Source organism: Aythya ferina, assembly GCF_964211825.1.
Source record: "Aythya ferina genome assembly, chromosome: 1".
NCBI classification, from domain to species: domain Eukaryota; kingdom Metazoa; phylum Chordata; class Aves; order Anseriformes; family Anatidae; genus Aythya; species Aythya ferina.
Window position 1 is genome coordinate 168,516,082 of NC_140296.1, and position 137,871 is coordinate 168,653,952.

At 38.8% G+C, this 137,871-nt stretch overlaps 1 protein-coding gene across 2 annotated transcripts; it reads right to left on the bottom strand.

Annotated features, from left to right (window-relative positions):
- Positions 1–15,211: 15,211 nt before the first annotated feature.
- On the bottom strand, positions 15,212–106,107 carry LGR5 (leucine rich repeat containing G protein-coupled receptor 5). Of its 2 annotated transcripts, XM_084506785.1 has the most exons (18): positions 105,855–106,107; positions 69,542–69,613; positions 55,583–55,654; positions 53,847–53,918; positions 43,129–43,344; positions 40,305–40,376; positions 37,744–37,812; positions 35,591–35,662; positions 34,711–34,782; positions 34,538–34,606; positions 34,350–34,421; positions 31,508–31,573; positions 31,227–31,298; positions 30,210–30,281; positions 28,141–28,266; positions 22,942–23,087; positions 21,860–21,943; positions 15,212–19,176 (listed from the first exon to the last, which is right to left on the bottom strand). In XM_084506785.1, exons 1-18 carry the CDS (start codon positions 106,067–106,069, stop codon positions 18,086–18,088), a joined length of 2,730 nt encoding a protein of 909 aa, XP_084362911.1. In that variant the 5' UTR covers positions 106,070–106,107; the 3' UTR covers positions 15,212–18,085. The 2 variants fall into 2 exon arrangements, with proteins under 2 accessions (XP_084362911.1, XP_084362912.1); XM_084506786.1 differs by lacking the exon at positions 43,129–43,344.
- Positions 106,108–137,871: the final 31,764 nt, after the last annotated feature.

A 137,871-nucleotide genomic window follows, 5' to 3' on the forward strand; every position in this document is an offset into this window, starting at 1 on the left:
ATCCCAAGCGAGGTATCTGTACAGAAGCTAGATTCACAGGGATGTGTGTGGTGGTGGGTGGGACGACCTCATAGTTCTTCTATGGGTAAGTCACAGTAGTTAGTATGCCATATACCTACAGAGGTTGATGAAGTAAGGGCTGAAGTAAGAGCATGAGATAGGTCAAAAACTGGCTCTGAAGTGAGAAGAGAAGGTGGAAGTGTCCACTTACCGTAAGAGCACAACAGAGCACAAAGCCCTTTATGGTTATTGTTCTATGATACCATCCTGTATGTATACAGCGTCCAGCTGTATGCCTGGATCCAATTCCACAATGCCCAAGGTTGATATTATGTTGACAATGAAAATCAGAGTGTATTTCTGTCTAATTGGGAAGCATTCATTACATTCCCTACCTCCCCTCCTCTCCCTCCTCCCCGCCCCCCCAGCTTTTGATAGTAAATGTCACCAAAAATCTTGCCCAGCCTTGAAAATTATCTCTAATTATCACCTGGAGCCTGGGATTCAAATCTTCAGAAGGATTAATCATTATTTTCCAGTCCTGAGGGTCTGAAGAATAACAAGGTGTTGAGAAAAAAATCCAATGAGAAATAGCAGAGGCCATCCTGGCTGTCATTTCTTCGTCATTTTCTAATTTGAGGAAGAAACTGATGTCCCTGATGTGGCCTTAAGATACTTAAACTCTTCATTTTCACTGCAGGTGCTATAACAGTTGTTGTGTTCAAAATCTGAGGAAGCCGCAGCTCTCTACATAACATTTTCCTTCTGAGATACACACTTAGATGGTGAATAAAATGTGGGAGCCCTTCACTCAGAGAGACCCTGGCCTCTAGTGAGGGGGACAGACAGAAACTAGGTGCCATAAAGGGGCAGCAATCACATAAAGCCTCCTCCTACAAGCAGGTAAACAGTCAGTGAAACAAGAAAAGCATCACAAAATAAAAATCTCTTCCTTGCAAAAGCTGTTTTCAGTGTGTTCCTGAAAACAACCACCTGGTCTGGGCCTCTGTTTTTTTTTTTTTTTTTTTTCTAGCAATTTTGCACATTTACCGTTTTTGGTTTGTAAAGACCATCTCAAAGTTTTGGAAACCATTGAGAAAGATTATATTACTCAAATTATTTAATAAGGCAGAACTGAATTAATTTTCTAATAGAAGGGCAAAAAAATTAACTATTTCTTGACTTGCCCATCACTGTATCTCTGGGACAAGTTCACGTCCACAAGGCTCCTAAATGAGTACCTGCATCTGCCCCTTGGAGGCTGGTCAGACCCTGACTGGGTGCCATTCTCCATAGCAGGTCAGTTGAGTTCATGTCCCATAATCTGTCATTTAGAATTATAAAGCAAAAACATTTCTGATTTATTGGAATAAATAAGTCTGACCACCCAAATTTATGTCATGGAACAATTCAGCTGAGGGATGAGTGCATCAGTCATCGGATCAGCTTTGTAGGATTCTGAGCAGACTCCTTCCTTGGAAGCACACCTTGATCAACCATGTCTTGGTGGCATTTGGCTACAAGGTAATAAATTGGTGGGTTATGTATCTAGTGAAAAAAACTGTTCATTGAGTATCTCTACCTACGTTAGCTAACATTTAAGATATTCTAGTTATATCTCTATACTGCAATGGAAGTGTAAAAATCTAGTGTAGGAAGCTAGACTAAAGCCAGCAGAAGTCCTTACACATCCTGCCATTTCACTGGGGACCAACCTACCCGTGGTCAGGAATGAGATGAGAGCAGAAGAGGGCTGTTTTCCAGAGTCTGTTGGCATTTCATCACAGGGGATTTCTGTTGCTCTGAAGAGTGCATGAGTGTTAGCTTATCTGTATCTGCAAGGTGGCTTAATGTTTCCAAGAAACCCAAGATCAAAACTGGGCCTAAAATAGAATATAGATGTTAACTGCTGCTTTTCTTTTTTATTGCACACTACAATTTGTTGTTGTCCTACCTGAGTAGCCGATAGTACAGCAGAGTGTGGCTTGTAATTGAAACTTAACCTTGTAAAATTGTTGGCAATGCATTATCTGCATGACTGTTTGCCAACAGGAGCATAAAATCCAATCATAAACTCTACAGTACCGCACCTGGGATCCTGGCAGAAGTGACTGTATCATCACTCAGTAAAATGTTTACAAAGAGTAAACAGGAGTAAGCCTTTCAGTGCAGACAGCAGGGTCTGATCTAGCAGAAAATAGCATAGAAGATGCAATGATGCTGTCATGTAAGTGATTTGCATCAAAGAGTCTGAGCTGGGGAAAATGCTGCATTTTTGAAAAGGAAAATTATTTTCAGTTTATTTCTCACAGCACGTGATGGCCACAGGTGGTCTGTGAGGAACATTTGCTCTTTGAGATGATATTTGAATTCTGTCACTGCTTTTTATTTCTGTGACGACTGTTGATCTGGCTCCCATTCGTGTCCCTTTTAGTTAGGTTAGTCCTTTTTTCATTACTTCAAGAAAACCCCGTGGCTGAGGAAACATGGCTGGGGAACTTCTAAGTACAGGTCTAGAAAGCAATGATGTTTTTTCTTGTATTGACAAGAGTTAATGCAGCATGAATGGAAAGGCAGAAGAACTGCTCTTACAAACTTGCTTGAAGAAGTTTTAGTTACTATGATGTGATGTGGGAATAGCCCACGTGCTCCTGCTCAGCCCCTGCTCACTGTAATCACATCTGCCTTTCCCATCAAATTCCACCTTTCCCTCTTGAGGCCTCCTTTCCCCTCCAAAATCCTCTGTGAACTTCCTTTCTCTTCTAGATGTGTTGTTAATGCACCGTTTACTACCTGAAGAGGTTGGTTAGATTTTGGTTAGATTTTGGTAGGAATTGCATTGCTGGAAAGTCACCACCCGGGCCTGCACAGTTCAGACCTCTGGGAAGTCAGGAGAAGCCAAGCTTTGTCTAATTACCTTTTGTTGGGACAGCAGGAAGAGTGGTGTGCAGTCCTTGCATGGCCCTAGGTAGTCCCACAAGACTGAAGCATGATTTCAGAAGGGCACTAGCACCAAGCTGTACAGTTACAGGTACAATACTATCATTCTTAAAATCCTTGAGGATGGATCAAAAAAAACCTGTCTACATAAAGGACAAACACGGTGGTTTTAATCTCTGTTACTATAAAAGAGAGGATAATGTCCGTGCTTCAAACTAGCCCTTGGTGTTACCACTCAGTAGGACAGTCAATGCCATCTGTGAGGATCACCCAGTATGGACTCAGAAAGCTATGGTAAACTTCAGAGTGTATAGATCAGAGCTTTGAGATCATATACCACACTGGAAACAGCCATTTGTAGCAGCATTCAGCTTCCCCAGTCCACCAGTGACTGTGTACTGGAGATGGTGTGAGTTTCATTACTGAGAGGATTTTGTTGGTCTGAGTGATGCATCCCTGTCAACCTGAAACCAGAGGTTTTCTTGGTGCATTACAGTGCTCCCTACAGCTCAAATACACAATAAAAGCTTTGTTAACCATATGGGGCACTAACTGGGAGAATATTTTGGAGATAACCCATGGCACATCTTCTGCTAATTTTTAGAAGCTGAATGTGGGAAACTTGCACCCTTGTACCAAGTTTGTTAGGACTGCAAAGAACTTTTGCTCCTTGTTTTGACAGTGCCCCAGCTGAGCAATGTCCAGGGGGACTGGCATGTGGCGCTTGTACACCAACAGGGGAATGGAAAGTCCTGCTTCCATGTGCTTTCTAGTTATAAAGCCCCAGTATAATCTGATGGATTGTCTGGAGAACAGTGTGGAGACATGAAGATATTGCACCATAAATAATGTAAGTTGATATAAAATTGCGAGAGAAGAGATAATAATATGACCAGTGTAATTCATCTGGAAGGTAAAAAGTCAATGCTTTTGCCTGAGATCAGCATGTGAGTGGGTCAATGTCTATAAAGTGCCAATGAACACAAAGCCTGTTTTTTCACCACTTAATTCAGCACAATCCTTCTACAGTGCTATGTTGAGTCGTTTTTGCAGGCCCTGTGCCAGAGCTTTATCAGATCAACCTAGATCAAAGGTTAGGCTTGATTATTATATTTGTATATCTTTCTGCTTTTTTTTTTTTTTTTTTTTTTTTTTTTTTTTTTTTTTTTTTTTTTTTTTTTTTTTTCCTGTCCAATTCTACTAAGCAATCCTGAGGCTTTAAGCTATGAAAAGCTTTTATTGAAGTGGAGCAATGAAAACATTTGTTTCGGCTTGGCCTGCTCTCACCCAGTGTGCAGATGGGTGGAGAGCACGGAGGTACGGTGCCAGGGCTGGGCTCGCTCCTGTACTGCACGCTCTGGTTTCTGAGGTGGTAGAGGTCCACGTGGCTGCTCAGAGAATGGCCCACAGAAACCTTTTGGCCCATGCATCATCTGCTCCAGGTATTTGGTGAATTAATATGGACCAGATGCTGCTCCCACTATGTTTTATGGACAAGACCACTTTGTTTTGAGGAAAAGAAGGACTGGAGGGAATGTATGTGGACCTGGATTATGAGGGCAGAGGAGAGCCCTGTTCTGTTTAATACGCAGCACAGGCATAGCCACTGCAGCTGGAGGCACAAGTCAGGTCCTGTGCTGGTGCTGTGGATCCAGAGGAGCTCAGAAAACCCAGCACTGAGGCTGTAGCCTCCTGGATTTTGGCTGGATGGAACCGGGGTCCTGGTGGTCCCAAGTGCCCAAACTTCTGAAGACAGGGTCCCAAATCCTCTTCTTGGGGACAGCAAGATGCAGCAGCTGGGCCTCTGGCACCGCCTGAGCACACTCACAGCTGCGGCTCCACAGTGCAGCTCTCATCTGCTGTCCTTCAGGTCCCCTGAGCCAGCGTGAAATATCGTCCTTCTCCGGGCTGTAGCGATTAAAGAACAAGTATGTAAACAGTCTGCAGGGTGAAAGAGGGGGTGCTTGCTTAATAAAGTGATCATTTTTCCATATGGCTCATAGGAACTGTGGTGGTGATGACACTGAAGACCTCAGCTTGAATGAGCGGTCAACTGTGTGCAGCCTGTGAGATATTCCAGGAGGATTTCACTCCTGAAGAGTGCAAGTTTCTTGTGGTGCATCCCTACTGTAATTCCCTCACTTTGCACACTTGCTGGGCTGCAGGTTTTAGCATGTGGGCTGGGAGATTGGTACAAGCACATGCCACAGTGGGCTGCAGTATTCACTGCTTTCTTGGCTTCCCCAGGACACTTTCTTAAGTCCCACCTGCTTTAGGATTTTGGAATCAGGAGCTGTAGGACTTCTGCAGGTTCAAGATATCCCTGCCCAGATTCCCAGACTTCCAGATACCCTGGATTTAAAGCTTAATTTTTCAGATAGCTGAATCAATCAGGCAGGTGATTTTATTTATTTATTAATTCATTCACTCATCTACTAGTTATTTATTTGTTTTTAACAGAACAATGAATGTATGGATCTGAATAACAGTTATTCCCAGTGAACTTCATTTTGTCTATTTCCTGGCCACTCATCTGTACAGACCTCGGAGTCCCCTTTGCATGATTTCCTGGCATCCCCACATTAATTTGTTTTCCAAGATCTGCTTGGTTGGGCTGTTTTCTGTGCCCTTGGCTTTCCTGCCATCACTTTGCTCAGAGTGGCTGGTGAGATGCTTTCCTCCTATAATGCTAGAGCCCTTTGATCAATTTTATCTGTTGATCTCTTCATTGATAACTTCCTTTCTGCAGGTCAGACTGTTTTACCATGGTTGGCGTCCACCTTGCTGATCAAGGATACTGTGTTTCGGGTGCAAAACCATTGAAGCCTATGAGAATCCTATCATCAGCCTCGTGCTCATCTCCTCTACCCCAGTGGGAGAGCCTGGGAGCATCTCCTGCACCAGAAGTCCCCAAATCTGCACAGGGAGTCTCCTCCTCAAACTGTCCTCATGGGGTTTCTGGAAGAAGGATGACTCACTGAACCAGAACCTGAGAAGGGAAATGATTCCTGATGTTTCACAACAGCAGCAAGGTGTGCGTGGGCACACGGTGGCACCAGGTACCTGGCAAAACAGGACTTTCTCTGGCTGGCCCTGACTGTCGGCGGCCTCAGATCTGCATCTCTGATGGGAAAAGCAAGCGCCTGAGCACTGTGCAGCAGGACAAAGCAAGAAATCAAGGTTTCTAATAGGATGTCTGGGAATACTCGCTTAACAAGTGTCTTCCTCTGTCTGTCATCTGTCGTACAAATTCTGCTTCTGGTCATGTTACACTCGCAGGTCCCTCAGGGCAAACCTTTCCTGTAACGCTTTCTCAAGCCTCCCTGGCAAATAAACCCAGGGCACATTCCTGCTACCTTATTAAAAGTTCTGTGACATTGTTATCTAAAATCTTGTTCACATTAAAAAAATATTAGGTTTTTAAAAGGTGATGGCTTAATTTTCAGTATGTCTCTCTCCAGAATCTTTTAATGGCTGGTTAATATCAGGCTGGCAGCCTAAACTTCTGAGTCATAAATTTGAAACTTCTAAATTTTTTCCTTATGACAGAAGTATTTGGGGTAGAAAATCTGAATGACACGAAAGAGAAATTTGCCAGGGAGCTCTATGGGGGGAAATAGAGCTGAACAATCTTTTTCTAATTATCCTAATAGAGTGCCATTATCAGGAATTCTCTGTGTTCCATTGGGAAAGAAAGTTATGTTAATAGAAAACAAAGATATTTGATCCTTCATAGATCAAAGCACTTTTATGATGCTGCTCTCATTATGAAAGGCTCTTGGTGTAAGAATGGAGCTTTCTGGACAATGGCTCTATTGTTTGTCACTTATTTACCTTTTAAGAAAATCAGACCTAGGGTATCATTTATGAGGTCCCAGATTTGATGAGAAATTCTTCACTCTACCATAAAGTAACAGTTTTTAAGGCTGCACTGTTGTTACTGCCTACAAATGTGAGGAGTTCCACTGTGCAAAAAAAAATAAATAAATTATATATATATATATATACACACACACATATTTGGTGTGGAAATAAAAACTTGCTGAAATGCACTGAAGTGCAGGAGGCCCTGGTGAAGCCTCTGCATTCCACACTAGAAAAGCCTGTGGGCTTTCTTACCCATTTTTTCCTTTCTATTTGTGCTTGTTTATGTTTAGAGTTTAGCCCCGTGAGCTTCCAAGGAGCCTTTTTTCTTCTGTATTTATACAGCACTTAGAGCAATGGGATGCTGGTCCATGACCAAAGCTCCTGAGTGCTCTCCTAACATAGATAATAATAAAAGTAGAGAGAGATCAATACTGAGAACAACTCACTTATGGCTCACAAAATGGATTTCTTACAGCTGTAAATCCCTCCAAGCAGTGGACAAGTGTTTAAAGACTTGGAAAGCCCTACACACACCAGCAGTGTTGTGTCAAGCATAAGGTCAAGAGTATGGGGAAAGGAGAGAATGTTATTCCAGAAAAAAACACAATGATTTATTGTTTTGTTTGTTGGCTACTGTCACATATATACATATATATATATATTTATTTATTTTCCAGGCGTTTCTCATTTTAGGTATCTCTGCGTGAACATCTTTTTCTTTTTTCTTGGACTGATGCTCCAAGATCTGTAGATGCATTTTTGTCTCTGTTTGAGGCCGGAGACCTTTCATCCCCCTTTGCAATTCCCACAAAGAGCACTGTCCAGTCCTCCCTTGCTTGTGCAGTCTGCCCACTACTACTTCAGTTGCCCTTTGCTGCTTTTTGAAAGGAGGCCCCTTGTGACTCTGAGATTTTGTAAGTTTTTGCTTCAGCTTCTCAAAAGCTATCTTTTCATGTGCTTCTTCCGAGAGTCAAATGCCACCTTAGAGATGGGCCAGTTTCCATTAAGTGCTTGTGGTACTTTTAAGCCCAGAGCAAGGAGGGTTTGGGACTTTCTGTAGGAAATCTGCTCATTCAGGAGGCTGTGGAGGCTGCACCCTGTGCAGGAGGTGGCATGTCCTGGGGCAGATGTTTTGGTACTGCTCACTGCATGGACAAATCCTCCAACACTAGATCTGGGGCTGGAGAGTGGGGGGCACATTCTCTGAAGAAGCCCACTCCAAAATAATATTTCTCTGACCCACAGCCTCCATTTTCCTAAAGTAACTGCATGGCCCTTCTGTCCCTTGGTGACATTATGGAGTTTCCAGTCTGTTCTGACTTTGCCTCCTTGCCAACTATTACACCGAAATGTTATTTTTCACTTGCAGAGCATATTGCCCCTTTGTCTTCATGATAACGAACACATGCCAGCTCTGCTGCAGGTGTTCCTAGATATGATTCCACCCTGTGTACTTTATTGCCTTACATCAGCTCAGCAAGAATGTCATTGTCCCTCAGATACGAGGAACTCCCTCCCAGTGTCTGAGGGCTTGGTGTCTTTAGTTCCCCATGTTCTCCAGAATAGGATACGTCCCTCTGGATGGAGAAGCCCACTTGGTGTGCCAAGGCTGAGTGGGGATGGGTCTCCAGGGGAGCAGGAGCTTCATGTCTGTTCAAAATACAAGGCTGGCAAATCTCACAGAGAAAGCTTATGTGTCCAAGTGATGGTAAGCAGCTCAATTACCACACCCTATATCAAAAAAAGAGTCATACAGAACAGGTTGCTCCTTCCTTTTGGGAGATGGTGGAATTGAAGCACTGATGCCTAGGAAGGGAGGTATTGCATCACTTGGGTCTGCCAAATTTCAAGTGGATAAACTATGTACTTCTGTATTGTACCTGAGATCTACTGCCACATTCTCACAAGAGAGCTGGATCGGTTTTGGGGGTAGGCTCCATTTCATGCAGAACTCTTTGCTTTCCTCCTCAGCAGAAAGCAACCACCACTGAGGTGTCTGCTGCGGGGGCTGGAGGTGGTGGTGGGCATGTTCTGGGGTGAGCAGGGAGCTCAGAGAAGTGCTCCACCTCCACCAGTGAAACAAAAGGGCCCTTCTGGGATGATTCAGTGCAGGACCCTACATCAGGGACTCCCTCTCTAGAAGGGCTTTTTAGTCCTTATAGACTGTGGAGGGACCCCAAAGGGGACAGTGGACACTCCCCCTGTCACCACTGCTCCCTGCTGCAGGAAGGCCGAACATAGACCTCTAGGCACATGCTGAGGCTGCAGTGTGGCCTGCAATATTTAAGCTTTTGTAATGCATGCCTTCTTGTGGAAATGGCACTGTTTGCACCTATAATGCAAACAACTTGAAAATACATGCCACACCAGACAATCCCCCCTGATAGTTTGAACATGTTCTGCACCTCTTTCCCTCGAGGTCAGTGCGCCCAGGCATAACGCTGCAGAAAAGCCAGGCTCCATTGCTCAGCCCCAGCCCCTTGCTGGCTCCCCACGTCACACAGCCAGGCACAGGGCTGTGCCCTGTCCCTTTGGGACTCTTGATGGGTCTCATGTTCAGAAGCCTGTTCCTGATCTTTACCCTGGGGCTGTGGTTTGTCCTTATGGGTGGGTTACCTGCATGCCTCCTTCCTGCCATGCATCAACTTCCCTAGCTCTTTGCATTCCTGAGATACAGACCCTCTCAGTCACCGTCTCATGGATTTAGTCGTTGTTCTCTGAACTCATCCCTTCCCTCAGTGAGCATGACTTTGCAGAGGCTATTCCTTATGGGCCATGCAGCGGCAGGCAGAGCTCCTCAGGCAACCGGCCAGCTCCAGCCTCAGACGTTTCTGCACATGTGAACCAGAATTTCTTCAGTCTTCTCCTTCACCTGCTGCTGCTTTCTGAAGGTAATACCACTGTACTTCTACTTTTTTAATGCTAATCAAGAGATTTTTTGTTCTAAGTGTATTTATTTATTTATTTATTTACAGTACCAGTTACCTTCACACAGTGTCTGTGTGCCCAGAAAGAACAAATGATCTGTGAAGATGTTTCATCCATGCCTGACTCTATTTTGTAATGAACAGAAATCCAACTCCTTAAATTTGGACCAAGGCATGTATTCCACCTATGAGAGTACCTCAGGGAGGTACTTCAGGAGCAGTTCTTACTCACTCCCATTTCCAGTCTGGTGATCATGATAAAGCCCACACTACCAGCTTCATTGCCTGCTATTACCTATTACACTTAATCAAAGATCTTTAAATTTTTAAAATATGTTCCTCATGGTTGAATTCCTTTCTTTCCTTCTTTTCTTTCCTTCTTTCTTTCTCCTCCTGAGTTCCTCAATGAGATCTGACTCCTTCAGTGGGAGGTGACACCTCAATTGAACTGGTGATTTTTTTGCCTGGGAAGCTTCCTTTCATCCACTCTCTCCCCATGCCATTCCTTTTCTCCATACGAAAGCCAACAGGCTTTCAGCTGTGTTGGCTGGTGGCTCATATGGTTTCACATAGGCCAGCATCTTTGTGTGGGGGTGACTGAGCTGCCTGCTCATGGTGTGAGTGGTGGGACTCATGGCCCTTTTGAGAAGGAGCAGGAGGCAAAGCCGGGGTGTAGACCTGTTCAACTGAGTCACCTAAGGAGAAGCCCTTGGTCCCCATGCTCCAGAGAACAGTGATGTACTATTGCATAAAACAATTGGTCATTTGAATGCATAAACAACTCTATTTTTCAAATAATAGACAACAACAAAAAAAGTTCACTAGAAAAGTTTTATTTTCTATAAGCTTATTTAATATTTTGAACTGAAATATAGGAAAGCAACTTCTGATTTTGAAAAATGCTGGAACATAGCTTCTTGAGCATGTATTCATTTATATGAATGATGTGTGGAAACTGGTCCTTTTCTGCAAATGATTTTTGTTGGGCTACACCTGTATTTTCAAAACAAAGCAGGGAATTCTTAGCCAGACTCTGATTCCTTTCCTTAACTTACAGCTTAAGCCATTCAAAAATCAAAGCAACTGTTCATGCTTGTGTTATGTGAGTGAAGCTCCTTTTCTCATTTCATACAAATTATCTAGGACCTCATGTGATGGATTTTAGATCTCCAGGTATGAACATAAATGATGACCATTCCAGCAGCTGAAGCATCTCAAATCTCTCTGTCGTCACCAGGCTGGTGATGGATGTGGACTGCTGCTAAATTTGTTTCCAAAATGGAGAAAAATCCAGGAGAAAATCCGGTGTTTTATTTTCTTCAAGTTTCCTATAATTGCAAAGCAGCTGCAGGTGAAACTTGAGGCAAGTATGTAAAACCCAGTTTTAGGAAATGGCTTTGTGTCTCATTCAGTTCTACAAGTAGACCTTGCACCTTACTCACCTATCACGCTGAATTTAACCAGTATCAAGTAAACCACATAATCATCAAATGAGCAGACACGTAGAGCTGTGGCTACCCTAGTGGTAAGCAATGGCCAGTTTCCTTGAGGAGCAGCCACCTCAGAGAAACCTGTGTATGAAGCCTGTATGCAGTTAGGGTTTGTGTAAATCCTAAGGCTGTGGCACTTCCTACAAGAGACAAAACCTGTTTCTAGTAGAACAATCTCCCAAATTACTTTTTTTCTTAAAAAGGCTGGGAGAGCTCCTTCCTCAATGATAAAGTTAGTTTATTAACTGTAAATGCTGACAATAACTGCAGTGAAACCTATAGATAGTCTTGAGAAGCTCTTGTTATACATGGAACAAAATTAATAACTGCAGACACCTGTCAAAACAATGATTACATATCAAGAATGACTCCAGATGAAAAAGGAGATGTTTGAAACTTCCTTCAAGCATTAGTTTTGGAGTCCTGAGACTTTCAAAGCCAGTTGGAGAAGACTCTTGGTATGTGCATGCTCTATACTTAGTGGAAGTCTTGAGATTCACAGATGGAGTTTTTTCCCTTGTTAATGAAGGCATATTTTTTGCTTGACAAGTGGAAAATGTTGCCACCTGTGAAAAGATTAAATAGGGATTTTGAGTGGACTCTTTGTCTGTGGCTGAGTTTTTTAGAAATCCTGGCTGTGGGCCAGCTCTCAAGAGGAATATTCCTAATGTTTGTTTTTTCCTATGGCTGAGATCGGATCCTTAGATAATTTTGTCAATGACACAACAAACTGTTTTATGGAGGGAATATACTCATATTTCCTATGTCTCCAGAGTCACTGAAGCAGAAGTCTGTGATTCTCGTTATGTGAACAAGATGTTCTTAATGTTGATACTGCCTTTTCTTTCCAGCACACTTGTGTTAGGTATAAACACATGGAATTCTTTCTACTTCATTTATTAGCATGGGTAAATTTGCATTCTTCTTTTAAATTCCTAATTTCATATAGATGGGACTCTCTTCTAGCAAAGTCAGATAAGAGTTGAATCAATTTCCTGAGCTTAGTTTAGATAACATACAGTTAACACCCAATTACTTTTAATAATAACATTGTTGGAGAGTGATAAATTTGTCCCTTACAGAATTATCATTGGCACGTTAGTGAAAGAGTCCAGGAGATTAATATTATGGTTGGCAGAGATGCTGGTCCATCCTTTGCTGGTTGAAGGAGCACAGCTCTGCTGGAGGCTGAGTTCTGTGCCCTCTTGCTGCACCTGAGCTTCTGCACAGTTATTACACCTCATGGACCTGGAAAGGATTTTCTAACAATGTTGTAGTTGCTGCTGTGATCCTAGTTCTGTTTTCTTTTGTTGTTAGCTTTCCTGTGTTCATGTTCTTACTCCTTTATCTCCACTCTCTTGACTTCAGTGCTTTCCTGGAGGAAGATCATTAATTTCGCTACACACATTTTAACAATTCAAGCTTTTCCTTAAGTGGCTGAGTAATGAGGTTTTTCAGCAAGACCTTAACTTTCATACAGTGACCTAAACTGATGGTAGAGAAATGTCTGATTATGAGATTATTGTTCCAGTCTTTATTCAACAGTCAGAGGAAATATGCTGTATAGCTGAAATTCCTATTACAGGGAGCAGAGATAAGAGATACTTAGGCTGGCTCTTATATGGAGGCCACAAAGCCAGAACGCAAACATGGAGTAGCAACAGCAAGGACTGTGCAAATGGTTAGTCTCAATTTGAGATTAAGCATGACCACCAGGTTGCCCAGGGATGTTCTCCCCCACTGAGGGAAGGAGGTCTGAAGCCACGTGCCCAGCTGAAGCAGCTTCTCCCGCAGTGCCATTCCCCGTGCTTCTCCGCTGGTGTCTGCTAAAGCTTGGCCTTTATGCATTTCTGTTTTTCTTGAAGAAGATGGGTGATCCCATCTTCTTCATGGCATTCACTTGTTTCTCTGGCTAGCTTTTTGCCTTGGCCAAACTTGTATCTTCAGCTTCCCTGAGAATTTTCTGAGTTCCCAAATAAAACGTGGTGTTGTATCTAGTGTGCCAGAGCAGTGAGCAGGTGGTGTGCTCGGTCTGCTCTACCTAAATAACCCATCAAGTGAGGATGTGCTGAACCCTCCTTTGGCTGCCATCGGTGGTAATTTCTGTGGCACGAGTGCTTTAAGGCAGAAGTCACCCACCTGTGCTTGTGTGTCCTTGTAGATCGCCAGAACACTGAAGTTGCCCACAGTACCTACCACTTGCTATTTGGCAAATAAATTGATGAAAACTTTTCTTCTGTGTATATGAGCATAAAACCTTGAGAGCTCCTTTTCCCTTCTTCTTTGAGGCTTCTGCTAACCAACCTGTTCTTCCTTTGTAGCTACTCTGTTGCTCTTCTGTCGTCAAGCCATAATATTTCCTTCCTCAAAAAATGCAACATCCTTCTTCTCCCACCCGGCCCCCAGCTCTTGTCCGGAGCAAGTAAGTGCATGTGGAAGCCTCCTCATTGCCTGCTTTCTTACCATTTCAGTCTTCTCTGCTATTGCACTTCCATCTTTTTACATCAAACCTGATCTCATCATCCATCACAAAACTCTAACGCTATTCTTAACATCCCATAAAATTCTGCTATTTGCTTCCTGTCTCGTGAAGCCCTCTCTCTTCTTTGAGTCATGCACTGCCCTGTGCCTTGCCATACATCTTTTTTTCTTCTGCAGATATTTAATGCCCTTCTCATCCCCATTCACTGCTGATCCTGTCCCACCTTAACAAGGCTGTCCCAAAACTCACCCACTGAAAGTACTTTTTTTTCACTGTTTCTTTTTCACTGGCCCTCCAGCTGCAGTGACCCCATCCACTCTGGCTTTCTCATTTGTGCTGAGAACCTGCACACCCCATGCTAAAACCTATTTGCATCTGGGATCGTTTTAATTTTTTTTTTTTTTTTGATCTTTGTAGCTTGTTACTTCCCATGTGGATTGAATTCCTGCCTAAACGATTGTTTGCTTTCTCAGCATTTGTCCTTCATTGGTGTTTCACCTCTTTCAGGTTCTTCACAGAAGGGACCTAGGCTCACTATCTCTGAAAAGCCATATAACTGCTCTGTGCTGTGCTCCCTCCCAGCAAGAAGGCATCCGCTGCCTTGCCCTTCCTTGATGCTTAGATGACCTTGACTGTTTAGCTGCTGCCTGTCTTTTATTCAGCTGAGCCACAAGCTCTGGTGCAGCCTGAGCTATCCAACTCCTGCCAGTCCCATGCTTGTTGCTGCACCTTTCACTTGGCCTCGGCACCTGCCTGCCATGCATTTTGTATGTGATGCTGCCACTGTCTCTCTGCTGTGTATCGTATGAACTTTGCCAGCTGTTTGGTAATCCCCAGACCAGCTCTACCTGCCATTGTAGAGAGAAAATGGAGAGGCAGGTGGGAGAATTTGCTGTCTGGCATATACCACCAGCCTTGTGCAGCACACCCTTATCTCTCCTGTGGCCCACTGTGACCTGAAACCTGATGGGTAACTCACAGAATCACTGAGATTGGAAAAGCCCTCCAGGATCACCAAGTCCAACCACCCCCCTACCACCAATGTCATCTACTGAACCATGTCCCCAAGCACCATGTCCAACCTTTCCTTGAACACCCCCAGGGACGGTGACTCCACCATCTCCCTTGGCAGCCCGTCCCAATGCCTGACTGCCCTTTCTGAGTGCTCGTGCACATCCATCATGTCACACGGGTCTGAGGTGAGAGTCTCTCCTGCAGCAGTTGTAAGAGATTGTCACCAAGAAACAGGACTTGCAGGAAGCAGAATCTGTTCATAAGGGTCTACGAGTGACATTTTTTTAAAAGACAGTCTGTGTTGAAACGAAACACTATTCATCTTTTTTTTGCTCCCCAGGGCACCTAATGAGAACCCACGACCTGTAATTTATACTTCAACAAGAATTTCGGACATCTGGGGAGGTTAGTGTAAGTATTAGAATAACTTGGGAAAGACTAATTGAGGATGCACACAATTTTGTGAGGTGTTAGGCCCTGATTAAATGTTCTTTACTGTGTAGTCACATTTTTATTACAACTTACATATGTTTGGAACACTGATAGAAAAGAAAGCATGTCATCTATTTACAATCACTACACATTTACATTATATTATTTACAGATAATGAATTTAGTAATATATATGAGCAGAAAATATAGCAAATATCAATATGAAACTGTACAGGGCTTAATCTCATGTCCTTTACCGTGGTTGCATTTCACTGTAATAATAAATACAGTTCTATATTTACAAATTTTACTTTAAAAATCTATTAAATGAATTTTAACAATTTCAAGTTTAAAATATTTGATCAAAATATTTCAAACATGCTTACAAAAATAAGACACAAAGCCTTTAGGACTTTCTGCAAGCTAAAAAAGTTCTGATAAAAGAAGCTTTCTTTAACTAGTCTTTAGAATTATAACATTATCTTGCTTCTCAAATCACTTTACAAACTTCTTAAATATAGCGAGCTGAAAGGAATTTCACTGACATTAAGCAGTGCAGCACAGATGGACCCAAGTTAAATTAAAGCTAAGTAAACATGGTAATAGGTATTGTGCAATGGTTGACTGATCCTCTGTTTAATCCAAAGTGGTTTCAGGCATCATTCTCCAGCTGTATGCTGCACTGCTTCAAAACCCACAAGAGATAAAGGATTAAGATAAGTACTCAGCTGACTTTATTGTACATAATTTCGGCATTGGTTCATTTTTTTTCCTGAAAGATGAACATGTCAGCCAAAGTCAACTGATGCCATCTGTAACTGCAAAACTAAAAATACACCAATGTGAGTGGACAAGAAAATCAGGGCATATCCATTGTTGGCAACAGATCTTCATTGTGAAAATCCATTCTTGGAGTCCCAGGAAGTTACATATGCAGTAACAGATGAACAACCATGATCATCTGTAACTGATTACCTTAATTACTGGGCTAGGCTAACCTTGGTAATGTTTAGAAATTAGTCTCATTCACCCAGAAGCTGAGTGGCCATTAACCGAGAAGTGATTACTGGGCTATTAAACGTTACTCCTCAGGGAGCTATTTTTAACAACAACAACAAAAATCAAAAACTCTGCACTTCCGTGTCTTAAATGATCAGCTCACTTGAGCAAAAGGTTCCAGCTCTAAAAAAGGATGACTGGGATGTCCTCTGATGGCTTGACTAAGGTCAAAGACTGATCTTGGGGGAAGTGAAGGGAGCTCTGTCATCTGAGATATTTTGGCAGTAGAGTTGGCAAAGACTTGAAGTTTCTTCTCATCTAATTGCATGATGTCTAAATGTAAATGCCTTGATTCAGCAAAGTATTAATAGATTTAAATCCAGAGAGTAACTCTGTGTTAATCTAATCTAACCTACTTGTAAACTAATGCCATCAGGCATCCCTGAATACCAATAGCTGCTCCAATACCTTTTTTGGCAATACATCCAATTTGAATTTATACATACTTGATGACTGATAGTTCACCCCAAGCCATGCTAAGTTGCTTAGCTTGCTAGTGACCATCACTGTCAACAATTGGTACCTTTATTTCTATGTTGTGTATCTCTAACACCAACTCCCAGGGGTCCGTACTGGATCCTTCTTCTCTCAACTTAGTCCTCTGCTCTCAAACTTCTTTTCCCAGAAGTTGCTACTTATGAACTGTGATCAGGTCACTTCTTTGATAAGTTGTTTTGTAAATTTATGATATTCAAATCCTTTTCAATTTCCCAGTCTTCTTTACAGCATGTGAATACAAGAACTGTCTGAAATATTCCAGTAGTGCCTGGACTAGTGCTAAGAACACAAATCATACAACCTCTTCTAGCCTTAGCCAAAAGGATGCAGTGGCCTCTGAATCTTCATCTGACTAAGGACCATGAGCTAGAGGCTTTCTAGAAGCACTGTTTCACAGGACAGAGATTGTGCCATGAGCAGGACTACTGTTTTTGTTCCTTTCCTAGACAAATTACCTTAAATCATTGTTTTTATGTGAGTGCCTTTTGTGTCATTTATTTGTATGCAGCACACCAGTCTTCCTGTATTCATGACTTGCTATGTAGTGTTTCCCATTCTCAAATTCTGTGAGTCCCTCACCTACCAATTTTGTCAGCAGTAATTCTGGAAGTAATTCTACTGGCATGCTAGCAATTCATGACCAGGCTCTGCAGAACCTCACTACAAAAATATCCATGTGACAATGGCTTGCCATTTATGATTACATTTTAAGTGCTCAGCAGGACTTTAATTAATTTCTTTCACACCATATTATTCTTGTAGTTTTGGCTGACAATTTAAAAAGTCAAGGCATCTGACTTCTAAAAATTCCAAGCCTAAGAGCAGGTAAACTGTTAAATGAATTTTATCAGTTGACCTTGGAGCTTCATCAAAGTCTACTCTGCAGAAACCTTTAGGACTTTTCCACTTAGATACCCTGCTGAATGAGGGCCACACATGGATGCTTATAAAAACAATCTTGACACTGAATATCTATTATTAAGTTTGAATTATAATAAACAGGGAAAACAAAAACAGAAACCCAACCCCTGAAACGAACTCTGCCAGGTGAAGTAAAAGCTTACCAATTTAACATGGTATTTTTGCTCTTGACCAACTGCCTTTTCTGAATAGTGCTACTTTAAAAGAGAGCAGCCGATACAACTGCACAAACTGCAACAGCTTTCATTTTCTTTCTTCATTCCAGCACTTTGGAGACAGGCCATGAAGGCTCAAGTATTGGATTTCCAGCCTGCTGCAACTTTTGTCATCATCTGTTTTGTGATGCATGTAAAAATAATTCAGAGGCATTCTCTAGGTTGTAGAAGCACACCCATACTTATTTTTGGGATTAAAAAAAATTGTAAACATAGATATTTTCTGCATTGCCACTGAAACTAACGACATGGAACAAATGCTACTGATGAAAGATTGCAGCTTTCTGTCATTTGATAAGATGATGGCATTAGTGAATTGCTGGTAGGCATGTCGTATGATATGCTAGCACTTGTGAAGGTTACCAGTGCTTGTGTTGAGTCACAAGATTGTTTTTCTATGTCTTCTGAATTCACAGAGATCAGACTAGCATGTTTTGATCTCCTCCATAACAATGTTTGCTTTCGCAAACTTCCCAAGTCCTCCTTGAAGTGTGGATTGAAAAGTATATAAAGGAGTGGGTTTAGACACGCAGGCAGTGGGACAATCACTAGCAGTATTGACTTTATCACTTCTGGGCTGATAAAAGTGAGGTTTAGTAAGGAGGAAAAAGATAAGAAGGCCACAGGGCAATAAAGAATGCAATTAGTAAAAAGTAGCAAGGCTATATGTTTGACCATAGAGCAATCCCAAATGTTGTCTAGTTCTCCCTTTTCTAAACTGCAGTAGAGCTTTGTGTAAGCAACAGTCATTACCAGAAAACAAAGTGAGTTCAGCAACACCAGTGCTACCATGTAGCCCATAGCAGTGGGTTCTCCAAATGGTAATGGCAAACAAAGCGGAGAAACCCCATACTCACTCCCAGTGAGGAGTGGTATTACTGCAATGATAAGTGCCAACATAAAACAAAAGAAAATGGCAATTTTGACACTAGCAATAGAGGATTTTGTTTCAAACTTTGTAGCATGCTTTACGGAGAATGCACGTTCAAGTGCGGCTAAGGTGAGGAGAAAAATGGAAGCTTCTGAAGCAAAAATGGAGAGAAGACCAGTCATTTGGCAACCAATTCCACTTTCCCACTGTGCTCCATACTGAGCAAAGCTCCCAAAAGTTGATGCATCCACACTAGCCAGTATGCCACTGGCAAGGCCCATGAAGGCATTTACAATAGCTATGAGACCAATGAGAAGTTTTATGGAGGACATATACAACGGAGATCTGAAAACTGTAGCAGTCACCAGCGTGTTGCAAATGAAGGTCAAACCCACTATGGTCCACACTCCAATTCTGATGAGCCAGCTCCCAAACAGGTGGTCACATGGTTTGAAGGGACCTGAAAAGACAAAAACAAACAAGAGGGCAAGGGAAACCCATGTAAACTAAAAGTTAATTTTGTACTTTGGAAGACCTCAGCTTTCATGCCTCTTGCAAAAGTTCTCAGCACAGCCAAGCAGTGAATTTTATTCTAAAAGAATTTTCTCTTTCTTTGTAGTAGAGATCTCAATAATGTGCTGCTCATATGCATGTTACACGAGTTTTTGTTCCTCAACTCAAATATTATATACATACAGATATATATATATATTTGGCACATATATATGTGCCAAGTCTTGCCTAGTTGTACAAGTGCAGTATGAATACCGTGGGTAATTTCTCAGGAAAGAAAAGGATGACTGTGCTAATGAGTCCTGGTGAAGTGTGATGTAATGGATATGGACAGATGCACTTTGGCTACCTAATAACATGTCATTACACAGTCCAAGTCCCCTTTGCAGTGTCTTTTCAGAAGACTGCTTTGCTCTTCATTTTCTCTGTTTTATCCATAATGATTCCAGGATATGACTCAAATGGCTTTGACCTTTGCAAGCCAAGCCTATTTTTGACATTCTATGTGTGAGGAAGAAAGTGCTTTAATGCATGTAGCATTGAAAAGAATAAGTGAAGGTGGCTTTTTAAACAAATTTATTCCAAATAAATTCATGATGCATTTTGTAATATTTTCTGTCAAGAATTTGGAATGGATCCTTAAAGGCAAGTTGCACAGATAGAGAAATCTCGGTGCCATCATTAAATTTGCCATCATCTCCACCATTCTCAGAGAAGTAATGGCTATCTAATATCCTATCTTCATAGACAAATGCAGGATAGACCATAGTGCTACAAGTTTGAATAGGGATCCAATATGATCTGAGATAATTCAGTTTAGAGTCCAAGGATAAATCTGAACTTTTAGAGGAGATCAGGATTCTTGAAGAATTTTAATGATAGAAGACTTGACACATTTTAGTTTGTCTACAAACAGACTTTTTGGGACTAATCTATTTCAGAAAATATCCCTATAGTGGAATATTTAAATCTTTCATTTAAGATTCCAATACATTTTTCTATTTAAGTTGACTATTAAGCTACACTGTAGGTAAGGAAATAGCATTGCAGAAAGTGAAATTTATTGTTTGATAGACTGTTTGATACAGCAGTTCCAGAATGACACATCCATGAGATATGAAGATAAATGGGGAAGGTAATTTGAAGATAGGCACCAAATAAAATTGGATTGTCAGTTTTGTATTCTCTTGAGGTCAAAGCTGTGAGATAGATTGTAAGAGGAGAAGGCTTATATGGCTCATTGGTTTCATCATCTCAGTAGCCTGCAACAAAGAGTTTGTGACCCAAAGAGTTCCTAATCATAGAAAATTGAGGCTGTATTTGCATTTGTAAGGACTGCCTTTTTGGAGGTGCTTGCAATGAGCTGTGGCTGAAGTCAGGACAGTATGACTGAAGCCTGCTGCGTTCTCTTAGATTTGAGGTGTATATGCTGTGTGATTGAAGCTGAATACTCTGCTGTCTGAAAAACATTATTTATCTTAATACTAGTCAGCTGTGCTTCCTCAAAGCAAGTCCTCCACAGTGGTCTCTGATTGTCCATGCAGACACAACCCCAGCAGCTGAGATGTATTCCATGCGACAACACTTGTTGCCGTCCAGTAGGCAGAAGCACCCATTGTGTCAGTTTGAAAGTTTTTCTAAGATACCATTTGAAAGATCAGCATGGAAACTAGATTTTCTCTTAGGTCTGGTGATGACTTACCTTGAAGATGAGGACATGTCTGTGAACTCGATAGTTCCAAAGGAGGCCATAGGAGAATATGGGATGGTCAAACGTTTCTAAATTATTTCTTTGGCCTCCTACCTCTTCTATTTCTCTTGACATAACATCTTTTCATTTATTATTTGCTGTTATAAACAAGAATCTTGGCTTGGAGTGAGTATTGAAGTACTAGCTGTCACTTGCATTTTTTTGTTCATGTGTTACAATTTAAGAATGGCTAGGGAAACCGCTTGCTGAGTCAGGATGCTAAAACTAGAAGCAACATTCTAAGTTATTTCCTTGCCTTAAAGGGAACTTTCAGTGGAATTGGTTTCCAATTTAATCACTTAAAAAAACACAACACATGTGTTACTCCACAGGGATACGCTATTCTACAAAAAAAATGAGAGTGCTGGGAGTCCCTTGTGATGGATTGTGTGTGTTTTGATATAGTACTGTATGGTATGTCCTACGCATTGAACTGAACTATGCCTACGCATTGAACTGAACTGTGTGTTGTTGGAGAAGCTCAAGTGTAAAATAACTCAATGAAGTTGAGAAGAATTACTTCAGCTTTGCAAATGAATAAGTGAGCAAAGATTCTGTTCTATTATCCGTTTCTTGGCAGAAGAGAACCTTTGCTCTCCCATTCCTTTGATAAGGAGATCAATTCCTGTGGTAAGGGGCCTGGAGTTAGGATCTGCCAGAGGACTCCAAAACTTCTGGTACATTCATAGATGAATTCAGTACCTGGATATTTTTCTGAACTTCAGTGCAGAATTTTGTATTTTTGTACAATGTATCTGGTCTCATCAAATTATTGCAAAACATAGTGTTCCTTTCTTTGTTTCAGATTCAGAGTTTGTTCTGCATTTCAAATATCTGGTAGTATTATGCTTAGATTCTTATGTATTTGGCAGTTTCATACCTGGAGAAGGTGAGCATTGCACCGAATGATGAGCTTTCAAATCTTCTTCAAAGTCAAGTAGAAAATCTTCAAAGTCACGCTCATCTGTGGGGGAGGAAATACCCAGATTTGATACTGCAATTTTCAGGAAAATTTCTTTTACTACAAACTCCAAAAACATCTTCGGTATTTAAAGCCTGTTCTCATCTCTTTGCCTGCCAAACTGTAAGCAGAAGCAGATGTATGCTTATTTGGTTTTGAATCACTTTACTCAAGATTATTTAAAAATTTGGCACTATTACTTCTCTGAAAATAATCACTTTTAGAAAGGTACATTCTCCATTACCTAATTTGTAGTGTGATGACTGCCTAGGAAGGGGTTTAAAATACAAATTCCACTGTTGTGTCAGGATACTAAGAATTAACCCAGGTTCTTTTACGTTTCTTGTGTCATCACTCTATGTATTATTGGCTCTGTTCTTGCTGAGACTAGCCCTGAACTCTGGACACACTGGTTTGCAGGAGTGGAAATAGCAAAGAAAGAAGCAGGATGGTATAAAATCTATGTATACACTTACATAACAGGTCAAATAACGGACCTTTTGCTGAAGGGGAAGAAAAATACAGTGAACTTCTCTTCTTGAGAGCAGATGCGCTCTTTAGTACCCAGGAAGTGCCAAGATAAAAACCCAGCAGCTATGCCTAAGTAGCCACACTAGCTCTGTGACTGATCCTGAAGCATGTACACAGCAGGATAGCCAAGAAGGTGTTGCTACTTCCAAGGCTGGCAAGAAACTGAATCTTTGCTGCCCTATTATTTTATGGGGTTACATACCAGCACCACTTCCCTGTCTCTCAAATAAAGGGAAGATTTCACTTCCCATGTTATTATTTGGACAGATAAAAAGAGGGAGTGAGATTTTTGAAAGACAGACCTGACAAAATGAATTTGCTAAGCTTGGGAACACTGACATATTATCAGGCAAGAGAGAGAAAGGCACTGCCTTGGTGACTGCTAAAGAGTATTGGATTCAACATCACAGACTGCTTACTAGAAAAATCACAGCCTTCAGGTAGATTTAAAAGCAAAAGGTGACAATTACCTTGAATTTGTAACAATCCAACATCCTTCCTGTGAAAATCATCAATGCTGCTATTCTCATCTTTGTTCCATTGGCTGGAGATTTTGTAGTGGCTCTCGCAAGCTCCAAAGGCACAGCACTGATAAGCATAAGGCATTTCCATGACCCTGTAGTAGAAGAACAAAGAAGCATGCCATGATACTGGTTTAGAGCACCAGAGTTACTCAATTGTACTGCTCACAGTTTCAATTGTTAGCACAAATGAACTTGATTAAGTAGCCATGATCGAAAGTCAAAACATTTGAGGGTAAAATTCAATCATGATGATATAAATGGAGGATTCACAAATAGAATTCCACATCAGACATGCAGATGATTTCTAGGGTAATTTTAGTAAAGGCACAGTGAAGCTTTCTTACGCATTTTCATGGGAGATATGAATGCAGAACATGACTTGCAGTTTACTGAATGTTACTCTTAAGAGATCTGTTTCTTTTTTATGTCTTTTAATAATTTTACAGTGTAACTCAACAGTTTCTCCACATTACTTTCTTAATGGCTTCTTTTAGAAAAGGGCAAGATCACAATTTTGCCTACCTGCCTAACAGGCAAAACCAAAACTTCACTTCCCAAAGATAATTTTTTCAGTTTGGGGACAATGAGATCTAATTTTGGATTCAAACTTCATCTATCTCTTTTCACATCAAATTTTATCGGAGTAAAATGGCAAAAAGGAGATTGTATTTTGTGCACAGACCAAGGAAGCAGTAGTCTACACTGAAAGGGGAATGAATCACAAACGCAGCATATGTGAAAACAGATGTCACTGAAAAAAGGCTTTACTTTATTAATTCTCAAAGGAGTGAGCACAGTCGTTTCAGGACACTGCATGTTCATTCCTAACTCCTTTAATATCATCGGTATTCCTAACACAAAACTGAGTATGGGTGAGCTAGTTTCAAAGATTTTGAGGTTTTCTATTGCCAGAAAATTGCTGATTTGCTGTATGTTTTGAATTCCATTCATTTGTGGATGTCCAACTTCTGAGGTAGTATGTAAGAATTACATACGTTCAACTTCTACAGACTACTTCTGTTCCTTGGATATACTCTGTGTTTTGGAAGTAGAGATATTTAATTTGCAGTTCCCCAACATGATATAGAAAAACCTAAAAAATCATCTCAATTTCAAAAGTTCAATAAACCAACAGCTTCAGAGATAAATAGGTAACTAGGTTATTCTGTCTTAAAAAGAATACAATAGAACTGTATCCTACTTTCAGGTTACTTTCAACAGGTTGGTCATGTAAATTAACATAATGAATGTTCCAAAGCAACTTTTAATGTCCTGGAAAATCCAGCAGGGAGTCTGTCTGAAGCAGGCCCAATACCAACAGGACTTGTATACTAGCTTGGCACAAAGTGGAACAAAGTGAACCCTAAGCTGTGAAGTGATTTTTAAGTTAGTTCATTTGGGGGCATTTGATTCTATATACTTATATTTCTGTTGGGAATTAGCAACAATAATCTGTACTCTTGTACCCAATACAAGAGGTTATGTAAGCTGCTTTTAAAGTACTCCGATAAAAGTTCAAGGTTACTAAGATCTAGCTATCGTGCAACTTCAGGCCAGCAGATTTAAATATGTAATTTCTAATTCATCTCTGTGCATGTCATCTTTTAAAATATGGAGATTATCCTGATTTGGTAAACATTTCCTAGAAGCCCTTAAATAAACTATTACTAAACCTTTAGCTTACTAGACTAACCTGTACCTAGTCACTTGGGTTGAAGAACAATCCACATACCCAACAGAAATGCCCCTTTTTTGACAAACACAAAGAAAATCCAACAAAAACAAACCACAAAACACCTTATAAATAGAAATGCTGAAAGTTCTGCAAGGTGATGACTGCAACTTGTGGTGTCAGACTGATTTGAAGACATTGATAAAGCTGTGGAAACGAATAGCTAGCGGATATTTTAGGCTCAAGAAACTAAAGCAAATGTGTTCTTGAATAGAACATTTAAGTTGGAAGGAACTACCAGAAATCATCCAGCCCAGCTGCCTGACCACTTCAGGGCTAGCCGTAAATTAAGGCATGTTATTGAGGGAACTGTCCAAATGCCCCAAGAACACTGGCAGGCACGGGGCATCAACCACCTCCTAGGAAGCCTGTTCCAGGTTTTGGCCACCCTCACAAAGAGATTTTTCCTCATGCCCAGCCTGAAGCCCCCCGGCGCGGCCATCCACAGGTGTCCCAGGGAGCAGAGTCCCCAGGCACTTCCCTTGCCACTTGCCCTTCTTGGGAAGCTGCCAAGAGCCAGGAGGTTGCCTCTCAGCCTCTTTGTCTCCAGCCCAGGCAGCCCAAGGACCTCAGCCTGCCCTTACGGGACACACCTGCCAGCCCCACTACCAGCTTTGTCATCCTCATCACTTCAACACCCTTTTTGTATTGTGATTCCCATTTCTTATCCTCTCTGTAGGACTTTCTAGCATCTTTTGCTAAACCTGAACAGTTCCCCTCCACACTCCTACCCCCCCCGGCTTTCCAGGTTATACATATAGATCCCAAATTGGCAAATATTTCTGAATTTGCGTGTAAAGCACACATGCACAGACTGAGTGGGATCCAGAACACACTGGACAGAATATACTTTGCAATGCAGAGAAACTAGCATCAGATCTTCCTGGTGACAGAGGAGTTCATTTCAGCTAGTTTTAACATTAAAAACCAAAGGCAACTCTCAGCCATACGGTGCCAGAAACAGTCCTTTCTATGGCTAGTTTTATTTGATGTGGGTGATTAGATTTGGACTTTGTCAAATTAAAGACTTGTAGAAACACCGTCTAAATTTATTTTTATATACTGCTTATCTTACTGATGGTATCTGTACCCTTGATTTTTTTTTTTCCCTGTAGCGAGGAATGCCTCTATTTCTGTTTTTAGATTAAGCAGCAGGGTACACAAGGTTGTTTTCCACCTCACAAAGGTGAACGGGAATGCACAGTTACAATGGACAGAGCTAGTCACTGAATTCTTTACAGCACTGAATCAAAGCATCAGATAAAGAAGGAAGGAGTGGTTGGCAGACTGACTTTATTTCCTCCTAGCAAGCTGGGCTCGGCTCTGTGAGCATTCTTGTGCCATTGTTGGAGGTGCGGCAGAGGATGCTCAGCTCTTTGATGTGTTTGTGTATTGAACAGCAGTGACCTATTTAGATGAGCAGGCAGCTTTTGTACAGGAATTTGTCTTTAATGTTGTAACCAATGTCTAGTTCCAACAATTACAAAGGGTGAAATTACTTTTTGTTTTAGATCTCTGTTCAAGTTTGGTGCTTCATGTACTGTTTGTGTAGTGTGAAGTCCTGGCTTCATTAAAATGTAGAAGTCCTACAGACTCCAGTTTAAGATTTTACCCCATTGTCTCCTGACTGGATATCATTTGCTCTTACAGATGTTAATCAGCTCTAGATATATCAATCATACTTTTAATAACTTTTTTTAAAAAAACTTAAACTATTGTCTGACATCCTTTTTAATTACTTGTGCAGAATAACTACACTGTAGTTGCATTTTAGCAATGTACATAATTTGGTGGAAAAATCATACAAAACATAATCTTGATTAAAAAAAAAAAAAATTAGAAATCTAACTTGTACCTGATTCAGTTGAATAGTGGATTATTCTAGGACCACTGCAGGATTTCTTATGCCATCACGCTATGGTATAAATATTACTATAGATTTGCTAGTCTAGAATGATTGATTTTTTTTTTTTGTCTTTACACTCTTTTTAAGAAATTCAGGCATTTTAGAAATGTCACTTGCCTCAACAGGTAGGCAGTCAGTGAGAGAAGAAAAACTGGCAGAAGCTCAGCCTCAGGCATGCACAACTTTTTATGATACTTGCTTCTTGACCTCTGAGACTCATCTGAAGACTTATGTAAGGCCTCTAGTGCTTTGAACATTTGTGTTATGAAGTAGTTTCATATGCTGTGATCAAGTCACTGCCCAATCTCCTCTGTGACAAACTACAAACATTGGGTTTATTAAGTCTTTTAAGGCACTGTTTCCTAACCCTTGAACCATTTTTGCAGCTCTTCTCTCTGTTTATATTAACATACCATCACAGAAGTACTCTAGTGTGGATCCTTCCAGTGCTGTATGCAAACATTAAATCATCTCCCTACTTCTACTTATGACTGCCTTATTTATATCTTCAAACACTCCAGTCCTTTTCATCAGTAACATGTCTCCTTGAGTTGTTTGCCTATTATGACTTATGGAACTTCTCCAGTGCAAAAGCCAAATCAAGTGAGGATATGAGGATGGAGTCTCCTTCCTTGGAGACCTTCAAAGGCTGTCTGGATGTGGTCCTGGGCAACTGTCTTCGGGTGGCCCTGCTTGCGCAGGAGGTTGGACAAGATGACCTCCAGAGATCCCGTCCAACCTCAACCATTCTGTGATTCTCTCACTATGTTCACACTGCTTAATTGTTTCAAAAATTACAATATCTTTTACATTAAAATGAGGAAAAAATATATTTTGAAGTTGGCATCCTCCAACTACAACATAAAATCAAGGGGGACTTAGGAGAAACTCTCTAATATCCTGAAGTCAGAGGCAAAATTCTCTACTGTGACTTCCTTATGGTCATCCAGTGACTGGCAGAGCTTCAAATAATCTCTAGAGATTATTTCCTTTGTCTATCATAGAGCATCCATCAACAAATTATTAGCATCAAAGTATTTAAGTAATAACTGTAAAGTATTATCTTAATCAAATATTACAGGAAAGAAATAATGTTCATTTCTACTTGAAACAAAAATGGCAAAGTATTTTGGAACTTCAGGAGTATATTCTTGATATTTACTGAATTCTCACTAAATATAAGGGAGGTTCTGTAAGCACAGTCCAGTAGAAGGAGATATCACTAAGCTGCTAGCAATATTGTTTTAACAGCTTTTGAAACATATCACCAGGAAGCAGATGTGGCTCATATTAAGCAAGTACTGGGGTTAATATTTCAAAACACTTCATAGTTCTTCAGTTAAAAGTGAGCATAATAAAATAACTCTATCATTTTTATCATATTTGCTTTAGTTTTAATACCACAGATCAAAGACTGACAATACGAAGCAACATGCCTTACACACTGACACACCTTCCACTGCACATGAACACAAATGTGGCTTATTAGTTTTAATGATATACTCACTTGAGTTCTGGAAAATTTTCAGATGATATCAAACTTTGTAGGGCATGATTTCCTGTTAATTTTAAATGAGTTAAACCATGTAGCCCCGTCACAGGAAAAGAGGACAAAAGGTTGGATGACACATCCCTGCATAACAGCAAATAAAAATCAGCTTACAGGTTCTCATTTTTTTTCTTCAGTGCTAGAAGAGTCATGTTGGAAAAACAGAGTATACTGTTCTAAATTGATAAAAAATGAATACATTATAGAGGCCCCAGTCAGCAAAGCAAAGCTGCAGCAACACCCAGGAGTATACACCTATGTTTCTAGCACAAAGCTAAGGGTATATACCTAGCACTTCACTAAGAATAATCTTTGTTGTCAAATTTTGACTCCAAGAATTAAAATACAAGTTTAGAGACCATCAAATGAGTTTAAAAATAATTAAATAGAGTGTTGAATTTGAGGGAGCCAATACCAGAACGATTTCCCCCCACCCTAAAAAAATCAGTGCGATACGAGAGAGCATGGCTGCTCTGAAATCTACACAAGGAGGAGCTCAGGTGTATGGGGAGGAAGTGTGTTTTAGAGGAGGACAGGTTTGGGCTGGAGAGAGTGAAGGTAATACTTCTATGCTAAGGTTTGTCTGAGGAGCTGAGAAAATGCAGATGAATACAAACACATGACTTGGCAAAGTAAAACAGGTGAATGACAAAGTGACTGTGATAAAGGCGATATGTAATCAAAGAGAGGGAAGTTCAGATGTATTCTGTTCTCTTTTACCCTCCCTCCCTTCCATTTACTGTATAAGCCTTTTCAGTTCTCTTCATACTAATCTAAACTGCAATATGTAAGATGGTTAATGCTCAAGAAGGAGAAAGAAGGGGAGTCTGATGCTGCTGAGATGTTTTTATGCTCATGTGTGGATAGTAAAGTTCCTGTCTCTAGGACAATCTAAATCTAAAGGTCTAGTCTTAAAGTAAGAGGTATGCACTGGTCTTCTACATTTTCTGGTATAGTGCACTTGTGTTTGTGCATGCGTGTGTCCTACTGCTCGCAACACAGTTAAATACCAAAGGTGAAATTCTGGTCCTGCCGAAAAGGCAAAAACTACCACTGACTTCAGTCAGTCCAGGGCTACAGACTAGCATTGCAGGTAACACTCAGTACACTGGTTTACTCTGTGTGTTCAAAGGCTTTTTTCTTTACTTCTGTGTGACTGTTTGGTACTGTTGAACAAATGCAGTATTTATTGCTGGCAGCATGATGTTCCCTCACCCATTCCTCTCTAAGAAAGCGCTGAGGAGGAACCCAAAAAGGGATGCCATAGACAATATTCTGCTCATGGAGATTTTGCACCATTCAGAGGGGAGGTTTCTTCCATTAACAAAAATTAATACCTTTTTCCAAATGCATGTTTCCCATGACTGAACTCCAACTACTGGATTATCTGTATGTCTTTGTGAACAACTTTGGAGCAGGATGACTCCAGAGGAATTTTCTTTCATGTCTTCCCCACACATCCACTGCCTCAGGGATTCACCTTGACGTTGCAATGACAGTGGGAAGCAGGAAGAAGTTTTTAAAGACAGAGATGCCTGTGAATAAGGCATACACAATTTGGATTCTGATGTTTTGACCACTAACTTCTCTGGCTGAAGTTACTAAGGAAGAAAAACTATTCCGTCAAAGAAGAAGCAGTGAAATAAAGATACTTACTGGAAAATGTTTCTAATTTCATTTTGAATCCAGATCCCTAGTCCTGGTACAGGACTAGTAAGGTATCTGTATCGCTGCTAATAGAGACTGAACTACTAACAAATGTAAAGAAGCAAGGCAGATAGACTGACATGTTTCTTAGAGCCCAAATCACTGTGATTACACTCTGGTACATGACGCTTCACCATAATACCTACGGGAGTTAGTGAAGTACAAGACAACAGACATATAGAAATGGATTCAACAGATCAGAAGATTAGAATACAGAAAGCCTCAAGTTCTGCTGAGTGGGGCACCAAGTTACAAAATTTTTGCACGTTCTTGCAAGAAAAATGTGAAAATTTAAATGTAAAAGACATATAAATACTTACAGTTTGATCAGAGATGGTAAAGAAGAGAAGGCATTGGGGTGAATAATTTTAATTTTGTTCCAAGCTAAATCCCTACAAGAAAAGTGAGTAGAAAATTACATACCCGCTGAGTGAATATGGAAGTTTTCATACACTTGATTAGGGTGCCTAAATATAAAAAAGGTATTAATTACATGCAAATATTTTCAATAAACTTCTACATATCTCAAACTGCAAAAACTTTTTACATTTTTTTCAAATTATGTTAGTCAGTTAATGGTGTTAGTTACTAAGGTGACAGCATTCTCTAAAACTTAATGACTTTTACAATCCAACTTTGTTGTTTTCAGCCTGCTTCACTGTTTCCCAAAGCAGCAGAAAGAGGAGTGGGGTATATGGACAACTTCTAAGAGGCCCTTATGACATGACTAGGAACAGCAAATCCATTGTCAATAGGCTTAATTTCTTAATAACAATCTTCACCACCCCTGAAAAATAATAATAAAGAAAAAAAAACCTGCAAGCAACTAATTTTTATTTTTTTTTTAATGATGGGTTTAATTCTTCAAAAACTTAAAAAAAGTAAAAACTTACAAAAGTAATTTCCCAACAAAATTATTCTACTGTCTCTATGTGAATACCAGAAACACATACAATTTTGAAATCTATTTCTTATTGTTCTTCTTTATAGAGAACAGTGTTCTCTATAGAGATTTCATGCTCCCTAGAGATGATTCTTATGTGAACCTGCCATCAGATGCTAGTTTTGGCTCAGTATCTCTCTCCACCTCTATCAGAAATGTTCACAAGTAACAACAGCTTTTATAGCTGGAAGTTACATCTTTGAATTCATTGCTGCAGATGCTAAGCTTCACAGTGTTTATTCTGCTTTCACAGTTATGACTTAACGGATGAAAGATCAAAGCCAGGAAAAATAGAAGCAAGGATGTTTTGGGGCAAACAGTGGACAGACATAGATAGTAAATATGCCCCATGCTTTTGAGAATTCAAGTGAACCACTGCTTGGGCTGTACTCACAGAGAACGAAGAGCAGCCAGCTGCCGAAACGTGTCTGCTTTGATTTCATCAATTTCGTTATGATGCAAGTCACTGAAATAGCAATAAGAATCTCCTTAGTTTACAAGGCACCTGGAGGACGCTTCACGGTATTTTAGACTATTTATGATCCACTTTGGTGCATTGTAAGGGTATGTATTTGGGATATGTCAAATGTTCATCAGTAACCAAATTAATGATGCTCAAGCAAATTTGTATACAGATGATTCTTGTTAGGCCTTTTAGAATAGTTTGAAGCTTACATTTTTTGAAGTTTTTTACATGCAGTAAAACAGGGTAAATCTTCCAGCAGATTATAAGACAGATCCCTGTAATACACAAGAGAAGAAAAGATTAATATTTAAAGTAACGTCAAAAGAAAAAGATTTCCTTTCCTTGTGTCTCTTCATGCTCAATTTAAAATAGCTTGTTTTTACAGGAGAATAGAAATGAGTGGACTCAGTTATCATCTCTCATCTGTCAGATTTTTATTTCTAACTGAGGAGGAGATATGAGGGGAAAAGGTAGGATGTATTAACTCCATATCCTACTTCTGCAAATTCCTTGCATTGTCTGACAATTTCCTGCCTGAAGCATGGACTTCTGAGTGTTTTACAATATCAGCAGTCTGCTTCAAGGGAGTACTGGCTTTGCATCACAGACTTCATGTTCATCATGTTTAACTTGACAAATATTTAAACCATTTTAAATGATCTATTAAATACACATATACATATATGTACTAGATATTCACATTTTGTCAGAGAATATCCTATATTTTTCTGGCAATAATCACAATGAACTGTAATCAGCTTTCCGTTCTACACTTTTAATTAAGCAGTATTGCCTCTGATCCTTAGAACTGTTATGTCTTATAACTGAGTGATGTGGTTAAAGATATTGGAACTAACTTTGAAATCAATCACTACATGGGAGAAAAAAACTCTTAAAATGACTTGAGCCAAAACTCAACAAATTACAGAATAACTGAAACATCTGGACTGATTTATAGTATAATCTAACTAATCAAAAACAAGCCCAGGCAATTTGCAGAAATTGGAGGGAAAAAAAAAAAAAGGAAAAGAACCAAACACCCCTCCCCTTCCCACTCTCAATAGTTTCATCATATATATACGTCTTGTTTGGGGAAAACTGAATTGGAATTTTGGTGGTGGAAAGAATATAGAGTAAAAGCTCATACCTATAATTACAAAAAAATGCCATTTTTTCCACAATTTTTAAATATTATCAACAAAAAGAGTAATCTGTTATCATTCCTGCTTCAAATCCTTTAAAACTGGATCACATCTACCCATTTACTTTCTGGAAAAAACAATTATTTTCACAATTACTATTCTGATAGGAGCATTTTGTCGATTCTATATTTGACTTGTAAAAGTGGTGCAAGTAATGACAGTGTGTTATTTTAATGAATTCCACTCTGTTTTACTGTGCACAAAGGCTACCACTAATAAATACATATTTTTGTAACAGCAGTGTTACTGCCCCTAATTCTGTGCTCTTCACTGGTGTGGTCCAGATCAGACATGCCAGAGAGTTCAAGTGAGTGGGAAGCTACCAAGCCAAGGTACAAGATATTTGAAGATTTTTTGTCTCTTCGTTAATAAATAAGACTCTTGGCAGCAGCAGAGGGCCAGGAGTTATGGCTCTGTGTTGAAGTGTGTATCTAACTGTGCTGAGGGGAGTCTACCTTTGCAGATATACCTCTCCTGCAGGTGCACCCGGGAAGTCTCTGTGTTTGTTCATCCACGTTTGGAAGCACTGGTGGCTAGGTAGGATAAACAAATTGGCTTTCCAAGCAGTGCTTGTAGGATTTGTGTCTCAGAGCGGGGTGTTTTGCATAACTGAGCCAGGAGGCTGCTTAAAAGGTCACTGTCTCCAAGGAACTGGTTGGGTTCAGCACACCCTTATACTTGGTGCAGGCAAAACTCATCTGTAAGCTTAAATGTGAACTTGGGTACACATTGTAAGATGTGGCATGTTTGTTCCAGTCTGATGGGAACGGGGAAAAAGCAACTCTGTGTACATGACATGGCTGTCAAACTGGTTCCCTGCCCTTTTAAATGTCAGCTTCAATAACATTGGGTGATACCTGAAAATAAAGAATGTGAATTTTCAGTGGAGGCTTCTGCTCTTCCATGAACAATACTGTACAATTTATTAATTGCTACTGTATTTATTTGCCTTCCCTTTAGAGATTATTTATTGTTTTTGAATAATACAGCGCATATTCAAAAGAAAGTCTGTGTGCAGATTTCCTTCTGGCAACAGACTCTGTTTCTGTCTTTTATCATTCTGGAAATGATTATATTGAGTCCATCAACTAAAACTTAATTTTTCTAAAAATGTTCATGACATCCAAGCTGGTATTCAAATAATGTGTTATAATTAGTGTTATTTTAATGTTGGCCAGAGAAGCAATATCAAATGCATTCCTAGTGATGTAATACATAGAGGAAAGTGCTGTTGGCTGAATCTCAAAGAAGCGGACACAATGATTACTTTCGTTAGTGATTAAGCAAACTCCAAGGACATTTTCAAGCTAAAACAATATTGGATATTTAGTATAAGAAGTATGCCCCAACTATGCCAAATAATAGTCTATTAAAATTTCACTCAACTACTTATGTGTGTTTGGAAAAGAAAATAAAAGAGAAGCATAAAAAGTACTCAAAGCTGAACTCCTTACTCAGTTATATTTTCCATTCACTTCACTGAGTTATCTGCCTCAGAAAGAAAAGAAAACATTATAGGAGACATAGAATGAATGAAAGTAAGGCCATGTAAAATGGCTCTACGGCTTTTAAAAGAAAATCAAGAACCATTTTAAGCTGACGTAAAAATACGAAAATTAATTCTCTTTTCCAACAATGTGTGGGAAATCCTTACTGGTAGATGGACTGTGAACTTTTGGAGGCTGGTATTTTTGAGTAACATGGGGAATTGCTCCCTGCTCTGAATTCTTAGGCAGTTAATGTGATACACAGAAATAGCAGCAACTGGGTAATTTCAAAATCATATTGATTTTGTTTGTTCATTAATCTTTTCCATTACTGTAATGTTATTAATCTTACTGAAACGTACAGAACTTGGAGATTAGGTAACTGGTCACAAGCTGATTTGGGGAGAGAGGTGATCTGTGCTCCTGTGAGGGTCCTGTTGAGAGCATTTATAAAAAACATATTATTTTTTTTAGAAATTGTAAAACAATTTTTTACAACATTCTTTAGAAAAAATATAAAACAAAGAAAAAATATTGCTTTAGCACTTACAAACTCTCCAGACTTGTAGTCCCAGTCAGATCAGGAAACTCTGTTATCTGTGAAGCACCATTTAAAGTCCTAGAATTTAAAACATCATTTCAATATAATTGTGGTGAATGATGTGTGGAACAGCTCTAACATTGCAACATATAAAGACAATTAAAACAAAATTAAACACATACAGAGTTCTGAGTTCTGGTAAGTGTTGAAAAGCAGATTTTCCAACAAGCTGGATAGGGTTATCATAAAAATGTCTGCAAAAAGAGAGCAAAAAAGACATTATAATAAATATTTTAAAGGATTCAAAACACATTACATGATTATATTATATGCAAGTGAGTATACTCTGTATTCCCAGCCACAGACTTGGTGCACCTCCAGGCGTTTCCTTACCCACTAGCCTAAGTCCATCAACCATATTTTGAATACTGAAGTAGTCTGTCTCCTTGAATTTAAAACCAGAAGCCTGCCCCCAAAAAATAATCTCCTCTTTCTCCCAGGTTTGCAAACTTTGAAATCCAAAGATGAAGAACTTCGTTATGACATGAGACAAAGTTAGCAAGTGAAGTCAGAACTTCACACACTTGGACGAGGTTGACCATCCACAGCATTTGAGTTCCACTGCATTTTTGAAGCCATTCTGATTTTGCTCATAAAATAACACCGCTCAAGATGAGTTGCTATTTTTCTTAAATTTGTTTTACAATTTCTTAATCTGAGTTTTGCCAGTTCTCATGTATTCTCATGTAAAACAACATGGGAATTGAGACTGGAATCCATCAGGATCAATTTTTGCTATCTTCTATGTTGCCAGTAAAACTAAGAGACCTGTAAGGAATAGTTCAACTGAAAGGCCAAGGCAGCAGTACTCACTTCCTTTAAATAGGGTATGCAAACTGCTACTGTTTCCATGAGGTTGAAGCTTGAGGATAGAAGCTTGTTTGCTTGCATTATTGTATGTTACACTCACAAAAAGATCTATCAGACAAATAGCCACAAATATGGTGTTTAGTTCCACATGCTCTACCAGGAAGAGTCACTGAATAAACTGTTATCACTTACATTGTAATAAGTGACGGATTACCCACAAATGCACGCTCGGGTATTGATTTGATGTTATTGCTATGAAATCCCCTACAAAAGAAAAAATGGTTTACACAGTAAACAAAAAAATTGTGAAGGCACAATCTGTATTCACAATGCATATTGTTTTTTGTTTGTAATAAGGAAAGTGTTTGTGTGTCAGGGTATATCCTTGTTTTCTGGGGTAAGATAGAACTGAAAAAGCAAAAGCAAAAGAAAAGCTAAGAAATAGCTAGACTTCTGCACTTTTCTAAATGAGAGTGCCGTTCAGATAAAGTAAACAGCAAAATGGTATTTTAAAATTAAGATGTTCACAGCAGGAAACAGTGCTTTGTAGCTGTATGTTATGTATGTATGAATGTATCTGTATGTAATGTAAATATACACACATGAAATAATACAATTAACAGTGAAATATTAAAAATAAATAAATAACAATAAAACAGTATATATGTATCCCCCTGTGCTTGTTAAACTGCAACTATTTTTTTTTCTGAGATAATAATGAATTACACAAATTTGTCAAGTAAATGATTTTACACATTATATTGTTAAGTCTCCCACAACCAACTTTCTATTGAAGTATTTTAGATGTGGACATGAACAAACTATCCAATGTAGTTGTGACTGCTGGATAGAGGACCAAATCTTTGTCTCATCATTAATCACTGGATTTTATTCATATGAGTAATTCTCCATTGTGAAAAACAAAAGAAACAACTAAGGTTTCAAAAGAACAATGATGATTTGTGTGGGAAACTCCCATTAGTTCAGTCGGGTATGAAAAAGGCTTCCCAGATTAAATTTATACATTTAGAAAGCCTCAAATTGTTCACTGATGCAAGCACACTTGGTCATTACTTGGACAGGTCCCACATTACTGGTTTCACTTGTTTAGTCATCATGCTACTGCTGATGAGACGCTGCAAGGCTCTGAATCCCTTGTTCTTCTGCATGCAATAGAAGCTGCATCCATACAGATGCAGAATACAAGCAATATGGGGATCCCATTTCATCTAGGACCAGTAAAGAGACTGGTTTTGTGGCTGTATTGACTGGGATTCCCTGCATGGCACAAAAGCTTAGCAAACGGCTTCCCAGGGCACTGTCTGGCCCCTTATCACTACTCTGACTTCAGCCAAGAGCAGATTTTGGTGAATTTCTGCAAAATAGGGTCTACAGAGCTTCTGAGCTGCTTGGAAGAGAGCCCATGCCCTGTGGCACTGCTCACCAGTGATATACCCTGCTCACCAGTGGCTACCTCTGCTACCTCCTCCAGAGCCACACTCCTGACTAGCACGGGAGATACCAAGCTGGAGTCAATGCTACCTGAGGATTCCCTGCTTTGGAAAAAAATCCCAGGTCGCTACTTAAAGTGGCTTTATCATCATCTTGCAATGCAACAGTGCTACAACTGCGTCCAATTGCTATGTTACCTAGTTTTTGTAAATCTCTATGCTGATGGTACCGGTAATGTGGTAAATACTTCACATGGAAAGAATTCTGAACATACACACCGTTGTGTACATTGTGTGTACAACGTGTGAATATTTCATTCATTCTTTTACAATTCAGCTGTTTCTTACAACAAACTTGGCTGGTTTCTTTTCATTGTTGACATTATTTTACGGAAACTATGTCTGTGCATCCAGAAGTGTTTTGTTTACAACGTTACAAAGGAGTAAGGAGTATTTACAGTGAAAATAAATTGTTTTAATTTAATGGTGCAGGAGGGATGGCAGATAGCATCTAAACCTGATTGGCCAGTAAGAGTGCCATGTTTTTTTTCTTAGACTAGCAGATTGTGTTTTTTTTGGATTGCTTGAAAAAAAACAACTGTTGTGTTTGGAACTTGAAATGAATTAATTGTGTTTATTATTCACCACATTCCAACGATGAAGTTCCTGAAAAAAATCTACTGTACAATGTAGTATAGAAGTTTTCAGAACTTGTATGCTCTAAATTGTATGCTGAGAATTATCTTTTATGCATGTTGGCATGTTTATTGGTTCTTCCTAGAATAATGAGTTTTTAAGGATTACTGATAAAATCACCAGCATTAAAAACGAATCAGTCACACACTAGACAAAACATCCTCCTTCCTAATATAAGTGCTGTACTTCTGTACTTACAATTCTTTTAGGTTTGTTAGTGTCCTGATAGCAGTGGGGAACTCGTCCAGACTGTTGTAATTTAGATCTCTGTGTGAAAACAGATTGTATTATTGGGGTTATGCACTGCATTAAGGATAACATAGACTTGTTAGCATTTGTAACTAAATATCATCTTCCATTCATTGAATAAGTACATACAGGCAAAAGCCAATTAATCCTCAGAAGTGTATGGATGTTTTCTAACAGACTCTATTTAGGGCACATTTTCATTCCTATTTTTCTATCAGCATCCTATTTTCAGTTGTATTCTATCTGTTCAGCAATGAAAAAGCCAGAAGTGGATTCAGATGCTACTAATGGATCTGCTCTTTTGTAAATCACTTATTATAACTTGGAAATTATCAACAGAAAAAATAAAAACCAAACCAAAACAAAACAAAACTTTTGCCTGGAATATTCAAGAAATTTGCACGGTGAGCTGAATTTTATGCAGTTAATTCATCTCTTTATTAAGGTTTCATTTGCCTCTGACTCACTTAGTCTTTCAAGACTTAGATTTAATTCTTGTGTCTTTCTTTCATCTGATGCACTTTTCATGGTCTGTGAGACCAAGAAATTGGAGATACTGGAGATACTGGAGTTTGGAAGGTAAAAAGAAATCTTCCTCTGACTAAAACAAGTGGGAAAACATACAGTTAGTTCAACTTTATCATTAACTATATAGTTAATTTTAAGCCTTGGCAGTGTTCATATGGAGAATGTTTCTAACCACACACATTGTAGGAACAGTAGTTTAGCTAGGGTAGTAACCTCTGCTTTAAGAACTGCTCATGCTGCAATGGCAATTAGACTTCATTCTGGTAAACTGAATGGGCTGTTAGCATACTTCTGTCCTGAGCATGACATGTGCATCCTTCAGCATTCAGGAGATACCTGAAACTAAAATCGAGATGTGCCTGTTTAGTGCGATGCTCCCTGAGTACTGCTTTGTGAGGAATGCCATCTGAAAAACTTGACTAAAAGCCTTTTTGAATGGGCAAAACACAAATCATGGTTTACAATAGATTGAAATTGAAATAGTATCAGGCTGAAGTAATGCAGGCAGGAAACTGCTGTCTGAACTCAACAAGGCTTTCCTTCCTGCTTGTAAATCTCTCTCTCCTGCTTATTGACAAAAAGAGATTACAGGCGTGTACGGTTTGGTTTTGCCCTCCAGTGATATGTGATTTCCAGACCTATGCGTTGATGCAAACAAATGATTTTAAAGCTGGCGTCCATCGTTTACACTGAGATCTCTTTAGATTAGCTTGAAATTATCTGGAAACTGGTCTATACAGTACACAATTACTGCACTTGGGGCAAGTGCTGCATTCTCCTATCACAGCAAAGTGGCTGCACCTACACATATTCCCAGGTTCATGATTGTCCTCTGTGTTTTTGCCTCTTTCATGCCAGGTGGCTGGGACTGGCTTTGCAATTACTTATTCCATTGTTCTTTTTTTCTCCATTTTTGACCAAGTGCCATGTGAATCTCATTTGTAAAAACAAAACAAACTATTACATTTTCCTTCTTCCTTTCCTGTCCCCCTTTCCGGTGCTACACTAAGGGACTTCCTTTCAACTCACAGCAGGCTAAAAATCAAAACTGTAAAACTGCAATCCAGTTTTAAGGGATTGATGCAACTGAAACCAGGGATTCAAAAAAAAAAAAAAAAAAGCAAAAACTTCTTGTTTTCTTATCTTATGAAAATACAAAAATGAGCAGTACACACTTCTGTGGATGATAAAGAAAATAGTTACCTCTAGACCAGCATTATTCAGTTTTGATACTTTGCTTCTCAAACCAGGCCTTTTTGCTCTGCCTTGGTTGGTTGAAATCTCTAAAATCTCTGGAAAGGATTCAGCTGAGTGCAGAAGGTGGCAGATAGAAAGATATGCACAGGTCTACTGTCCCTGTAGCATTTTTGGGTTCCGTTGTCTGCTCTAGCAGACAACATGTTCACTCATCTATGGCAAAAACTTGAGGCAATTTGAATCTTTACAAGCACTGCTCTTTATCAGAGCTCTTTAAAGACAAAAACGGATACAATTGAAATGTTCCTCTCTTCCCTTGCAAAACATACATAATTTGGCTGTTTGGCACTTTTTCTTTTTCCAGGGATAGAAAAATAAAATCATTTTATAACCCTCCTCTAGGATGAGACAGTTTCTTAATGGTAAACATTTCCATTGAGACAGTTTCCCAATCTAGCTATTAGCTTTATTGATTGAACAAGACAAATAAATAGTACTAAACTAGGCAAACATAATTGTTCATGAATGGGCACTTCTTTTTGAATGCCCAGTACAGTTCTCAAATGTCCTTTCAACAATTTATCAACAATGATTATTAAAAAGGCAAACTAATTTAATAGTAAAAAATAGGATTTGCTGTATAGAGTCATTGTAAACCATCATTTAGATCCTGTAGCGATTAGGCAAGCCAAAAACCACGTTTAGCTTTTAGGCTATTTTTTATTCTTTCAGAATATTAATGAAAACACTGAAAAAAAGAGGAAACAAATAAGAGGTCAACTCACAAAGTCTCTAGGCTGTGGAGCCCATCAAAGCATTTCTTTCCCAGGGAGTAGATTCTATTGTTATGGAGATGTCTGCAGGGGAACATTAAGCACACAGTCAGGAAAGCACACTACACACAGTGGACTTAAGCAAAACATTTTGATGCTTCAATCAAAAGAAACTTATTTTCAGGCATGCACCTATTCTATGCAAGTCATGCTTTTGCAAGAGCACGTAGAGAAGGCACCTTCGCCAACCCTTCCCCCTTTCTCCTGACATCTCCCCACCCATGAGGGCTTCAATTTCATTCCGTACATGGGATTTCTTTTACAACCACCTAGATGGTCTAAGAAGGGTATATCCTGAAGGTCTAGGATGAGGTTTGCATATTAAATACTGTGAAATTGGAGACATATTCTCACCAGTTGTTAACTAACATGTTGCCTTAAGAACTGTGGGGAGTGTTAGCTGTTTTAGCTGTATATATGGAAGACGTATATTCAGGGGGTGTTAGAGAGGATGGCATTAAGCAGGAGCAGGTGAGGAGAAGGATAATCAAGCAGAAATAGTCATTAGCCTTGCAGAATGAAAGAAGACACAAAGCCACAGGACAAGAAGTCATAGCTTCACTGAGATGAGTAAGCTAATCAGTCTTCAAAGTGCTTTCACTTGCCTTCCTTTGAAACTATAAAAACCAACAGCTACGTTCTCATATTTTCAGCAACTGAAAGAAACAGTTGTATGTTACATTTCAATCAAAACCATCCATGTGAGGGCTGGTAATGCTGCCTATTTCTATGGTTTTTAGACTGACATAGAAAAAAAAATTCCGTGTGAAGCTCATTAATGTGAGTAGGTAGAACTTAGTGATACTTCAGATTGATTTCTGAAGAGGATGCTTTTTTTTTTTTCCCAGCAGACCTTTATTTTATTCTGACACTCTGCTCTCATAGGGGAGGGAAACTATGAGAGTAGCACTTAAAAGAAAAGAAGGTCTGTGAATGAGGAACTGCCAAGCACATACCCTTCAATGCTTCATTCTGCTCTGAAAATAATTTTAAAGACCACAGAGCCTACAGAAGTTGAGTCTCCCTGTCCATGAAAAACAAGGTTTCTAATGGCAAAATACAGATGTTTTGTGGGTTTTTCCTTTCCTGTGAAAAACCTAATCATTTTTTTAAAATGACTACACTGAGCTGTAATGCTTTAGTTAGCATGAAGAGTGTCTACGAATTCCAATTATGCTTGGATTGCTAGTGATCGAGCTTCAAACCTACGCAAAATGAACATGCATATTTGCAAAGAGTAGAAAATTTGCCAGACTGAATAGAGTAGGAAACAAATGAAAACAGAACCACACAGGAAGATTTTGACAGGCCAAAAATATCAGATATCGTAGATCATGAAGGATAATTCAATTATTAATCGATACGAAGACCAGAAGACCAGAAATAAACAGGGCAGATGTAAAATAAGGGAACCTAAGTGAGCTGAAACAATGAGGGAATCAAAAAAGGTCTTTTTCTTCTGGATTTCTTATCTGTCCTCATATCACTGTAATTCTGCTATGGATGTAGAGAATGGCATTGAAGACATTCTCTACCTTAAGCATTACTGAGATGCTTAGCTTGGTTAAATGACTCCTTAAAAAAACTTTAACTTGAATGAGACTGTTACTTGATGTAAATAGAGGGCAAAGACTGTGTGCCCAAGGCAGCTATTATCCCCCTATTATTGGTGCATATATTAGGCACTATGCAGAGATGGTGATTATAAAGCTCAATAAAGAACCCTGAAGAATGTCAGGTTCCATGCTCCCACTGGGGTTAGAACATGCTAAAATATGCTAAGTGTCTTACAGACTATGGTTTCAGACAGCCTGTAAATCTTGAATATATTATTCTCTCTTTAATAATTTTAAGATTTTCCAAACTATCCTGAAATAACTTCTCCCCCTCAGTCTCCTCCTCAGTTTCTCCAGCCAGTCTAGAATTTTTTCCATTTGGTGCATTCCCAGAAGATAAAAAACTGAAACCATGTTCCAGAGTATTCCTTCCAGATTTTGGTGTGGGTTTTGCATCTGTTTCATTTAGTTGTATTGGTATGCAAACATATCTAAATACAAAACTACATATACTTTCTATGAAGGGAATACATAGTTTCTACTGGACAGCATTCTTTCCAAGTCACACAGAAAGCTTTCTGTTCATTTCCTTTTTCTAATCTTCTCTCATTCAGTACATGCTGCTTTGGAGTCTTAGAAGGCAAACAGTTCATCTGTTTCTGTTTGTTTTGCTGACCAGATATGGTGATTTAAAAAAAAATTCCCTTACATAGCTCTTTGCTGGAGACGGAAACTTTTAAGCTAGATCAAAACAAGTGATTTACAAATGTGAGTTTAACTGTAAGAAGATGTAAAAGATATGCTTCTCTAAGACATTTTTTTCTTTCAAATTTTGTTTTATAGTACATATGCAAGCCAGAAAACTTAATTTGTATTCCAAAAAGAACATTTTCTGTAAGAAACAGTATTGACCTCGTGGTAAAGGAGTATCGTCATTAAGACTCATGTAAAAGTAGAATGGAACTGCAGCTTTATGGCCCCAAAATACATCAGTTTAATACTAACACTGAAAGGCAAAACTGAGGTTTAGTTGACCCATGTATATAGCGATTTACCTATTGTTTGCCAACTAGGGAAAGACTAGAGGAATGTTAATTATTAAAGGTTTTCTCAAGCAATGCTTAAATTAAACATTGCATCTTCAAGCAATTTATCACAAGGAGGTCAAAGCTCTTCAAAGAAGCAGAGATTGTGGCTAAAAAGCAATCAATAAAACTTACAGAACTACCAAACTAGAGAGGTTTCCAAAAGCATAGTCTGGTATGTAATGAATTTTATTCAGTGCCAGTGTCATTGCCTGAAGTGCTGGTAAACTTCTAAAGGCTTGGACGGGTATTTCTGTCAAAGAATTATCATCTAGCCACAGGTGTCTAAGGGAGACCAAGCCATTGAAGCAGTTGGGGGGCACATAGTTGATGTGGTTGGCATCCAGGCGTCTAGGAGAAAAAGAAATAAAGAAAATTGATTCTGAGAAAAGAACAGTGGATTTACACATAAAATTATCACCAAGAACACAAGGACAGGTAGGAGTTGCCACATCCATCTTTCATTTCCTGGAGATTCTACATTTCCTTCTTGCTTGCAGCCTTATCTGAGACCTCATGTGGTGTTCCTAAGTCTCCTGGTCAGCTGGCTTGCTGCAGACAGCTCTCCTTTGGAGCCGTCAGTTCACTGAGAGCACAGACTAATCACTTCTGAACAGATCCTCTCTGTGGATCAGGCATGAATTTGTTTCCTTTCCAAATTATTTGCAAGTATGGAACAAAAAAGTATAAGAAACTCAGCAGGGCATTCTCTTTCAGAATCTATAAATCACTGAATCATGGTGCCAAAAGCTGACTTGGGTTTCCATATACTATCCAACATTTAAAAGCCAAAAATAAAAAGAATTTCTGAGTTTCTGCTCATGTTTTACACCTTCTTAAATCCTGTGTATTCCAATGATTCTAATGAGCAACGAAGTTAGCATTTTTTAATAGTGGAGCAAAGTGTTTTTACACAGAGATTAGTGCTGCTAATGAAATTTATTTACTTTAAAAAGTAAAGTACTTAATGCACTTCAGTTGCTGCAGAGCCAACAGAGGGAGCTCAATTGCACATCGTACCTTCTCAGTCTGCAGGTGATATCTTGCTTTCACACTTCTGCAAATAAGGATTAAATCTACTGAACTCTTTGCAGATATGGCACTAGAAATACTATGTCATATATTCACTGGCTTTTACTTTCTGCAACTTCATGAAACATCCAGATGGTGACCTGTACTCCAATACACTTTTTCTGCTTTTAATATTTTGTTTGTAACATAAAAGACGCTCTCTAAAACTTTTCTTGAAGACATCTGTCAGAGAAGTAATTAAGTGAATGATGAAATAAAAACAAATTTAAATATAAGTCTGAAAACACTGCAGAACAAACAGACACACCCAGGGTACAAAGAAGTAATTCTGTACAGCCTAAATTCGGTCTGTTTGAGAGAAATGTAATACTCTTTGTGGCGGACATGGTAATCTCTTTATTTAAAGCTGCTTCCTCATTTGCAGTCATGTAAAATGTCAGGTCCATTCTATCTCCTTCTCCATGCTTCTTCTACCTACTGCATGAGAACAAATAATGAACGCTAAGGCTCCGTGCCAGGCTGGCAAATAACTGAGACAAGGTCAGTTGGAACAAATTTATAAAGTTCAGTGTCAAAGCCCTTGTACAATTAAATTTTCAATATAATAACTGACAATGGCAGGCAGCAGAGACAGAGCTTCCAAAATAACTCAAGGGTTGGTCAACAAATGGGTGAGGCTGGAAATGTTTAGAAATAGTCATGCTGTACCTCCCCCATTCCCCAGGCAATAACCATGCTATGCCTGTGTTTTCAAATAAGGTATAATTTGAATGAGTAGATGAGGTTTCTTTGTGTTTTGGTCAGAAGTAAATTTCTTCCCTGTGTGATGCTGGTATGTAAACTAAGAAGTTACAGTTGCATTAGTTTGACAGTTACACTGATTAAAGAATGGAGGCTTTATTCTACCTAAATGTGTTACTGCATTACAGTCAGCATCTTGTTCAATACCACGGCTGAGTGTGCAGCTCTGGCTTCCCCGCTGACTCCAGAGGAGTTACTCACAGAGCCCTTGGTCACATGTTGAAGCCAAAAGTCAGTTGTTTCTATGTGATCCTGTGGCTGAAAAGGCAATATGTCTGTTGTCCTCAGAGAGGTCAGGATTTCTACCTTACTGATATTCAGCAACAAATCAAGGAAACTTTTTTTTTTTTTTTTTTTTTTATATAACCAAAGTTTTCAAATATAAACCCACCATTAGCTACGTAAGCAAAATCCATGAAATAGTACTGCTGTAACATAAGTGAGATCCTGGGTAGTTGGATTATTCTTTGAATAAACTTTGTAAGAAAATGAGAAGCTACAATGATTTGCGTTGCAAGTCCTATTACTGGACTACGTATCTTACCAGTGCTCATAAGAAGTACTGCCTCAAATGCATTTTGTTATCTAATCTTTTTAAAATTTCCAAGTACCATTTTCCCTCGTGCAGATAATAAAACATTTCAGTAGTGGTTATGTTTCCTGTCATACTGCAGGTAATGCACACTGATGTATAAAGCATTGATCAAAATCACTGTTTTCAGCCAATTGTTTTACATGTGCTGATCAAAGTTTTGGCACTTTCAGAACTAAACCCATTAACTCACAAACATGACCCTATTTATAATTGAAAATATATAGATAACATGTGGTGAGTTTGAAAGCTGCTATTATATTCCAGAGAGAACCAATTTAAGGAAACAGAAAAGCTTGATCTCTTCTGATAGGCGGCATGTAAATAAAGCAGCTAGTATGAAATTCACCATGAGCTCACTTAAAATGTCCAAACCTTTCAAAGAAAATGCTTGAGCTATGTGGACTGTATCCCACTGGTGTTTCCCGTGACATACTGTGAATGCTACAACCATATGCATTGTAAATGATGAAAAGATATTATTCATATAGAATTGTAAACATGACTAATTTACTGGTACTCTGAAAAGGGTGAAAGTAGGTCTTTGAATAAGTTTTGATTCAGATATTTTGATCAGTTCAGTATGAATGGACACCTAGTTTTATGCCACTGGTAGGTTTCTAAGGCAATATATATATTTTTCCCTTTCTCTGAGTCTTCTTTCAAGAGTGAGCCCAGCTACCACCTACTGATATATTTGCTAAAGACATTCCTTAATGGCTTGTCAGTGTGTCTTTCTCATTCATTCAAGGTTAAGTCAAATGCTAGGTATGGGATCAGGAAGGAAATTTCTCCCAAGTCATTCTCCCCTCTGAAATAAATATCTATTACATGGACTGCCTCTTCTTGCAGTGATGAGGGACTGAATACAATGAAGGGACTGGGCAAGAGGAAAGCTACAATGACAGACAAAGAAGTCAAGAATACCATGCTTCTTCTGACATTCATTTTAAAATAAGACATGCAAACCCAAGTGATAAGGACCTATACGTCACAGGCAGGAGAGGCAGGGGGGTGAGAGCACATGAGGACCAATTTCAGGCATGGCAGACTAACGAAGGGCATGCTCCTCCCTCTCCTACCACCTTCCTCCCCTCCTGAGAAGGATCCATTACATGGGGAGCAGCACACAGGCCTTGCTGCAAGTGTGGGGTAATGATGGAGAAGCGCTGGGGACAGGGCCTGTCTAGGACGGGTGTCACAGGCAGGATGGGGTCACCTGCAGCTCCACCATCCTTACAAGCCTGTGGTGACATGGACCCTCTCAAGGGTTTGTTGATAGGAGGTGGGCTAACGCCCTGTGTGAGGAATGGCAAGAGTGACATCAAAACTGGCTCTGAAAAGTGGTTGTAATGAAAATAGAGCTGGCTATTGTGAGCTTGGTTTTTCAAACATGGCCCTTTAAGCAGGATATCCCCTTCAGTCCACAGGGGAAAATGCTAGGACTATTGTGAAAGCTTAATTACAACACATCATCGCAGCAGTTCCCACAGCTCACTTTCAGCTCTGCCCTTGTATGGGCTCGTACAGCACCGATACAAAGAACCCTGAGCAGCAACAGCAAGACTGAAAGAGAGAAGCCACAAGACATAATTTAGGAGTATTTGTTTCTCTCCAGTGTTTGGTGTAAACTCCATGTGCATGCAAAGCAGGAGGAGGTCTCAACTGAGAGTTTTAGTCCTTAGCATTTTTCTCCGTATCCAGATACGCTGTTCAGGTGTTGTGGCAAACCTGCATTCAAGACGGTGTGCCAGGATGCTAGCAATATAATATAAAATATATTTATATTATATAAATATAGCAATATAAAGCACAAAAATCCAGTTCCAGAGCTATTTTCCTATTAAAATTGGCCCTGAAACTCCAAAAGTGGGAAAAAGTGGGGCCAGCAGGAGTTGTTTTGTCATCCTAGGAATCTGGCCGAACACCCAGATCTGAAGTCCATGACCAGACATTTCGTGTGACTGCTCCTGGCCTCCTGAACAGGTGGCTGCATGCAGAGCACTGATAGGATGGTCCCAGGGGTGTACGAATTGCCAAGTGACCCCGCAGGACAGCTCAGCCAAATGTTAGCTGGCACTGGTCGAAAGTGTGGCAAGGACCCTGTTAACAGCACAGCTTGGTAGACGGTCACGGCCAGTGCCTGGGAGCACTCCTAAGCACTGTTTACTTTGCTAGGCTGGCTCTAGCAATAGTATGTCACTGTGTGGTGCCTAGGAGGACCTCCTTGGAAATGTAGTATGAGCCTCACATTGCTAACCTTTTCAGCACCTGCTTCTCCTCCTCCTCCCACAGATGGAGGTGGGGTTCAGCTACACAGGAAGATTTTTCATCAGCAGTTCTCAGCTGGTTGTGCTAAGGACTGGACCCAAATAAAGGGGTAGCATGCACAGTTAGGGTATCCTTGCACCTCTGCCTTCCTCCCAGCTGCTTATCAAGCTAGAAGAGTGTCTATGCTCTGATACTGGGCTAGTGCTCAATGTTTTAGTCCCTCTTCTGTTATCTAGTGTGCCCTAGGGCTCTAGTAGCTCACATGGATAAAACATGCGGCAAATTGAGACTGCAGTGATGAGTTTTGAGACATCTTCATGTATGTGCACAGATGCATTCATGGGTACACACAACCTTGATTTAAACTGTGGGAAATTCCTCCTTAGGGAGTTTTTGGGTAACTGTTGAGGTACTGGGTTTCCTAAGAAGGATAAAGCCTTCTATAGGCTTCATTATCATGGAGTGTGACACGGAAAACCGCAACGTCTTTTCATGAAAACAGTTCTCTTGGGAGAATGTGATTTCATCAGTTGGTTTGTCTTTTAACTAAAAATCAGGATTATTAACACAAACATACCGGAAAAACAAAAAAAAAGTTGAATAAAGTTAACACTTCTGAAAAAAAGGCTTTTTAATTTCAAGATTGAACTGGATGCATTTCAGAACTCTGTGCCACCAAAGTCTTCAACTCCTTGCTCAGATTAAGAATTTTCTTTGCAATGTCACATATTTGGAGGAGTAGGGAGAAGGAGCTGAAAAATCAAATTTCTGACTGGTTCCAGCCAGGCAGATTATTTCGAAAATCAGAGATAATTTCTAGATAACATTTTATGTAAAACTGCATCATCACCATATGCTCCAAACATATAAACATATCTGAAAAATAAAATTGATTTATAAATACTGTCAGAAAGTTCAAACAAATTTAATTTATATTATTTTCTTATCCTGTATCTGTAAAGTCAAATTAATTTGCTACACTAAATTCCAGCTTCGTAGATTTTCAATGGAGAAAGGATAGTTTATTTTTTCCTCTACCAATGTTTCCAGCACATTGGAAGAGAGACTGTCTTGCATTCTGCCCTGTTTCCTGCTATTAAAGTATAAGTCCTCTTATATTTTACAGGAATGAAAGCAGGTGATGTGTGTTACTGTAAATAATGCTTGTTTTTAAATAGCCTTGATGACTGGTTTGGCGTGGACAATGACATGGTACTTGATTTATTCTTGATTTTGACCATTCCTGTCTGACAACACAGTAGGAAAAGCTGCTCATTAATAATGTTGCCGAAACAATAAAATAAAGAGTGAGTTAAGTTTAGAGTTAAGTTTCATCTGTAGTTCAAACTTCAAAGTGTTGTATTACAATAGTCTCAATAAAAGAATAGTAGAAGCTTCACTTCCTTATCAGTGATAGCAGTTAGACTTTTCTCCTTTATTTAGTAGCATTTACAAATGAAGATCTCCAACTTACCAGTTGCTAATAAACTAAAATTTGTGTTAACATGCTCAGGGAACAAATGTAAAAAAAAAATATATATATTCTTATGTTATTGCCTTCTTTATCAGTCCCTTCTTGTTCAAAAGATACTAATATGACAATTCTAGTACCTAACTGTCACTAGAAAAGATGATTACACCACAGAAAGAAAAAAAAATCAACACGATTTAAGCAAATACTTAAATTCAGTGAAAAGAGTTGGCTAGACAGTGAGTTGTTAATTAATAACTATATTTGAAAAATAAATCAATATACCTATGTAAAAGGCTTTTGGACTATACAGATATATTTTAAATTATTAAAAGCCTGCTTGATTTAAAAGCAGAATGGAGATATTGGAGCTCTGGGAAACATAAAATCCAGACACCATCTGCTTACAGTCAATTCCAAAGAAAAGTGAGTAACAGGAGAGAGAGCATTTAAGTGGCACTTCAAACCCTGCTGTCAAGATCTAAGTTGTGACACCAGTGATTGTGTGTTGGTCGTTTTCAGTCATGGTATTTGAGATGTTTTCCTCTTTTTGGCTTAACAGAAACGACTGCCATTTGAATTGTTAGGGCCAGTAATCCAGATAATTTGTATTCATGATACAACAAGAAAATTATAGCCTATGTAATAAGCTGAAGATATCCTTCTGCTGAACTTGGAGATAACCACATCTCAAAATTCATATGTTCTGGTTACTTCCTTAAATCCTTATGCCATAAAGGGAATCGGAGTCCAAAACTATCATCACCCAAGCACCAGTAGCTGAACTCATTTATTAATCAAAGTAGCACATCACAGTTGTTGATTATTGAACTACAAAGACTTCTAAAATTGGAGAAGATTTTAATATTGTTAAATCTAAATTTTCTGCTTCAGACAACCAATATGGTTGTTTGTTTTCAGGTAACAGTATTACAGTTTTCTCACAGATTTTTTGCTGTTGAAATTGAAACACACAATTTTTTTTTTTTTTTGGTGTGTGGTCGTTTCTCATTTCATAGTATATAGTGAATACTGCCTGCTGCCTGCAGGCGACTGATGTATGCTGAAGGTAGTTCAAGCCTTAGGAAATTTATGAGTATTTATCACTTAATCTTGTCATGCTATTCAGCATGCCAACAATATAACAACATGGACGAGAAAGTGGAAAGAGCTGGTGTTCATCCCTGCAATACAGCAGATTTTCTTCCTTTCTGTACCACAGGCCATTTAATATCAATTAATCTGGCTATCAATACCAATACCTGTAATGTCATTTTTTGAGCCTGGAACTAGACAGTAAGGAGGGAATATCATCCAAAAATATCTTTTTGTGCAAAAATTTGTGATGAATTTGTATTTGAACATGGAAAACTTGTGTGTGTATACATATATATCATGTGTGCACACACAATTATGTATATATTTATATAAAAATGATTTTAACGTTAGCCTCTTCACATTCATTAAGGTAGAAAGATGATTAGTATGGTTTGCCTCTCTACATGATTGTCCTTCTTGGGTGAAAACTTACAAGGCAGATTTTAAGTCCTGTTACCAGTTTACAGGTTTTTGCAACTTCACTAACCTAAAGAAAAGGGTTAATGAGGCTTCCAGAAACCATGCCACCTGTTTAGTTAAACATAATAAACACAAGAAGTTGTTATCTTACAGAAATTGCCTTTGTGTAGGCTTTTAACCTCTTAATTACACCCTTGAAAAGACTGCTGCTATTCTGAAGGTTTCAAGAAATAACTCCTATTGTAAATCAGAAACCAATGCAAGAACCACCTTGTGAACAGAAAATTCCTAGACTGTATGAAAGAAGAAATTGAATCTCTGCACACCTTTATCTGACAGGCACAACCCAGTTTAAGCAAACAAAAGAATAATAGTCTTCTTTTGCTCAAAGAGGTCTCTTTTGCCAGTGATCGTCTTTCAGCTGATAGTGGCTTTTCTGTACAAACCCGTATCGTTCCATCTTGGGTCTGCTACACAGCTGTCTAAAGGTTTCTCCTGACCACTCCTATTCTCCCTCTGATTCAATTCTGTCACAAAACACCACTTCTTTACATAGAATACACAGTGTAACTATGTTTGGTTTACTTCTTCAGCTTCTTCACCTATGGAAAAGAGTATTTGCAAAAAAGAAAGGGTGAGACCGTCATTTTGTTTAGAAACTGTGCTGCAAATTCAACAGTCTCTTTCAGAGCAACAAAGGAACTCTTGTTTGCTTGGCTTATCGTGTTTTGGTCCAGAGTGTGTATAGAATGATGTGATCTCAGCAAGATTTTTTTTGTTTGTTTAGCAGAAAGAAAATCTAATATAGTCACTAGACCAGCATTTTCTCATGACTTTTTAGAAGATCAAAGGAAAGAACTGTAACCTCAAAAGTATATGGCTAAGATATTTCAGACTGTGTCTGGTCAATAAAGAAAAAAGGCACTGACCAAATAACAATTATAAGATAATTAATTCTTAAGGCTGTTTCACCTTGACAAACCTTAGTGAATACTTTGTATATTAAGGAGGTAAATATTGTTCAAGAGGGACATAAGCACCTGGGAGCTAAAACAGAATAATGTGTGCCTGTGTAGTAGTAAGTTACACACAGACGACAAAATTTTGTTAGAAATCAATACATTTCATTAATTCTGTTTTTCAGATTTTGGCTAAATTGGGTGTATGCAAAAGATGTTAACTTGCTGGTAGAACTTCTTTACGCACAAAAAAAGAAGACAGCATGTTTAGCACAGTATGGTTCCCAATCAAAGTATCTCAACTGTAACCAGACTAGATAGCTTGGTATATGTGCTACCCTTGTAATTCTTAGACCAATGACGTGGTAAGCGCTGTACACTGAAGCAACATTTTTTGCAATAGTTACTTAACTTCTCTGATGACCTCTACAGGAAAATAACTTTATTTAAAAGTAATTCTGTGAAAATATATGATGATCAACTAAAGCACACAAAGTCAGCTGACGTTTTTGTATGTCCAAAGAAGAACATGCCTGGCTATCTTAAATCATCCAGATATTTCTTTCTGTACATTCAAAGTCAGTAGATACTTTAGAAAATTTACCCATCCTTTTCTCCATCCTGCGTTGAGACAGCAAGAGTGGCTTTGTAGTTGGAAAATGTGAACTGCAATCGCAGTACAAGGCACTAATTATAATCAACTGACTGAACAACAAAATAGCAGGAGGATTTCAGTAGAGGTAGATGTAAAGTCACGTCTCTGGGGAAAAGGCAATTCTCACTTGACATGACAAACTTCTGAATAGCCATAAACATGCTAGGAATTGGTCTTGAAGTTGTAATAAGTGTGAAAATCATAGCTGAGTGTTCAGTAAGGGTTAAAAATTTAAATAAGACAAATGTTGGGGGATTAGCCAGAAAGTGAATAAAAAGCATCCATAATTCCCCTCTGTAAGTCCAGTGTGTGTGGACACTTTCAATATTCTGTGGAGGTCTGGTTCCTCCCTGACTTGTCTCAAATCCATTATCAAAGAACTGGAAAGAAGTTCAGTACAGAGTGACAAAGATGACCAGATGCAGGGAATAGCTCCCACTAAGAAACAATTTAACATTAATGACTAATGGAGGTATGATAGAAGTCTATAAAATCTGGGGTACAACAACTGTTTATACCTTATTCCTACATCTATCAGCATCTGTTACCATCAAGAGTGATTGTAAGTTCCAAGTACATTAGGGGAGGAAGTTCACCACACTATGCAGAGTTAGCTGATCAGCAGATATTCTGCCATAGAAAATAATGGGTGTTATATTGGCTCAGAAAGCAATTATATAAACTCAGAAAGAAACTCACAAACTCACAAAGAAAATCCTTTAAGACCTATTGAGTTCAAAGAAGCTGTTCAGTGAGTCCCTGAGTCCCAAGCTTTGGCAGATGGGACAGTTTACCAAGGGAGTATCATTATATTCTTCTCCTGACCTTTTAGTTTTCCTTTGGCATCTGCTGTTGAAAGCTGGATACTGGGCTAGGTCAGCTTTTAGCATGATGCGGTACAACTGTCCTTATGTTATGGGGCAGAAGCACATCAAAATAATTTCATTCATACCATGAAGCAGCCAATCCTCACTCCTGGTCTAGGAAATCTGGCAGGAGTTCTGTTAAAACTGAAGCTTGTGGACTGAGTCAGCACGGCACAGTCAAGAACTATAAATATGGAGACCTGCCTGAAGCACAGAATATAATTAAGCATCCTCTAGTACACTTTGTTTCATAAGTTAATAGTATTTTCCATATTGCTTAAAAAGAAAAAAATTACAGCAAACAAAAAACAAACCAACCAAGGGTTTCGTTTGGGATTCTTTCTTTTCACCTGTAAAGAATCTTAACTAGAAACCAGGGGAAAGACCAGTGCTCAAGGGACCATATTCTTGACACAGAAAGTATTGCAGGGCAAGGGATGTCTTCTCAGATGGTGAACCAGTATATAACACTGCAAATAAGCCACCAGTGTCATGAAATTACTGGAATTAAATCAGTCACTTTTGATGTTTAATTGAGAGTACAATTCTCTTGAAAAGGAACTCAAAGAGAGTTAAAAGGAAAAGTTGGTTCAGCATGTTATTGAGTGACATTAACAAGTAATTAATAGGTAATCTCATATACTATTGTTAATGTAGGCTTAGAAGTTCATTTATCAAGTGTACTCACAGAGACTGCAGGCTGTGTAAATTCTGGAGTGCTTCAGTAGGAACCTGGCGTAGTTGGTTATTCTGCAGCATCCTACATTTTGAGTAGCACAAAAAAAAAAACAGAATCAACACAGTAAAGGTGTTTTTTTTTCTATTGCAAATTTTCTTCTGAGCTTACCTCCTTTGTACCGGTTTTACCTGAAGATTATAAGCAATTTACATAAATGCTCCATTTACCTGGCCTTTTCAAAATTCTGTTTCTCTTCAAACCAAACAAGTACCCGTAGCACAACAGCCTTGTTAACAGCTACACATCAGCTTTAAGTGGGATCTTTAGAGCAGGTGAGGAAGTTAATAGATTAAATCTTACTTGCTTTTGATACGTTTTTATAGGTGTGAGCTCCTAATTGCCTCCAGTGATTCTGGAACTGTCATCCTCATTGGGGGTTGGACCTGATGATCTCTTGAGGTCCCTTCCAACCCCTACAATTCTGTGTTTCTGTGATCCTCATGTATTGATTTTTTTTTTCTTCTGCAATACTTCAGTGTTTTATTTTGATAAAGCTCTGAAGGACTGAGTCTTGAAATTCTGACCCAGGAAGATACTACTATGGCCAACAGGATTTTTAAACGTATGAGGAATTTATGATCTGTTTTGAATAAATTTTTCTCTGTAAGAATTGCTAAACCTTTCCCAATGAAATTATTTTTCTCAAAAGAAAGGTTGCTTGCAATCTTTTAGTGTGCAAAGACAGAAAAATCATTTTTCATTCCAGTAGAAACTTTTCTTCACTTTGAGCATGGTTCCATTCACACCGCCTAATAGCCTTGTTTGGACCAACTCCTACATATGTAAAAGGACTGTATTTGGGTGACGCTGACGTAGTACATGTCTTCAAAATGAGGCATATTGGGACATTGTATATGAAATCATTTTTTGGCAAGCTTAAAGCTTCTAGGGCCAACAAGAGCTACAGCTGGCCAACTTTAGAGCAGATGGAGTGGGAAGCCCTTCATACTTCTTTCCCACTTACATATCTTTGCAGTAGAGCTCTGTATATTTTTATAGTAGCATCTGGCTTAGCTTGACACTGCCTAGGAGGCTGGCATTCTTGTTAATAAAACAATTTCTATGAACTTTACTTTAGGCAAAGATCACCTCCATTAGATATATAGTTAAATTTGGTCTGCTAATAATTTTTTATCAACCGTATATATTGTCTTAATACTCCAAGTAACATAGTGTCTAGTTATTTTAAATAATTTATCTTAGAGTAATTAGATTTCAAAGAATAAGATACAAAATAAGAACTGGATTTTCAATTACACTATGTTCTACAATAATGACTTCCCCCATCCCAGCTCTCAAGAAAAGGAAAAGGCAATTTACCCCCACTTTTTTGTGATCATGAAAAGTCCAAAGGCATTTAGACCTGAACTCAGAACTTTTGAGACAATTAAAGAAACTATTAACTGAACCAATTTTTACCTTTGATATTGTACAGAGACATCTACTTGATGAGCAAGTTGTTTTTAGAATGCCATTAATGTTTTCCAACCTTTGTGTTTAGGATATTTTCTATATGAAAAAAACAAAGATTTAATGATGTTCATATGTATCTTCACTTCAGCTGAATTGTTCAAAATGAGCTGATCAAAATATGTAATTTACTTGATCAAAACTTCACTGGTTAATTAGATCCCTGGAGCATTTAGGAAATCAGAAATATATCAAACAACACACAGTTTACTTACAGCACTTTAAGACTGAAAAGGCCAGCAAATGCTCCCTTAGGAATGTATGTCAAGCCATTTCCTGCAAGACGTCTGCAAAGTTTGAAAAAGGAAAAGAAAAAAAGAGTGAATACTTCTACTCTTCATGTGGAATTAATTTGGTTGTTAAAAAGTGCAACACAGCTATGTTTGAACGACTGATGCCAGAGGCAGTAGTTTAAGAGCCTTGTTTTGTCATTAATACACTTTTAAAAGCAAAAAATCAAGAGGAGCCCTTAACTGTACAGTTGATTTACTGACAGCTGGACTGCAGAGACAAAATGCAAGTTCATTATAAATCAAGCTTACATGTATGGTTTAAAATGCATATCTAACTCTTCATAGTATCCTTTTTAATCATTAGACACTCAGTAACAAAAATACAGGTACACTGACAGCAATAGCATCATTAGACTTAAAGGCATGCACTCTTGGAATTGTGCATGTACAGTATTTGTGCACATTTAATAAAGCTCTGCGTTTAACAGATGTGCACATAGTATTAAAATATATTCATGTAGTAGTGATTACAGTTCATTTTACAGTAACAACACATAAAACTTTTGTACTGGTGCAATCACAGTATTCCCTGTGAACAGACATGTAATAGTTTGTCTTAAAGTGTATTTGCTTAAATTTGTAGGGCTTTTTCCCCTATTTCTGTTGCATCCTCCTTCTCAGAATGCTTGCATATACTTTACAGACCTAGGTAAGTACAACAAATACCTCTGTAAAGAACATTACCCAGCCAAAAAAAAAAAAAAAAGCAATGTGTAAGATTTTTGCCTATGGAAGAGATTCTGTATTCTGTATTTGATGTGAAACAATGCCATTGGTATGTTCCCCATCAGTGGAACTCCAGAGCATCTTGCATTTACCCTCCTGACATTCCAGTCCATCAGGAATGTGCTAGGATACCCGTTCCACAGCTGGAAAATTGACTGGCTGAGGTCAGATTCCCAGTCAAGCTCCCCCAAGTGTGTGTCAGTAGAGCCATATTGTCTGCTCTTAGGTGGCCACAGTTGTGGGTTGGTGTGATCTGACCTTTTTATTTGCACACCAATTTAAGCCAAGTGGAATTGAAATTTCGCATCAGCTAAGATAATGCACATCAAAATTGCAGATGGTTACTGCAGGCCAACTGGTGTGATGGCTGAGCTGACATTTGGTTTGGCATCTGGCCCTTTAGGAAAGACCACAGGACTAGATCCACAAAATGCCTTAGGTATTGTGCTGCCAGAGAGGAACCTGCAGCATTGAAATTGGCATGAGAGTTGTTAATCCTGTTCATTGAAAAAGCCAGATGCTTACAACCTCCATCCCAAAGATGCAGCACCAACCGGTTCTTAAAATTCATCTTCCTTTGGAGCTTATTTGGCCCAAGATAACTTCAGGTTCCTGGGCACACCTCTTTAGTCATCCTTTTCATACAGAAAACAAAAATTTGGCCACAGAGAAAGAAATTGTGATTCCAGATGCTAACTCCAAAGACTTTTCAGGCATCTTTGATTTGTGAAAAAGGACCTTCCCTGTACACACACACACTTGTTGGGTGATAGGACCTGTGGCTCTTCCTTTGTGTGCTAGGCTAGGCATGCCAGATCAGTTCCCTGAAAAGAAACGTCGTTTGCAGATCACAGACTAGCAGAGGCTAGGGACCTCTCTAATGCTGATCACAGTTATGATATGGAGTTTTGGAAAGACTATAGACTATTTAACCCCCTCAAAGCTGTTATTTTGCTGATAGGACTGGATATGAGTCTGGACATGAATCAGAAAGTGAGGAGCTTGTACAACTACTGAAAAAAAAAGTAGGTACAAGTACTGAGGTTTCCACTTGCAGAAAAACGTGCCTGCTTTGTGTGTCATATGTAAAACTTAATAAAGAGCCAAGAACTAAACTCCTATCTCCAAAGATTCAAGCTGGTGCTTCGTCAGGCCACCATCTTTTCCTAAGAATGGCCATGTTGCAGTGAATTTTGTAGTTGTTGCAATGCAAACTGCCACACACACATGTTCATACTGACACCTGGAACTGGACTGTTCTTTATTAAAAGCTAAGAATATCAGACCCTTTAAGAGCTCCTGGAGAAGGACGCTGGTATGGGAAGCATGCTCCTCCCTGCTCCAAATGCAGGACTGTGGCAATGTGACTGGGACAATGCCCAACCTTAGCGTTTTATTTCAATGTGTAATACTTTTCCCAGCTTAAGAGCATCATTGTGTCTTTCTGTGGTAAGCCTTATAATATTTGGCTTTTTTTTTTAAATTGACTGTTTTAATTTTTAAATTGGTTTTATGGTACCTGTGATGCATATCTAATATAATCAGAAGGAAATACCTATGCACAGAGACATGCGTATACATGCACATGCCACATGTCTCACTGACATTCAGCATGGTTTCAATGAGACTGTACTGCACTGGGTTGCATTTAAGCTAGTCTCTGATGGCCAGAATTTTTCATTTAACTTTTCATTTAACTTTTTTTCCCGTTTCCTTCTGTGGTCAGGTTTTCTATCAAAAAAACCCTGTCCTTGGGAGAAGATTTGCCAAAGTAAACTGTTGTCATTCTGATTGTAAGGTCCGTTTGGATTATCTGGCCACCCACAATGTACCACCCGAAGAGCACGATTTCTGCACGGCCCCATTTCCAACACCTTTCAGAGGAATATCTGAAGCTGACAGACAGGTATAAGCAAAGGATGCTGAACCATGTTCCTGAGATGTTTTGAACGATTGTTTCCTGCATTGTTAAACTGAGATGTAATTTTTCCTTCCTTTGTGTGTGTGTGTGTGTGTGCGCGCGCCTTTTTTTTTCAGATTCCTAACCCCTTGTTTTGTATTCTGCTTCTTTTCCTTTTGGATCACAACTTCTCGACTACTAAATGTCTTGTACAGACACTTCAGACAGGAGAAACCACACGGTTTTGTATGCAGAGCTGCTGTATTTACTCCTGAGTTTTTCAAACCTCAGGTCATTCTTGTAGTTCTGCTTTGATTTGATTTGATTTTCAGTTTGAAAAGAGCTCTCACTGATTTTGTAGACAGCGATTACTATAATTTATATGATATTTCTCTGCTTATGCAGCAGAGGATCATCTTCATCATGTATAGCCCATCATATTTCAGTAGAGGACTAAATCAAATGTATTGCAAATGATCAAATACACATATGTTTGTGCTGTTCTCTCATCAGGCAAACTGACAGTGTCAGGAAAGGTAGACTTCTGGCAATATTTATTTTCTACATAATGATGTTGTCTGACCTGCAGTTACCAAAGTAAATTCTTTCTCACAACACCCTTTACATGACTTTCCATGGAATCAAAGTCAGGCAAACCACCTATCCACTCCCAGGATGCTCCATGAGACCACTTCTGAACACTGGCACAACAGCAGTATCTTCCTTTCCCAGTTCTTTGGAATTCCCCAGCATTGTGTGATTTGGAAAAAATAAGCAATAATGATTCATTGGGTTCATTATCTAATTCTTTCAATATTCTTGGATGAAAGTTAGCACACCAGATCTTTAAGACATACTGCAAAGCTCATTCAGTCTGGCTTATTTGTTCCCAATGTTTTTAATGCCTTCCTTGTGGCTTTTTTTTTTTCTTGCTATTACTATGTTTATTTTCTCAGTCTTGGCATAGGGGAAAATGAATCCCCTTGTTGACACTACAGGTATCTATCAAGCATCTGTCAGAGTTTACTCTTCTCCATTTCAGGGATTTTATTTTCCATTACCCTAAACTATTTGAGGGAAGCTGCCCAGTACTTTTACTGAACTTTGGATGGACTTTGGGTACTGATTTCAGTCTGGATGGATATTGCTTTCCCTGAACAGATGAGGATGGACATCCTATCTGTCTCTACGGTTCAGTATTTAGTTATGATTTCAGAGAGCAGGAACGAGCTAGCTTGTTCGATGCACTTACATAACCAAATGGCTGGCTTCCATTATTTGAAGAACTTTGAATTTCAATTTAAAAAAGAAAAATAAATCATTGTTATTTCCAGCATTTCTGAGATTTATTACTTTGGAAGTATCACATTAAATAAATTCAGGCTCAAAGGCATCACATCTCTTTAATGAAAAGGTAATCAATAGTACACAGTATTACTGACGTTGGATCACATTTTTAAAGCTGCAATACTTTAGAACTAGATTTTACTTATGCTGCTTCATTTCTCTTGCAAATTAATGGAGGCTGGAAAACTTAAGGGGATGTGCCACTATATGCTTCCCTTGCTACCTGCTTCTTGACACTCTTGAAGACAAGATACCGGGCTACTTTTGGCTTAAGCACAGGGTAAGTGTTTATGCTACTGCATATTTCTTTCTGAAAGATGTGAAATAAATGAGCTGACAGAAAAGCATGTTGCCTCTATCCTTTCAAATGGCAGCAACTTACAAAATGTGTTTCAATGCTGTTCAGCCCAGCTGGCAATCTCCGCTCAATGTTGGAACGGTTGCAGTGCTACAGGTCAGGTTCGTGTCCTGTTCTCAGATCTAAGAAAAGGCGGATCTGGTGTCTCCTCTGAGTATTCCTCATCTGTTTATCCCTTTTACTTTGTATTCTGACTTCTCCTGCAGTACCACAGTTCTTAGAAATGGTGGTCCCCACATCAGGAGAACATTCCTAAAGACAACACAACTAATGAGGCACCCACAGAAAGTTCTGAAAATGATCTGAACCTTTTTGTTTTCCATCTATTGGTGCCCACGTCTGAAAAGAACAGCTTTGTTTCTCAGAAAGAAGCAAATAAACAGTTGTGACTGAATGCAGTCAAGTATTTCCATTTCAAGTACAAGATTTTTTTTCACCAACTCAAAACTGCTTTGTGTGTGTATGTTTTCTGCATCAAAACAAGTGCTGCCTGGTGCCAAGCCTCTTCTCATTACCTGCTGGGATGTAACGTGAACTTCAAACACTAAGAAGTCTTCTCTCTACAGCTAATGAACTGTGTCACTTAACAAAAAAGCACCTTTTCCCCACCTACTAGAAACTGTTGCAAACCTAACCTAGCTACTCCTCACTGTCTGCAGCAAATAGTGACAGTAGGATATGGATAGTGGCTGCTTTTCTTCTTTTTTTTAAGATCTAGTCCAAAAAATGCTGAACAAACATCTGTAAAGTGTATTTCAAAATCTGGTAGTATCAAAATCATAGGAAAGATATGAAAGGAAGATAATCATCTCCTTTCGAAACAGCATTCATTTATATTAATTAACACCCATGCTGTGTTCTAACAAGACTAGCACAAAGGAATTTTCTTCAACAAGTGACTGATCAAATCCTGCAAGGTGTAGAAATGTAGGAGAAGAGATGTTACTCTGTGTCTTGATATGGCTCAAGATACAGCAGGCATAAGCATTACAGAAAGAATTAAGTTGCACTGTTAAGACATAAGAATCCAGTGAATTCTCTTTTAATTCTCCTTCTGAACAGACACAGTTAAGTAGGACCCCATTACAATCAAACTTAAAATAAATATATTGGACTCATTATTATGCTGGTAATCTACAGGAGCAATACCAGATTATGTTACTAAACTAGTGCAAATGCATGTCCTTTAATAAAGATTGGATTACATATCACAGACTAAAGACCCTTAATCACTACTGCTGCATTGTATTTAATCACTCTTCATGCTGTTTGCTCATATGTGTTTCAATATTCTATACATAATATAGCTATGAGTGCAACTCATAATCATCTTTCACTGTGCCAAGATATTGAAGGATATAAACAAAAATAATTCCCCGCTATCTGGCATTTATCTCCCTTTGACTCTGCATTTTACTTCTGACCATTATTTTGTTGATTTTATTTGAGGAATGAGAACAAAGACTGGATGTACTAAGACAATGACATTATGAATTTGGTTATATAAAAATACATATATGTAAATGTAAGTTTAAAGATGGGTAGGTTACCATCAATAATATTACTACTCAGTTTTACATTTACCTGTTTAATCTGAAAACATGTTCCATTCCTTATTTGCTACACTATATTCTACAGCTAACAGAAAATTGAAAGGACTTATAGAGACAAACCTAGAGAAGAAAAAAAATAGGTGAAAAAAATCTTTGTTCTTATGAATAGAAATTGGAAGTATAGAAAGCCTGAGACAGTGAAAAATTCCTACAGCTGGGTCAGTTCTGCTGCTCTGTGGTACTGATGTTGCTGAATTTGGTGCTAAAATGTTAATATCACACATACAGAATTTCCTTAACATTTATGAAATTGTGAATTGTCTCTTTTATACCTTGGGTACAGAGAAGAAATCCTTTTGTAATTTAAAACTTATTTCTTTAAAACCTGATCCCTCCTCTCCAACTGCCATAATTGTTCTGAGTAACCGATAAAGGTAAGTGTTGAAATCTTAGTCCCATTGATGTCTGTGAAAAAATTTGTGTTGACATAAGTAGAAACAGGACTCATTCCTGCATCATGCCTCAGTATCGTATCTGCCAGTGATTCACCTCTTCTACAAGTCGCAGTAGCACTAATACCAGTATTAGAACTACAGTCTACATTTCCAGTGAAGGAAGCTTCACTTTCTGGAAACACAATCTGGAAGCATAACACGAAAATGCATATTTCATTTTTATTTCCTTAAAAAACTTATTTTGGATATATAAAAAACATAGCTGTTGTTCAAGGAAGAATTACTCCTCTTGAATCTTTTGCTTTGATTTTCTTTCCTTTCAAACTTAACCAAAGACTTGCATGTGCACAATACGTACACTATACATACATATAGCTTAACTATAAAAATATATATGGAATATATCACATATATTTCTACAATTATAACTTTCGTCAGTTTACATACACATCATTAAATAGATAACGCTAAATGTTCTTGCTTATCACATTGAAATAGCTCCGATAATATGGACACATATCCAGAAGTCAACTAAAAAATTGAGATTAGAGTTCAATTTTATATTTATTAATGATTATTCTTGGGCAATAGAAATGTATGAATTGATGGGTGATTAATTACTGCGTTATTAATTAATTAATGTATGATATCAGTGTATATCTTCCAAAATGTTTTTGAAGAATTAGTTTGTTAGATGAGGAATTTAAATTTTACTCTATGTTTTAATTATCTTTTTATATTTCAATCTGTCATGTTAATTAAAACTGTAATCATTACAGTAATATAAAAAGAAATGTGGGTCAAATGATATATTAAAAAATCTGATGCTCAGAGAGATCAAAGAAAAAATGTATAAAGATACTCTCCTTTCTTTAAAAAAGGGGAGGGGAGTGTGCAAGTCATAATTGTGCTGTATATTATGCTTATTGCTACTTACAGTTTAGTAGGAAATTCAAATATAACACAGTTTGCTCTTGCTTTAGGGCATAATTGCCTTTTAAAATGCATGTGCCAAATTCTCAGAGGGTGTAAACTGGAACAACTCCAACTGACCTCAAGCAGTTGGAATGAAATCAGTGTGTATTTGATCTTGAACTGGCTTTGATAAAAGAGATCTCAGATTTTTGTCAGTTAAGGATGTGGTCTAAAACATACTATTTTTTTCTCCACTTATAAAAGGGAGAGCCTCTTTCTGCACCTGGCATGATCCAACAGTGTGTTCCAGCAACTGCTAAGGATAGCTGATCTCTCCTTTCATGAAGGTGTCCAAGGCCAGTGCTGAGAACAAACGGCTTTGCTCTCAGTGCAGCAGCAGCCAGCTCCCTTCCACAGGGCTCTAACAGTGAGTGGCCTTTTGCTACACAGGCGGCTGGGTACCTGCCCTCTGACTTGTGGCATGGTGAGTTGTTAGGAGATACTCCAACATCAGCCAGGAAATCCCATGTCAATTCCCAGGAGCAGATTCCAAAGATACCAGCAATAAAAGAGTGAACTTTACCACCACGTTTGAAGAATGCTGTCACCAAATCACTTGTCCCAGAATAATCTTCAATTTGTTATAATACTTTAAGTGTTACAACAAGATGGAGCAACAAATGGTAGGTCAGATACATTACATTTCCTAGTTTGGGTCTTTCAAGCAATTAAGTAATACCAAAAAACTACTGGAGAAATTACTGCTAGCCCTGTTTGGAAATTAAAAACAAAACAAAACAAAACAAAACCTACCAACAACTTAGAGATAAGAACTGTGCTTGTGAACTTATTAGATACAGATGTAATATTGACTGAACTCAGTATCTGTAATACTAAGTGAAAAAATGAACAGTATAGGTATCAGCACCAATCACTGCTCTGAAATCAAGCAGCCTACAAACAGGTTGAATCACTGACAAAAGATTATTTCTGCATATTTGCTACTGCAGTACATGCACAACATGGAAGACTTAAATTAAAATCCTGCCTGAGGATCTACAGATACATAGCACATTTAATAAAGCATAGTTTCACTTAAGTTAATTAAGTATAATTTCACTATCTGTATTGATCGCGAAACACGAAAAGCTCTTCCTGTGTATTTATTTGATAGTGTCAACTAGTTCCTAATGAATAGTGCTGGATAATAAATTACAAGTTCCAGAAAGAACTTAAAAGTTACAAGCTGAAAATATACTTAATGTGCATTCAGTAAGAGCAATGCAGCATTATTGACAAGGCTTCTTGGATATCGACATAGAGGATTCATTGCTCTTACTTGCATGTGTATCCTACTATTTTCACTTCTCTTTTATCTTGTTCTCCTCATCCTCACCCCTTCTGCCCCTTTACACCCCAGATACACAGCGGTGTCAAGGCTGCTCCCTGCAACTTGCGTTAACATTGCAAGAGTAATTGTTTGTCAGCACACTGTTCTACAAGCAGTGCAAGCTGCTCTCATTTAGTAATGCATTTTCCGCATTGTTTGTCTTCTTTTTGTTACTCATCTTGTCATTATGGATAACACAGAGAAAGGGCAGTCTGGAGAGGGGACACAGCCACAAAGCAAAGCTCTTTGTTATTCCTCAGCTTGGTGGCATCAAAGGGACCGCGACAGAGGCAGTGGCAGCTCCAGAACCATTGGGGCCCTTTTTGGTGAACGCAAATGCCCAAAGCTGTCATCTTGTGCAGCAGGAATCTTCCCTGCCCAGCTTTGCTCTTTTTAAGCAAATCAAAATAAATGTGTACGTAAAAAACAGGGGAGAATACTGTAGTTGCTTCCGATTGATTAATTGGATAAATACCTTCTCACAGTTTTTACTGGTGTATGGTTAATTTCAAAAAGACTGGTGCACTTCCCTCTGTCAGGGCTTTCAGTGCCTCCCTGTCTGTCTCAATGCAAAACTGTGGAGCCCCAGTCCTGAGTTATCACCAAAGTCTGTCCTACAGCAGTGGAATTTACGATGTGCCCCTGGCTGCTTGCCTGGCTGGTGACAGATACAGCTCACCGATAAACACTGCGTATTGAGCACAGCGGCGTGTTCTGAACAGATCACCTCTACATGTGATATGTGGGTACGAAGGGAAGAAATTAAATACACAACTTATGTGCCAGCTATCGCGTAGCACCTGAATTACCTAAGGGATTGTAAGTCTTTTAGCAGTGACTGTTCTGGAGACATTCACTGATGGAGATGGCACAAGCCAATTTCCACCAGGAACAGCTCCCGTAAAACCTGCTGTGCAAAACCCATTAAACTAATATTTAAGTGACATCGGAAGGATGTGTGTGGACAGTTTAAGGCACTAGCTGATACCATATTTTTACTTCTGATGTGCATGTCCATTGCAGGTATTTTTACTTTTTTGCCTTGGAGGTTTCTAAGTCTAAGCAGATTATTCTTTGGGAAAGACTTTGTTATTTAAGCATCTTGTCCAAAGTATGTTCAAGTAAATTAACATTCCCCCACTTTCTCCAAAACGTTTTGGACTATGGCTGCAGCACTTATATTTACTACCAAGTTCCATAATAGTAAGAAGAGCAGAACGATTTTTCAGTGCTAGCCATAATGAGTCTGTATCAGCATGAAAATAAATATGGTATACAACCCCAGAAGCTAATGGTCTCAGTTTTCAAAGACACAAATGACTAGAGAGCTCAATCCCACCACTCCAAGGCAGTGGGGAAAAGAACACCTAATTCCCACCAGCAGTTTTGAAAACCTTTTTGTAGGAAGAGAGAGCAAACAGACAGAGAAGCAAAAGGAAAACAATAAATAAGAACAGATGTTAATGAACTATGCCTGGTTATTTAGGACATCATTTTCATATATACAGTGGCTGCTTGACCACAACATGGAGGGATTTCCACAGAAATGATGGTGAGGGTTGCAAAATATCAAAATATGTCTGTTTTGCATTGTATCTATAATTCTGCACTTCAGTATTTTAATAAGATCCATTTTAAAGGCACTTCTGCTTGAGTAACTGATGTAATAATATTGTGGGCAATGTGAAAAACTGTGGACATATATGTAATTCTCTCCAAGTTTTTTTTTTTTTTTTTTAAAGAAATAATGTGTTTTGGTAAGCTTTACTGTATCTATATGTAGGTTACAATTAATTTAAGATGACTTTCTCACTTGATTTTGTTAAATGGTCTTACTCTGTAGGTAAAATAAATGCAATAAAACAATCCTGGTTTTGTTCCTTTCTTTGTTAAAATATTTAATTTGTTGAAAAACAGCAATGACCTAAAAATTACTTGGAGTTTGGCTCATCTATGGATTGTTCCTGTGTTTAGAATTGAAATAAAAGCTTTGTATATATGTGTGTATGCACATATATTTATATTATTATATAGGAATACATGTATTTATACTTATAGGTGAAGATAATTCTAGTTGGAGATATTTGTAGTTAAGTCTATTTCAAATAGTTTTAAATGATTATTGGCTTTCTTCCTCACTCTTCACAGAGATATTAATTTATAAAATAAAACAGTTTCAGGCACTGCTTTGAAGTGTTAGTAATCCCAAAATGATATGTCTACATTCAGAGGGAGTTGTCTGTTAAACTCTTAAGAGCCCTAGCCTAGGTAATTCTTTACACTTTCTAAAAAGTTTTGTTTTGTTTTGTTTTGTTTTGTTTTGTTTTAATGCAATACTCTAACTTATTGCTCTATTAATACAGTCATACTAAACACGATGTAGAATGACATACATCTAGAAAAACACACAGAATTGAGTCGTGGGCTCAGTCATACTGATAAATATCTGCTGTTATTCTGAATTTATAATGAAGAATTTTACTTAATGGTGTACAAGTCCATGCAAAGCAACTTGCTGATAATCAAGAAGCTGAAGCATATTTTTTTTCTTGGTGGGAGTTCTATCATATGCATTTTAAGAAAAAATGATGGTCCTGAAAGGCCTGAAAGGTCCATCATTTTCATAAACAGAAGATCTTGCTCAAAACTAAACTTTTTAGGGGCTAGAACAGTTCAGTTTTCAAAGTAACACGATGTTTTCCAAGATTTTAGGAGGAAGAGGCACCTCAAAAATACAGCATAGTTTCAATATGTATATGATCAATAAATACCAGGCATGATCACAACTGCAAGAATGCTGCTTGCAGAGGTGTCTAACCTTGGCTGGAAGAGTGGATCAGAGTCAGCCTAGACGGTCAGAATTAGCTCAACAGACCTGGCTTATACATCCCTGCTTTGGAGTCAAAAAAATTACTTTGACTCTCTTAATAAAATCTCAGCTCTTTTTGGTTAATGACCTGTAAGTATTGCCAAACCACAGATCCAGGACATAATATCTATGCTAAATCTCAGTGGATCAGTTGCTTGCCTTTATCAAATTTTTGAACTAGGCTTCTAATAAAGGGATTACTAACACATTTTTCAACATTAAAAAGCCCTAGAAAATGCATTTTTAAGCTCCTGCTATTTTTGTATTTCAAAGAGTGGGTGGCCATTTCTGAGACGCATTTTAACCTCACGGAGACATCACTTTGGTCTAAAGATCTTGTAAAATCTTATTTTACAATGTCTGTATTACAGACCAAGTTAGGTTTTACAGTTGTCCCATTTATGTAGCTGAGTAACATTAACAAGACAGAAATTCCAGGTAAGCTGGGAATAAAAATCATGTAGTAATGCCTGGATGAGCAAAATACTTTTAATACATATGGTCACTGCTCAAAAATGAGTATGAAAGGAGCATGGGAACTACAGCGGTTGTTACTCCCTACTTCAAAACGGAATATCCAATTCCCTTTCTATTGTCTATACTTTTTTTCTGAGTAATACTAGACTGAATTGTATTATGTGGCTCTGAACACCACAGACGCTCTCAGCACATTGGGTTTGAATTTGCCTTAAGAACCGGTAATCAGTTACCTCACATCTTCAAAGGCTTCACCTTTCTATGGTTATTTGGAAAGTGAATACGAACAGGAAGGCTGTCACAAAACAGCATCAGAATGATTAACTCGTGTGAAACAAATGGAGGAGCTGACAGTGGGCATCTATGGCAAAACACAGCAATGAAATATTTTCCTTGTACTATCAGTGGTGAAAAAATGAAAGTACAGAATTTGGAAGAGAGGGATAGTGGTTTAATGTTTAAGGTGGAAAATGTAGACCCAGTAGAGTTTTAGAGTTATTGACCAGAAACATGACATAGACTGCTGAACAGCCTCTCAAACAGTGATGTAAGTCTTGCTATTTGGATCATCATCAGGAAATACGCAAAGGACAAGACAGAATTAAAAGAAATAATGCTTTGTAAATGTGAATGCTGCCATTCATAGATATAAGACAGTCAAGAATATAAAAGGTGAAAAAAAGAAAAGAAAACAGAAAAGAAAAACCTGCTTGCAAATAAGGTGTTGTTCAATCTCAGTATCACCAAAATGGTTTTAATTTCTTTCTTTTTCCTCATATATGCCAGTTGGAGAGACCAGGTAGAAAAATTCAAATGACTGTTAGCAAGGACACCAAAAGTCATCAGTGCAATAGCCACCTAAAGGACATTTAAATTGCAGAGGACCATGCACATTCCATAACTTAGAACAGACTCTTTGCAAGAATGGCAGAATCATGACTTTGCATATCTTATGTGGAGTTTATGGTGTGCTAGCAGCTAAACTTGCTAGAGAAAAGAAGGCTTTCACTTTTAAAAGCTTATAAAGCATGTTTCATAATAGGCTAGATGCTTACACAGTTCCTTTAATCAACTTTTAGAGGTACTCATGCAAATGCAGGTGCTAGTTTTTTTTTTCCCACAAGAGCTGTGGTGCATCATTTAGAGTCTCAACCACTCCTCAGGAACCAAAATTTTCTTTTAAGCTTGGGTCATTGTAACTAGGGTCACTGCTAAATCCAGGTCTCATGAAAGCACAATACTTTTCACTTTTGGTTAGTCACCATCACTTCAAAACAGCATTCCTCTTTTGATGTTGTGCTTGATCAGCTAGTCTTTGCAGCACAGTTTTTCCCCTCGGTGAATGTAGTAGATAGCGTAACTAAGCTTTTTGAAGGATTCTGCGTTTTACAGTCAGCCTTCAGGGATGCTAAATTTAAGAGTAAGGAAACTGTAATTAAAAGTAATTAGGACAAGAAGCATTGATACTACGAAATGTGGACTCAATTGTCCTTGACACAGGCAGAATGAGGCAGCAGGTTTTGGTTTTGATTATTGCTTTACTTGCGATTTTAATAAACATGAGCCAGTATTCAAACTTTTAATATCCTGCTGCTTAGCTATTTCCAAAAAGCAATCCAGTTCTTTTAAGCAGTCCTTTTTTTAAAAATTTTAATTTGTTTGGCTCTGTCCTGCCTAGAGAAGTTGTAGCCTCTTGGTAACTCTTTTATAAGTTCATTTCCAGAATCACAAGCAATCGTTTTTTTCAACTAAGTGTTTCCGCATGTGCCAAAAGTGTCAGGCTGACAGCTTTCCTGCGCCGTTTTATCTGGTTCCCACAGTAAGTATGAGAGACAAACACAGGAATGTGTCTAGTGCTGACTATGCCCATCAAGGATACAATGATACTTACAGCTCTTCCAGGAAGCGGAGATTGTGCACGGGGTTTGAGGGCAGCTTAGTAATGTTGTTCATACTGAGATCACTGTAGGGGAAAACAGACAGAGACTTAGTATGGCATGCCACAACTGTGGTATCCAGCTGTTCATTCCACACATTTTTAAGTACTACATTAACAAAAATTAGTTCCTCTGCCAGGATTGATGAATCATTATCTAGTTAGCACTTTAAACATTCTACTTTCCTATGAAAATAGCTTTGTCAAACCAACACAGGCTATAGCATGTTTCTTGTTTCCAAAGACTTTGGAATGTTTTATCATGCTCTATAAATCAAGCTGGAATACTAAACAGCCCTATTAGCCTACATAATTTTAATAAACTGCTGTACTGTACTAAAATTTATTTGGAGCAGTAAAGGAAAACTACTATGGTTTTCGTTGTTATTGCATTGTAGCACACTGTTGGTATACTAAAGTAGACAAGCAAAATTGCACAAACTACCTGCACAATTCTTTACATTTAATGAATATGGAAAAAAATTTGCTTTTGCTGCACAACCTACTGGTTCTGTTGGTTTTCCTTGTGTTACATTAGGTACCTTAGATGTCCCCAAAACCCAACTCACTTGAGCCAAAGAAAGGACGTATTTTCAAATAATAAACATCCCCTTTCTAGAGTGCTCTTTTTTTTTGCAGGTTCTCAAATTGCATTAAATAAGTGAAATGAACCATAAAACAAGGGTGTAATGTGATCCTGCTCTGTAGCACACTTCCTGGTGGGGTTCCACGGTAGTTCCTGGCACAGGAAACAACCAGCCATAGCAGCTCTGTCAGAGCTCATTCAGGCTACATCTTAGACTAAATTTCATATAATACCTTTTTATTCCTAAGGTGTTTCTTCATTGTTTTCCATTGTCTTCTCCAAGCCCCATACTATCATTACAATTGACTTGCATTAAGAATAAAAACTGTAAACAGGCTGCATAACAAAATTCTACCTGGAAGATACGACTTACACAACTATGTCAAAATTATTGTAGATGCTGTTAAAAATATTAGAGAACTTCATATTTTATGCAAATGTTATGTGATCATTTAAAACAATCTACTCAAATATATGTATTTGTAGCAGCATGTATAGATTCTAGCGACTTCGGGTAGTAGCTGGATAACTTTATTTTTTCCAGCTGTTGAGAGCTCACAAGGTAAAGAAGTTATCTATACTTTGGTGGGTAGGGGTCCTATTCCTATTCCATCCAGTTCTTATTACTCACAGTCTGTTTCACATTACAGAATAAATGTTTTTAGTCAGCATTGTTAATTTTGATGTTTGATCTTTTGCTGGATTTTAAAATGTGCAATTTAAAAACATACTTCACGTAGAGATTTTGAAATAAAAGAAATGTGTTAATACTTCACGACAATTATCAAATCACTATTGGGTAAGGTCTCTGCATCCACTTCAGAATCAAGGTATAATTTCAGAACTGTGAACTTATTAAATTCATTCTTTACTGTAATACTTTATCACCTAATTCTTTCATACAGCTTAGCAGGTTATTACCCTTTCACTTTGATAAAGGCTCAAAGGATTTATTCTGGCAAAGGAACAAATACATGGATTTACTTGGCAAGATAAAAACTCACCCAGGTAGTGAATCATATACTACTGAATATGAAGATAAAAATGATATTTTAACATTGTTTTGATTGTGAAATTTTCAACATATATCTTAATGGGTTTTTGCAAACACATTAAATCACATTTTAAGCTTAAAAAGCCAGAGTTGTTTGAAAGTGGGAGTGATACTTCTTCAAATAGACATGTATTTAAAGCACTCTGTAAAAACAGCATTAATCAGTGCTCTGTCTGACCAGGAATAACTGAAGCCTGTTTTTATAGTATATTAATTCCCACTAGTAGTAGACAGGACTTTTCTGATATCCAAGTCTCCCAGCTCCTGACCCATATCCGATGATACCCATCATAAGCGATCTATAGACCACGCTCCCTCTATTATCTTAAGATGATCAGAAGAAGAGAAGGCCACTTTGATTACATGCTTTGATGCACAATGAGAAAATCAACAATAAATGTTTTTCTTAAATACGTCTTTTGATGTGGAGGTGGATTTACCAGCAGTGAATTCCAGTGTCCTAGTCTCCTTTTCAGATTCCACTTATATGATGAAGTATGTGTTCTTCATCATATGACAGAAGACAACCTTTTCTTGTTCCCAGTCTACACTGCAGTAGTTGCTAGCTCTTTTAAAACCCGTTAGTTAAATAATCCCGCTTTGCTAAATAGGTTCCTTTTTTTTTTTTTTTTTTTTTTTTTTTTCCTTTTTCCCAAATTATTCTTTTCTTGAAACATAAAATACAATGGTATTCTTGTGGAACAAGACATCTGTATGTTACCTATACATATTGTTTTTATTTTTAACAACTTTCTCATAAACAGAAATTACTTCCAGATTTGTTCAGTAACATCTTTCCAAACTAGTTTTTAACACACTGGTAACTAATATACTGACTACTGCAGTCTATGTTGGCAATGTGTTGTTGTGATTTAAGAATCTAAGGAAGACTGCTGTAGGGAGAAGTAATATCTTTTGATTAGGCTAACAGATACATCTGGAAAAAACGAGAAACTTTCAGACACAAAAATCAAAAATCTTTCCTTTTCCCAGCTGTACCAACTGGCTGATTAGATAACTCTTTCTTCTAAAAACCTTACATATCTTGCAAAGCAGTTCGTCTGCACTTATCGTTCTTAGGTTCAGAATACTATTCTGGGTCAGAATCACCATGGATGCATTTCATCCAATTTTTGTTCACTGAAGGAACTGAGGGAGAGAAGTCTCATGACCCAGAGCTACTTTTGGAGTGATGTACAGAGAAGCAAGACAAACAAAAAGAGTTGATGCAATGCAGTCAGCCACTGAATCTCATGTGAGCAATGCTGCAAAGTTTGGGCTGCTGAGCAGAAATTCTTCATAGTTCTCCAGAGACAAATGAAGGAGACTCTTAGCAAAACTTGCCAGCCTTTTTACCCTATTGCCAAGAAGACATAGCTAGGATGAGATTTATGTCCATTAGCTAGATCAAGCACAGCTAACAGCCAGAAAGAGCAAGCTGGTAAATTGTAGGCTTATATATTATTACTATGAAAAACTGTAACAACTGTGATTGATCCGTCTTATGTCCTGCACCTGCAATGCTGTATTTCCAAAAAGTGCATCAAACAGGTCTTCTGATTTCTCTTTTCAGTACTAGCCTGTCAAAATCTGTCATTTGCTTGCACTAAAAAAGAGAAGGGGATGAAAGGTGGCTTGCACATCAGGATTTGTAGTGTAATGTTGAAAAATTGTTAAAATCAAGGTCTTCAACTATCCCCAGAAGAACTACTTGGTTTTTATATCAGATCCATTCTCCAGTTTTCCTTTTGTGCGTGTGCGTGTGTACTCAGCAAAATCAAAACCGCTGAAACTGCAATTGTTTCTTGTCCAACTCAGTAGAGTCTTACAGGCTACAGTGATGAAAAACTTACAATTATTATAATACTGAAAAATCTTTAATAAGGATGTAACACAACTTTTTCTATATTCCACCGCTAAAACACCCATAAATCCCACTGATGTCAGTAAGACCTGCATCATTAAGAGTACATTCTGGGTCTTAAAATGCCCCTATTGTAAATAGCAATAACATCAGATCATCACGTATAAAAATCAACCTCCCCACAAGCTGAAGAACTGTGCTGGAAAGCTGATAGGCTATTTTGAATAGTCAAATGAACACACCATCTCTTCTCCAAGCAGCATTCCTGCAGCCTGTTTCCAACTGCTGACCATAAAATCAACATACAAGCAAATGATACTTTTATCTTGTCAGAAGATAAAAAAGATCTGCTTCAATGACTGCATTGGCAACATGGCTCGCTATAATGGTATCTTACTTATACTCTGTGCCAATCAATCACCAGGCTGTGACTTGAGAAAGGAATCCTACCTGTGATGAAATCGTGAAGTACTATGGCAGATTATCTTCTGAAGGAAGGAGAATATTGCAAACTGCAACATACATCTATTCTTTTTCTTTTTTCATGGTGACTATACAGAAAAATTCCGAGCATTTGCAAAACAGTCTAGAAAGGTAAATACAACAGGTCTTCCTCTCCCACTTCCACTTTTGTTATCTGTGCACATACACACTGAAAACAATATCCAGTTACCATCTTAAAGGTAAGTAGTTCACCATAAGTTCCCGAAAGCCAGTAAAATAAGTTAAGTGAACTAGTTCTTAACATATAATGGACGAGTCTGGAGGCCAAGTTACTAACCTGTTATTAGCTGTTATTACAAAAGATGTTTCAGTGACTATTCATCTTGGAATCTGTTTTCCACGTTGTTCTTATGTCCTTTAAAGGAGAACAAAATCTGTCTTGGCACATATACAAGGCTCCTACAGTTCATCTATTACTAGGTTATACTTCTATTATACTAAATATTACAAACTTTTCTACCATCACAGGGCTAATACAATAATCCAGTATTAATTAACAGTTGGAACCTAACTTTTAGAAAATGATCGTGCCTCACTACTAGAATCGTTAGTTATGCTTTTTCTAGGCCTGCCTTGTCCCAACAAGATGTATTAAGAATTATTTTTAAGGCAGCCTTTGAAAGATAAAGCACTAACATTAAAACACTGGCAACAGACTGAATGCACTACGTTCCTACAAGCTGGGAACAGCTCCTACACTAAGGCCATTTCCTTAATCTATTTACAGCAAAACTGGACATTATCTTACATGTAGTAATACAATATAATGAAAAGGGGTGAGAATTGCTACTGCTGTTCCCTTGCTATTTTTCTAACATAGCACTCTCACTCTCACTGTTGGCAGGACACTTTACTAGCTCCCCTGGTTCATGGAGGAATGTGCTAGCTATTAAGCTCCCGCCATCTACTACCGCAATTGCTTCACTATGGATATTAAAAATAACTTCATCTGCTGCAGTGACTTAAAGGAGATAAATCTACATGTATTTGCCAACGCTGTAGTAGTCGTTTCTATTTCTTACAAATAAATTCCTATAGCACGTCTTCATTCAAGGGTCTCCATAAATATATAGAAGAGTAACTACCATCGTCTCACAGAAAGGAAACTAAGACACCTAATGGTGAAGTGACGTGCTCACAGTCCATTAGCAGGTTATATATACACCATAGAAGAACTCTGATGATGGTTTGTCCCTTTCAAATCAGATCCCACTTTCAGATCCCACTGTCTGCCCCGCAGCATTCACGCTGCTGTGTTCCCAATGGTGGTGCGTAAGCTGTCAACAGCCTCACAAAATTGCTACACCCAACTAGGAGCATATTTTCATTCCAAGAGTCCTAGATTATATCATTTTTCAAAATCGATATGCAAATTGGTAGACATGTGCTTCCATGTTTAATATCAGCCATGCAGAGAAGCACAGGACAGAGCAATAAGCATTGGAAGCACTTCCTGACGATTAACTTGCAGCACGTCTTCTCACAGCTAGCTGCAAGCTGCACCTGTGGTTCTTTGAAGGACTCCATGGTAAAACTATGATTAAGATATGAATTTGCACTAAGTGATTCACATTTCAAGCAGTAAATCTTTTTGTTTGGAAAAATTTTCCGGAAAAAAATAAGTGGTAGGTATAAAAGAAGAAGCAGTAAAGAGGGAGAGCTGTAACAGACATCCCATGTAGCAGGCAACCACCCCATCAGCGTATTCGTAGTCGACAACAAATGACAATAATGTGCATATTTTGTATGCACATTAATTATGACCCATGCTAAAGTTAAATATTTAAGATGTCATTATCCCATGAAGTATGACTCATAATTGCAACTTATCAGCAACTGATCTCATTCTATACATTAATACGGAGATGATGCAAAGCTAAAACAAGGTTGCTTGTCACTCAGTTTTTACAAAAAAATTTTGTGACTTCACTTTGAAGTTTGCTCTTTCCATAGACCCAACACTTTTGTATTAAAACACACCCTGGAAAAAGCAAATGAGGTTGTGTGGTCACATAAGAACAGACCCTGTAGCGCAAGTATGTGTGTCAGCCCCCCTCCAAGAGCTTTATGCTAGTTTGGGGCTAGTAGCCCTATTGCCCCCCGTGCACTTCCCTTCCCTTCCTTCCACACACCAGTGGTGCAACTTCCAGCAGTGCATTTTGCTTACAGAAGATATAAGATTTGCGATTGTAAATAGCTATCTACTGGAAGGATCTGGTGCCTTGAACTGTAGTGATCCAGCCAGGTCAGGAGGTCTTCATCCACACTTCTCTGCTGTTGCCTATTGACATGGAACCCGTTGGGTGAGCACTCAATAGTGGATCCAGGCAAACCACGCTGCTGGATTCAACACGATCTAGCAAAATGCTGTGGTCAAAATTTGAACTTCCTCATATCTGTCACTGGGTCGCTCGAATGTCTTGGAGAACAAAATCTGGTTTATTATGGAAGCAGCTCTTTATCACAGCCATTTTAAACAGCACACATTATTCCTGAACATGGTAGGCAATTCTGTCATATAAACAGCCATCAAAGGCTTGCTTAGATCTAGACTGCAGAACATTTGTAAAGCAAACAGTACGTGCATGATTAATCTTTTCAGGAAACAATTTTGCCATTCAGTTTATCCAAGACTCCAGCAGAGGGAGCAGGGCAGAGCAAACAATTAGGGTCAAAAAGAAAGTAAAGATCAAAGATCAGATCAAACACACACAGTGCTGAATTAATCTGACAAGTACCTGACATTTTATTTTAGGTACAAAGATTCCTGTGCTCTGTTTTTCTTGTATATCAAATTCACAATGCTCCCTGGATGGAATTATCCATTTACTTTCAAAGCTGATTCATGGCTGTTCACTTGGCATTGAAGACTCAGCTTGGTAAGTAATAATTACCAGGATAAGTTACAAGAACATTCCAACGTGTCAATCATTTACTGTACTTAACTCACATAATTTACAGCTTAAATATCTAAAGGAATATTTTATAACACAGGAGCTAGCAGGAGCAATTAAAGGAGGCCTGAATGGAATTCCTCTTTCTCCCATGCCCACAGATTGCCTTAGCGTGTTTTTGCTTTATGAGTTATTACTTGTTTCTGCTGCGCTAATTCAAATAGGTTATATGAGAACTGCAGACACCATTTATCTTGTTCAAATACTGAAGACAATAAACAACAAGAAAACACATCAGCTTTTATTGCAATTTATGAAGAAGACTACTAGACTCTTTGTTCTGTTCTTTATCATCACCTGTTTGTTTACCAGGTACTGTTTATCTCACTTTGGATGTAGGACAGTGCAGTTAACTTCAGAAAAGTTATGTGTTAGAAGTGACAAAGTTTAGGAAAAAAACATCTTGATGTCTCCGAGTTTCAGAATACTTCCTGCAACTCCAGGTTTTGCTTATTCTTACAACTATTTGATACAAAAATGACAAATATTTAGGAAAACGCTGTGGTGTCATCCCCCCCCCCCTTTATTTCTTTGCTGAAGTGGCACAGTCATCCATTTTAGAAAACGTAGGCCCAGTCTCTTTTTACTTCTAGGTTTATAATTTCATCACTCAATACAATTAAGTTGTTCTATAAAGTACAGAATAGTTTGCTTACTAGCACACTACACCTGGACTGTGGCAGAAATGAATTCAAAAGCTACCTGAGTATAGACAAAGACCCAAAATAAAGGTCTAAAGCCATCAAGAAAATTTTTCCTAGACTATTATGGGCCACAGAGCCAACTGGACTCACTACCCAAATGGAGGAGATGCATGGCAGAGACTATATAATACACAAATAAGTTTTAATACCCATTTTTGCCAAAATATCCAATATTACTTCCATGAGGCTGCTGAGGGTGGAAATGAATCAGGATCAGCCTGATTTAATTCATAACAAGATACACTGTAAATAACTTCTGCTGGCCATAATTTGCCTCAGCTCAATTCCATAGCACAGATTTGAAGACTTCAAAAGTAAACAGCTTTGACAGCATCTACTGCAAGCCCATTCCGACTGTGATGATGTAAGTCTGTGCATCCGGCAATCTGTGCACCTGCACTTAGAGCAGGAAATACAAAATGCTATGTTGCACAGTGCGGAGAGCCCCTGGGTGTAGATGAGTGAGCTAGGTCCAGAGCTGGGAGCTACGTTACCACGCTAGGTGCTCTCAGAATGGCTAATTATCCCTGCTAGAGCAGGACACTGCTACAACTGTCCTAATTTCACAGTGCAGGGTCTCTGCACAGTGTTACTCTGTGTGATGTGAGGTAGCAGCTGTCTTAGATGTAAACTTGGTATTCCTAAGCTGGTTCATCACAATGTGTAGACATACATGAGATTGGGTGAAATTCTGGCTTGGTGAAAGAAATGGCAAAAACTTCAATTGGCAAAACTGAGTCCACCTCTTTGGTTGTAACTTATCTCAGAGAAGTTTTCAGTGAAACTCTGGTTAGCTTCTTCACTGTTCCTGTTCTGCATGGTTTCCATTTCCTACGCACTGGTGGTATATAATTGGGTTTGTTTTAACACAGCACTGTCACTTCTGTTTTTATTCTACTTTAGCTGTACCTTGTCTTGTTTAAGAGTAGTCTGAATTTCATCAGAGAAAATGATGCTGTGCTGTATAAAAACAGCTGGAGCTCTACTCTGAATTATTTCACTATATTTGTGTTGTTGCATAGCTGAAATAATACAGAATCTTATCTTTATTGCACAGACAATGCAATGGATGCCATATTACCAGCACACATGGTTTCAGCCAACTTTGCCACCAAATGAATTGCTCCTGATCCCTCCCACCCCAGCACCATCCATTCCTTTTAAGGATGCTGTTGGACCGAGGCTGGCAACAGATCTGGATTCAAACAATTCCAGCAGGAAAATAAAAACTGGATTTAATCCAAATCACTTTCCTGAGCTGGTTGATTGCGTTGCTGTTTGTGCCGCCACAAGCAAAAGTGTTGAGGAGAAATAAATAAGGAAGGTGAAGCTGAACTATTTTTTGTTCCTATTTTTGGTTTTGTTTTCATTTGGCCGTGTTGGCTTAGAGCAGTTCAGGGTGATCTTATACCTAGGATGCAAATATCCTCAGTCTTCTTCAGATATACAAAGTTGTGGATTTTTTTTTACACATGCATTTACCCTTTATGTCTAACAAACCTTGTTTGCTGAAACACAATAGGGCCTCTGCATCTGCCAGCTTCTGGCTGGCTGACAGCCTCTTACAACACCTCCTGTGGAGCTCAGTGGAATGACAGAGCTGTCAGATTTTTCTCTGACAGATTGAATACCAAAACTTCTGCAATAGTAAGTGCCAGCAACTATTTATAGCTTGATTCTTACAAAGATAATGCACTTCAAAACACTGCATTTCTCCAGCAAGTCACTTTTTTTTTGCCTGAGGTGTTCAAAATTCCCTCATTGTGGGATACTTTCACATGGGCTACTATAAAATAGTCTGAATTTACAGAGACAACAAATCCTTAATCCTATACTGATATTACGTGTACCTGCTCCACTCACATTTTGTTTGCTTGTAACCTAACAGCTGCCCTTCAGATCGGCAGAGCACTGAGTTACCTGGGCTAGCTCTAAGGAACTCAGGGCAAGGAGCAGGGCTGAGCATGCCCTAACGTACAATGCCAAGGAGAAAAATCCAGTAGAGACTTCACATGTGTCGGACAGGGCTGGCATGGGTTTTTCATGTGGTTATACCAGCACAATCTTCAGGGAAAAGGGCTGTGCTCCTTCTTGTATGGAAGAGTCTTTGGACAATTTCTTTCCCTTTCCAATAAAATGGAATCATAGCTGCAGAATTAACACATGCAGGCAAAATACTTCAGGACTATTTCCACTGAGATCAGCTGGGCTAACACTTAGTATGAGTAGAGCTAGCAGACTCCAATCTAGACTAAATGATCCCAGCTTCCTTCCTTTTATCTGCAGTGTTTACATATTCTGCTGTTTGGCCACCTCATTTGGAGGTCAGTGACCCACCACTTCTTGTCATTGTTACTACGACCAAGAGAAAATCTCTTCAGGGCAAGTCATCAATCGGTACTGTTCAGTCACATCTGCTGCTACGTCTTAGTTTCAGGTTTGAAATACCAGTTCTGGGTCTTCTTGGAGATAAATAGAGAATGATATTATAAAACACCAGTACCCAAACCAAAACTTTAACAAATGTAAACTAGCAACAGTTTACTAGCAACAGTTGGCAATAGAGCCAACTCTATTGCACCTGTGTGCACACATGCAATATGTGTTCCCTTCACTGCACCTGTCTCTTCTGCTCTTTTTTTTACACATGAAATGAACTTTCCAAGATTCTTTTCTTTAGCTATTCCAAATGCCATAAAAATGCTGGAAAGAATCAGTCGTCCTATTATTTACATGTCTTACAACTTTTAACACAGCAAGTCAATGTCAGCTCTGGAGCAGCGCCTGGGGGTGAACACCTGACTCCACTGATGTTGGCTGCAAAACTCCCAGTGACTCCCATGGGAGCAGGACGTCGTCCCAGGCCCGCAGTGTCTAACGCCAGCTTTACCCAATAGGCAGTATTTCAGAGTATTTCGTGGAAATCATGCAACAACAAATCACTTTGCCTGGAGTAGTCAATGTAATACCTACTGCTGGCTTCACCAGGAGGATTTTTACCCATTTTTTTATGGCTCTTATTTTATTGTTTCTAAAATCTGTTGAGTTAAAGACAGAATGCTGTTGGTTTGGGTCACTGAGGAGAGGAAGGTGGCATATTTGCTATAGACAGAATCATGACTATACTTTTTTTTTTTTTTTCAAGTGAGGAGGTTCAAAATTATAAGGATATGGTTTATCTCAGTTTATTTGACTTGCATATTCTTCACTGTTAAAGCCTTTATTTCTTTTCTGGTTTGGTTGTAATGGCTGCTTCAGTTGTTTGGTTACATGTGTTTTAATCCCTGGTGTTCTCTTTCCAAAGCAATTTGCTGGTTCTCTTGGTTTTCCCTTCCTCCTCCTTGCAAGCCTTTGCTCAATTTTTGCCTCACATACGGTTCAGCTTTCCAGTCGGCTCCACCAGGAAAGCAGAAGGTCTATTCACAATCATCTGTATTGCTACAGTTCTTTCTGGGTGAAGATGAACCAATACTTTGGAACAATTTGGATCACAGCACTTTCATGTACTTGCAGCAGGTTGAAGAAGATGGCACTGCATGGCTCCACATGCATTAATATTGCTGCAATTAAAAGGCTGCGGGCTCTGGCGGGTTCTGCCAGATTTTTACTTTTGAAGCTTTACCAAGATCTTCACAATTTTCACCTTGATTCCTACAGATCCAGCACAACATGTGAAAAAAACGAGGACTTCAAGCCATCCTGATCCTAAATTAAAACCACTTTAACAAAAACACGATAGTCTAAGGTCTATTTTTTTCTAACATAATCCCATAATGGACATTTTTAATAAAGGCATGTGGTTTGAAAATGAGCTTTTAAATAACCAGTGAAAAGAAAGGACAGAGAAACAGGTTTTAAAATGTCTGTGGAAAAAAAAAAAAAAAGAAAAAAAGAAAGAAAAGACAGGACATTATTTTAAATAATTAAAGTGAACGCTCAGGTGATTTGTCTTGTCACATGTATAATGTATGAGGTTACTTTTCTTTAAAAGCCAGTGCTAAAGAAGGAAATGGTTGCATCATTAGCAAATGCTATAGGGCAGAGAGTCTTTTCTGGGCAATTTTTCAATTCAATAAAATTTTCAAACTTGTATTTCGCCATTTCCAGCTCACATATTAAAAATCTATTAGCAGAAAGCCTATTGAAAAGCTGACCATGAGCACAAGAGACTTTTTCTGGAAACACTTCTATTCAGTTCTCATGGCTGAACAAAAGCAGATTGGCACATTCGGTTATATACAAACGCCCTTGAAAGGGACCTCCCCCCCCTTTCCCATAGCCACGCGTTTCAGGGCTCTATATGCTGAAGGAAGCCAGTGAAAGGTCTGAAGGGGTGGGGAGACCAAGGGCTTCCACCGAGATCCTTCAAAGTCCTCGTCTTCTATAGTGGGAGGATTTCCCTCTAAATCCCTTTCAATAGCATATTGATGGCTTTGAAAGCTTAAATGGCATTTGTCAACCATCAGTAAATCTTGAAAACTGTTTCTGCAAATAGCCCAACTCCGAGTCTCAGCTTTTCCCATTAATCTGTACGTAAGGCCACTGAAGACTTTTTCAGAGCCTAGATAATGCCTGGATTAAAAGGTCCATTCAGAAGGGAAAACTTTAGCATTCACCTTGTGTACATAGCCATTTCACCAGTGGTATTCATGGGTTGTTATTTCAACTCTGCATTTGTCCTGCAAACAAGACATTTTGCCACAAAGACTTGGTAGAGACATTCTTTAGTGAATTACTGAAACCTAGCCCTTCTATTTGTCATGGCTTGTTATTTTTATCAAGTGTAATCAGTTCAAATAGGAACCCCAGACTGACAACTTCACAATTACATTACTAATTTAAGAGTGGACGGTATGTTTCTTCCAATTCAACAATGAAACTGATTAAAGCACAACCTGATTGCTTCATCTAATGAAACAGTCTAAAATTTCCCTTAATCAGATGTCAGGAGACTTTTTGTTTGTTTTATATTAAAAGTTAAGATAAGAACTTCATAATAATCATAGTTCAACATTTTTACCTCATAGTATTTTATAAAAAAATTATACATTTATGAGGTTTAATAATTTATGTTACACAATGCCTCATGTTCATATTTTAGAGTAATACCATATTGATTTAGCTTTCTCCAAACAAACCAAACAGACTTTAAGCCCTCACATCCTCTGCTCCTCTCATACACACACTTTTATTTAAGCTGTTCTTATGTCCTATTAAGGTCTATGTTACCTCCTTTCTGACATTTTGCATTTTTGCATCCAATAAGTAATACCATTTTGAATGGTACAAAGCATTATCATCATCATTATTATTATTACTTGTTAAAATAATCAGGTCAAAATGTTTATGCATCATAGAAAAGAAGAAAAACAGAATGAGATCATGCACTGGAGAGTCCAGGCAAAATCTGAAGAGGTGCCAGTGACGCAATCCTAGTCAAAAAGGAAAACAGATCCCTGTCAATTTTTCCCTGATCCAGATAGATCTCAGTGTCTGAACAAATAGACCTTTTCACCATAGTGGACGATTTACTGTGAATGACAAGAACACCCAAACTGGGGATCAGTGAAATTCATTGGACACCCCTCACAAGGATACACACTGATTACCCGTTCCTACAGGAACTGTCGAAAGGGAAAATCTTAGTCAAGTATTTACGTATGTAAAATTACATCAACTATGCATGAAGGACACACCTTGCATCTGCTGCTTTTGTCTATCTTACAATCAACTCTTGTGGACATGTGCCTCTCCATTTTTTGCTATCAACTGAAAAGACTTTGTACTTTAATCAGAGGAACCATGCCACTGATTAAAAGTAAGCTAGGCCCGATTTTTTATCTCTGGGTCACATCTTGAGATGTGTTAAGGTATCCTTCCTGGCTTCCAAGCAACTCTCCCCGCACTAGGGGGTGTGCTTCCTGTAGAGGTCATTTCGTATTTATCCCAGGAGGGACATGTCAGATAGCCTGAAGTATTTTAAGTGGCAAGAGAAAGGTATGTGAAAACATCTAAATGAAGCTCCAGCCTACTGCTACATTAAATAAGAGAAACTCAATTTAATTGGCTAAGCATAGGCTTATAGAGTCACCTGAAATATCCTTGGTTACCTGAGACATCCACACGAGCCTGGCAGGTATAACATTATGACCTATGACAAGACCCTCTGTTTTGAAAAGACATCTGAAGCCAGGCAGGATACATGAAGTCAACTCAAGTGCAATAGCTACCTATGTTTAGGCAATTGCATTGAGCTCTGAGACTGGGATTCAGCTCCTAACACCCCTAAGTTAGCTGTCTACATGTGAAACAGGCTTCCGAGCTCTTAGCATAGACAGCTAAATCTAGACAGATTGATCTCATCAAGTAGGTGACTTTGGTCAGTGCTCTCCCAGTTGCTAGGTCTCCGCTCACCACTGGGACAGTGAGACACTTTGCTTCATCTAGACATCTGCATTTTAGATCCACGTCAATCTGGAGATGAATACCTGTTCAGTCAGCTTCAGGAACAACTGAATTACAACATAAAATGTGTACATAATATTCAGAGTAGTGGTGGTGTGAAGGAATTAGACGACTCCTTCCCTGCACTGATATAACAAGATTCATGATCTCTGAAGAATGCCATCATGCCTGGTAGTTTACTCAAGCCTTCCTTTTAATTAAAAAAAAAAAAATAGTTTCTTTTATGCAGGAAAGTGAAAAGTTATCTGTATTTTGTCAGTATATTTTAAGACTTGTGATTTGATTGTTGGTCTTTGTTTTATAAAAATATAAATGGGCAGGTGTTACTACAAATACAAAGGATTTTTAAAGGATGATTTAATAAAAATTAGTAAAACCCTACCAAAAGTGAATGGAAGGTAGTCTGTAACAACACTTAAAGACTTTTGAAATCTTTCTTCTGTGTAACTCAGGGTTATATTCCATGAGAGTAGAGCTTAGGGAGCCTAGCTTCATGCAGGTTTCTGTCTTGTAGTTGGATTCCCTTAGGTTCAACGAGATGGAGCAGCTTTATCTCCCATGAAGATTCTTAGGCGTCTCTAGATAAAATATGTCCTTTTGGTATGGCTAGTACTCAGGTAAGGTTAGACATGGTGCGTTGCTGATGCTTTCCAGATGGTTAGGAACACAGACAGAGCTCACACATTTTCCTAAAAAAAATAAATCTGTGTAGATGTTACTTCAAATGAATGTTGAATCTTCTGGGACTGGAAATGAGTGATATCATAGGAGAGTGAAGTATTCCTTGTAAAACTTTTTCTGCACCATTATGAGAGTTAGATTTTCCAGATTACCACAAGAAAGTTATTTTTTTTTATAAAAAAAAAAGTTATCCTTGTAATGAACAGAACATTATGGAAGAAGGATAGCTTTTAGAATTAGGGTCAGTGTTTTCCTCCTGTAGGAGTCACAAATCCTCTTATCTCCTCACAATTTTGGTTCTGAAAAACCCTAAGGATTTAAGAAACTAATTTCTGTGTAGCTCAGAAATGGAAAAAAGCAACCTCGTCCTTCCTCAGGTTTGTGAATAAAGTAGGGATCTGCACCCTAGCTCACCTCCTACAGAAAATGTGATGTAATTGAAAGGTCTCAGACACAATTGCTATCTTTTCTCCTGGGAGTGTCAGGGGAGCAACTTTTGCCCACAGATAACCAAGAATGATGTGTACTGGCAAGAGCTGGAGGGGGAGTGGGGTTGAGGAGGAATTTTCAGAGTATGAGCATCTTATCTGGCCAAAAGTAATTACATGCTTGCCAGCTCTTCCTTCCTGCACTTTTTTTTTGGGTACAATAAAAAATTCAATTCAATTGTGCAGTACTTTTCGAAGAATTCCCTAAAGAAAGAGTTAACTACTATTTAGAAGTTGAGGAAATTTTAGAAAGGTAGATGAACTAATTTTGCTGTGGCACTAAGCAACACCATTGTGGCCCTGGGAAGAAAATATACGTCTCCTGAATGTCAGATCAGTGCTTTACCTATGAGGTGGTGCTGCCTCCTTAAGCATAAACAATAAATGCCCCCAGGCTAACTGTAACTCTCAGCAGTACTTCAGTGAATGCTTCTACTTTTCTTTGTAGCTCTTCCACCAATTTTTATTTTTGTGACCATGTTCTCACATCCATGCTAACATAGCTTTTGCAGCTGACATCACATAGGTTGGAATACAAATACTGCAGATGTTCACAATGCCAACATATTTTAGGAGATAAAAAGTCAACTGAAAAATCTGTTATCTACTTCAGTTTAAGAGTGATATCATACAGAAACATACTTTTTGTCCCCACAAATACTATTCAATGCATCTTGCTGGCAGGGGAAATTAATTTTCCAAACTCGGTCTTTAAAGGATATTATTTTTTTAATAGGAGCGTCTTTGAGATAGAACATATGCCCCTGTTTCTCTATCCACACCATAAAATGTTTTTCCCATTCATCACAAATAGCTGCCTTTTTTTTTTTTTTTCCCCTACGAAAGCTTTTATAGAGCCTACCTCTGTGTTTTAACTGTTCCTGACACAGTGGATCCACAATCCTGATTATGGCTGTGGGCTGCAATACAACCAAGACACAAATGATAAATAGAATCCTTATGCTCATCTGACTTTTTAAATATAACTTTCACAATATGAAGAGGTAGGTGGACAGAATTATTAAGCAGACCGGCTGTAGCTGCCTGCCACTACTCAACTCATAGCAAAATGGGGAAACCTGGGGGAAGACGTAATCCTTAACCTTCATTTAGTACAGCCTAAGGTTATGCGATTCTCCTCTGCATTAATATTGCATAGCACAAAAGTATGTACAAATGTGAGGCCCTACTACTTTTAGGTTTGTCTGCCCCCCTGCAAGGAATGGGTGTTCCAGACCCCAATGCCCTCCCCAAAACACCTTCTATGCCCTTGTAGGACAAGTTTGTGAAAGTGAGATAGCTGAATGCTGAAAAAAACATTCAGTAATTTCTTCTAAGCCACGTGTGATCGACAATTTAGAGATCTCTTTATGATAACAGGCACATTACTGACAGAACCTTAGACTGTTGACTGGCAGCAAACATCAAAAATTACAGGAACACGTGTTCTTTAAAAACTTAGTTTAAGACTACTTAGACTTGTTAATATGTGTTTCCAGAGCATTCTTCATTTTTAAGACGGGGATTAAAAGTGGGGGATTCTGTGCCTCATGGACTTCAGTAAGATTATCTGAACTGTTTGCCTGGGTAAAGACAGCAGGACCATGTCCTGGCACTTCATATTGTCTGCATGTCCATGGTTTTTGAGTGAAACTTAATCTCTTTCTGGGGATCTTGATTTATACTTACACAGAATGGTTGAAGCCAAGGAGAAGAGGAGTAACAGCTCCCAAAAAACTTAGCTGAGGTACACTATACCACAGTGTGTTAGGCTGTCAGCCACAGCTCAGGCCTGCAGAGCTGCAGAGCTGCTCCATAACAGAATCAGGAGGCAGGGTATCCATTTGGCTTAGGCTATGGCTAGCGCTTTTTTGCTTTCACTGTGTCTACTTAGAAACCCTCATCTTTAAGTCCTAAAGCAGTAGCAGAACCAGATTTTAATTAACCATTGAGTTATTCCACCATGACTGTGGAGAAACATCAGAATACTTTGGGAAATCAAACAGCATCCTCAGTGACCAGCAGATGTACGGTTTATCTGGGATATCCCCTTTCCACAAAAGAGAACAAAATCTAAATATACTAAAACTCATGTTAAACTGATCTTCAGTGTTAGCTGCTAGCTGCATAACATTACAGATTGTGGTGTACAATGACACCCTGGCCCATAAAACCACCTTAATCAGGGCCTCTCTCTTATGGCACCATCCTATTTTCAACTAACAATGCTTTCAGATGAGCCGAAAAGATGTACTTTGCTCCCACCATTACAATTTCTGCTCTTCTTTTCTTTACCCCTTTCAAAAACATGAAAGCATTGGATTGCTAATTACTTTCATCCAGCCTATAGGAAAATTAGTTTATCTTCCTGATCAAAGCAAATTAGGCAGATCATGGCTGATTAGAATGCAACAGTAAAATCTCCATACTTTCTGTTCCACCCCCTTTTCTCTCAGAAATGGGGCCTGTGTCAAATATGTAGGTATTTCCCACGGCCAGTCTGGACTCTGTTTCCAACAGGCTCTAGGGCTGGGACAATGGTTCTTACACAGACACTGAAGTTCTTTAGTTCAGTCATTGTGCAAGGAAAGAACTGGTAACCCCTCCGCTAGCATTTGATGAAACATCTAGATTTACATATTTCCCTAATTGCATTTTTTGAATGTGAGCGAGATTTATCTGACCAGAGTTAAATGCCCCCTTTATTCTGCCACCCAAAACACAAACCTATGCACTGCCGGCAGAATTGCATTTGGTTCTGATCCCAGATTAAAATTTTTGTTTTCACTATAGGGGGACAAAGCGATGCCTACCTTTGCTTCTCAAAGCACAATCTAAAGAGTGGCTTGGCTAGCTGCTGCCAAGGTGGCTGCTACACCGCACAACCAAATACTGCTGCTCCTTCTAAGTAACCCCTTCAAGCAGCATTTTCTATCGCTCTAGTATCTTACTGTTCACTTTTTACCCTTTATAACTCATTTCCCTTCGATTTGGGTTCTGTGGCTTTAATAGATGAAAGCCAAGCTATACTGCTACTTTATTTATAACCAATTACTATAAATTAACAGTAAATCTCACATTTAGCTCCATTTAAACATCACTATGCAGCTGCCCATTTGAAAATAAAATGGTTGCCTTCTTTCACTTCAGTGGGCACAATACAAAACATCCATTGAGCTTTTCCTTTATTGCAGCTGCCAATGCCCAGCCGACTTTTAACAAATCAACCAAGCGGAATAACAATGCAGCTGCAACATTTTATGGTATTTCTGTTAGTCCTCTTTTGAGACTGAAGGTGTTAATTAGGAATCAAAGAATACAACCCTGCCAGCTTTCTTTCACGAACTATGCACTGGCCACTGCAGTTTTCAGAAGAAAAATAAATCTAATAAAGGGACAAAAATGTTGTTTGTCACACCAGTAACGTGTATTTAAGACCCTTTGATCATGAGCTTTTTATGTAGTCTTGTCAGACAGGCTGAAAATATTTTTTCCTCTCTTTTCTCCTTTCCTTAGGCTTTTCTGAATACTGATTCTAGGGTTGTCTGGAAAGGTGAAAAACCCGATAGTAACTGGAATGCTTTACAGGTTAAAATGGCTTTGCTGAGCAAGCCAGCTTTAAATCAAATCAAATCAAGTCAAATCATAATTGTTCACTTTTTCGATTCAAGTGTAAGTTGTTTTGAAATACAAATGATCTGTTCCTGTTATACACTTTACTAGTTCTATCATTTAGTATTCCAAGCATTCAGATATATGTAGGTGTTTAATATTAATGTATCAATTCTTTTGTGAAATCTCATTTTAAATCCTCAAAAATGACAGTTTGCTGGATGTTGCCAAATATTCATTACATACATTTTTTCGCATGAGTACTACACAATTTATATTCAATATTTTATTAACACTTACTAACCATAATCGTGTTAGAGTATCATATATTCAAAGGTAGCAGCATGAAGTCATTACCTTTAATCTTTAGTCAAAGTTAAAACCTTAAAATAGGTTTATGAACTTAGCACAACTGAGAATTAGTCAAGCTTGCTAGCTTACGCAGCAAGAGCTTTCACTGTTAGATGCACAAATCATGCCAAAACCCATTAATCTTGCCAGAGAATGGCAGAAAGAAGCTCTGCTCGTTGATTTAATGATAATGAAATGAACATGCTCTTAAAGCTACCTTAAAGCAGAGTTTTCTAAACTGTAAAACAAATAAAGACAATTTCAAGAAACAATTATTACGGAAGAATATATATAGCAGTTTTCTTTGTCTTAAACACATGTAGGAGAAGCAAGGTTTCAAAATATAGCTCTATGTATCTTATTATGCTTTTAATGTAATTCCCTATCATGTTATATATACAGAATATAATTATGAAAGATATTTTGGGGAGTTATTACTTAGTATTAAGAAACACAGAACTGGCTTGAAAATGTTAAAATACAAAAGTTAATAACAAAAAATAGTTCTGTCAAGGTTTTCATATAGTAAAATTCATGTAAAGTGCAGGCCCAGGACTACTGTACCAGACACAAAATGAGATGCTTCATTATTATAAAGATATACTTTCTTGAATGCCCCAAGTGTACCATTTTGTATATTACTAAATTAAAAAAATAAAAAATAAAAAAATGGAGAATGGCTTACCTTTTTAGAAATATAAGCATGTCTACACCTTGATGCTTTTTTTTTTTTTTTTTGGTAAGTGATAATCCCATAGTAACAGAATGGCTTGGGTTGGAAGGGCCCTTAAAGATCATGTAGTTCCACCCCCCAGCCGTGGGCAAGGATGTTACCCACTAGACCGTGTTGGCCAAGGACCCATCCAACCTGGCCATGAACAACTCCAAGGATGGGGCATCCACAGCTTCTCTGGGCAACCAGAGACATGTAAGATGATGGCCTAGTAAAAGTGACTGCCTTATTTTTAGATGTTTTACTTGGTGAACATTGGTTGGGAATGCATACAAAAGACAGAATTTGGCTTGATTTTCAAAACAAGCAATGGCAGCTGGGAGGTGCAAGAGAATATTCTTTTTCTGCATAGAGAATAAGGTAAAAACAGCAAATATATTTGAAATTGGCTGCTGTAGCCACTTACTAAAATGCTTTTTGCCTGTTATTGCATCATAACAGTGCCACAGTGTCAAAAGGAATGAAATTATGCTTGTAAAAAGATGTCAAGTATATAGACACAAGCCATACTGCTCTCCACAGAGTTATAATAATCATTAGAGTCCTGTTGCTAGTAATTTGTTGTAGTTCTATTCTGGATGATGTATTTCATAGCTATTTCAGAGTAAGGTGATATTTTCAACTGTACCTTCATATTTGATGAGTTTTCTTTCATTCATAGGCTTGTGTGGTCTCTGGGCCAATGATATATGTATCTTGGGTGAAGTTTGCCATTAAGTGAACAAAACGTTTTACCTCTGGGAACATCTTTATGGAGGGGAAGGGATGTCTTTCCAGTTATTATTTAGATATTATTTGGTGTATAAACTTCGTATTTATTTGACTCACAAATTCAAGACCTGCTCTGTGATTGTTTTAATAGAGCTATGGCTGGGTGAAAAGTTCTCTCTCTACTCATGTAAACCAACTCATAGGCTCTGTGTATGTTTAACTCTGTTCTTCAGGTTTTGCTTAATTCTAGACTCATTTGGAATAGACTGAAGAATTTATATTGTGCCTATTACAAGCACCTACAATGATTTTATTTTATTTTATTTTTTTTACAAAAAGCTGTTTATCAACTACACACATTGGAAACTGCAATGGTACAAGAGTACTTGAAGAGTTTTCCACTCCTCTTTGGCAGCTGACCATTCTCCCCTTGGTTGTCCCTGTCCCTTCAGCTCCACTGGTTTGGCCATTTCTGCAGCTACATTCTAAAACTGATCAGTGAAATGAGAGATGTATCTTCCAAAGACCAAAAATGTGTTTCTTTTTAAACCAGATTATTTCACAGATCTGCTTGGGAGCGCAGCCCAACAAAGAGCTAAGTCGGCACAGCCAAAGGAGATGAAGCCTAGAGCAGGAGGGTGGGAACAACTGGCTTGGCATGAAGGAAAGCAACATGAAAATCTTAAACTGTCTTTCTTGCTGAGAAACTCTTAATGTGGAACCACATTTTTTCTGAGTTTTCTATCCAATCTTCCAGAAAATTCTGAACTTTATCTTCTTCCAATTCTGTGCATTTAGAAGCTCAACTAGCAAAGGAAAGTGGCTCCTCCTCAATGCATTCAGCTGCAGAAAGCCAGTGCTTTTCCCAGTGCTCTGCCCTGCAAACTGAAATTAGCAGCTTGAGCTGTGAGTGTTGGGAGTCTTAACACATGCTGGCACCTTGGAAGTACACTTTTGGTGGAACACCTCTCCTATTAAATTGTTTTTCCTCAGATCTAGCAAGTCCTAAATCTGTTACTCTTCTCAGCTTGAAAATAAGTGTATTTTCATTTCTCATGCTTTTGTATGAGGAGATTCTATCCTGACAGAACCAGAAGAGAAAGTGTAGAGATAAAACATACCAGAAAATAAAGCATATAAATCAGGCTTCTCCTACACTCTCCCATCCTGTTCACTAAACCATCACTGCTATAGCATTTGATGAGTTACCCCTCAAGTACAATCTTTGGGCCAAACCCAATATGTCCACTCCATCCTTATCCTGTTACCCTTTCAGGCACAGCAGTTATTGCAAAGTCCAAAACTGGCTCTCAGTCACACCTCTGCAACTGAGGTGATTTTGGATTACCGTATTTTTTCTTCATTTTGGTGAGAAAAGAATTGGGAAACAAACAAACAAACAAACAGCTAACCACCAGGTATTCATTGAATAACCACTATAGTTGAGAATACTTACTTGAAAGAATTTAAAAAAATATTACTATAAGAGGATAAAAAAGATTGACTGTTTTGTTTAGAGAGAAGATGAAAAGGATTGTCAAACTATACCTATATATACTCTTCAAAATGAGAAACAATCCTCTTAGTAACAGGTTCCTGTGATAATAACGCTATCAATATTTAACCATGAAAAAAAAACAAAAAACAAAAAACAAACACTTTAAAAACCACTGTATTTGTAGCTGTAAAAAACTATTGTCTTGGGACAGCTGAGATTAATATTTTGACAGTATTTATGATGGATCAGTATGCTCTCATGAATACGAATATTCACAAGTATATTAAAATACCATGGGACACAGGGATTTGTTCTTACTTAAAAGGTAGCAGTAGTTAAATATCTTCCAAAACAGCTAGGTGTGGCAACTGTTAGAATGAGATACAGATTTAATCATCTTGGTCTGATCCCTTTAAAAATACAGCTTGCCTAATAATTCAGCGCTGATTTTCCCCATTTAATTGCTTTATAATTTGTAGAATTTAATAATTTGACTCTCTGTTACCAGAGCTTACACAGTTCACTAGGATAACTAGACAATTCAATTTTCACATTTATTTGAAAGTATATACTTTCACATGAGGACGGACCTAGGAACATGACAGAAAACTAATCAGTGATCTGAGGATCAAATTTAGACAGCTGTCTTATTATCCACTGCCTGTACACGTACAGTCACGCTCTTGCCTTTAAGCAATGTAGGTGTATAAGTTTGCAGATCTCCAAGAGACTGTCAGGCACCTTTAAATGATATAGAATATAAAAACTAATGTAAAAATAAATATTTGCCAGAACCTCTTTCCCAGCCCACATACAAGCACACAAATATATTTCTGTATTCTACCAACTGCAACTTGCAAAAGAACTAATCTTCTGATACGCAATTTTCATCTTATCAGCTAATGTCTTAAAAAGTAAGAAATACGCTTCAGACACAACAGCTAGAAAAATCTTACAAAAATCTCTTCCTAGACCTAGGATAGTAAGCTGAGAAGTTTGAATAAGCTATTAGCTTTCCATTGCATGTCATCTCTTTCTTACTTTAATAGCTTAAAGATGGTAAGGATAGAGGTCTTAAAAGCAGTATAGGTGCTTACAGATGCAGAGAGTGAACACAGGCTTACTAGGAATAGATCAGGCATTGAGCAGATAACAGGGAGGTAACAGTCCCCGTATTTGGATTACCTGTGTCACACCAAGTACATCATGATCTCTCTTTCCTTCCAAACACAAAATAGCTAGGTCTGCACCTCTATCTGAAAGTATGTAACTGCCTAACTCCCATGAATATAAGATACCTTGGTATCTAAGGGAAAATTTAATCTATAAAAGTATTTCTACTTCAACAGAATTAAAGATTCAGATACTAAGAAAAATTACACTGATTTCTATATCTTTGTGCGTTTTACACTATATATTGAGGATAAGAATTTATGAGCTTTTGTGCAGAGCTTCTGCATTGCAGCCACAGCAATTAACCCGAAGAAGCAAACATTTGCATCATGCTGCATTTGTTTGTCTCCAGAAAGCAGGCAACAGTATGTATAATGAATCCAATCATTCTACTGGAGACATTTATCTGGAACTAGCAAAGCTTGTAGCTATGTTGTCAGGTCATCTATGTATTGACAGTTTAAAAGTACAGATGCAAGTCTTTTAAGATCAAGGGAAAGGCAATGATTTCTACTACAGAACTAAATCAATGGATGAGGCAGATCCTGATCATTTTTAACAGAACTCAGGAACTGCTTCAGACTTCTCCCAGCTGGGGATCAGTGTGGATGCAGCTCACGTGCCTCTAAGTAACCATCCCTCTCAGGGGCAGGCTGGCAGCAGTATATGGCAAAGCCTCCTCAGAAGCCAATGGAAGTCCCTCATGTTTCTCCTTGACAGCTCCAAAGAGTGGAGTAGCTCCCGGGATAGCTGTGAGCTGACTGCTTTTCTGAAAAACAGCCGTAGGCATTTCCTACTTTCTTTGTAAAATGTGTTGCTGTCCTAAGTAACCTACAGTGAAAAATACTTTAAAATGGCAAAAGAAACCTCTAGCTGTCCTTGCCAAACCTGGTTTTTAGAAGCAGCAAAAATTCTGCTCCAGTATCCCTTATGAAACTGGTCCTAATCAGCATCTTTCAAAGTGAACTGCATCATGTGCTCTGTGAAATACCGCAAGAGCAGCAAGAGGTACAGAACTGGTATTAAAATCAATCTTGCATTCATTTCAGAACGTCATGTACTCACTACAGAATATTACTCAGCCTCATGTATATGCTTACATGCTGACATCTCAGATTTGTTTCCCTACAATGTTAAGTGTTGTTTATTTATTTATTTTACAAAAACTACAGAGCTATTCAATGTTACAATGTTACATGTTAAAGACATTATTCCATGGCCTAATTGTACTTTTCTTTGTCTAGTTTGAATTTTTATCCATCAATACTGTGTCTTACGTTAATACTCAATGTACTATGTTAATGCAATTTGTGCTCTGCCTGCTTTTGTAACAATTTTTAGTGTATGATCCCATGCCAGCAGAAAACAGCAGTAAAGCCCAACCATCACCTTGCCTATCAGAACATATAATTACAAAATTTTTCTAAATCTGATGGTTAGAGACAATCCTGTCAACAAGATTATGAATATTAAATAAATTAAAATTATTGACAGCAAATGAAACTTCTGATTTTACTTGAGCTGCATTATCTATTCAGATAGGTTATGACGTGGAAGGAAAGACTGAACTTGAATACCTGAATGTTGTTCTTTCTCCACAGTTAGATCCCCATGCACTGAGATCAGTCCCTGTGCACAGTGAAGTTATTTCTTTGTATCTGCCATGGCTTATGACAAACTATTCAAAGCTATTTTAAGTAGAAGAGAAATACATATATAAATGACATCATTAAATACTCAAGAATGATATGCTCTGAAACATCCCTGTAGAATAATCTTAGTATGCAACTTCAAAGCCTCTTCCTTACTGTAACTCCTGCAAAATTCCACCTCACATTTCAGCTCCATCAATAATGCTGCCATGGTGCATAAAGAAAAATGTTGAGATCCCTTTGTTGTGTGTCATCCTCCCCACCTGGCGCAGCCCTGGGCTGCTCCTCTCGGGTCAGCTTACACAGGCCCGCACCATGTGTTCCCCAAGTGCACCCGAGGTCGCGGCAGTAGCAACAGGCCTGCGGTAATTGCACCCAAGTGGACTGGTGCAGGAGCTTGCCTGTCACACTTTGAACACCTCGGTTTGCCTAAGAAGCCAGGAGCTGCTCCACGAGTCAAACAGCAAGCAAACGCACCCGTCGCTTTGTCAGACAGCCATCTTCTGAGGAGCCACGCTGGGGAGTGCTGGTCCAAGGCGTCTCCTTGTGATGGACTCGACAGCAGAGAGGGACACCCAGATTAATGTCTGAACTTGGTAATAAATGATAGATTACTAAATGGTTTCATTGCTGGAATCGCTTCTGATAAACCGTACTCTGTTATAGCCAGGGAACAAATAGGAGGCTTATCCCTTGTCTGATTTTGTTTCACACTGTTACGTGTCTTTCATTTCCCTTTAATGTTACTAATGATATTACCGGCCCAAAGAATAGAGACATCATGATTTGCTGCCAAGGAGTATTTTTTTAAATGTTTTTCTGTTTTTCTCCTGTGGCCACGACATCCAGACATTTACCAGGTTCATACTGTTCCATGATGGCACACAGAGTGCTTATTTTCTTACAGTCTAACCTCGATCAGTATATATTTTTGAGCAACCACCTCACTGCTGCCTTTGGAAAGCTGCAAACACTTTTAATGGAAGCCCTCTGTGCTGAGATAAACAAAACCACTAATGAATATAATTTACCATTAATTACTCTCATTGTGTTCTCAGGCAATTATTCATTTGCCAAATATGAAAAACAAATCTGTTTGTGTACTCAACATACGGTGATACTTGGATAAAGAGTGAATAATTTGCTTTAGATTAGGCTTGCCGTGACCCAACAGAATGCTCTATAATAAAACTAACTGGGCCGTGCCAGGAGCTTGATCCATATGATCCTAAGAAGTTGCAGTTTTAGCTTCAATGGGAAATGAACTGGTTCATAATTAAGTTTTACAAACCCTTATCAGCATAGATTAATCTAAGAGCATGTTGAAAGCACACAGCATATCCCTGTATACTTCCCACCCAGAGATATAACACTGTAAATAACACCATGCAGTGAATCTGGATATTGCAAATTCCTTGTGAAATCTGATGCTCATACAGCAGTGCCCCATGGTCAGGCAGGCAGAAACATAGAGCTACACGCCTGTGAGACGCTATAGCCATGATTGATGATAAATGTAGAAAACAGGCCACATCTGGCTTCAGGTTTACAGGATTCTTCACAGATTGACCGGAGACAGCCATTGAAGGGAGAACAGCTGAGGCATTAATACGAGGACAAATGTGATTTTGATAACTCTATTTGGTGGGATGGTATCTGTCTATGATAGATATAACCAATATATCACAGTGCTATGTAAGCATCTTCAAAAAAAAAAAATCTGCTGTGTTTTTCACAACAAGAAAAATACTGGAAAATAAAAGAAAACCCCACCTTCCTCCAACTGCTGGAAAGTCTGTGCAGTTGACCACAACTCTGATACAATACAACTCTCCCGGCAGAGTCCACATCCTGACACAAATGACACAGCAATGATCACTTGGCTGCATGATTAAAATATTTTTTATTTTCATAAAAACAATTTTGACTTTTATTTATTTCAGAAAGATCCTGCACAGTAATAACACATTAAAAGTTTTTTCCTTCAAGAGCTGGCAAATTAAAACTGAAATTAATACTTCATTTTAATTACATTAACCAATGCTTTTCTAAAGACTTTGAATTTTTCAGACTGAATTTATTTTAGCAGCACCGGTTCCACAGAATCAAGCTAGTTCTGTTAGTATACGCAGAGCAAAAAACTACCTGAAGTCTTTCCTGGCATAAGTATTGACTTGCACACATGGAGGGACATGCAGAGATTAATCTGGCACTGTGCCTTTTTTCTCCACTCCCTCTAATGATTTATTATAAATATTCCATCCAAATAACCCACGAAATACTGCCACGCTTCCATGATAGTATTCTTCCACAAGTATCTGCTTCTATACAATGGCTTTTTCTATTCCAGATTAAAGTTTTTCCCCTTATCAGTATTCAGTAAACATTTATTTTACTGTAAAGACATCTGCTTCAAGATTTCAGTAATCTGTTCAGCTACAGGCCATGCTGTCTCTGGCCTTCAGACAGACAGGATGTTCCAAGATGCTTGTCCTGCCCTTTCTTTTCACATCTCCTACCTTAGCCAGAAGGAAGCAATGTCGTGGCACTCAGCAGTTCACACTACTCCACGTATGTACAGGCAACAGGTCAGATGTGTAGTCTCCATATGCTGGGAAACTTAAAGCCTTTCCAGATGCTATTCCCAGGATCATGAGCTTTCACATTGTCCTTTGTCAGTGCTGGCCTAAATAACACCATGTGAGCACCTTATTTTGCTCCCAATTACACTTTCACTGTGCTCCACACTCAATTAAAAAACAAAACAAAGCAAACAAAAAAAAAAACAAAACACAATATCAGTACTGCAAACTTATGCTCTTCACCCCATCGCAAATATAATTAGGTGTTATCTCCATCAAGGCCAGTTAGTCACACACTTTTCTGGTAATACCTATGCCAAGGAAACTGTACCCTACAAAGTCTTACTGCAGAGTCCTGGCACAAATGGAAACTGTTATTTGCATTACTGCCACCTCTCCTGAGGGTTTGAAATTGGCTGAGGTGCCTGCTGAGAGCCACATTTCAGTACTCTATGGCGCTGATACAGACTCCCAGGCTACCTGCTCTCCTCACAATGCACTTTGAACTCCTCTGTTAATCCTTCTGAAATTGTGTGTGCTTGTTGCAGGTTAAGCTTCCATACATTGAAGCTTTATGCAGGGGATTCCACAGGATTGCAATTCACTTCCAGAGACCCTTGTCAGGCCACAGGGTTGAACCTGCACTTCTTTTGGCCCTCTTCCAAATCGTTGTCTTTGTACGACTTCAGCATGAGTGCAGGCAATGCTTCCACACTGCACCAAGCATATGGATCCTGTACGTTCTTGTCAGCAGGTCAAATATTGCTTTCAGGCGCCTGTGTGGATTTTACCTGTTCCAGTAAGAACCTTACATACCACTGAGTTCAGCCCATGTAGGCAGCAGCCATGATCCAAACTGCAAGGCAGACGTACATCCATATGAAGAGAAAAAAAAAGAAAAAAAAAAACTTGGAATTTTCACCTTATTTTACCATGCCATACTCATAATTAGCACCTCATTAAGTGTTTTTAATCTACAGATCTCCAGCATTTTATCAGTCACTACCAAATTGGTTAAACTCAGATGTAGGTGCTTGTCTCTACCATTCCATAAAGTAAGACTACACAACGGTTGCACCAATTCCTTCAAGTTGTAAATTGCTTCATTACTGTATCCACGAGCAAAACCCAAAGGTTCTGTTTTTATTTATTTATTTATTTATTTATTTATTATTTTATTATTATTATTCTTCAATCACTACCTGGATCCTGGCTATCCCTATCCGATCACTGTCCCTGTTCTCAGAAGCAGTTCTTGCCCTTCACTCGTGCTTCCAAACTGGCAACCTCTGTGCAGCAGGGCATTGCAGAAGCTTTGGTTTCGACACCTTTGTGAGGATGAATCTCATTTCTGGACACTGGACAACCTCACCTGCCCCCTACCACATGCATAATCTGTAACCTCATCATGTGCAAGACCACCAGGAGAAAGATTTAATTTCCGAGGCAGCCTCCACGCCAAACTGATCAGGGATAAAAGACCCAAAGGCAAGTTACTCATCAAGGTGGCTTAGAACAGGTAACGCTCGGAGATGGGTGAGGGAGAGCTCTGCCTTATCTTGTTTCCTTTGCCAGTTATGACCTACTTCTCCCCTCAGGGTACACAGAGACTCATTTACAAACTCAGCGAATGCCAAATCAGTGCAGCTACACTTCTCTTAATGCTGACATCATCTCGCATCTGTTCTCTCATTCACTTAGACTAGCATTTATATTATCACAGGATCCAGAAGGCATGGTACAACTGGCATCGTAAGATGCCTACTGCTGCAGAAACAAGAGCTAGGGAAATTTTATTTCTGTCCAACACTGGTGCTGTAACTGTTTCATCCTCAAGCAAAGTACACCGAAGGGTTTGGAAAATGAACTAACAGCAAAAAAACATGAAGAAAATGGAGCATACTAGTACTAAACAACTAGTGCTAAACATGATCTTTACTTTTCTACCCTCCACATCCCCTTCATGAACAGCATGAACACATTATTGTATGGTTTTTATGGAAAAAGTTATATATATACAAAAGCACACACACAAGAAGTAAGACTAAAGGGTTAAGTCTATACGCAATCATTATACAAATTAAGCTCCTATCCACCAAACACTTCTGTGTTACTTAACCAGCTAATACTTAGGTAACATTAATAAACGTGGTTACTATCAACACAAAAGAAAGCATTTATTCAAGTGTCTGCAAGAGATTTTCCCGAGGGGGAGCAGCACTTGTCTGTATTGCAACCCACTGATAGATTTTGGGCACGTTGTTAGAAGGTGTCTACCTACCTACCTACCCAGTACCCACACCAGTATGGTATCTCCTGCCAGAAACCCTCCTGCCTTTCTTGAAATACTACGATGCAAAATGTTTCAGCAATTTTTATCAAAAACATGTCCCTAAAATTACTTGCAATTACATAACAATGTTGAAAGATGGTGCTTTCTAGATTAAACTAAACACACATTTTACATAAGACTTCCAAAAAAAAATTGAAATAAAGGCTTTCAAACAATTTATGGTATACATAATGCATCGGGCTGTGCAAAGAGACTGCATGGCAGAACATCATACTGGAACTATTCCACACAAATGAGTTTGTATTTGGGGAAGGGGACAATTATTTTAAAATTACACAAGGCCTTGCTCCTGCAAACATTTGCACATGTGATTTCAGTGGAACCACTCCTGACACTAAGTTAAGTATCTGGATAAGTATTTGCAGGATGGGAGCCAAATCATACAATTGGGCCCAAACTAAGAGCCCATTTGTTACCAATAAAATCTTAATTTGGGAGGGGCTGATTATTATAATTATCACTATTGGAGAACACTACACTTCAAAATAACTATTTTTGCAACACTGTCTAGCCAGGAAAGTACAGCTTCTCTTTTCCGAGATGGAAGTTAGTGCTGCAGCCACTGCCTCCAAAACCTAAAGCTCACAGCTAAAAGAATGTAATAAACCACGGCCAAATCATAAAACTGGAAGGTGCCTCAGCAAGGGCCTTATCAAGCTGGGGACATCCTATACAGTTCCTGGGGATCTGCAGTGCTATCCTGTTTTTTTCCTGCTTGGAGTTCAAGGTGTTGCTTGTACCTAGTTTAATGCTCTCCTGGCCAGAGCGCTCGCTTCTCTCTGAGCAGCAGCTGATGGGTTTCTCTCCTTCAAACTGCAAAGGCACTCCAGGATGCTTTTTCTGAGTGGGTCCTGCTGCTTTAATACTTGTTTCAATGTCTCTAATTCAAAAATCAGAAATTCAACCTGTTGTCCATAGGCTTTTAGGAAAACAAACAAACAAACAAACAAAAAACAAACACAAAAAGCATGCTTCTTGGGTCTAAAGCCGGGGGTACCATCAGTTACTATCATATATAGTATAAGACATTCATCGTCTTAGTTCTGCAAAGTTTTCACTTAAACTTCCATTCCATGAGAAAGAAGAGGGTAGCACTCCTTCAGCAAACAACAGTAACATCATCTCAGGCCTCCCCCGAATACATTTCTTTCTTTTATAGCTCTCCAGGTATTAACCTTCTCACATCTGATCAGTAAAACTGCACAGACGTTGCTCAGGTCTTCCCAGCAAACGGCGCAGGGCGTGCAGCACAGGGATTTGCCACATGAATTGCTAAGTCTCTGAGGAGCAAGCATGCTTTGATCACGTCTCGTTTTTTTTTAAAGACGTTAGTGTATTTTCTTCTAGCTCCAGTCTAAAGCTGTTTTCGTATGTCAAAAACACCACATCGTGTTCTGCCCTCAGCCGGCTTACTCAGAGCCAAAGGAACCACACCTTATTTACCATGATTTTACTGGGAAAAGAATCAGATCTGCTGGACAGTTCAAGCAAGCAAGTGAGGGAAAATACTGTAAATTGTATTAATCGAGACCATTCAAGTGACCGATCGAGAATTACAAAAGCAGCCCATGAAGATGAAATATTATCTTTGGCCAACAGACACAGAATAAAAGCAAGCAATCGGGACGGCAAAACTGGTAGCAATTTTCAATGTTTAAAAGACAAATGACGTTGGAGAGAAGACTGGGTTAACAAGGGAGCACTTGAGGAAAGCCTAATCTCCGCTGGCATGCTGGCTGGGAAGGTCAGCCCAGTGCACGCGTTCCCAGCTGGAGTCGGGCTCCCTCTGCCCGGCCAATTGTCCTCTGCACTTCAGATACCAAACCAAATGGAAGGTGCCTTCACCCTGCCAGCTCCTTGTATTCTTCCAGCTCAAAGACAGCTCCCTTTCCCCTGGCAATTTATGCAGCATTTCCACACAGCAAATGTTACCCAGGAGAGAGGTAGCACGAGTCCTTTTTCCCCCTCCTGAGCAGCACAGGGCTCTTTAGAAGGCAGCGTAAAGTTATTTTTGGCACTCTAGTCTCAAGTGGGAAGAGTGACATTCTCTTCTAAAAGGCAATTTGAATCAATTTTTTCCACAAATAAACTAACTTTGAGTTGATGTATTATGTTTTGAAATTTAAAGCAAACCCCTTGAAAGCTGGCGAACATGAACTTTCAATAGTCTGTTAGTTTTTTAGTTTTTATGCACCTCTAACTTATCTATGTGTACCATTTACCTCTATACACCTATTATTGCCATGAGCAGAGAGGAAATACCCCGTGGTCTTCTCAAAGAGGGGATGTAACACTGATTTCTAACCCCAGAATCTGGATTCATCTTCATCCACAACTGGGACGAGACTCAGGTTATTAACTGAAACCACATGGCAAACATTTAATTTATTTCAACTAGAAAAGAAAAAAAAATAGTTTATAAGGTTTGTAGCTATGTAAAGAAGTGCTTTTTAAGAAAAAGCAAACATTTTACTAGCTACCTAACACCTAAACATTGTCAAGGGATCTGGAAGTTGTAAGAGACTTCGTAAAGCTTCCTTCTGCATAAGAAGATGCCTCGCTAAAAGATCTCTTCGAGACACTGCAGTCATTCTCACAGTGTTTTTGATGAAGAGGCAGACAAAACTTGAGCCTGCACTGTGAAATGAGAATGACTAAAATAGTGCAGATTTACCCCCAAAGAGTTAGTCTTCAAGTTTTTGGGTACTTCTGGCACAGAAACAACTAATGTCTCATTTCAGAAGTGCAGATAATTTACGGGAAGGTGCTTTTTTACCTTCGAGAACTAAGTTTTGTTTTTCCAAAAGTCTTTGTCATTTTTTTCTGCTAAGTACCCTTAAACACTTTCAGACACCCTCAAGCATTTACAGGAACAATTATTATCAAAAAAGTATTATGGAAATGAAAGAAGCAGAAGGCCAAAATTTATTTGAGGACTATGTTATAAAACTTCTAATATGCAGTTAATTTCCTCTTCATAGACTTCATTGTAATACTATCAATGTTACCATAGTTTTGAAAAGGATGTTTTTAACAAGCTATTCCTACGAAGAATGGCAAATTATATGAATCATATTTTTCAAAATGTTACTACGCCTATTTACAATGTACTCAAACCTTTTAAAATGTAACTAACACTTATCCCAGAATAGTTCATTAAGTAAACCATAATGGAAAAGGCAACGTACCGTAGCAATAATTATACACGTATGCACACATATCTATGTCAATCCAAGACGGTAACATTATAAAATATTCCTCTTAAGGTTTTCATGTTAGTCTCCTCATTTAAAAGTTTTGATCACAAAGAGCATTGCATCTGAGCTGTTAGATGGCATTTGCATTTGTGATACATTTTCATTTCTGTGCAATCCAGGCACATAACGAAGATCCTCAAAATCTTTAAGAGCTATCATCTGTATTGTCACCACATGACATATGAAAAGATTTTTTTATGCTTGTCATACTAGATATTCTTAAGCAGGAGTTGGCAGATTTTACACTATTTTTAATGAGCATATATTTAGAAGAAGTAGGTTGAGCCTGTGGTGAAAGAATGGAGCTGGGATAAGGCATTCTGGCTTTAATTACTGGCTTTGCCATAAACATTACCCATAACTTTGAGCAAGCCCTTCTTTGCCTCAGTTTTCCACATGACAATAACTGGTAACAATACTTCACTATCTCACAGGCTTAGTTTGAGAATTAATGAGGATCCCATGTACCAAAGACTTGTAGATCCTGCCTTCTTCCTTTCACTGTGTACTGAGAGGAAAGTGACAAGTTCTTAATTTGAAACAGAGACTCGGTGCTGCCCTTCAACAGCACACGGAATTCACATTAATGCCACCAGGAATTGCATTACATACACTGAGTACACTACTTAGCCTAAAAGTAAATGAAGAAGAAACAGAAAGAAACTACTGGATTCTCCTTGTCTGTTTTTAAAAACTCTAACAGTTCATGGCAGTAGATTCCTAATCATTAAAAAAAAAAAAAAAAAAAAAAAAGTTTTTTTTGATGAGGGAGCAAGAATTGCAACTTTAAATGACAGTGCAAAAGCATGTAACAGGTCCAGCTGTAGACTACATTTAGCTCTGCTGCAAGAGCACCTTCATACGAAACACATGGAATATAGCCACTATGATATATCATGATCTGTGCACATTTGTCCCAACATCAAACAAACTTTAATGGTCTCGGCATTTCAAAATTTCACACAATTTCCAGTGGACACCAAGTTATCATTTATCTTTTTGTTTTCTATGCAGGTGCCTCAGATAAGATAAGAATGACAGAAATTCAGAAAAAAAAAAAAAAAAAAAAAAACAACCTATATTTAAAAACAAACTAAACACAAGGTAATACTACAGACAGTTTTTGGCCAGATGTATATACTGTACAAGAAGAGAATCTACTAGAGAAGATGTTCTTTGCTGGAAAGCGAGTCCATGTGTTTAAAACGGTTTTCATCTCCCACTTTGTTCTAAAACATAAATAGTCACAGCGCAAAAAGACATTTCTGTTTTGCTGGGAAAAGAAAACAAACTCAAAACCAGAAAAAAAAAAGAAAAAGAGTTGGTTGGCCACTACCAACCTCAAGGAGGGAAACATCTCTGTAACAAGCAGCCATGTTTTAAGATTTGCCATTGCTTAGCCATCTACAGAAAATGAGACTTGACAGCTCTTTACGGAAGGCGGGCAAGAGCTACAGCTCTGCATAATTAGGCAATAATTAATCAATCCAAGAATAACAGCCTGGTAAATTTGGATGCACCAGTCTTTAACCCACTAGACTATTACACTGCATATATGCAGTCTTGGTCATTTAAAAGTCTGCCTGTCCTGCCGTGGAGTTTTTACACTTCAGGGTGCTCGTTATGGAACAGCACAGAATTCTTGACTGGAGTAAGTCATTCCCTTGCTGAAGGACAAGAGGATTTAAAAATAAAAGTGTGGACCAGATTGGAGTCCTGCTTAGAAGCAGGTTGCTGGAGGAATATAGCTTTTGAAGAGCAGAAGTCCACACCAGTGGTATTTTGACTTCACTGTGCATATTTATGTTCTCTTTTTCTTCATAAAACAGTCAAGCAGTAGACCCTCAAAAGTTTTTCCAGTTTTAGCATTCCTCCAAGCAATAATGAAATTTGGGCATCTACTTGACACGGGATGTGTACAGGTTAAGTATGCCTTTATATGTTCAGTACCTATCTGTCTGGTTACAACTTTCCAAAGCACTGGAAAGTGTTGTGTCTTGTGCGTACTCCAAATCCTCACCTGATACGTTAGAAATCAGTGGTGAATTCTGTACGTATCTTAATCTGTATTTTTATTGTGTGTAGCCAAAGCTCTGCTCTTCTATAAGTGGTCTTTAAATTACATGGAGTTTAAACATTATTAATGGCTTTGACTTTGAAACGCTCAGCAAAAACTAAGCTAAAATTGGTTTTATTAAGATAAATTTCGAAGTGGTATTTATGTGTACAATATTCAGAAAAGCCTTTCAGCTGCACGTCCTCCCTCTAAACCACCGCTATTTCCTCTGAGCTAAGCTCTCCCCTAACGTATGCTTACTACTTATATTTTATTGGCGGCGTTTTATTTCTACCTTGCCGACGTTGTCACGTTTGCCCTTCTCCTAGGAAGGCCATTTCTAGTTTCCTTCCATCTGCCCCCTCAGATGTGCCGTGGTTTACGTCCCCTGAAGAATCAGGAGGCGTGAGAGGGAATTATCCCCCCAGTCCCGCAGGCACACGGTCCTGTGCAGCCATCCTGACAGTAACCATAGGAGCGAGGATGTCAACAGCAAGCCAAACCCGACGGACAGATGGACAGATGATGGACAGACGGACGGATGGACGGACGGACAGATGGATGGACACCTCCCGACCCGCAGCCTGCGGGACGGGGAGGAGAAGCCTTCCACCAGCGAACCGCGGGACACGCACGGAGACCACCGCAATACTCGGCACCCGCACTTCCAGCGCACACAGCCGAGAGAGCCTGAGGGCTGACCCTTCTCAAAAAGAAGGATATGTGCGTGTATTTCGGTATTAACCGGAATACACTGGTGGCGATGCCCTCACGGCGGGCGCTCGGCGGCTGAGCCCGGGCTGCGGCTCCGGCTCCGGCTCGGGCTCGGGCTGCGGCTCCGGGTTATGGGGCCCGGCCACCTGCCCGAGGGCAGCCGCGTTAACGAGGACACCGGCAGCAGCCCTGGAAGCCAAGGTGCAGACAACGTCCCCGCGGACCTGATCGCCCCCCAGCAGCCCCCGTCCCCGTGCCGGTCCCGCCGCCACTTACAGGTAGGAGGTGAAGGCGCTGAGGTCCGCGGGCACGGCCGTGAGCCCCATGTCGGAGCAGTCTGCCCGGAGCAGCATGCCCTCCTGCTCGCAGCGGCACGGCGCCGGGCAGCCCCGCGGCCGCTGCCCGCTGCCCCTCGCCCCCCGCTGCGGGCACGAGGCGAGGAAGAGGAGGAGGAGGGCGAGGAGGAGGAAGATGGCGCTGGACGCCGCCATGGGGAGCGCCGGCAGCCGCGGGGCGCTCGGCTCGGGGGAGCTGCTGCGGCCGCCGCCGCCGCGCCGCTGTCTGTGGTAGCATCGCGGCTCACGCGCTGCTTTAAAGCCCTGCAGCCGGCACCGCGCTCCCGCTGACGCCGCCCCAGCCTTGCCCGCCGAGCAGACACGGGCCCTGCCCGCCTCGCCGTGCGAGCGGGGGCGGCCGCGGGCCCGGCGGGCGGGCGGGGAGGCGGGAGGCGGGGGGACCCCCCCCGCCTCCCGCCTCCCCGCCCGCCCGCCGGGCCCGCGGCCGCCGCCGCCGAGCCTCGGGGCTCGCCTCAGGGCGGTCGACATTTCTGGAAGGCGGTGGGCACCTCGCTGGGTGCCCCCCACCCGCTGCCCCGGCCGCTCGTTGCACCCCCTCCCCGGTTAAAATGTTGGGGATGGGGCTGAGGTGGCTCCGGTGCTCGCTTGGGGTGGAAGGGAGGTGTAGTCGCACCCGTTACACCAGCTTCGCACAAGACAGCTTGGTCACCCATGAGCCTTGGAGAGGTTGGGATCCACCAGATTCCCACTCCCACTCACTTAAATCACAGGCTTGCAATCATTTCTCTAAGGAGATCTGCTTCCAGTCCTTTTCCCAAGCAGATCTGTCAAGGGAAGCTGCCTTTTGAGGCTCCTACCAAAAGCTCTTGGGCTGTCCTGCACACACCTTCTTGCCAGACCTTCCCTTGGCCTTACCTTCACAACCTCCTCTATAACTTCACCACCTCTTCTGTGCAGAAAGAGGCCTTCCATAACCTCTTCTATAACTGGAGATAACAAAGCCACTGGTGACCACCAAATTTTAAACCTTTTCTTCCTCCACATCATTTTTTAAAAAACATTTTTCTCTCCAAATTGGGCTACAAGCTCCAGATTTGAGACTACCTACCAGATTAATAACCAAGTGCCAGCCCAATCCTTGTTGAAAAAGGTGACTAAATGGTTGGTCAGGCTACTTGGTATGCACTGGAGAGTGTTAGTTGAAGGTTTTCAGCTATACTGTCTCTGAATTTACAATTAAGTCTGAAATGAGAGCTTAATGACAAGGACAGCAAAATACACGTTTTTATATACTATCCAGTTTATAATCACTCTTCCCACCACTGGACCATCATTTGGTGTAATCTGAGCAGCAGAAGGACCTTGCACTGGAGCTTAAGTGCTTTAGTTAAGTTAATAAAGAAGGAATCTGCTGTCTTGCTAGTTAGGCCACAATGTTTTGTAGATTTAGGCCTATGGGGCTGCTGGGAAGCTTTTCCCCAAGCATCACCGTATCCTAAACTAATAAGAACAGCGGTTGAAAGCACAGATTTACAGGAAGAAATGGCCAAGGAGAAAAGTTCTGCAGGAATCCATTTTCATTATGTATTAAGATCTCTGTCCAGGAGACCCATTCCCCCCAGTTCTCAGACTTCCTTATCCCTGTCTAATATCACTGCAAAGCAGCAATAGTTTTGTTTCTGAATCACATGGTCTTTAAGAGATTTCATGCTGTGCAGAATAGATACATGCTAATGGCTTGATACATTGTGAATATTTTACTTTCCTCTGGTGTGAAACAGTTCTTTTAGGCATCTGTACTGCATGACATTAGAGTCATTAACGTGCTCTGCCAAGAGACATCTGAATACTTTTAGTTAACAAATAAGCAAATCTTTTTCATAACTGTAGGGAAATAGTATATATATAACCTGAGGCTATTACACGAATATTTTGCTCTAGAAAGCAAAGAGTATGCTGCTTGTTCATTTTCCGTAGAGGATTTAATCACCTTGCACAAGACAGCTGAAGATGGACAGGTGGATTAATTAACAGTGGGGTTTAACTGTAAATATCTTCCTTTGAGTAGTTATTTTTCATGCATACATTTGTCTTGCTAGTGACTTTCTTTGAAATATTAAATGTGCTACTATTTATTTATTCATTTATTTATTTTAAAAGGAACATCATGAAGATTAACAGAAGGATGTGATACGAATAGCTATGGATAGTTCTTACCTCCATACATTTAAATTAGGCTTTACAGTTTTTTTCTTTTCATGTTTCTTATAGGTCTCTGGTTCTCCATAAAGAGAAAAGGAGAATCATCGGTCCGTTTGGTTATGTTTTAGGGAATTGCTGTTACTGTTCCAAAACACCTTTGGGACCATTGGATTTCCTGCAGGTTCTGACACTCAGAATAATGTCCTGGTCACTTGGAGTGACATCTGTAGTGCAGCCATCAGTCTTTGGCTTTTACCAAGGTAGTAAAAAAATCCCTGAGGGGTTTCAGCAAAGCTGAAGAGTCTCTTCCTATCTTCCTTTCACTAAAGAGACTGCCCTCTGATTGTGGTAACGTGATGATCCTCCAGCTTCAGGTTTATCGATACGAAATATGTTTCTGGAGTGCCATGTACTCATAAACAAAACAGTGTGTTACGGATTGTTAGCATAACAAAGAGCATACAGACTCATAGGTCAAGAATACACAGCAGATATATATTTAACATGTATCTTTTGGGCAGATCAGTAATTGCAGCATGACAGGCTTTAGATTTTATGTGAAAGCTGGCTTTAAAATACAGGACTGTAAAATGAAACTTTCACTCCCGTTTCTGTTTTGTAAGCTTAGACTGGATGAACTGATTAAAAAAAAAAAAAAAAAAAAAAAAAAGTGTGGCTAAAGCGTTTAACAACAGAAATTTATGCTTAATCCCAAAATCATTGGATGTCCCAGCCAAAATGGAGCTTAAAGCAGAAGTGTTAAGAGATTCTGCACTAACAAAGGTAGCAGCTAGTGCTTTAATACATGTATCAGGGCAAGTCTAACAGAACACTAAAAAAATACAGCAGGGAAGGACAAGGTAGTTTACAGCTGAATATATCATGTTTCTCCCTTTCCTGTCTATGGATGATGAGTAAGTACCTAGAAGGCATTGCAGCCATGTGGTTAGGCTGTGGAAAAAATAAAGCTATTGTGCAGGGTGGAATTTCTTCTTCTGCCCATTGGGGGAACAAATTCTTCATTGGATGTGTTGGAAGTCCTTACACTGAAGGGGTTCATTAGGCAAGTGTGAAGCTCCATTAGCCCTTAGGCTGTGCTATTGGAGAGCGGTGCTGCTCTGCCCAGTGATCTTTGCAGAAAGATCCTTTACCTTTTACAGGGCACCTGACTTGTCCTTTTATTCTGGTCAGCCCTGAAGAATTATGTATGCCTTTTAACATCTATCACTATGAAGGGTTTTTATTTGTACGGCAGAAGGCTTTGCACTGCATCCAATTTCCTATTTACCTGTCAGCATACATTCACATTTGCATCATTTACTTAGCTTGTTTCAGTGAGGATCTTAGGCTAGCACATGTATTTACATCACTTTATTAAGCCATACAGTATTCCTCAGACCAGGGCAGATAGCACCATTTCTGTTTTACATCGTAATAAATGATGGTACCTGAAATGGACAATGGTTAGGACAGAGTCACTCCTAGAATCATAAAGAAATATTGAAGTTTAAGTACCATGGAACAATTTACCACATGGCCAGAACCTGTCAATTGCGATAGTATTATGTATTATGTGTCATTAACTTTTTTTTTTTTTTTTTTTTTTTTTCAGGTTTTCATGCTATTTTGGGCATACTCTGTTATTGATCTTGAGAAATCGTCTTTTTTGTTGTTGTTGTTGTTGTTGATTCTTTTGCTTGGCACACTGCCACCTAGCTGCACTCTTTCCTTAACAGTTCTGTAGTTACACTAGAAGCAAGACCAAGCATTTGACAGGTGAGGTTTACTTGGATTCACCTGAAATATTCTTCAGTAATGAAATTGCTGATGGGAAGAAGTGACAAAACTAGAAGAACAATATTACTATTGTTACAATTCATACAGTGACAGTTGACTCAGTGTAATTTTGAAGCAAGTTGTGATGTGCTGATGTTAACGTTATTTTTACTCTGAAAGATTTTGATAATAAAGAATGCAACAAGCATATCCAGGCACATTGCAATAGGTAGGCATTTGGGAAAAGAAATAAGGCAAAAATGTAAATACAGAGGATGCAAATTTACTGAAATTTTGTTTGGAGGGAATGAAAGCTGACCGTTACAGTAATTCTCTGTATAGGAAATAAAATCCATGTGTTAGAGCGAAGATGTGGAAATAAGCTATATAAAGAAAACCTATTACTTTGAGTTGAGGTGGATGTGACATCATTTAGGGAATTACAGCCAGTCTGCAAAAGCACTAAGTGGATATTTCACCAATATAGGAACTATGTGCTTTAAATAATACTAGAAATGATGCTCTTTAACTAATGTTAACTGCTTGGTTACCTTATCTTTATGTCTGTATCTCACATAAAGCCAAAAGAAGAAAGAGGAGAACATGTAAGGTATGTGCAAAGGTCCATGAAGAATTGTGAGGCAGTAGAGGAACTGTAATACCTTTTATTTGTACAATTAAGATATGAAAACAGACAGCATCTCTCTTTTTGTCTTATCAGTCTTTTTTTCCCAAACTGTATCTAACTGTCGATACAAATCTTGTCTTTCTCTAGCCCTAGAGAGTCATGCACAGCTATGATACAGTTTCTTAAGAACCATGAGGCATAGCAGTATGGCAGCAAGGCAGGTCAAATTGCCTTTATCCTTCTTCTAGCCAGGTATTTATATGATCTTAACTGTGCTGTCTGATAGTAAGTCATTGCAGCAGGTCTCTGAATGAGATGATCTGTCATGTTTTTACATGTGTTTGTCAGTTTTAACGTGCACAGAAAAAGTAATAGGTTTGAACCCAAATGGCAAGTGGGCTCAAATCTTGCTCCGAAAAAAAATGAAAAAAGCTTTTGACTTTTGGAAGGATGTGTTGTGGTGGAGGAATCACTTTGTTTCCCGAATTGCATGATTTCTGGACTGTACTCTCTCATCCTGCTCAAGTAATCAATAGCCAGTTGTTCAGTGTAAGAGCAGGTGTCAGAGCCAAACGTTAAAATAATTTGCATTATAGCACAGTAGTGAGTCCAGAAAGTGCTGCATTCTGTGGTGCTTGGCAGTGGGACTTTGAGGAAGCTCCACAAAATATCGCTCACTTAATGCAACAAAAGTTCAGCATTTCCATGGAAAGTCAATACCTCCACATCTGCGAGGAAGTTAACTTCAGTTCATAAAGGGTTGCACTGTTTTTTTCCTTAACACTTTTAAAACATAAAACCTTTGAATATGTGAGTGTGTGGAGATGTATGATGTATTTCTGTGTCCTGTACGTGCTGTGGTGATCTGCATTCTTTTCTGGGTAAAAGACAAGACTTGATACATACCATGTGCATACACAGAGTCATTTCTTAATTTAGCAGCTCATATAGAAATTCTGTCCAACTCTTTTCATCCTTCCTTCTCTCGCTGTGTCTGTGTGGCAAACACCCTCGGGTTCCTGTGGTTTTTGAAGTGTATTTGCATGATACGGTATAATGAGCGATTATATTGTTTTGTAGTTATTTGAAGGAGGTCACAATAATGGATTTTGTTCTTCTTTTCCTTTCTTTCTTTTTTTTTTTTTTTTTTTCTCTCTCTTTTTTTTTTTTTTTTTTTTTTTTTGTGGTATTTTTAATAGTTTTAGACATTTTGGGATCAGCTGCCATACAAAAGGAAGAGATGTATCTAAGAAACACCTAATTGTGACAAATTATCGGGAGACTTTAGATGTGGTCTAATACCTTGTTTTCCTGTAAATCCCACTCTAGAAGAAGGAGTTCTGAATTTTTATTTTTGTCTCTGTGTGTTTGGCTTCTGAGCACAGGAAAAGCATATTTCTTTGCAAAGAGGGAGATCAAGAATTTTTTTGGTAGTGTGTCAGACCAAAATATTTCATATGTGTCTTATCAATGTGATAACACTGCTTTTCCTATTCTTGACCTGCTTTTTGGAACAATCAAACAGGAAATACCCTGTAGGACTTGATTTTTTAAGAAATTTTTGAAAACTGTTTGCAAATTGTCCAGTGAAAAAGTAAACAACAAAGCTTTTTAGTACATAGTTAATCAGAGCAGATGTTGAGGTATCCATATCTCTGTGGCTCACATGCTTCATCCTCACTTTGATAAGTTTATCACCATTATGACAAACCCACAGGATGCGTTACTCACCTCTTGACTCTTCCAAGCTGATGAGTCCCATCCGCAGTAATGCAAAATGACACAAGGGAGGGAAGGAGTAAAATGCAGGCCCAATACCCTAACACATGCACGAAACCTCCACTAGAGCCTGCCATTGTTGTAGGGACTGAGGAGTGTTTACATGGACGTGCAAGAAGTGCTATTTCTTCTGCTTAGCTGGCAGTCGTGCAGTGCCCCTGCTGTAGGTGGAGGAAGGAGTCTGGCCCAGAAATGGGATGGTGCAGCCAGCAGGAAAGAAAAATGGGACTGTGTGCCTGCAGGTGCTGAGGAATTGAAGACAGAAGGAGCCTTATGTTGGAAGAGCCCTTGTGTTTGAAAGAAGAGCACTGGGATGTTCAGCACTAATAGGAAGTTTGAAGCAGGGGCATCACAGGGAGGTCTTTACAGAGAGAAGGAGAGAAGGTAGCCCACAAAGAACTTGCAAGGGAAAGAGGCAAGAAGTCTTGGAAGCTGCACTAAACTCCACCAGTTAAAGCTATGAAGTACACAACTGTAAAGTTTCTCTGCCCTTTCACCCACAAACAGTGCCCCTGATAGTGTTAATAATCTTTTAATTGCTATGTATTTGCATTAAGTGTGGAAAAAAAAAAGAACATTTGAAAGATGGAGATATGTTTCTGGACTGAATATTGGAATCAGGGCTTTATATAACATTAACACGTTTGTAACATGCATTGGGTTGCTCTTCTTCTGTTCCTTGGCAAAGCTGGTTAGCTGACTTTAGGGTAGGCACAGCTATTTTGGTCTGTGCTTCGCTTTGAGGCAATCGACTTACTTGAAAGAGTTTTCTATTTATAAAACCTGCCTTAATGGAGTGTCAGCATAGACCTGCAATATGTAAAGTCTTTAGAAAAGCAGGGAACGGGATGTTATATCATTGAGCTTCCTCCATCATTGATGAAGCCAAAGGGGTTCCTGAGAGGCACTTGCTGGCCCCAGCTCCAAGCTGAGAGAAATCTGTTGACATCCATTGATCACACAGGGAAAATTGGAGGCTCTTACACGGCTAACAAAGATCCCCTTGCTGAAAAATACTCAGAGTGCTGTCATTAGCACTGAAATGCCTGAACACATGGTTGCTGCAGCACTTTCATTTAAAAGCATCTGAAAGAAGTTCAAATTTATAGTCTATAGACCTGGTTCAGATCGCAGTTAAACCCTTGGAAATCCAGAGTAAAGTTCATTTCGCTGCAGTAGCTGAAAGGGCAAGATTGTCAGCAATACAGCATTAGTATGGTTTCAAGGAAGCCAGTGTGTTTATTTCTGTTAATAACCAAGGCCTCTAAGGGCTTGGCTACTTTTCTTTAGTAATTAATGGAGATAGTAAGAGATGAGGAGAGAGTGTTCATACCACCCAAATTTAATCTCCCAGGCATCTCTCTGAAGCTGATTAAGAGTAATAGACTCCTCCAGAAGGTGGTTCAAAGCACCTATATTAATTATTTTATGTATCTGTGGATAGTTAAATCAAGATTGCTGAGTAAAAGTAACTTTGCATTGATTATGATTAGAGTTAATGTTACAGTAGAGCAGAGCCCTGAGTAGTTATATGTAGGAAAGAGGAAACTTTGATAAACAACAGCTAATACAAAAAGCCCTGGCTTAGCATTCCCATTATGAAATTTTTTTTGGTCTGCATTTGGCTCAATATATGGGCCCCTGAGACAGGTGAAGTAGAGGGTTGAAAGTAAATCAGTACTAATGATTTTGGTCTAATGCAGCGTGGAGCCTGTCAGAAGTAGCAGTGGTATAGAAAGCAGCATTTGGTCAAGTTTAATTTTTCTTTGAAATATTTCTGTGAACTATGGTAAAAACAGATGGAATCAAAAATATACTAAGTGGAAAAAAATGACAAAAGAGAACAGACTGCATTGTACTGAAAAATAATTACTTGAAGTTTGACCACTTGGAATGGGTTTCAAAAGCAACAAGTCAAAAACATTTCATTTCTACTTTTTCATTTCAATTATAGGTTTTCCTTTTCAGGGAACACATCTTCATCTGTAGAACAAATATATGCTTAATGCACTTTATATTGAGAACAATAATGATTGATGCTGAATTTTTGAAAATGTTATTATGGAAAGAAGTCACGAGCATCATGTCTGTTGGCTGATGATTTTAGGGAGTATTTCTTTGAACATGGGAACTTAATATGGTATGAATGATTTGGGAAGAGAAGACGGCTTCATGAGAGATGCTGTGCTGCTCATGGGTGGCCATAATGAATTCAGCTGTTCTCTTTTGCTTCAGATTTTATGTCCTCTCAACAGCTTGCAGCTTGACCCATTTAGTTGTAACAGAGAGTAAAATCTACCTCTTCCATACAGTGCCAGAGTTGTCAGATTATGCATTGTGTTATGTATGTATACATTAGCATTGTATTCAATGTTTGTTAGGGCAGGAGCATGCTATTCACTGATTAACTGAAGTCAGATCAGATACTACTCTTTAGCAATGCTCATTTTTACCCAGAAATCTTCAGAAGAGGGTGTTTCTGTTTATTTATGTAACTGCTAATTTTTGAGGCACTGGTTGCTTCTTGCTGTTCTAACCTTGGACCACTTAATTACTAACTGAGAACAACTTCAAAACAAATGTAAAAATTAGACTAAGGAAGCTATTTTGAAATCCTAAATTCATATTTGCTTTGTTGGTTAAAAAAGATTATTTATGGTATATTTTACTTCAGAGCTTTAGTGTTTTGATTTTTTCCCCAGTTTTACAGGTGTCCAGCAGTATAACTGCAAAATTTTTTTCCACTGTATTTTTTCCAAGCAGTAAAAATTCTTGCTTTATGTTTCTTGGGAATATACATCTGAAAGAAACCATCAAATACAACATTAAGTTAATTTTAGCATTAAATTATTTTGAGGTGTAGAAGTTTGGAGTAATCTGATAAGAATAATTTATTTCAACTCATTATTATTTCTGTGAGTTGACAGATGCAAGAAAATGTATTATCAGGTACATAGATGTTTTTCAAATGCAGCTTATTAATTACTGTCATTCATCCAAATAATAGAGGCTTTTGTGGTAGTTCCCTTTCCTTTAGTATGCAAGGCTATTCTTTCCATTTCTATCTCAGCACCTTGACACAGTAAGAACTAGCAAGTTTAGAATTATCTTCAGGTGAATTGCAACTTTCGGGGGAAATTTCTGTTAAAAATATACTTATAATACATGAAAAACATGGTATCTTTTATTAATACTTTCACAGAAAGAATAATTAACATCAGTTATGACAAAGCTATTATGAAAAAACATTGAAGAAAACATTAAAACTACAAACTACCCTCTAGAAAAGTTACGGGTAAGTATTATAAATGAATTTCTTGTATGTTACAAAACTTCTTTGGGACTGTTTATATGGACAAAGTAAGTATATATCTGTTTGCGATGCTGAAGTTAAAAGAAGTTAGTGAAGTGAAGAAGATAAAGCAGTACAGGAAGATATTATTATGACTTTTGAAAAAGTAGTGACAGACGAAAAGGCATATGAGGCCAAGGGTTAATTAAAAGATTCCAACCGTATCTATAAGTTGATCTGTGAAGAAGTTGAATGGATTCCCATACATTTGTGTATTCGCAGCGAATAATTTCGTACTGCTTATTACTGGAAGGTGGGGATTTTATTTATTGTTTTGCCAAAAGCACGCACACACAAGGGAGAGAGATTTCTGCTTGAATAAGAAAGCAACTTGGCTACCGCCTCTTACCAACACTTGCATTTTTGTACTGAAGCTGTGTGCTTAATACTGCTCTGACACTGCTCTCCATCCTTCTTGCTGATTTCAGTAAGCTCAGACCAAGCTAAAAGCGTGGGCTCCCTCTGCTGGCTGCGGTGGTGCTCCGAGCCCTTCTCGGGATGCTCAGCAGGAGCTCTGGACAAAACGATTGGGAAAAAATGAGCTGCAGCTCATTTTAAACAATTCAGGTAGGAGGTAAAAATGTAATCTAGCCCGTTAAATGCAGCCGCTGCATAAAACTTTCATTTGAAATGCCCAGATATTCTGAAATAGTAATAGTTTTATGGTAAAACAGCAACAGAGAGACCTCAAAAGAGGTTTTTACTTTCTGTGATTTCACATACTAAAAGAGATTGGTGTATGTAAAGAAGCGAGGATGTAGTCTAACTGATACTAACTTGTGTAAAACTCAACAGTAAACTAATATCCCCTCTTAAACTTTTTTTTTTTTTTTTTTTTTTTTTTTTTTAGCTATTCCCAGACTTGTGTGTGTGTGTGCATAACTTATTTCAAGAGCCTTTGATTTCTTTTCAGATCCTCAACTGGATAAGGCCCTGAGCAACCTGGTCTGAAGCTGGTCCTGCCCTGAGCTGGATGTCAAACCGGATTTCTTCTGTAAGCCCTCCCCACTCCCAACATACATTGTTCTGTATTTCTATCCTAGATGTGAGAGGAAGGTTAGAGTTACAACAAAGGGTTTGTATAATATAGCCTTTAACCCAATGTTCATCTTGAAAAGTCTTTCAAAGTGGAAAGTAGCATTCTACCTGCACAAAGAGAGGGGCTTGGATGCACTTTCTGCACAGTAACCCTTTGCTTACCAGCAGGTCTTTGCAAGAGCAGAGGTGTAATACAGGTGCAGAGGACCAGGCTGCAGATTAGTGAGCTGCTCTGTCATTAAGGAAAGTGCCTGCATGTCTCCTGCACCAACTAGCAGCTATTAATAAAGCTGTGGAAAACCACTTACAGTTCATTTAAGAAGGAATCCTAGACCCTGTGACTGAGGAATCCTAGACCCTGTGACTGAGGGTTCAGCCGATAGTCTCTGGCATTCCTGTACAATGAGGAAAGGCTGCACAGATTGTACGACAGTAAGGGAATGTTTTTAACACCCTGCATTGTGACGAACACTTACCACAGAGATGCTTGCCACAACCATTCTCTGCATGGGAGAGACGGTGGATGAATGTAAACTCTCCATCCTTCCCAAAGTATTGAACAGCAGTAGGCAGGTTACATGAAAGTTTACAGTGCCTGAGGGAAGGAAGGAAACATACAATATTCACAAGAGAGAGAGGCTTCTTTAGAAGATGGTTCAGAACAAAAGCCATAATCTGGGTGTTCTTGATTTTTCCCTCCAGTACAGTTAGTTTATCTCCTATCAACAATAGCGGCAGCCTAACAAGTCTGTTCTTTGAAGGCTAAACTTAACTTTTGTGAATACTTCTTTCCCTTCCCTCACTTGGTGTCCAATGTGATTTTCTTGGTTCTTCAGGCCATGGGTGGAAATGGATTTTGGTTCTTATCTGATGAGCTTGGATTATATATGAAAAAGTGGTGAGATCAACTTGCCACAACAGGTTCCCCATCATTGTGCCATGAATGTGTCAGATGAAAAGTTTGTTTGGACCCGTGTTCTGATTTCAGTTAGAGGTAACTCTCAAATGAAGGACTGTGCTTTTTCTGCTAATTTTCAGGAAAGCTGCCTTCACAAATACAGTATCAGAATTATTTTGAGATATGTTTCAAGGTTAGAAAAGGCAATCCTGAAAGAATATTCTGAAATCTTTAAGACATAGGGTGACCAATTCAGTCCCATGTTAGCAGTGATGAACCCAGCTACAACATATGTAATAGGAGGAGGAAAGGGTACAAAACACCCTGGTAGCTTTATAATGATAGTTCTCATGGGGACACTGTATCCTTAGTTAGTCCTCTGTGCTAAAAGTATTCTTCATTCTCTAGACAGTTTTTCAGGAAATAGAAGAAAAAAAAATATCAGAAGGTACAGTAATAACATGGAAAAGCCTTGTGATTCTTTACAAGTTGTAAAGTTCTAGGGTATTTTTAGGACTCACTGTGTTTATGTAATTATTTCAGATATTCTCTGTTTATATAGCATTTATTAGATAGCTTTGCACAATCTACTTGCATTCAGCCCATTAATGGTGTCAGTAGACACCACTTACCAATCTAAATTGTATGCAGGCAAATTAACAGAGTAAACAACCTGCTTTGCAAACACCCTCACATTAGGAATTTATCTCTCCTTTATACCTCACTTTGAAACACATATTTGGATTTCAGGGATGAGGTTTCAAGACTTGTTTTTTCTGTGACAAAAAAACAAAACCTATTAATTGAGCTAGATGAGGTTATAAAATGGTAGATGGGTCAGCTCACATTGAGCCCAGTGTAGTTTCAGGGACAGATTCCCTTCCACAGTTATCTTAAATCCATAGTTGTAAGGGCCAGTCTTTCAGTTCATGCTCTTGTTTTGCTGATTTTAATTGAAGTTAGTGGAAATTTTGACTCACAAGAGATATATCATGCTACGGAGCGGGGCTGTTTACATGCCTGTGCGTACATATATTGATATACCAGAGCTTTCTTGGACAGATTTGACACGTTTTTCATGCAAATGCAAAGCTGAGCTAGCTCAAGTCACGTCTTCAAGAAGATGAAGAATCAAAGCCACTGCTAAATAGAAATTGCTTTCTGAAACCAAAGAAGGGACGTGGCTTTAGGTGTTAGATTTTTACATGCTTTTTATTTTCTAACACATTTTTAATATACTGGAAAACAGAGTATGCAGTTTATATAAATGCCTGGATTTTCAAGAAGTCATGTAAAAATATGAATATGATTACCCTACTATCAGTGCTATCTGAGTTTTAGTGTATTTGATCCCAACACAAAATGCAAAAAAAATAAATTCTTCCATATGCTGCCTAAAAATCCTTGGAGAAGCATGCACTGTTCATTAAAATACAGTGTATATTCTATTATTTTTTTTAACCTTATTTTATATTCAATGTATCTGCTGTTATACAAGCATAAATTCTTTTTTCTTTTTAATATTTTCTTCCACACATTAGGTTTGTCTGCTGTAATAATGACATGGGAGAATGTTTGCTGAAATGTGCTGTATCCAAGCCTGTAGCTTGGGCCTTTGCAGTCATCAGGTAGGTGTTCCAATTTATGAATAATAGGTTTTCTGGAAGCAAGCACGTGAACCACCACCACTGGCTTGCCTCAGCAACTTCAAAGGGAAACTTTTTTTATTTTCAGAAGAGACAGAAAGATCACGTTTGGAGGTTGAAAGGGTGCACTGCACCTTTTAGCCAAGACAAGGAGCATCAGCCAGGGTCTGAGAGATATTTTTGCCAAATTTTTTAAATAGGAATACAAAGAAAATGCTCTTTAAATTGTAAGTAGTATGGATAAAGTTACTTATAGGCAAAGTGGCTTTATTATTGCTTCCAGATGTGAATTTTGAAACACAGAAAGGGTATTTAGCATTTGGGTCCATTAAAAAGAATGTAATTCAGGACTCATTCAGCCTTATAGACTCTCTCTTGGATGAGAAAGAGAAGACAGGAATGAGAACCCAGCTCAGTTGAAGGCATTCGCTGTGGATGGAGCCATTACATGGAGCTTGGGCAGGATGTGTTACTTGAAAAGCAGCATCTGGACACATACACACACCAGCACAAATAATTGACAGTTTATTTCCATGGCCAAAAAGAAATTGGAAAAATATTCTCTCCATCTGACTGTTTCTTTTATTCTTGCAACATCATAAGTAACATACAGATAGCCATTTTCAAAGTAGGTGAATTGGGATACGGCTTCCCATTTCCCCTGAAACTCAGAGGCTATACCTCACCTTGTAGGCATCTCTGAGAGTAATTACTGTCAAAAAAGTGAAGGCACACACTAAAAATGGAACATTTTTGCTTCTCTTTTCTTCTCTCATTGTGTGCTGAACTTTGCCAGCTCACGGTGCTGACTCTGTAGAGATGAGGGTAGTCTGATAATGGCAGTGTCCGTGTAATTCAGAGGACCACAGGACTCATGGCCTATAGAGTCATGGGCTCCTTCAAGGCTCATGAAGGCTCTCAAGCACAGGCTAAGGAACCCTGATGCATAAAATCAAACAAAGGGAAGCCGGTGCAAGCCCAAAGCCAAAGTGATGCACCACTATGCAGGCCCTAGTCAGCAGCCTGCAGCCTGTCCTTTAATAGTCGTGTGTGGGCAGCAGGCAGACAGGAGCTAGACACATGATACTTACATCTCTTCCAAAGGTGGCAGAGCTCCTGCCAGTATGTTTTAGCTGCTTTCCTCTTTCTGGAGAGCCAAAAAATATAGTGAGAGTGATTTGGCTTATTGACAGTCTTGCACAATAGTGTTGTTAGTGGAGCTCCAGCTGCAGAGCTTCTTTTACCAGTGATGCTGATGAGTATAAACTTGAGAAAACCTATCTCAAGTTGTGCATTTCAGGCCTAGTTTGGAGGGCTGACATTTACAAAAGGGAAGCCCAAGTGTATTTTAACTTTTAAGTCACGGAAAAATAAAAATACTGAAAGGACCATGATTTTACAAAGATGTATTTTAGTACACAACTGCATAGTGAGATAGGTTTTATTCTGTGAATTCCCTGAGGACACTGACTGCTTATATCTTTCCCACCAAGGAATATATAGGACCCAATTCTTCTGTGACTGTATACTCAAAATTAATGTAGGTTTCCAGGGGGTGCTACATGTGGAACTGATGAACTCAAATTTTAGGACCCTTGTAAAATGTCTCTGCTAAAGTGTTCCAGCTTTTAAAGTTTGTCCCTAGTTTCTTGCACATAAATTTCTATGAAAGCAGATTTTGTCTGCAAATGGATGCAGCCAAACGTGTAGGCGATGCATATACATTACTTAACCAAAATAAAATTTTCATGAGTAGAATTTATTCTGGCTTTTCTTTATCTAGACAGTATGAGTGTTTTAAAAATACATAACCAAAAAACACAAACTGCACTTCACACCAGAACCTCAGGAAATGCAATAATACATCACAGGAGAAGAGAATAAAAATCACCAATTAATAATGCATAGTATGTCAGTAACTATAGCTGATATCTGCTACTAGAACAAGCAACTTTACAAAAAGCATAATAAAAAGATTCTATCAGTACTAGCTTTGCTGAAATCATTCTTCCTTGGATGACCTTCAGTGTGGGATTTTCACAAAGCAAGCCAGAGGTCATGTCGGTGACATTGGTAGTAGGGTGATGGTTAGACCAGATGGTCTTGGAGGTCTTCCCCAACCTAAATCATTCTATGGTTCTATTCTATGATTCTATGAGATATCTGACTCTATGGTTTTGCTGTTTGTTTTATGCAACTGTCTACAGAAATCTTTCATTTCTTAATAAAAATGTGGTTTAACTGTTAACATAAATACCAATGAAGTTGGTGGAAAGGTTCACATAGAATTCAGATAGTCTTCACTGGGCTCTGAGTCACCCACATATCCATATGTTTTCTCAGAATAAAGCTACATTTGAGGATGCAATTGTGGCACTTGCTGGTGCAAAAGTTAGGCTCATAAAATATATGGATATCAGGCTTCACCTTATGAAGTTTGGGCCTACAGTGCAAAGGGATAGGGAAACTCAAAGACACTTAATGTTTTCCTGATTTAAAGATGACCATGCATAACTCATTTGTGGCTTTACTTCAATCGACACCCTGTGCTTTTGTTCATAAAGTCATCCAAGAGTCACAACTAGAAAGGGCATATTCTAAGGGGGCCGCAATTCTTTTGACGCCTCTTTAAAATTAAATAATAAATATAAATCACAACTGAGAGAATCTGGTAAACCTGTTGCATAAATACCTATAATGCCACACTCTACTAAGTACCTTCAGATGGGAATAGGCATTTCTGGAATTGAATCTTTCTAAACTAAGCTATTTTGTATTACCAACACAGCTCCCTTCTTCCCCTCCAGAACATCTAAAAAAAGTTGACTGCTGAAGCTGCATTGAGATGAAGTACCTAATTCACAAAGATGTCAGAAAAGCTATTTTCCAGCATCACCCACTTCAGGTACTGCCTAAAATTCCCTTGGCATGGCCCTTGATGCCCTTGAAGTTGCCACCAGGCCCACGCAGAAGTGCCTGCAGGCTGGGTGAGAAGGCCTTCTTCTTGCTGGACTTCTGCTGGGCTATGGGAGTGAGGTGCTTCTCCTTGAAATGCCTCTCCCACCCAAAGCCAACCTCCTATTTGCACTCAGTGACCGGATCCTGACCACCTGATTGCTAAAGCAATGTTATCATTACTTTACTTTTTGCCTAACAACATCCAGCCAGAAAATGAGAAGGAGAAACTCCAGGCTCTCTGCAGACACTGCCTTTCCCTTCCCCTGGGAGCATGGCAGCTCCTACTGCAGTGCATGCTGAGAAGAGAGTCCTTGCATTAAACCCAGACGTCACTGCTGCTGGGAACACAAAGGTTTTCTGTGAAAAGGAAAGCAGAAAGTTTGACTTTGCCACTTACGACATAAGGGAGACCAAGGCTCCTGGATCAGGACAACACACCCCTCTACGTATTAATGCAAGCTACCTTTGTCTCATGGAGGCAGAAAAATATCAAATTGTATAAGAGTTGTGCATCCATTGCTCAGGAAAGTGCAGCTACCCTGTAATCAGAAATGTTTGGTAAGGGAAATAATACTTATGCACCATATACTTTAAAATGTCCAGTTAATACAAATGCTGTTTAGATTTAAGAGAATGAGTAGGTTTCAAGGATGCCTTTATATAGACAAGGCTTCCTTTTTTGACATGAGTTGCTCTTTTTGATAATTTTTAAATACATCATTTCATTAATAAATGTGTATTATTTCAGCTATACTGCCTTACATTTTAAGATTAAAGCTTTGAAAGTAAAACTGATCAAACAGAAAATTAATTATAAAATCATCTAAATAACTTTTTCCAATACTTTTGAAATGCTTTTTTTTTTTTTTTTTTTTTTTTTTTTTTTTCTAATGGGAAATTCAGTGAAGCTGGCTCATCTCCCTCTCCAAACAATTTCAGTTTAAATCATTGTGTATCTTGTGGCAAAGGTAGATTTCTTAAAATTTTCCGTTCAGCTTCATTTCTGGTCCTGGAGGAGTAGGGACTCATTATTTCTCATTATTTCCTTCGAAGTGATGATGGATAGGTAGTCTGCTTTTTCACTTTTAAGGTATTATCTGATTGTTGAAAATATAAACATAATACATTATATTATGTCTTAGTTATCCAACAGAAGAATGAAACAAAAATATCATTATGTTTTTCCCAGCACTGAGACTGTGCAATCACGTTGTTATTATTACATAGCATTTACACGGGTGATATCACACAAGTATTTTATTATATCTATTGATATTAGTTTCCAAAGAGGTTGATTTTGGGGTTTCTTTTTAAATGTCAGAGGTCTGTGAACACCGTCAGTCTTCAAACAGAAAATTTAAAGGAATTCACTAGGTTAAAAAAAAGGCTTGTAATGAGATGAAACATGTTCGGTTTTAGGTTTGCAGAGAACGCTTCAAGCATTTTATATTTTTACAAACATTGTTAAAATCCCATCTGGTGTTTGTGAAGTATTTTACTATCTCCTGCTGGGCCAGGCAGACATTGGTTTTCATGTCTGTATGTTTCCAAAACATTAGAAAAAAAAAGAAAGAATGGATCTGGATCAAGTACAGCAAAATGATAGAATGCCATATTTCCATTCTTTTGCATTCAGGAACGGAGACAAATGTCCTGGTTTCCTGCAAAGATCCATGAGTTCACATAGTGAAAAACGCAAAGGAGTAAATTTCTCTAAGTAGTTCAACATTCACCATCTTGCCCATGATATATTTCTATAAGCAATAAGTACATAATTTCTGTTTCAATTATATACTTCATTTTCAAGGGAATTCATTTGGAAAATATAAAAGCCAAATGAAAATGTGTTCCATTTTGATAGACACATTTTCCAATTATACAGTTGACTTTACTTATTAATTGAGTGCGGAAAAAATGAAAACCAAAGCAGAAATGCAAAGTCCTCCTAATTATATATTCCTATCCATCATGCATACCTATGACCCAGTTTCTCTGAAGTCAATGGGAACAGTCTAATTTCTGGTCTTACAATGCATTTACAACAAGGATAATTTTTAATTACTTTAATTCAGTTACTGCAACGATAGGAGAGGAGAAAGGATAGAGAGTTCGTGGGGGGGAGGAGGAGGAGGGGAAGGCTTAGTGGGTCTGCATTAGCTATTGTTTGTAGAAGGGAGATACATATCTAAAGCAAGAGTAGTGATAGCATACCTGCTGCATACAACTGCATTCTAATGGCTTAAAAATATATGCATTTCCAATCAAACACATGTTGCACTGAAGATCCTAAAAAGCCTTTCCTGTATTCACTGATAATTCATAGAAAAAAGTAGATGCATTGCCAAAACAAATAAAAAAAAATCTTAGCAGACCAGAAGCATAAAAATATAATGATTGCTTTTTAAGATGCAGTGGTCATACCATTTTGATTACCAGATGGAATTTTCCTTAGACACTTTTGTGCCTTTTACCTGACAAATGGCTGGCATTCTATCGGAAAAGCCTTCCCTTTGCATGATTTTGACTGTGTACTGTGTTATTTTCTTAAAGGATGGACTTCTGATGGGAGTATAATTCAGCTACATTTTCTTCTCTTTTTCCATTTGCCATTGTTCATCCCTCTCCACAAGGTTTGCACACACAAGGTCCATCTTCCTGCACCACACATTTCATATAACCTTCATGTCTGAGTAACCCAAAGAGTTGTGTGTGTGTACAGATAGTAGGTGCATCTGACTTCTATACAGCCTTGGCTGTTGTGAAGCACATTGTCCCTTTCCTTCCAAGCCCTTGGTTCTCTCTCCCTGCTAGTACCATGCGCATTCGTAGAGCTAAAGAACAAAGTTGAGAATGTGAGGTCAACAGATCATCTGATGTATATATGATGACTATGGGAATTAGATTGCTCTCTGCTTTTCACTTTCTCTGATTGATGTAGAAAAACACCTCCTTTGCTATTTAAAATGGTAGTTGCAAATATTGATCTTCATAAACATTGTTATAGCAATCTTAAATGTCATGATAATCAGCATTCCAGATAAGTGACATTTATTTCTGTTTGAGGCACTTTGCTGAGTTGGTATACACAGTTTGGTAACAGCTTTATGCCTAGCTGCAAAGGGGAACTGTTAAACGCTTGGGAAATGGGGCAGAGGAGTGGAAAAGCTCAGCTGAGCTGGTTGCTTTCTCCTCCATCAGGCAGATGTGCTGTGCAGGTATTTGTTCCTTGAAGATCTCAATGGCTGATAAACTGGTACTGGAGGAGGACACGGAGAAGGGTATACTTCAAAGAAACTGAGAGGGAATAGGAATTTCTGAAATCTGTAGCAGTGAGGAGACAACTATCTCTTCCAGCCCCTTTAACCTTTTTGGGGGGATATGGTGGTCAGTAGTGTGCTGGTGACCAGCTGTGGAGGTGTGTGTGTGGGGAGGGCAGGAGTGATGGGAGAAAAGAGGCCAACTGCAGCTCTCCGACAGGTGGGAATGATTACGGAAAGAATGACGACCTGTGCTGTACAAGTTATTGATGGTAGTTCCCAGAGGAGTTGAATTAATAAAGCTGCAGCCAAAATAAACCACATCCCTTGCATCTTGTCTTTCTTCCTGCATGTCCGGAACAACGCAATGAGAGTCTGTTGCCTCCCCTTCTCCCCATGCCTTCCCCAACATGCTGAGGTTTTCTTCTCCTCTCTCCTACACAGCTGTGTCACGGAAGGATTGAACTTTTGTTTTCTGGTAGTAGTACAAAAATATGAATGTTGAGTAGATTCGGATTCTGCTTTTAAAAACGAGGCATACACTCAAGGTGAGAATAGGATTGGAAAATAAATGAGCAGAAATAGTACCTGCTTCGTGTAACAGGACATTGCCTTTACTATCTGCTGCTAGGTCTGTGTTAAGCTGCATTTCTCTAGGCTGCAAAGAAACGAATGTGTTTGCATGAGAGGATCCCTGAGGGGAGCTTACGGGCAGCACTCTGGTGACGGTCTTCTGAAATGATTATTCTTTTAGATAGTATAGACTTGTAGAAAAGGGGTTGTTCTGAACAGAAATGGTTGTAGAGTGGAAATCATCTAAGGGTTGGAGTTGCAGAATTCAAATTCCAGACTTCTCAGTGCTTCTTGTTGATCTAGAGCTGTTTTATTTTATGATGTCTTTCTGGTAAAAGGATGTTTGTATATTGCCCATTTTATAGACAGAGTCACCTTCTAGGTATTTTCCACAACAAACAACACTTGGCAACCCTGATCCTCCATCGCATTCTTCCATTTGCTCTTACAGCTCAAGTCTTAATTTTCATGATTTTTCATCATTGATGCTAAATGGCATTCTTCGGTGTGACTTGTTTTCCCAGCCCTGTCAGTATGGAAGAACATTTGAACCAGTGGAAACTGAATGACTGGCTTCAGCACCATGTTTATTATTTAATAGCTTTGGCTTGCTATTTCCTTGAAAATTGGTTTGTCTGCCTCCAAGTCTATCACAGGAGCTGTGTGTGCCAGAATACTGTTTTGTGTTGACATTAAACCCTGATGCTGTTGCCCTGGATATGATGCTTTGCACAACTACTTGCACAGTCCATCGAGGAACTGGCCTGTTACCAAAGTATTTAAGTTCTTCCTGAGTATTTAAAGGTAGAAATATCTATAACAAAATAAGCTTTTCTTTTTTCCTTTTTCTTTGTTCAGGTTATAGGAAAAATATCTTGTTTAGATTAGAGCTTGCCTGAATGGACAATTGTGTACCTAAATGTGACTGAGTATGGGAGAGCTCTGTATTTGTATTGAAAATTCAGAGCAAAAGGTTTATTTCTGAAAGTGGTGACATTTCTGTTTGTTCTCCTGTGAGTCCTACAACCAAGGTCACTTAAAAGAATCTTCTTTTAAACCCAGGAGACAAGGAATTGAAAATTTAGATAGATATGGGCTGCATGGCTGTTTACTAGCGACAGGCATTTTGTGTGCAGTAGTTTGTTGCTATTTTTTATCTGCTGTTATTGTAAAATCATTACATCTTCCTGTAACAGTACTTCACAGTCTTTTAAAAGCTGAGCTCACTTTCAAAATGAAATCGATCAAGCCCATTGCCTTTCCATTAGCTTTTAAGGTTAAACACCTTAGCATATATATTCTACTTTATCCTTATTACATTCTGCTTTTACTACTTTCTTTCAGAAGCACTGGGGTAAGGATTCCTACTAATGTACTTTTCCTTTTTCTACATGCATCAGTAGTGAAAAAGTGAGCAGCACTGACATTAGAAGCCCTCGTAACCCATGGCTTTGGTGCATGCCTCAGAGTTATGATTGCAGGCATACATACCCTTCTAAACAAATTGCTCAATTTTTTTGCAAGCACCTTTCACAAGTGTAATACTTTCATTTTTTAATAATGGAAGCTCAGCCTCTGTAAGAGAGTTACCCACTAAACTTAGTCCATATCCACCTTTTCATATATCACAAGGAATGTTTTACATATTGAGAAATGTTATTCTACAATTAACAGCTCAACAGTAGGTGAGTGGAAAACTCTTTTCACACATATGGACTAGACCTTTTATAAAGATAAAATATTTTGTAGGCTGCAGAAATTTTGTAGTCATGGTGATGATCTTAGATTAAGTTAAAATGAAGGTATTTGCTTCTGTTGACTGAATTCCAATGTTAATTTAGACCTAATCATACTTAGATCTAATCATCTTGATCTCTGTTTCCCAATAAAAGGTGGAAAATTTCCTTAAAATCCCTTTTGTTACCCTGGATTTTATTTGGTTTACAAGCATGAGAATCTAGCCATATAATTTTTTCAGATGTTCACTCATGTGAAAGTCTTTAGTGAGTGATAAACTGTGGGCATTTCATCTTCTGCAAGTTATGATTGTAATACTTTATAAAGCTTTAGATACCAAATGTTTTGAATTCATTGAGATACCCCTTTTCCTGATGGCTGCCAATGCTCACTATGTAGAAAATTTAGCTAGTGGATTCAATACATAAGCAAGTAGGCAAGATGTGGATCCTTGCTACTCTGGCCCAACCTCCAAATTTTCTCAGGAAAGAATAAAAAAGTATTGTGGGGATGCATGTTGATGAAGGGTCTGGTGCTGTCTGCACATGGCAAGATCTACCCCAGCATTAATAACCATGGTAAACACCAACATTTATTTCATCAATTCTTTTTAAGCAACTGGGTCAATGAAATTTCTGACAATGTGAATGGTTAACATTTAAATTGCTTTCACAAAAGCGGTTAACACATTGTACCACTAATTATGTGATTACAGGGGAGCTATTTATCAATTTACTTTTACAGGAACTATTTATTTTGGACTTAACCTTTGAGTTTTGCTATAGTTTGAAACAGAACCTCTCACAGAAGGAAGCTGTTAGTGGTGGCTATTTTATAGGGTTTAGGGCCCAACAAAAATACCTCAGAATCATCCAAGGCCAGACAAGAGGTTTTATGAAAGTCTCCCAATTCCAAACATGAAATATGAGTTATGTTTCAGTTAGAAAGCCACCAGATTTTTCATTCCTAAATATTCATCTTTCTAAAAACTTGTGTTTCGACTTGTGCAAGCATCGATAACTGGTGACACATAGAAGACAGGCGACTTTTGCCATATCTACCTTACTTCATTTGGCATTTTGCCGAGCTACCTTAGTTCCCTCTTCATATGGCAACCCTAAACTTTGTTTTTTAGAAACTATAAGGAAGAAAGACAGTCAACTTTGCTCATGCTCTCTGGCATGTATTGGTTTTTAGTGAAAAGATTTTGCTAGGGAGAGGGGCAAACTTGGATACTGGCAAGTGGACTCAGAAGTGAACCCTGCAGTCTTCATATCTTGAAGATCACATCAGGGGCATGGCTATAGCACACTGAAGCTTCAAGTTCAGGCTGTGCACTTCCAGAGTAGTGATCAGGTAGACCTGGGGGTTGCTCCACATTAAGGATGTGGAGCTCTTGGAATAGGTCCAGAGGAGGGCCACTAAGATGATTGGGGGCTGGAGCACCTCTCCTATGCAGAAAGGTTGAGGGAACTGGGGTTGTTTAGCTTGGAGAAGAGAAGGTTCCAGGGAGACCTCATTGCTGCCTTCCAGTACTTGAAGGGAGTGTATAAACAGGAGAGGGAATGCCTGTTTACATGTATTGATAATGATAGGACAAAGGGGGATGGTTTTAAACTAAGACAAGGGAGATTTACTTTAGCAATTAGGAGAAAGTTTTTCATTCAGAGGGTGGTAAGGCACTGGAACAGGTTGCCCAGAGAGGTTGTGGATGCCCTGGAGGCATTCAAAGCCAGGATGGATGCAGATCTGCGCAGCCTGCTCTACTGATTGACAACCTTGTCCAGAGCAGGAGAGTTGAAACTAGATGATCTTTAAGGTCCTTTTCAACTCAGGCCATTCTATGTGACACGGGAAGGGCACTTTTTCAGATTCAGGAATCCCATATAACCAAGGCTAGCAATGTCTTTAAATTATACCCTGCCTATACTACTGAAGTTGTGACACCATCCAGAAAAAACATTCAAAATTCATTGGTCCAGAAAGGCCAAGAAGAAACATACCTCCTTTTTGAGACACCTACCTCATAGTGATTTTTGTCCCTACTCCAGCCTCAGAAAAATACACTAGAACCCATGATATGCTACCTGGTTGACAAGTGGTCTGTATTTCTATCATTCAGTAGTGTATTCTCTTTGCTGTAAATTTCTGTATCTCAATCAATCTTTCCTGCATGATAGCCTCCATACTAGACAACAGCTCTAGAAGTAGAATTTGAGTTCTATCAAAATAGGTTGTTAAATTGTTGAATTTGTATTTCTTGCTTCCTTCGTAAATGTTGTATAATCTTCTGTAAAAAGGGGCACTCCCACCTTTGGCATTAAAAAAAAAAGAAACCTGATGGCTCCCACTTGCTGTCTTTAGAACATTCAGTCCCATGAATGTGTGATAAGTGCCTCTTGGAAGGTCTGTTGCATTCAGTTACTTAGAGATTATAAACTAGTAGAACATGTTTTGTTTTGTTTTGTTTTGTTTTCTTGATCCTGACCATATCCAGGTTGTCAGTAGCAGAGAATGCACTGAATCAAAGAGATACATATGTTGGTGAATTAAGCACCTTCGAGATTAGGCAAGAGCTGATGAGTCTTATTTGGATCTCAATTCTGGTCTCAGAGCCTCTGTTCCACCTGAGCCCTGCTTTAAATGCCCACATCCTTCCTGGACGCAGCACAGAGGCCTTGGAGAACACTAGTGCAAGTGTGCTTTTGCATGGAGCCCCTGAGGGAATGGTGATTCTCTTTAGTCTTCAGACTCAGTTGTAAGGCATATGTTGTCTGTTCTCTTTTGAATAAACAAAGCATAGGTTCATGATGGCCAGTGGAAATCTCAAATGTAGTGTTTTCATTCTTTGCCACTCTTAGGGCTCAGAAACTCCCAACAAAGTGTTCTGGGATTTTGGGTTTCTTTAGTATGATTTTGCTGAGGTCTCATTACTGCTTTTTAAAGTGAAGTAGAAGTTGGTAGATTGTAACATATCTTTTTCTGTGCATGTTAGTTAGATTTTGCAAAGCTAATTAATCTAATCTCAAACACCACAAGATGATTTTTAGCACATACTAATCTGAGGTTTGGGGAAACGGGAATGCAATGGAAAGAAAGGGCAGTTGTTATAAAAATACACAGGGACTTTCTTCTGATGGATGTTGACCTAGAAGCTGTGTACACATATTTCTTTTGTTACAAGAAATGTTCTAAAAGGTTACTACAACAGTTCTATATTTTCTTGGGTGAAACTTCAACTAAAAATTATTACTATTGAAAATTATATACATATACATTAAAATGGAAACAAAAGTGTTGTGTCCAGTAATTTGCAAATACTCTTCTTGCTTTTAAAACATCTTATAAATCTCTCCCTTCTTTCAAAACAGAGAACCTACAGTTAGTATGTCAAGTGCATTAAAGCATGAAACGGCTATTGTTGACTTTTTTGTTTGCACTCAGATGCTAAACCGTTTAGAAAACATGAAAGTAGCCAATTTTGAGTTTAAGAGATTTCATTTCAGATACATTTGATAAAACTCTTGGCCAAAGAAGATTAAAAAAACAAAACAAAACAAAACACAAAACAAAACAAACAAAAACTAGATGTTGCCTGTTGGTAAGTTTTTGATGAATAATTTCAGCATGTAAAACAGAACTGAAAAGGCAATAGCTATCTGAGACATAGAAGAGACTGCGGGTAGATAGATTGCTTTTTTTTAATGACTTATGCTGAGAGAGGAGCATGTTGATGTTTACACCATTCACCATCCATTCATTTCTATCCCTAAATTAAAATTCACTTAAGTGTGGAGGTCAGTCTCTCAAAAGGATTCCTCAGATGGAAATCCATATAACCTTGTTCCAGAGAAGTCAGTTCGGATGCAGCTTTTCCACAGCTTGCAGACGGGTGACCTAGAGAGAAGGAAACCTGGTGATGGGCAATTCGTTTGCTGGAAGGCCTGCTCAATGTGCAGTATGGATGGTAGAGCAGCTGCTGTTGAGAGTTGTGCCGCGCCTCATGGTCTGGCCAGCTGTGTTGACAGCAGCTGAGGGAATTGGATTCCCAGGCCCACAGCAGCATCATCTGGAGTGCCTCTTTTCTTCATTTTGAAGGGAGAATGGGAAGAGTTAATTTTAGCCTAACATGCAAAACTTTTCTTTTTGTGCAGTGCATGAAGCATGAACTCAGTGGGAGGTCCATGAAACAGAGCCTGATTCTGCCCCATTAGCATTCTGGTCATATTTTAGGACAACATCAACAGCCTTAGAGATCTTAGAATTGTTGTTTTGCTCACGTCTAAATCTGCCCCACAGCTGAGTTCTGTGTAGAGAAGGGGTGATGTCTCATGCCAAGTCTGGGGTATTTTAATTTCCCAGCTGTGAATTTTCTATTTAATCATTCTTTCTTCCCCCTCCCCACTCTGATAGTTTTGAAAAACCACAGAGGAAAAACGGTAATAAATTCAGTTCAAGGTTTACTTCTACCAAGCCATTCCCTAGCCTGTGTTCATCTCTATTATTTTATTTTTTTATTTTTTTAAAATAAATACTATTATTACTAACTTGCAGACTTGTGCTTTTCATGTCTGCTTATGAACAAGTCACAGGAAGCTTCAATGCTTCCTCATCTTGCTTCCTCTGTGGGGAGAGCAGAAGAGCAGCGCCTCATCACCGCAAGCTGAACCTGGCTGTGGTGTCACCACGGGAGCCCAGCTGCCTGCCCATATGAGTTGAGTATCTGTCAGAGCTGGTTTCCATAAGCAGGTAAGGGCACGCTTTGAAGAAACACTTGTAATGGAAGGAAGCCACTTGGCCTCAATGCAGATGACCCCTACTGTGGGTTCTTTTAAAATGAATTATTCTTCAGTTCAGTAGTGATGATCATTTTCAATTTTTTCTTGTTGGTTTATCAATACTGAAGGAAAGGTATCACATTGACTAAATGGATTGACTGACTTAAGAAACTGAGATTGTTTTTTGCTATTGTGATTAGGACATATAAAACATTACTGTATGACAGTAACAGCTTATTTTGCTTCTTTCTTTCTTCAGCCAGCTTGAACTAAGTTTTCAAGTTCCTTAGATAGTTATTTTTTTCTTTCATGCAAAACTACTGATGCAACCTGGATCGCACTAAGCAAAAAAAAAAATAAAAAATATTCAGAACTGCTTTGGTTTTATGCCCTCTAGAACCACAATTATGTCTTTAAACTAGAAACTGATTTTGAAACAAACAACAGGTTTTAATAATTGTCAGTGTTCCTGTCAGGTTGCTGTTCTGTGCAGGGAGCATTGTTACTAATTTGCACCTCTTGGTTCAAGACAAAAGTGCCTTAAATGTGGATCAGAAATGGATCTGGCTGCAACGGCTGGCTTTGCACTTTCTCAAAGTTTGGGAGTATTTAGATCTTGGAACTTGGTTTTGGTCAGACTTGTTCCTTGATATCCTCGGATGAAAGGCAGCCTGTAAATGTGAAGGGCAAATTCTTCTGCCTCAGTTACACCATTGTTACTGAATTAATGCCAATGTGGTTGCATGCTGTAACAGGGTGGAAAATTTGGCCCAGGGTGTTTATTAACACTATTATAAAGAAAAGAAACCTATTGAAGAGGAGAAACACAGAACTGTAAATGGTCAGGCAGCAGGCCGCTTGCTAACTTTACTTGCCAAACTGATGATTTACTTCAACATTAATGTTTTATACAACAAAGCCAAATAAATTCACTGTATAAAAAGTTTTATTACTACAGCCCTGCCTCCCTTGCCCTTTGCCTTTTCCAACAGATCGCAGGGCACATATAAAGTGCTGAATGAACTGAAGTTGTTTATCTATCTGTGTTCAGTATCCCTCCAGGCTTATTTACTACATAAAGAGCAAAGAAAAACAGCTAAACATTTTAAGAGGATAGAGCAGTTTTTTTTTTTTTTTGTGAAATAGCTAGGGGCTTTAATTTATACTTACAGGTCTGCACTACACATTTCTAATAGCAAACAATGCAAGTGAAAAATAAAAGGGTTTAATGCATTAGTTATGGATTGGCAATGGACAGATATGTGGTGCTTATTCTCTTGCTGGCATGGCATGGAAACAGCACTGGGTCCCTACTAAAACAAAAAAGTGGAAAGTCAAACAACAGTCATGTCAAATTAAACCTCTTTTTGTTTAATTTTTCAAAGTGATTCATTTAGCAGGTTGGCAGAGAGTCAAACTGATAGCTAACAATAGTTCATTTATTTAATGTTGCTTTCAGTACCGTGTAGTCACTTGACTGTATCAGAACTTATCTTCCGTAACTCTCTTTGAGCTGTGAAGATAGAGCAGGAAACTGGAGTAGGTCAGGTATACACGAAGGCACAGCTCTCATGGTGGGGTAGTTTGTGCTTCACCAACCATGGAACTGAGAAGGGATTTTCAAGAACAGTTAAGGCTTATTTTTCATCTGAAAAATTAATAAATCTGGTATCATAACATTCCATGTTTACTGAGTCTCAACAATAAAAAATGAAAGAGTTCAGTTTATAGAGAAAAAAAAAAGAAAAAAAGAAAAGTTGTGTAAACTGCCAGTGCTGCAAATACCTTGTGAAAGCAAGTATGAAAATGAGATCTTTCCTAACTACATTTTCTCAACACAGTTTGTGGAGGGTAAACTATACTCTTGGTGATTTGCATGTAATTCTGTTTTCTTCAGTAGGGTTGAAAAAAAGTCTGATTAGAATTAGCAAACAACACTGCAGTTTGCACACACAGGAGTAAATCTACTCGTAACCACTTTTTAGTAATGGTTCTGTTGGGCTTATAGGAATAAAGTTAAGCAAAGGTTATTGTGTCAAGAAAGCCAGTAGATACAAGCCTAATAATCAGAGAGGAAGCAGATCAGTTGAGTAAGAAGATAATATTTACAGTAAGTGTGAGTGTTGATAGGAAGGTGTTTTTTTTTTCTGTTCTGTTTAATAGGATTTTGTGTGACTGTTGCAAGGTGTTTGATCAAGGAGCTCTGGCATAGGTTGGCCACCAAATGAAAACAAGCGTAGTGTATGACTGTTCTTTGGTTTTCTAAAGTTGTATATCATGCAGAATAACTGTAGGCAAAAACACCACAGTGAGGGGGAAAACATGAGCAGCCCACTCATGGAAGACATCTATTTAAATTCTATTTATGTTTTTTTATTTTTTGTTGTAAGGGACCAGATAATTTTAATAGAATCAGAGAATATTGTTTTGTGGAAGGGACCTTAAATACCAAAAGCAACGTGGCCAGCAGGTCAAGGGAGGTGATTTTCCTCCTCTAATCTGCTCTTGTAAGACCCCACCTGGAGCACTGCTTTCCATTCTGGGCCACCCAGGAAGGACATGTATGTGTTAGAATGAGTTCAGACGAGGGCCATGAGGACAATTAGAGGGCTGGAGTACCTCCTTTATGAAGGCAGGCTTAGGGAGTTGGGGTTGTTCAGCTTTGAGAAGAGAAGGCTCCAGGGAGACCTTACAGCAGCCTTCCAATACCTAAAGAGGCCTGCAGGAAAGCTGGGGAAGAACGTTTTTTCAGGGAGTGCAGTGATAGGACAAAGGACAGGGAGTAATGGCTTTAAGCCAAAAGAGGGTAGGTTTAGATTAGATATAAGGAGGGAATTCTTCCCTCAGAGAGTGGTGAGGCCCTGGCACAGGCTGCCTAGAGAAGCTGTGGATACCCCATCCCTGGAGGTGCTCAAGGCCAGGCTGGATGGGGCCTTGGCCAACCTGGTCTGGTGGGAGGTGCCCCTGCCTGTGGCAGGGGGTTGGAACTGGGTGGGCTTTAAAGTCCTTTCCCACCCAAACCATTCTGTGATTCTGTGATTATTTTTTTCCCCTTTAAAAATGTATGTTATATTTCCCCTTTTCTAGCCAGAGGGAACTTCACCGGACTGCTATGATTTCTCAAATATGATGGATAGAGGGTTAGCAACTTCATCCACCAGCTCCCTCATGACCTTCCGATGCATCTCTTCAGTTCCCTTGACTTTCTTATCTTCAGGTTCCTTAGATGGTCTTCAACCTGATCTTTTCCTACAGTGGGCAGTTCATTCTCCCAGTCCCTGCCTTTGCTTTCTGTGACTTGGACGGTGTGGCTAAAGCACTTGTTAGTGAAGACTGAGGCAAAAAAGTTATTGAGTACCTCAGCCTTCTCCATATCCCAGGTGACCAGGTCTCTTGTTTCTTTCAGGACAGGGCCCACGTTTTCCCTAGTCTTCCTTTTACCACTGATGTACTTATAGAAGCTTTTCTTACTGGCCTTAACATCTCTGGCCAGATTAAATTCTGTCAGAGGTTTAGCTTTCCTAATCTGATCCCTGGCTGCTTGGACAGTTTCTCTGTATTCATCTGGTTCCCTGTCCTTGCTTCCACCCTCTGTAGGCTTCCTTTCTGTGTATGAGTTCGGCCAGGAGCTCCTTGTTCATCCATGCAGGCCTCTTGGCATTTTTGCCTGACTTCCTTTTTGTTGGGAAGCATTAATCCTGAGCCTGGGGAGGTGATCCTTGAAAGGTTCACTTTTTACATTTCTCATTTGAACTTTTTCATATATTCATGCTCAAAAAATGCAATATGTGATAAATGAAAACATTTATTACACATAGGAGCCAAAGATTATCTATTAAAGAAACCTTTCTATTATTCAACTGTAGTGAGGACTATATATGCTTGCAAGGGATATGTTTTCTCAAATGCCCAGTAGCTCATTTCCCTCTGTACCTGTACCTATGTTCCATCTATGCTAAAAGATCTTGTACTTCTAGTTTTATTGAAGTCTTTTACTGAAGGAGGCTATTTTAGAATAATTTTTAAATACTAATTTTCTTAAAGAAACTGTTATCTGTGATTGAATTTGTATTTATGAAAATATAATCATTCTGATAGACTTAAAACATAGCTTTTTATAAAATGTGTATAGCTGTCACTAACTGGAAAGATTCTATAAAAAATGACCAGGGAAAGAGCACTGGCCCATCATCCCTGATTCTCTGGAGCAATCTTTACATGATGCTTATTCTAGATCCTCTCTGAATTTAATTGAAATATCATTTTGAATATTTATTGCATTACTGAATTTTAATGTGTTTGGGAAAGATTTTGTTTTCTAGCTTCCTGGTGAATCAAATCAGTGGGATTTTTTTGTAAATATGGGTCTCTATCCAGGCAAATCAACAGTGGATTCTGATAAAAAGAGCACTTCAGTCCACAGTGAAAAGAAACAAGCTATCAAGAAAAGAATCATGTTAGAGAAGCAATACAATAGCCATGAGAAATGTTCTGTTTATATGGCATGTATTTTCTGGTGCTTTTAGAGACACATGAAATACAATGGAGAAAAACAGATTCTAAATGCGTAATACTCACCAAAGTATGGTAAATACGATATGATTACCTTGGTGAGAGCACCAGAAAGGTTGCTGGTATTGAGAACATACCCATTATGAAGAGGATCAAAAACTACTTTGCTATAATAGTGGTCCACACAACTAAGTACTTTAAGATATAAAATTATTTATGAAAGGTAAAATCAATATTGAGTCAGTTAGGGTTAACATAGAGACAACGTAAAAAAAACATAAACCAGGCATAATCTTATTGTTATTTATTAACTGTGTTATTTACATTGCAACACTAGTGATGTAGATGTTATATAGATAGATATATAAATACCATTTTCTCCTAGAATTTAAATCTAAATGCCTATGTACAGAAAAAGTAAAACCACAGGAAGGGAGGTGCCACGATTTTCATGCCAATGCAAAAATGTCCTACCATGTGTGGTACTGGGGTGTTGGCATTGGGCTTAAAGGACATTTTGTGCTGTTGAAATGTATATTTTGAAAATATAACCCAGAGGGTAAAATCCAGTCATGGAACTGAGTCTTGCCTTTGACATCAAAAGGGCCATGGTTTCACTCAGGTAGGTAGTTCTACATACAAAAACATGTGCCTGGGGAGCATATTAGTCAATAACTGAGAGGCAAGCAGTAAAATTTTGGTTATTTTTTTTGAAAGCCCTTTAAGCAATGTCCCCCCTTGAGTCATTATCAAGGTTGAACTTAGATGTGGTCTCAAAAACCTGTTTTCACCTTCCACACTCGGAAGTAGAGAAGGTAAGATCAGCTCTCGGGCTGAAATCACGTACATTAAATGAAAGAAAG

Coding starts and splice junctions, on each gene's coding strand:
- LGR5 (XM_084506785.1), bottom strand. CDS start 106,069: ATGGCGGCGTCCAGCGCCATCTTCCTCCTCCTCGCCCTCCTCCTCCTC. Junction 35,663..37,743: donor CTAACAAACCTAAAAGAATT/GTAAGTACAGAA, acceptor TTTCTTTTGTAG/GGGATTTCATAGCAATAACA. Junction 31,574..34,349: donor TTACCTAATCTCCAAGTTCT/GTACGTTTCAGT, acceptor TGTGTATTACAG/GGATCTGTCTTATAATCTGC.